Source organism: Rhinolophus hipposideros (assembly GCF_964194185.1).
Source record: "Rhinolophus hipposideros genome assembly, chromosome: 3".
NCBI lineage: Eukaryota > Metazoa > Chordata > Mammalia > Chiroptera > Rhinolophidae > Rhinolophus > Rhinolophus hipposideros.
In genome coordinates this window covers 27,498,326-27,642,504 of record NC_138049.1, presented here as the reverse complement: position 1 = coordinate 27,642,504, position 144,179 = coordinate 27,498,326, and the positions used below count along the sequence as shown (strand labels likewise).

At 38.9% G+C, this 144,179-nt stretch overlaps 3 protein-coding genes across 5 annotated transcripts; 2 read left to right on the top strand and 1 right to left on the bottom strand.

Moving 5' to 3' along the window:
* The first annotated feature begins 15,544 nt into the window (after positions 1-15,544).
* On the top strand, positions 15,545-18,813 carry TCF21 (transcription factor 21). Its single transcript, XM_081036643.1, has 2 exons — positions 15,545-16,504; positions 18,267-18,813. The coding sequence occupies exons 1-2, from the start codon at positions 16,055-16,057 to the stop codon at positions 18,354-18,356; spliced, it is 540 nt and encodes a 179-aa protein (XP_080892769.1). The 5' UTR covers positions 15,545-16,054; the 3' UTR covers positions 18,357-18,813.
* A 35,801-nt stretch (positions 18,814-54,614) lies between these two features.
* LOC308492233 (TATA box-binding protein-like 1) lies at positions 54,615-89,737 on the top strand. Of its 3 annotated transcripts, none has more exons than XM_081036961.1 (7): positions 54,615-54,867; positions 82,526-82,598; positions 84,598-84,680; positions 84,840-84,903; positions 87,115-87,218; positions 87,311-87,405; positions 89,201-89,737. In XM_081036961.1, exons 1-7 carry the CDS (start codon positions 54,746-54,748, stop codon positions 89,278-89,280), a joined length of 621 nt encoding a protein of 206 aa, XP_080893087.1. In that variant the 5' UTR covers positions 54,615-54,745; the 3' UTR covers positions 89,281-89,737. The 3 variants fall into 3 exon arrangements, with proteins under 3 accessions (XP_080893087.1, XP_080893085.1, XP_080893086.1); XM_081036959.1 differs by having other exon boundaries at positions 54,734-54,867; positions 82,420-82,598; XM_081036960.1 differs by lacking the exon at positions 54,615-54,867 and adding an exon at positions 55,233-55,369 and having other exon boundaries at positions 82,420-82,598.
* A 143-nt stretch (positions 89,738-89,880) lies between these two features.
* On the bottom strand, positions 89,881-141,861 carry SLC2A12 (solute carrier family 2 member 12). The gene is made up of 5 exons (XM_081036940.1): positions 141,555-141,861; positions 121,645-122,985; positions 105,075-105,197; positions 100,670-100,802; positions 89,881-93,591 (listed from the first exon to the last, which is right to left on the bottom strand). The coding sequence occupies exons 1-5, from the start codon at positions 141,667-141,669 to the stop codon at positions 93,444-93,446; spliced, it is 1,860 nt and encodes a 619-aa protein (XP_080893066.1). The 5' UTR covers positions 141,670-141,861; the 3' UTR covers positions 89,881-93,443.
* Between the last annotated feature and the right edge of the window lie 2,318 nt (positions 141,862-144,179).

The following is a 144,179-nucleotide window of genomic DNA, read 5'->3' as shown; positions in this document are numbered from 1 at the left end:
CTTGTTTTTTAGGAGTTTTTTTTTAAAGGTTTTGCTTTGTCATCATTAGAAAACTTCATTTTCATCCTGTTGCCTAACTTGGGCCTGGACTGGTTTGATCAGGATGGAAGCCTCTGAAATATATGGTTCACTGTAATCCCAATTTTTCCATCTTATCTATCATCAATGTTGTCACAGAGACAGTTTGAAGGAGAAAGTAAAGAGCTTAGTTGAGGACATGCTGCCTGCCTGTGAGACATATTCATATGGAAATGACCAGGGGGCATATGAAAATTCATCCCTAGACTTTAGGAATTAAATCCAGAGTAAAGATCTAATTGGAAAATCATATTTATAGAGATGATAATGAAGACTTGAAAATGGATTTGATCATTAAGTCTAAAGGGAAGAAATGAGAAACCCAACAACAGAATCTTGGGAAATACCTACATTAGGTGATTTGTGTAAGAAGACACTGTGAAAATAAAACGAATGACCAAGATAATGTGAACACAACATAAAATATACAGTGTCACAGGATCCAATCACAGAGGAAATTTTAAAAATATATTCAGAGAAAGTGATGTATCATTATTTGAAATAACAACAACAAGAAAGTATTAACCTAAATCCCCATCAATCAGCAAGTGATAAAATCATGGTTCATTAATACCATAGACTATTACACTACCATTGAAATGAGGTGGATCTATGTTTGCTACCATGGAAAGATTTCCAAGTCATATAGTTAAATTTACAAGTAAATCATAGAAATATATATAGTGTGATTCCAAATATGTAAGAGGAAAATAAAATGAATTGCATTCATGCATATATGTACATTGATCAATTGGTTGTTTGATTGACAGATATTCATAGAATACAGAAGTTGGTGGACTGACAGGTTGACCCCCACACTGGAGAAGATGGCTTGAGAAAAGTGTAAAGTGGGGCTTTCATATTTTGATTAGGGTACTTCTGCTTTGTTTGAAGCTTTACAATGAAACTATACTTATGCGTTACTTGGGTGCAATGGTAATAAACTACATTTAATTTTTATAATAAACCAATAATAAGCCAACAACAAATGCTGTATGAAGAAACCAAAAAGGATGAACCAAGGGAAAGGTCATTATTTTTATCATTAGATATTTGATGGTGGCCTTAAAAGAGCAAGTTCAAAATATTGGTAGGGAAAGAATCCTGATTACAAATATGAAAATAGGTGAAAGCAGGGGGTCACAGACATGACCTACTCAAGATTTTTATCTGTACATTGGGGAAAGAGAACAAGTAACCACAGACATTTCATGGGTAAGTCTGTACAGGACCCAGTGAGCCTGTCAGAGCCACTGAATTGCCATGAGACCTTTTGCTGGAGTTGTGGTGGATCATTCCCTTTTTCCACAGAGGTTATGTAGGAGGCAGAGGAGAAATATGGGCTGAGTTCTAATGATGAATTTAAGTGTTAAACCCTGATGTACTGAACCAACTACTACTGTATATCCTTGGTCTTTTCGCCTGTAGGAGCCAATAAATCCCCTTCTTTGGTGAAATCATAAGATTTCTGTGTCACTTGACACAGAACCCATCCAAAGGCCTATTTTTATTTGGAACTCTTCTTTAAATAATGTAAAAATAGGACATTTTAAAGTGAATTTCAAGATAACAATTAAAAAAAATTTAGTGTGGCCATTCATTTTTTCAGTGTCTGTCCCATAGTTTTTACCAGCACAGCATGTTAACCAACACTGAAATAACAATGGGCGTTTTGAATTTCACCTCCTCTCCTTTCCTTTCCTTCCCTCCTCTCTAATGGAGGTGCTTAATGAGTAATGAAAAGTCCCAAAAGTTGAATAAGAAAGAGACTGGATAATCAATTCCAAAGGCTATAGCAGTGAACCCCAAAGATATTCAGTCCAGTAGGTGAAAACTTGTTTCGCCTCACTGAAGTTATCATAGGTAGTTCTTCCTGGCATACTGCTGAAGAGTGGATAGTAGATTTTGTTTTAAATGTTAACGTTTAAAATATTCAGTACTATCAAAGAATGACTTTATTAGAAATATAAATCTGTTTCCACAGTACTTGAGAGGACATACTAAGTTCATGACTTCCTAAAACTTATGTGGTTGTATGAAGCTCGTTTTATGGTTTATATCATATGATATAATTATATAATATTTGATCCACACAAAAGAAGTTTTTGTAATACATGTTGAAAGCTCATCCCCCAAGGTGGTGGTATTTGTATGTTGGGCCTTTGGGAGGTGATTAAGTCATGAGGGCAGAACCCTCATTAATGAGATTGGTGCCCTTACAAAAGAGACTATCACAGAGCTCCTTAGCCCCTTCCACTAACAGAGGACACAGTGAAAAGATGGTCTTTTGTGAACCAGAAAGCAGGCCCTCACCACATGCAGACTCTGTTGGCGCCTTGATCTTGGACTTCCCAGCCTCTAGAACTGTGCAAAATAAATTTCTGTTGTTTATTAGCCACTTAGTCTATGGTCCTGTCATAACAGCCCAAATGGACTAAGACAAATACTTATAAGCGCCACTCAACATAAAACTAAAACATTGCCAACACCAGTGAATCTATTTTTGTTCTCCCCCAGTCACATCCCCCTACTACCTCAAGATACAATCACAATGTTGAATTTTGTGTTCAACATTTCCTATGTTTCTATATAGTTTCATCATATATATCCCTAAACAATCATACTGTATATTGTCTTCTATGGCTTGGTTTTTGATTCAACATTGTAGTCCTATGATTCATCTATAATGTTAAGCTTAGCTGCAGTTCATGTAATTTTCCCTGTTGTATAATATTAAGCCCTCGTTTCCTATCTTGTATTTTGATACATTTTTTCCACTTTTTTCATACCTAATATAATCTGGGGGACTAGGTGTGGAAAGAATATATTTCAGCCAGTGTCTGTATGAAAAGATCATGGTAGGAACATAGTTTCTCTCTCTGGAATTATTGTATTATTAAAAAAAAAAAAGCTGTTATTATGAAAAAAAAAAAAAAGCTCTGTCTATTACAGCCATCCCAGAACAAACTGCAGTGGTGTCTTCATTAAAAAACCTAGGTAAAAACTATGAGGAACTATGGACAAAATTCCCCCAAAACTATGAGAAAAGTCCTCCAATTATTTTATGGTTCAGAAGTGAATGGAAAGTACTTATCTTTTTGTTTCTCTTTAAAATATTTAACATGTAGTTGTGAATACTAAAGCCAAATACCTGATTAAAAATTAAAATACAAAAATATTCACCAATTTAAAAGGAACAAAATACTAATATAATATATGCAATAATATGGATGAACCCCAAAACCATGCTAAGTGAAAGAAAGAAGATGCAAAAAAATCACATATTCTATGATTCATAGAATTTATAATTTATATAATAGGTCTTGAAAAGACAAATTTATAGACACAGAAAGCAGATCAATGATTGCCAAGCCTGGGAAAAGGAGTGAGGATTAACTGCAAATGGGCAAAAGAGAACTTTTCAGAGTGATGGAAATAGTCTAAAACTGGATTGGAGTGATAGCTGCACAATTCTATATAAATTTACAAAAATTATTGAATTACAAGGGTGAGTTATGTGATGTGTAAATTATACTTCATTAAAACTGCTGAAAATTGAAATGCTGTCTGTCAGAATGTCTCTAAAATATTAAATCTGATTCTTTTTTGTATGATTTCATTTAATTAGTGCACTCTGTAAGTTGTCTGAGCTTTTGAAGAAACAGCTTCAGTCTGCTAAATACTGACATTTAAGTGAACAGTTTAATATAACCATTTCAAAGTAAAAGTAGAGTGGGAGAGAGGGTAACAAGAGATAACCTGCTCACAAAGATGGCATCGAATGAGTTGCATTACTTGCTAAGGAACCTAGCATACAGCATTGGAAAGATAACCACCTCTCCACATTGAAGAGAAATCCTGAAACAGCAGCAGATTTCCCAAGGGATCCTATGTCATGATGAGGAAGGATTACAGGAAACTTCTACTAACACTTTATTTTCCTTCCTGGAGCTCCGGGAGAGGTTTCAGTAACTCAGTGGACAGGTCAATAGCTACTTACACTATAGAGTTACTCACAACCCTCATTATAACTTATGTCTTGCCTGTTCTTTTCAAAACCCTCTTTCCTTTGGTCAGAGGCATTTAAGTTTTTGTTTCCACAAGTTTGCAACTCTCAATTGAATTTGGTTTGTGAAGTGGTAGTTGTTAATTGAAGTGGAACATCATGCACCAGACATGCCTCCAAAGGAAGCCAGGAATAAAAGGATGATTTGGCCAAATTAATCTCACTCTTCTGGATATAATTTTAAATGCAACATTTTTGCCTTAATATGGACCAGACCCAGAGCTAAAATATGTGAGGAAAAAAGCTAAAATTTTAAAAGCATTTTTTAAAATTTAAAATAATGTGTGTGGAGCAGAGAAGACAATTGTTTAGGTAAGTTAAGCTCATTTCCAAAATGCCAATTTTGTCTCGGTTATCTTTACGTTTCAGAAGAAAAAAATTGGCATGAATTATCTTAATGATGAAAATTAACTCTAATAGTTTTGCATATATAGAAAGAACACAAGCAAAGTGTGTTAGTGTAGAGTTTAACCTTCCAGAAACAAGCCGTCAAAAAAGACATTACCACTTTCTACCCTGTAGAGAAAATTGTAAGATGACAGAGTATGCTGCCATCTTACAAATAGCCGTCAGCTAAAGTTTATACTATATTTTTCTTTTATGTTATGAAAAGAAAGAATCTTGTTACAGATATCTGGTTTCTCAACAGGTCTGAGGTTCTATGGCACTCTGAATAAAAAAAAATAGACATCAGTCACTTGATTTAAAAATTTATGAGTATTATAGGATGTGAAAAAGAATGTTTTATTCCTACATGCCATTTTTTGATAGGTGAGGATAAAAAAATCTACAGAGGCTTTAAGATAATATTATTCTTTTAACTAGTTTCATATGGTATATATCAATAACACTTCTAGTATCAAAAATGGAAGTCTAATACAACGTGAGTTGTTTTTACATGTCAGCTTTATTTTTTTTTAAAAAAAGAGCATATCTAAACTAAATATCACTAAATAATTTAGTGACGATGGCTCACCTAGAGAATTTCTCATGAAGGTCAATTTTTAGCATTTCTCCCATTGATTCACTGGATTTCTGTTAGCATAAGTCACTGTTCAGAACCTAAGTCAGTTTCCGTATCTCACCAAAAACTCCATAATAAAAAGAGAACTGTGAAAGGAAAGATTTTCCTTGCCATCCCTACCCTATCTTCAACACATCAAGGTCATGTGCTGAAATTATATTTTCCAAAAGAGTGTAAAGCATTAAGATATAAATTTGTAGAAACCAGACATCTCATTGTGTAATGGGCCCTTGCCCTATCTAGGCCACTTTAGGCAATTAATTAATAATTCTTGCAAACCTGCAGGGCAAACAAAGGACTTTTGCTCTGACAATAACTTGTGAGGGAAGAATAGAAATACACTTTTATTTCCAGGTTAAAGTTGTAGGTATAAGTCCTAAAGGTCACTGAGACTAGAATTTGATCAAAATCATTGTATTAAATAATAGTTTTAATAGATTATCAAAAATGCCATAATCAAAGGTAAGTACGAAAAAAAAATCTGTTCTCTTACTTTCAGAAGACCCTTCAATTAATGGTTTGCAAACTTTTATTTTAATAATGGAATCCTTGATTCCAACATACTTTTCTCTCATTTGTAACTACATTTGTAACTATTTGATTTACTTATTTTCAATTTTACAATTAATGGCTCTTTATAAGAAACAGACATTCATTCTTTTCTTAATTTGTATTTCTCCATGTTAAGAATAAAATGTGTGTGTTCCAAGTTTTTGCTACATCATGACAAAGAGGAGAAATCAGAGTTAACTGTCTCCCACTGAGCAGTGAACTGGTTGTATGAGCAGAGATAGAATAGCACTTGAGCAGAGCAGAGCAGAGCAGCCGGCAGGAGTGTACCCAGGTCCTCACTGGTTCCTACTTCCACCAAACCAAACAATATGGACATTTGCCTGTACCCAAAACAAAGTTTAATTGGTTCTGTTCATGTCATCTTTTAAATTAAAGATTTGTTTAAATTTTTTTTAAAGGAGAGTATATTCTGACCTTCTAGGGTATGTGTACAAGTAATAATACCAACTGAAAGAACCAAAAGAAATTAAGAAAAGATATCTGACCAAGCATCTCTTTCTTCCATAGCGAGAAAATAATTTATTAATAGAATTCCATTGCTTTCTAAAATCACAAAAAAATCTCAAAAGAGAGGCTAATCTGGTACCAGTTTTAAAATAAATATCCCAAATAAAAATATCTGTACCTGCATTTTAATCTTTGGTGATTTTTTTTTTTTAACTGTATGGCAGTTTATTTGTGTGGCAAAGTTGTGATTCTTATCTCCTGAGTCAAACACTTGGTGATATCAGTCAGCTACTATGAGGCCTTCAGGAAACAAGCTATATCTTTATTCCACCATGGTCTGGACTTCAGTTTAATTGGGGAGAGAGGGGAAGAAGAATGATTGATAACAAAACCATTTAAATCACTAGAGAGTAGTTATAGCTTAAAACTGAGTAGATTTTTAATTTATGACTGAGACTATGAGCTTCTTTTCATCTATAATAATAGGATTCTAGATGTTATTGAAATTATTCCTCTTCCCCCACACATTTTTAGGTCTTGGGTTTTAGAAAAGGTGTTTCTTTGTTGTTGTTGTTGAAAGTCTCATACTCTTTATAATCTTAACCCTAGCCTGAAATGAAAATTGGGGGTGAGGGAAGTAGAATTCTGTTATTTAAAAAGGCCACAGAGATAAGTCATAGCAACAACCACCATCACAACAACAAACAATATTTATAAGTGTTTACTACGGGTATATGTTAAGCACTAAACTAATTCACTTTATATGGATGTTTTCAATTAACACACCCAAAACACTGTGGAACCTATTGCTACTGTCACCATATTAAACACGAAGACAATGAGATACAGTGAAGTTAGGGGACTTGTCCAAGCTCACACAACTAGTTGGTTGTATAAGCAGAACTCAGACCCATTTCCTTGGTGTTCTACTATGTCACAATATCATAAGAGGAAAACATAAGGGGAACAAAAATCATAATTCTATTAAGAATTTTCATGCTTTATCATCTAATAGGATGTGAGCATTGCATTTTCCATCCAACATTTAATTCACTATTCTGCCCAAATTCATTTGAGAGTGTTATACCCTACCCTTCCTGGGCAGACTGTCTCATTGTGGTCAGTTTTGCAATTGGGTTAAAAGAAGAAAAGATTTACTTATTCATGTGGGAGGCATTTTAGTATCTGCCTAATGTTCTAGCTGAAAATAATACTGGCTTTATCTAAAATATGTCAGAGTGACCAGTTAAAAAGACCCCAGTACAGTCAATCAACTGTTTGTTTTGTCTATAGAGTAATCCCAAAAAATGTTTGCCAAATTTTATTAGTGAATTGATCTAACCCATGTCTAGTTCTGTGTGGGAGCTGTGTGGTATACTCAAATGCACTGGATAAAGAATTCCTAAATTCTTCTACTAATGGGTTCATTAGAATTGATTTAGAGCTTCTAACTAAAGAATGCTCCTCCTTTCTCTCTAGGAGGACTACCCTTTGCAAATTTTAGGAATGAGTATCAGATGACCCTCCTCGTCATAGATCATGAATCTGGATTTAAAGCTCTTCCTCCTAATGATTCCTCAAAAGAGAAAACCAAGACAAACAAAGCCTGAGGTTTGTTTTCCTTATTGTTGTCATTGTCATGGATATGATGACACTGGAATACAGTAAACCTTCAAATGACAGAAGAGTCCTAGGCATATCCTGAGTAGGATGAAAGCTGAAAATAGTAATAAATAAGAAAAACCATTTTTCCAGTTATAATTTCTAAAGATAAATGCTATGGACTGATTTGTGTTCCGCCCCCGCCCCACACACACACACACTTCCCACCAATTCATGTTGAAGCCTTAACTCCCAATGTAACTGCACTTGAAGTTAGGGCTTTTTATAAGAGAATTAAGGTTAAATTAGGTCATAAGAGTGGCCTTGAAGAACAAGATCTCTCATTCTCTCTCTCCCCACAAGAAGGAAGACCATACAAGGACACAGCAAAAAGACAGCCATTTGCAAGACAGGAAGAGAGTTCTTACCAGAAACCAATCATGTTAGTACCCTGATCTCTGACTTCCAGCCTCCAGAACTGCAAAAAAATAAATGTCTGTTTTTTAAGCCACCCAGTTAACGGTATTTTGCTGTAGCAGCTCAAGCTAAGATAATAAACTACTATCAAACATTGAAAGTAAATCAGAAAAATGGGTTTTTTTAAAAAAAAAGTCTTTCCACTTGCTCTAAATATATCTCCTGCATAATCAGATTGATAGAAATTAAATAAACACCTAGAGGGCTTTAGTCATTGTTAGTAAGTAGCCTTAACCACCTATATGTTTTTACTGATCATTCCTCTAAAACAGTAACTTTATAAAACCATTTTACTGAGCATAAGTTAATGACATTAGTTGAAGTGGCTCACATTAATGAGTGTTCTCAGATATGTAGTCACAGGTAGGTTATTAAATATTTTTCAACTGTTTCTGAGCTCCAAGTAAGAAGTGAAGCCCAATGGTACTTGATTTGAACTAATTATAAACTTCATAGAGAATTTGTGATCTTGATGTCCTATCAGAATCAAAATATTCTACTCTATATACAGCTAACTTTACTCTTTATGTTACAAATATACTGGTAGAGACTGCATTGGCTCCCCTTCTTCTTACTATTGAATTCCCCCAACTCTGAGTTTTAGTACAGCATATTTAGAAACTATTTCCCTAAATGTTCCTTGCAGCTAGAGAGGCCAATAGGATCAGAGCACAAGTGATATGTATAACTTCCAGATCCCATCATGAAGGAATCTGCTGCCCTCCAGTCTCTTTTTCCCCTTTCCTGAGGCCTGGTAAGAGTAAGCTGACTTCACCTATGAATGTGCATCTCCCAACAGATGACCAAGTAACAACAGATGACCAAGTAACAAGATAGAAGGAATTGGGTCTCTGGGTGTCCTTGCCAAGGAGAGTCACCCATCCACCCTGGACCACCTGCCTCGACCAGCATGTAAGAAAGAGAGAAGCAAATCTGTGGCTTGTCTAAGACACTGTATTTTTGAGTTGTGTCAGTACTCTAAATAATATGCCTATCTTATAATTTGCAGTGTACTTTCCATATGCTATGGTCTAGAATATATATGTACTCTTCTGGCAACTATTTGTTAAGCACATATTATGTATGAGCCAAGCTCTAGGCTCTGGTCACACAATTGAGCCAAGCACACAGTCCCTTCACTAGTGAAGTTTTCATTGTAGTGATGGGGTGAAGGAAAAAGGGCAGAGAGGCAATAACAAAGTAAACACAATTAAACAAAATAATTTCAGAACAGTAACAGTGGTCTAAATGAGGACTCTAGAGTCAGATTGTGTTTACAACCAGACTTTGAAATTTATCCATCGTACTGACCAGCTTCCAAAGATGCCCACCCCTTTTTCCAGTGAATAGTACCTCCTGGTTTTATTCCTGCTCTTTTATAGGCCCTTGAATCTGGTTCACTTATGACCAATTGGGTGAAACCAAAGTGATGTGTGACTTTCATAAATGGACTTTCTGCTTCCACTGGGGTCTTATGCAATGTTCACTCAGAAAGGCCAGCTACCATAGAAAAAGTTTAACTTCCTGAGACTGCCAGGCTCAGGAAGCCATGTGCAGAGGCGGTATGGAGAGAGTCACCTGGCCAGACCTTAGGTATTCTAGCTATCCCAGCTGAGAACTTGGGTGTGTGAATGAAGTCACTTTTTAAGTTTAGCCTGTTCAAGCCTTCTGAGGAGTCCAGCTTCAGATGCCTTCTGACTGTAACATGAGAAACCCCACACTAGTACCACCCAGCTAAGCCCAGACACCAAGTCAACCCACAGAACCAAGAGAAATAATAATACCTTAAGTCACAATTGTGGGCTACTCCACACCAGCAGACAACTGGGACACCAATTTTGTGAACGAAACACATTTCTTAATTTCTCTGTGACTCAGTTTTCTTATCTGAAAGACTCCTTTCTCATAAGGTTGTTATTAGAACCAAAAGAGTTAATCTAGAAAGTGCTTACAACAGTGCGTGGTTTGGGGTAAATATTTAGAAAATGTTTGTTACTATTATTTATTATTAATACTTAAAATAGGATGTGACGAGACAGAAATATTCTTAAGTGGATGCTCAGGAAAGTTCTTATATGGAAGGTGACACTTGAACTTAGACCTGAAAAACAAGGACTCAATTATGCAGAGGACCAAAGGAGAGCATCCAGACAAGAAGGAGAACAAAGACAAGGATCCTGGGGTTGGCAATGATACAGTGTCTTTGAGGGACAGACATGGCCAGTGTGGTTGGAAGGTGATAAGCAAAGTAAAGAATCGTGCAAGCCATGATAAGGGATGTGGATTCTCTGTTACACACAATGGGAAGCTTTGAGGAATTTTAAGCAGGGGAAGGACTTGGACCATTCTATTGGAAATGGATTTTAGAAAGTTGAGAATGGAAACAAAAAGCTCCTTTAAGAGACTTTTGCAGTCATCTGAGTAAAATAGTTTAGTGACTTGAACCAGAGTTTAGCAGAGGAGGTGAAGAAAAGGGAGCAGATGTGAGGATGTGTTCACTGAATGAGTGGCCCTTGGGCTGCCCATCAGGCCCACATGGTAAAGATGAGATTTTATTTTAACAAGGTAATTCTGGAACCACATTACTTAAACCCCATTAGATAGGGTTCCAATCATTGTACCTAAGAACTGCTCAAATCTATCTCATTTTATCTAATTCAGGGTTCAATTGTTATAGATTCTTGTTACTAAATAGGGGATAATGGAATATAAATTTGCTTACATATTTCTTATTATTATTCGAATAGGAAAAACACAAGCAATGTGGTTTAATAGAAGGAGAATCACAAGGCAATTCAGGATAGAGGTTCAAGTGGCAATACTGTCCCTGATGACTTATGTGAACCTACACAGAATTATCGACCATTTAGGGCCTCTTTATTTCTCAGCCCCTTCCATTTCTGACAGTCTGTTATTTGGGGGTTCTCTTTAAAATACTACATCACCCTGAAATATTTCATGTTCCTAAAGTCAGTAAAGTACATTCTCAGTACTTCACTGCTGGTCCCAAGAGCTCTGTGACTCTTGGCTCCTCAAGGTTAAAAGCACCTGCCACAAGGACATAATCACAAAGAGATAATCACCAGAAGGGGACTTTGATTCTAGTGCCCATCTTCTCTTCACCTGACAGGAAGGAGGCTGACAGCAAGTCAGCATGCATCTGTTTTATAGCCATCGATAAACCATATTTCACATATAAATGCTTTACAGGTATCTCTCACATAATCTACAAGATTTATTCTTTTTAGAACTTGGGAAGCTTTCCTCTCAACCTTTACATTCAAATACTGAAAAGTCATCACTCAAGCAAGTTTTTCTAAAACTTCATTGGTATGGCAGAAATTTCTGGCACACATTCCTGTTAAGATTTTCATTTCCTATAGCAGCTATTTCTATAGTAGCGACAACAGAAAGGAAAGAGTCTGCGTTAAATAGGAGAATGGAGGCAAAGAACTTCACATGGTGGTACCCAACTGAAGAGTTGTTCAGTTGTTCCTCCTTTCTTTCCTCATAAAATTATTCTGGTTTTGGAGGACTTAGGAGAACATTAAACTGGATTTGTAAAGTTTTCTCCTCTCACTATCTGCCTGAGTTTCCTTCAGCACACCTGCTCTTTGAGGTAAACTCTGACCTTCATGTGCAGAGGCTTGGCTGCTTTCAAAGTCACATGATGGAGCCTGAGGCATGCAAGATTAACCTCTTGGAACTAAAGAATCATGGTGAGTCTTTCTTTAGACTTTGTTGTTGTTGTTTGCCAGCTTTAAATCTTAGTGTTGTGGCACCTGATCTACAATTCATTGAATTGCCCGTGAAAGGAAAGGGTTAGGGTGTGATGAGTACCAAGAGGACTTCTGATAACTGAATGGATTTATGATTCATTGATCATAAATGACAGCAGGTACAGATAATAGCAGAACCCCAAATCACCATTGTTGACTTCCTTAGGGAGCCATTAATCTCATTCCCTAGTGCTATATTCACTTTGGTGGCCAAAATATCACAGATGAGTACCATTGTAATTTGGTACAAGTAAAGGGAGACAGTGCTCACTTTACAAAATAAAGGTAAAAATTTAATAAAATAGAGTCCGACTTCAGTGGGCCTGTGAGCAGAAGTTGGAAACCAATCAGTCAGCAGCAAACCAAGGGTACAGTGACAATTAAGTCGAATGGAGAAAGGCGCAACAATTTGCACAGAAGGTCAGCACATTGTTGCAGTGGTGGTGGTTACCATCAAATAAAGAGAATAACACATTTGGAGGTGTAAATTATAAGTGGGAAAAACAAGAGAGAGAATTGGCCGTTTTGCCAATTTGCCAGCCTGTGTGCCTCTAGACAGATAATGGGGAATATGAGAAAAAGGATTAAAATTTGAATTTAAAGACATATTTTTCTTCCCTGGGAAAGAGAATGTGACGGCACATGAAGTCAGTTCAAAAGAAGCCTGTAATGTTTCCCTTCTCATAAAAAAAGGAAGCAAATTACTCCAACCAAGTGCAACTGAATCAAATTTGAACTTCCTGAAAATTTATCAGTTGATAAACCAGGATTTAAGTTCAAGGATACATTCCATGCCTAATCTTCATTTTACAACTCTTGGAGATAAATTTTCCTTTGCACTGAAATCTTTCAAAGATAGCCTTTCTTGAAAAACAAATTGTTAGAAGTGTGTAGCAAATTGGCCAGATGTCTCTGGGGCATCACTGTTTTCTTAAAAGAAAGGTAAGAACTTCTGGTAACTACCTCATGCTTACATACCATTAGTTTTCTATTTACTGCTATGAAACAGTAATGTTCAGCGTATTTCTCTTGTTATCGAAAGAGTTAATACAGTTTCTCAAAAGTGCTTCTCTTCTCACAGAATATAGTTTATATTTTGGGGAAATTTGGCACAGCTTAAGTTACAGCTTCACTGATTTTCTCAGTAGAATCCAACAATAAGTCATTTCCCTCACCCATGTGTCCCATAGTGTTTATTAGCAGGGATAGACACAAAATGTCAAAAGAAGAAAAGTATTATTTATATTAATCTACTTTCTTCAAGACTTCACATCACGACACCTAAATAACAGCCTTCTTCACATCTTGCTCCCAAACTGGTAGCGATCCCTTAGAGAGTTTTTATAAATACCCTGAAGTTCATTATCAACCCACTAGCCCTTCCCAGATTAAATGTATGTTTTGCTGCAGGATAAATGGACTTAATTCTTGCTATCTAAAAAAAAATTTAATAATACTAATTTCTAGGCACAAAAAGCAGCTTGTGGCATGAAGCTAGTTTTGCTCCCTTCCAGAAATCATTATTTTTAAGTTGCAGTTCTTGAAAAAATAGACAGCAGAAATCTATTCAGTGGTATGAATTACTACGTTTGTTACTATCCCCCAAACAGCCCGACCTGCCTACCAACTAAGGTGTAGCAGAAAACCAAACACTCTCCCTCCCCCCAAAAAAGAGTGGCTCCAAGAAGCAAAGTCTTTACTGCTTAATGGCCTGGCATGTGGTAAAGCCACAGTTCTGACTCTTAATTATAATCCCATTGCAGAGCCCAAACAAATAAATTAATTATTTATGGTTATTTTGCAGATATCTCAGCAGCCCCTCCCCACACACACATGTTTCACAAAGTATTGGTGAATGACCATTTTCATATATCTCTTTTAGTCTAAAAATAACTTTAACTTTCATGTCTTACCAAGACTGGGAAAGGGGAGGGCAAATCAAAGAAAATTTGTTTGGGAATCAGTGGGGAAAAGTTTAACAGGCCTGCTGGGTGTTCTCTTGATGCTGTCTTGGATCTCAGATTAAATTATTATGCTTTCTGCATTGTAGTACTGGGTCATTTGTGCATGAGGACAAAGGCAACTTCAACTTGATATTTCTGTCATCCCTGCTGTGGGAAGAGTCCTTTTCCTGGTTTATAACATCAATCATTCTCGCAATAAATCTTGGTGGTGGATATGGTCATTTAAATCTCCACCTGCACAAACAACAGAAAATAAGAGAGCTCATAAATCTCTACAGTGGTGATTAACAAATTTTGAATCCCGGGCAAAGATATTATGGTGATGAAGGGTGGGGGTCTCACTAATTCATTAATAAAGACTGATTTGCTGACAATCTGTTTAGTTTACAGCATAGGGGGAAAGCAAACAAGACCCTGCTAACAAAACAAAACGTTAGAGGTTAGTGAATTCCCAGCTGAGCCCAGGATTAGAGATATGATATCTTAATGTAGGAGAGGGGTGCAGACTCCCAGCCAAAAGCTCAGATGCCACTCTTATACTTTGTTTCAGCCCCTCATCTTCAACACCTAATTGTAAGGAAAGAAAACCTGGAGAAGAAGTAGTATTAAGAGATTCCTGCATTCAGTCTCTCTAATTTCATCTCATTGATTTCAGTCAGTTCCTTGGTCTCGTTCCCTTTGCTTTTCCACTTACTCCCCGATTTTCCTTTTCTCCAGGAAAGACGGTGCAGGCTGAGGTTAGTAATGGAAACGAACTTTTCTCAAAAGGATAGTCCTGTATAGTGCTTTGTAATGTCAGCTTCACACGAGGAACCCTGGTAGCAAAGAGCATGTAAGAAGAAGGCAAAGGCAGCAGCACGGAGAGAGAGAAAACGAGAAGTCCCAGTAAAGATGATGTCTGAGAGCAACTAAGATTCTTAAGACAATATTAAATGCATTTCTAGAAAGAAATTTAGAGGAAAGTTTAAATTCCATTAAGAAAAGATTATCAACTAACAAAATGCTTTCCATACACTCAGAGTACTCTATCTCATTACCCCCACTCCCACGGATTTGTGTGTGGTTGTGTGAGGGTGTGCAATGGGAGTATGTTGTATACACACAGGCAGTTCCTTGATATTTTTAAAGTGACCAGGTGCAGGTGGATTTTTTGGTACTTTCTCTGCCACTATCCTAAAGATTCTATGAAGCACTTCTTTTCGTAATTCACCCCAGTTAAGATAAGGTGGGAAGATACCTTGGTAAAGCCATAGTCTTGCAGGGTGTTGGTAGGACACAGTTAATCTCTGCCTGGATTTTAATTGGTGTTTTCTTGGTGAGAAAGAAGGCCGGGGAGATGCTTGTGAGATTTGTGGCTCGAAGGGCCAGAAAAAGCAAGAGGATCTGATCGTTTTCCTAAAGTTCTCTACATACAACCAGCTATGACCTCTTAGGACTGAAAGCAGGCCTTAGGAGTAGAGTCCAGGAGAGGGGCTGTGGGTGGGGCCTGCTCCTCCTTGGCTGGTATTTAAGTGTTGCAGTTGAGTTGATTTACATTACACTTTGGAATAGGGGCCTGGGCGTGAGAGTTTCCCTCCGGTTGTGAAAGGGGTCTCAGAGCGGTTTCTGGGGCTTGGCAGGCCCCTCCCCTGGGCTGCAAGGATCCGCCTCTCTATTCCCCAGATAAATTCCTAGTGTCCACCAAATTCCTCAGCGCTCTCTCACACTCCACTACGGCCACGACTCCGGGGGTGGGGAAACAGCGTCGGTTTCCTTCCCAAAGAAGCCCTGGCGGTTCCTCCTCACAACTCTGCAAAGGGGAAAGGGGTTTGAGACCCAACCAGGACCCCAACTCCAACTCCCAACAGGAGGTGGCTGCTCCACACTACACACTCGGAGGGCCCATTGATTGCGGGGTCTCTCTCTCTCTCTCTCTCTCTCTCTCTCTCTCTCTCTCTCTCTCTCTCCTCCCCTCCTTCTCGCTCTCTCTTCCCCTCCCTTTCTCTCTCTCTCTCCCTCTCCTCCCCTCCCTCTCTCTTTCTCTCTCTCGTCCTCTCCCGCAAACATGTCCACGGGCTCCCTCAGTGATGTGGAGGACCTTCAAGAGGTGGAAATGCTGGACTGCGACGGGCTGAAAATGGACTCGAACAAGGAGTTTGGGACTTCCAATGAGAGCACCGAGGAGAGCTCCAACTGCGAGACGGGGTCTCCCCAGAAGGGCCGCGGCGGCCTGGGCAAGAGGAGAAAGGCTCCCACCAAGAAGAGTCCCTTGAGCGGGGTCAGCCAGGAGGGGAAGCAGGTCCAGCGCAACGCGGCCAACGCGCGCGAACGGGCCCGGATGCGGGTGCTGAGCAAGGCCTTCTCCAGGCTCAAGACCACCCTGCCCTGGGTGCCCCCGGACACCAAGCTCTCCAAGCTGGACACGCTGAGGCTGGCGTCCAGCTACATCGCCCACTTGAGGCAGATCCTGGCTAACGACAAGTACGAGAACGGTTACATCCACCCGGTCAACCTGGTAAGTTCTCTGGTGTGGCTGCGGCGGAGCGGGTGCCCCCTCCCAGCGCGCCCGGAGTCTGCGGGTGGTGTGCACCGCGGGCTGGGACTGACGCACCTCGGCCACCACCAGCCCAGACTCTCCAGGGACCACTATAGGAGATCCCCACACTGCCCTCGCTCTGTCTTACAAGCCGCCAGGGCAGGGATGATTTATGCGAGTATTTAACGTGGCAGCCCAATTAGGAGTTTGCAAGTGTTCTGAGCTAGCCAAGAGGAGGATCCCTGCACCCGCGCCATGAGGGCTCAAGGGGCTGTGCGAGACCCGGAGCCCTGACAAGACGCAGCGCGCCCAGGCAGCGTTTTAATCCTTTCATTCTTCTAGAGAATAGAACTGTATTTTCCTCTCTAATTCTTGTAAATAAAAACACCCAACTCTTTCATATATATATATATATATATATATATATATATATATACACACACACACACACATATACGTATACGTTATATAATAATTACATATATAGACACATTCATGCCCTCAATAATTGCCATCCAAGTCCCCAGCTACTTAAATATTCTGCGTGTCTTCTATAGGTGGATTAACATTTTTAAATTCCAGAAGTTCCAGCAACTATCAGCATAACCAGTACATTCTCACGAGTATTAGGGTAATAAATAATATTTAAAAGGTCACTTTCATCCAAGATTTAAGAAGATTTTATTTTTGTCTTTAAAAAAAATAACGCTCATTGAGCCTACCATTTTTCTCAAATGCATTTAATTCCTTTTTCATTTGATTTAATTTTAAAACTTCCAGACTGGAAAGAAAAACAACTTACTAGCACCTCTGTTTATATATGATAAGAACGAGAGGTTTTCCTCTTAAAACTCGTCTTATCGGCCAGCACGAGTGAGAGGTTTCGAGGTTTGAATCTTCTTCTCACTGAGTTAGTCTCAGGAATTGGGGGAAAGGGGTAAAACCACATTTTGCCGTGAAAATAGTTTCTTTTCTTCCCATTTATGTTTCGAATGAGATGAGTAAATAGTTTTTTTTTTTTTAAATCTGGAGCTCAAATGAAAGTAGCGCCTTCATTTACAGTTGCTGCTGCCTTCATCTTTGAATCAGAAACTTAAGTGAGCTTTATTATAAACATCACGAAGAAGGGAAGAGAAAGTTATGCTTGTTCAGCCCACTAGGAAGACGATCTTAAATAAAATACGCGTGTATATTCTTTTATTAGCATTATTGTTTTTCTTTCGATTAATTTAGAAACTGGGTAAAGCCCGCATCTGTGATGGAGGAAACGAAAGTTGGCCGCGGGGAGATAGATGTTGGAATAAAAGCAAGACATTTGGGAAACCCTACCACGGCCTCAAAAGTAGGGCTAGGAGGGCTGTGCCTCAAACCCAGTCCCCAGTTGGCGAGAGGTCTTTCTGGGTTTCCCTGTTCAGTCTCACCGTGGCCTCTGCCTCTGGGCTGTGCCGCTGCACCAGCCACGCTGGGCTTTCCACGGTCCTCTTCTCTTGGGTTTCACTTAGAACCCAAGAAGTGATCCCTTCTTTGCTCTACCACCCGGAGTGGTGACTTGGCGCCAACACTACTTTTTGCTTTATCCAGCCACAAGGCTCACTGGGACACCGAGTAAATTGCAGAGATAACGGGTCTGTCCAACTCACTGAGGGCCCCCAGGGCTCTCTATCCTGCCGTCTCAGTCTAGGAGCCCACCCAACCCCTCCTCCACGGCCATTTACTTCCTCCACCCTCTTCTCTCCTGCAGACGTGGCCCTTTATGGTGGCCGGGAAGCCCGAAAGTGACCTGAAAGAAGTGGTGACCGCCAGCCGCTTATGTGGAACCACGGCGTCCTGACCTTGGAGGTGCGAGTCTGGGAAAGGCGCGCTCCCAGGGGGGAGCGGGCCCCGGGAAGGCGACCCTTGCCCTCCCTGCTCTCTGTCTCTGCTTCCCCCTGCAAAGCTCCTCTCCCTGTCCCACCCTGCGAGAACACTTTACAGCGACGAGGAGATTCGTTTCCAAACCAGAAGGGATCAACTGTACTTACAAAGATTCCCATCTATTTAACTTTATTAACTTCTACCGTGAATGACTCTGCGAGCCTTGCTGGTCCAAGTGCAATATGTAATTATAAATATATGAATAGATAATAAGAGCCTATCAATGTGTATCTTTTGTACAATATGTTGTAAAATGTAGATCATAGAATAGCTGACTTTGACAGTCACATTTATAAAGTAATTCACTTAAAGATATATATTTTTTTCAAACAAATTTTGCTACTTTCGAAAATAAATCTTTCTTTATATTGCTAAAAGCCCTGACATTGGTGTGATTTAAAAAATAATAATTACTTGGAATAGAAAAGTGGGTAACTATGGGGAAGTTTGATAATAAAAGTGGTTCTCTGAACCTCAATCCAAACTTCTAGAGATAGAAGAAAATTAAATAAGATTTTCACTATGAAGATGCAGATGGTATTTTGCACTGAAACTTCAACAACAACAACAACAAAAAACCCTCTGGTCTCTCAGGTTTGCAGGTTACTTTTAAGACAATTAGAAACAACTGTAACTGTAAACAAAGAAAGGGCAGGATTAAAGTTATTAACAGCTACACAGTTCAGGAGAAAACAGCATGCCAGAAAAGGGAAATCCGAATTTCATGTATTCCACAGTATAACTGCTGACATGAGCAGGAAGGTGAACGCCGCGTTTTGTAACTTTCCACGCGCGGACGTGAACCCAAACCACCCAGGGTTGCAAACCAGTGAAAAAATAATGGGAACAAAGAAAAATGTAAATTCTATAATCCTTAGGACGTATTCACTGATTTTCAAAGTGCCGCAACATACTTTATGTATTTCTCATTGATAATTAATTTTAGCAACGCGCCTGCCTGCTTTCGGTTAAGGTTAGCCAGTGCATTCAGCTCCCCGCCACGACTTCCGGCGGACTGGGTTTTAATTTAAACATCTTCCAGGCTACGGAACAGCTCGTTGGGGAAGATTAGGTTGAGATAAACAGAGAGGCGAGGCGGAGGAGCCTGGGACCGGGCTCCCTCGCTGCCCCTGCGCAGCCCGCCGCTGCCGATGCGCCAGATGCCACCGGGGCTGTTTAATGTTCGGGGTTATGACCGCAATGTTTACAAGACGTCTTCGGTTATTTATACTGTTATTCCTCGCAGAGGGCCTTGAAACTTCCGCTTCATTTGCTCTTTCTTTTCGATATTTTTTTTTTCTTTCTTTCTTTTCCTGGGCTCGGTTTGGTACCTGGAATAAGATCACCCCGGCTCCCCTTCCCGCCCTCACCTCCTACTAACCCCAAAGGCTGCTCTAAGGGATGGAGCCCTCAGCTTGGCCAGTAAGGAAGGAGCTTGTCAAGATGAGGGAACCATTGTGCCCCCGGAATGATCTCTGCCAGAGAGAGTTACCACGTTACCAAGTGCAATTCATTCTCCAAGAGCTAGGAACTTTGGTGACTCCTCATCCACCTGCCTGTCATGCAGGTCGGAGGACTTCTCTGGGCGTCAGTCTACCCTAGCACCCCCCAGCCCACACTTGACCTTGGAGAGAGCATTTTAAGCTCTGGCCAGCCTTCTTATCCCCCAAATTCGAGTGTTCCCTCCCTCTCTCCTATCAGAGAAACACTGCCCTGGCCTCTGCCCGTTCGGAGTTCCAGGCAGAGATGAGTCCCAGCGTGATTCAGTGTGTGTGTGTGTGTGTGTGTGTGTGTGTGTGTGTGTGTGTGTGCGCTTCAGTTCAGCAAAATTTCCAAGCTCTCACTTCACGTTTTTACGAAATGCTCAAAATTCTGAGCACTTGATGCAGGTGGCCCCATATAGAAGAAACTTCTGCTTGCTCACTCTCTGAGGGCCCAAACTGCAAATGGATTTTTTTTTTGAAGTCCTCATGTCTCCTACCTATAATTTGAAACTTTGCTTGAAGCATGAGGCATGAGGCTGTGAATATGAAACAGGCCGGTTAATCCCTACTTCTGGGTCCAGCTTTTTCCTAATCCTGTTTTCTTATCTCTGCAAATGGGGATAAAGGTGATGAAAATAATCATAATAATAACCATACTTGTACTTTTCCTCTTTTACCTCACAAAGCCTCAGTGAGGCTCAAATGAGATTATATTTGTGCAATTGATTTGTAAAGGAAAAGATGCGTGCAAATGTCGGTAACTTTTATTATGTGGTGGGTGATGAGCTGTCTCTGCTAGACCAGACCTGAAAGTGTCTCAGGCAGGAAGCTGAAAAGGGTGTATGTTTATAATGTACAGGCGATGGTCTTTATTGCACGAATCAAAACACCTCTCTTGGATGCAGTGTTTAACTTCACAATCTCTCTCTCTCTCTCTCTCTCTCTCTCTCTCTCTCTCTCTCTCTCTCTCTGTCTTCCTCCCCCACTCCCCCTCTCTCTTCCCTTTCCCAATGTTCTTCAAATCTGTCAGCTTTCTACAAACATGACTATTTCCTAGAAATCTTGAATCCTGAAAAATTCAGAGCAAAAATGGGGCCTGGGACCAGCAAATAGAAGGGCTACGCTGATGTCTGGCTGCTGGGAAGCCCCGCCCACGGGGTCCTCAGCCTTGCGTCTCCACCACGCTGTTATCCACTGAATGGAGCAAGCAACACGGTGGAAATGACTAGGTTGTGGCTACCACCAGCCCCAGGAATGTGACAACAGTATCCAAAACCTTCCACGGGCATCCACAGTCTAAACAGCTCTCCTTTCCCAGGGACCCTTCTCTTAAACCAGATCGTCAGCACTCCCACACCCACCACGCCCTTCTTCTGTGTCCCTAGTTCTCCAGGAGTCTGTTTGTCCCAGTAGGGCGCAGCCTATAGCATACCGGGCCCCAGACCAGGTACTAGGTGTGTCTCTGTTTGAATAGGAGGCCAGAGGCTTCTGAGAAGGAAAGGGGGAACTCCATTGCCACAAGCCAATATAGTTAGGGATGAGGTGTGGAGAGTGTCCTGTCTGTGACCTCTTGGTTTTGAAAATTATCTTAGATGGTGCTCCCAGAAAGAACCAGGAGAACACCCGAAATGGGCTGTAGAAGTTTGGAAGGAGAATGAATCGCTTCAAATAAGTAGTGTCTTCCAGTTCTCGCGGAGTGGACAGATACTGAAACTGAACTGTAGGAAGTCCCTCCACCTAGGAAGTCTCTCTCTCTCTCTCTCTCTCTCTCTCTCTCTCTCTCTCTCTCTCTCATTTGTTTATATGACTTTTTACAAGTAACTCATTGTGTAGCTAGCAGGGTTCCCCACTGTCAAATTCGAGACTTTCTAAAAAGAAGTGGTAAACAAGGTCTTATATATTATATTACATACAATATAATTATATTATACTCAGTGGTCAGTGGGAAACACTGCCCAAGGAGAGTTGTATGCCAGCGGTTCTTCAGTGTGTAGCAGAATCACCTGGACGGCTGGTGGCAGATGGTTGGGCTCCATCCACCGGAGTTCCAAATTTAAGAGATCTAGGGTGGGAGGCCAGAATTTGTCTTTCTAACAAGTTCCCAAGTGAAGATGACGCTGCTGGCCTTGGAATCACACGTTGAGAAAGAGTTTTCGGATCTGTCTCATTAGCGGGACAAAAGAAGTTAATGCAGAGGGAAAGAAAACATTTGGAATTTTTTTCTTAAGAGACTCCATGTTCCGGGCTCCAGTTTCATTTATTTTTCTATTCACGATGCAGTGTGTTCTTAATGCTTAAGTGATAGTCGGGGAAACCAAACCGGTCCTCCTCTGAAAATAGGAGTCCTGCTACCCTGGTGTGTGGACCTGTGTGCGTTCATCTTGTGCACTCAAAGACAGATGTCAAAGACAGAATTAAAGACCTGGGTGGATCAGGGCCCGCCTGACTCCTAAAGGGCTCCGTTGTGACTCCTAAAGGGGGAGAAATCTGCGCACCCGGGACTCACAGCCCCTCAGGACTCCTCGGTGGCGCAGAGGGTCCTCTGGCCCAGGCCAGCGGATATTTCCCCTTCAACCCAGGGGAAGAAGATGGGTTCATTCTGGTTTGGGGCCCTGTGCGTGGGGCGTGTGGGAAGTCCTCCTGGGCTTCGGGTACAGGGGCACGAGAGTGGGGGTAGGCGCTGAGCGTGCGTAGGGTGAGCGCAGGGTGGAGACAGTGGGCAGGTTAGGAAAGGACTCCTAAGAGGCTTCTGTGCTCACTCCCCTACCCCCCTAAAAAGTTTATGGAAATAGGCGGGAGGAGAAGGAAGGAGGCTCCAAGGTCCGAGCCCCAGCGTACCCAGCCTCCTGGATCCCCGTCTCTTTTCCAGTAAGTGCGCAGCTGCAAACCCGCGCCGCGCGCAGAGACGCGCAGGTCAGGGAAAGTTCTAATGTTACGACCCCACACCGCCAGGGAGGGCGTTGGCAGACCCCACGCAGTTGGCAAGCCGAACTTCCTTTCTTAGCTTTGCATCCTTCCCTCCAAATGCTGCCTGTGGCCTTGGAAACTCGCGTGGTGCCAGAGGTGTTCTTGATAGCCTGTCTGGCTTCCTCCAGGCATCTTGGCTCCACGCCTCTTTGATTTTTAGATCTGGGCAGGCTCCGCTGGTCCACCCAACTGCAAGATCACGGAACGGTTAACCACCGCAAGGACTAGGCAGAGGGAGGAGAAAGGGATGGAAAGGGCGGAGGGAACGACCCTCTAGAACGCTGGCGGACTTATGAGACCAGAGTCCTGGAAAGCAAGATCACATCATTTTTTTTTGTACCTGTCACCCATTCTAGGACCTGACGCCTCAATAAATGTTGAATCATGAGTGAATCATTAACTCTGAGTCTATGGTGAAGAAAATAGATAAGATAGAGGGCAGTCGGAGCTAAGAAATTGACAGTGGGGCTGTTGGTGTGCTTGAGTTGAACCGGAACCTCTCTCATGTTGAAGCCTAGGTGCATATTTGAGAAAATAATAAAGCAAACATTCAATAAAAAATAAATTTTAACAGAAAGAGTAAAGCAAGCAGACAAGATGGGACTAAATGGCGTCAGCTGGGGTGGGATGTTGGCCTCGCTCTCCCCCCACACTCAGATGAAATCTGTTCTCTCCCTTTCCAGTTAAAGATGACATTATTCGTTTTGAATTTAGATGGCCCTTAGATCAGAATCATTAGCTTAAAAGGTGCTTTGAAGAATGGAAATAGTTTGAAACACTTTACAAGGATAAAATATTCATTCACAGGATCTTATTTTAAAATTAATCCAATTGGTGATAAGGAAGTAATGTGTTGCCTTTCACAAATATAGTTTACATGTACACCTAGTGAATGGCATAGTGGAAAGAGCTTTAGCCTGAGTCCTTGGAAAGATACCTGACATTTCAGGACCTTGGATCTTCCATCTGTAAAATGGATATAATAACGACTACTTTAGTAAGATAATATATGTAGGCAATGTCTGGTACATGATAGGCGTTTATTAATTTTGGTTTTCTTCCCCTTTTTTCCCCTTCTTCTAGTCATTAATTTACAAAAGTGCCTAAAAGAATTATATGCATTTTCCCTAGTTATCTAGCCAATATTTGTGATTGTGTTAATCCGGTTATTGTGATAATCCAGTAGTTTCAGGTCATCTTGAGTGTGATTAAAACAGGTTGTCATTGAGGTCTCATAGTTCTTCAGTGAGAATTTACCACATTATCTGCAGTAAATCCTGCTCCTAATTCTGCTTTTTCCAGCACTTATCACCTTATTGACAACAGATATTATTGTTTTCTTTTATTCCTCTGTTTGTTTACTAAGTTTATACCTATTTCCGCTGGTTCCATGAGAGCAGGGACCATGTCTGGCTGGTCCACGTTGGTGTCCTCAGGTGCTAGCACAGTGACCGACACGTGGTAAGTGCTTGAAGAGGAATGCATTCATGAAGCTTAATAATAAACTTCTTGAGATACCTCTGTCTGCTAGGTAAGCTCATATTGCTTTGCTATAACCACATGCTGGTTCAAATATATTGTCTAATTTTAATTTTAGAATTTAGTAATGGACAGTTATTCTACAATAAAAATAAATTTATAATGAAAAAAACTCACTACCAATTCTGTTGAAGAGGAATTAACCTGAAATCTTGATTCTCACCACACACGGATTCTTCTTTTTAGCACTACATCCCAGGAAAGTGTTCAGCATAAGCCCTGTGTCTTTCAAAATAATGTGCATCTCCCTTCCCCATTCTTACCATCACTGGAGAACAGTCATCTCTAAATTTTTCTGTTTGGTTCCTGGGATTCATTAATGAATCCGTTAGAATATTTTTTCTTCTTTTGGACTTTACATGAATACCACCATCGTCTGCGGCCCTCTCGTCTCTTTCAGGCATCTGTCACCCACTCAATAGCTCCTTCCTCAACCTTTTTTTTTTTTTCTTAACAAGCACTCTTACTCTCTTCACCAAGGACTAAAAAGAAATGCAAGACATCTGTAAACCCAAAGGAATTTTTCAAACCAACAAGGGTCATTTGTTTACAAGGAACAAAAATCCCTCCAAATTGGCTTAAATAAAAAGGGGAATAAGCCATTGCAAAGATAGTCCAAGGAATCAGGCTGACATCTTCAGGCAAAAATAGACACAAGGGAAAATCTGTTGGGAAACTGAAAGTCAGGAGCAAGCTCCCTCTCTCTTTCTAGGGCTCTGTGAGCCCTATCTCTGCTAGTCTTCTGCATGTTCTCTACAATCTGATTTTCTGTGCTGGCTCACCTCCTACTCCTCCTAAACTTTCTATTTCATATGGGGTGGGTCTGTTACGTTGTTGATTATGAACCCAGTCCTACAAGAACACTCCTTTGCAGACTCCACTAATCAAAATTTTAGCTTCAGAATCTCTTAATATGAATTCTCAAGATAGGGGCCACTATGGAGTTGTTCTAGGAGGCTCTGATTAAATACTACAGGTTAGTACTTCAGTTGTAATTGCGTGGGGATGGGTGGGCAGGTTGGCTGCTAGCTGGAGGAGATTTTTTGAGATGGAGGCTCTGGGGGCACAAAAATCCCAAATCTGTTTACTACAAATGTAATCTATTACTATCAGGGCTGGGTCATCTGCATATGGGCCACCTGGCTACACCAATGGTGAGCAACATGTGTTTAGGAAAAGGTCATGTTCACAGGTCTTACTGTGTCTATGATAGAGGGGAAGGATAGGGATAAAAACAAGGAAACATATATTCATATAACCTAAATTATCTACATTATAGGGTAGAACATTATAGGGTATTATTGAGACTATCACTACCACTTTTTAGCCAATAATGCTATTATTGGGTATGTTTTAAAAAAACATAGATTTATCTTTCTTAATTTTCTTCACCCATTTGAATTACACAGAGCAATTTATATACACTATAATATTTCATTTTCAAAATAACCCTAACCAGGAAGTATTATCATCCTCATTTTTCTATAGAGCAACTGAAACTCAGAGAGAGCAAGTAAATCAGGAAAAGTTATATAGTGAATAAATGGTAAAAAGCTGAGTACAGAATTACTGTATTTCATTGAAATTGAAATGGGCTCCTGTCTTGAACAGAGGAGAGTTCCCAGGATAAAAGAAATTGAGAACAGTTATAATCCTAAAAAGAAAAAAAAGTTTCCAATTAAAGTACGACATGATCCTTTTTTAATTAGAATTTTATTTTATACGTACTTAAAGATCTCCTTTAGACTTATTTATAAGTACATTTTAATGCTTTATGACCATTTAGGATACAAACAAAGGAAATTATAAGCAAAAAGTTAGCTAAAATATTCCAACAACTGTTTTATATTCAGAGTGCAATTCATTCTGAATCACTTATTTACTGTACTATTAAAATTTGGTGATATTCCACCATCATATATCAGTTAGTTTTTGTCATATAATAAATCTCCCCAGAACCCAGTGGGTTAAAACAATAAGGGTTTGTTATTGCTCATGAGTCTACAAGTCAGTTGGGCAGTTCTGCTGGTCTGGGCCAGGCTCTGCTGCTCGCATTGGACTTGCTTCTGTGGCTGGCTAGTGATGCGTGTGAGAGCTAGCCAGTCAAGGTTGGCCTCACCCCTGTGCCTGGTGGCTAGATGGCGCTTGGCTGGAGTGATGAGGTTGACTGATCCACATGTCTGTCATCATCCAGTAGGCTAGCTTGTACTCGTTCCCAGGGAGACTAAGAGAACAGAAGCTCACAAGGCCTCTTGGACCTAGGTTCAGAACTGGCATAGCATCTCTTTGGCTGTGTTCTATTGGCTAACGCCAGTGACAAAGGCATCCTATATGCAAGGAATGGGGAAATAGATTCCACCTCTTGATGGGAGAAGCTGCGAAGTCACATTGAGCAAAGACTGGATACAGTGAAGGGTGGAGATTTGGGGCCATTTTTATAATTGTTTTGCTATGTTAAGGTTTCCCTAAAACTTCTTTATATTGAGAGTCTAGCCCTTCTGAATCATTTTTCATCTTGAATTGTCAATATCTAGTGATTTAGAACAAAACACAACAGGGTCATCGACTTACGGTTTTCTTACATTCTGTGAAGTTCTTGGATGTATGTTACTTTGTAAGAAAATACAGAATTACAGATATTCTTTCAGTGACAAATGCCTTCGTTCCTACACACCACTGCTCTATTTCCATGCCTTTCTTTGTGTAACAGAATAACATTATTTATAAGGCACTTTGTATTACTCATATAGCAGAATAACAGTTTATGTTAATTAATTTTCCAACGCTGAATCTGAACATAGTCTTTTTCAAGACAGTTTTAGTGACAATTAAACCCAGCATGAGTAATACCAACAATATGGATAATTCAAACAGAGACCAATGTGAAGATGTATTCCGATTTTAGGAATGTGTCGACGTGAAAAGAATGGTGATATACAGTAGCTCATTTCATTCTCTGCATCACCACTGAGTATGCAGTGTATGCAGGACCCTGCAGATAGATGACTAAGATGACATCTTCCTGACCTCCAGGTTTGGTCTTCTCCAATAGTTACAGAATCTCTTGTCTGCAAGTACCTGGAAAGGTAAAGCGACCTTGAGTTCTGAAAAGCACCAACTGTGCCAGTTTCCAGAAAAGTAGGCTAACAGGACATGCTGGCTGCTCCTGCCACACTCTAGGCTACAGGCACCTCAGCCTGCCACTCACAAAGCTAGTCCAACACGGAGCGCTCCCAGCTGACACCACACTGAGACTAACCTATCTGCCAGTAGTGGGCGAATATATGGGGAAGTGATTTCAAAAGGTTCCTTTCTGCATCTGGGCGCGTGTCCTGGAGGTTTTTGTTTTGTTTTGCTTTGTTTTGTTTTGTTTTTAATTAAAATTTTGGGGGGTGACAATGATTAGTAAATTTACATAGGTTTCAAGTGTAAAATTCTGTAATACATCATCTATCGCATTATGTGTTCACCACCCAGGGTCAGTTCCCCTTTCATCATCATATATTTGAACCCATATTGGTCACCAGAGGGTAAGGGGTGACCTCAGGGGTGGTAGATAAGAGTCCTGGAGATTTTTATTTTTCAAAGGCTAAAATTTGATCTCAGGCCATTTGGAAATGGACTAAACATGGTGAGCCATGATTTTGCTACACTGAAATAGCCCGCCATTTTGCAAATGCGTGCTCTTGGTCCTAAGAAAAAGATTTTAGGATATGATAGATGAAACTTATCTTTGGTACTAGAAAATCAACACCAAAACTATGAATGACAGGTCAGCACAGTAGGCCATGCCCTGTGACAGCTGAGCTTAACTTTTCATCTGTCACCTGCCAGCTCTTCTGCAATCTATAAACTTCCAAAACCTTTTTGTCTCCAGAATCTTTTTTGCTTTTTCTTCTCTTTTGAATCTTATACATCAACTCACAAGTTATATGCTACTGAATTTCACTATCTTTCTCAATATTTCATGTCAGGTACACTCTAATTTATTAGAATAAGGGTTTTAATAAGTGGTACTTTCAGAAGCTCCGACATAGGAGCTGTGCCACCAAGTTGCTATTCATTTCATCTCTCTATGCCTTGGTTTCTTCACCAGTAATATTTCTAATGTTCCTTCTAGCATTAAAATATAAATAAATAAAAGTCATGACTCTAGAGAAAACACCCTGTGGTTTTTGAGCCAGACTTCTGGTATTTGGCCAGCCAGATAAATGCCCATCCAATGTCCACTGGATGTTGTGGGATATCCCAGAAATTTTTGGTACCATGACAAGTTTTGGAACCTCAGCTAGCTCTGACTATCAGAACCAAGGACGTGAATTTTTTTCTAAGATTCTCTCATTAGAATGATTTCCTTTTCTATAATTCATATAATCTTTAGAGAAAGTTCAAAAATAAATTATATGCTCATATCTGTTTAGTTACCACCCTGATCTAGGGCTCATCTCCACCAATATAGCTGGATAAGCAAAAAGAGGATGATAGCCTAAGGGCATGACACTCTGAAGACTTATTAAACCTTCTAAAAAGTTAATATTTTCTCATATTTGATTTATCCCACCCGCAATCTAGCTAACCTTTCCATGATTTCCAGGTATTTAGATTGCGTTGACTTTGCATCATTTCACTTTAGGCAATAGTTCCCATCTTGGACCTTTATCTGCATCTTCCCAAAGTAGAATTCTGGGCCAGTGAACATGACCGGTTTTAGGCTCTTCATACATATTGCCAAATCGCTTCTCATTTTACCACCAGCAATTTCCCAGATCACCACATGGACTAACTTTTAAATGTAACTGGTTTTTTTTTCTTAATTTTTGTTTTTGTTTTTCTCCTAGAGAAGTCTAACCATTGAGCAGGTAGAGAATGAGAGGTTGAAGTGAGTGACTTTCTCTCTTCACCACAATTCATACCATTAGCCCTTTTAGATCAAGTTACAATTTTTTAAAAAATAATATTTGTTCTTGGGCAAAGGTTGAAGGAGAACATGAAAAAGTAAAAAACTATTACAACAGTGCAACTGTTGGGAGAGGGAGCAAACTTGTGTCCAAATTTTTTGTGTTTCCCTTCCATTTCTAAGATCCTTCAAAAACAAAATGCTACCTTGTATGCCTCACAGATCTCTAATGCTAAAGCAGAAATCCCAGAAACAGGCTGTTGCCAAATTGTAACAAATTCTGTTAACTTTTTTTCTGATAATAAGCACAATCTCTGATTATTTTAAAGCACTTGGAAAAAGGTTTACTTCCAGAGAGATAGATTGATAAACATAATAAAATTGCATACGCAGTTTATATTCTACTTTTTGTCACTTAATATTATAAAGTAACTTTTCTGCTACATCAAACAATTTATTTGGAAACATGATTTTTAAACATTGGACAAGTTTTCACATATTGTATAAACCATAATTTTTTTTGGACATTTAAGTTGTTTCCAATTTTCCTGGGATGAATAATTTCATTGAGCATCCTTATCCATACTGATTATTGCCTCCCAGATAATTCTTTGGATTTCTTTTCTAGAAATGATTCTTTTAAATATTTAAACATTGCAGAATTGCTTCATAGGGAGGTTGTACCCATTCAGACTCTCACCAGCAGTGTATAAGAAAGCATATTAATTACAATGAATCTTTCTGCACACTTAAGGTTAGTCTTCTACATCTTGTCAAAGACATCTTGTTATTTTTTGCAGGTTGCTCTCAAACCAGGTCTTGGCAACTTTACTTCATTTATACAGCTTTTATCAAGAGAGAGGGAGAGTTTTTGCCCCTAGAGTTGTTCAAGGATTGCTCTGAAAGGCACGGTGTTTCCCTTGGTAGCATTTGGCTTAGGTAGCTGCTGAGCTATGTGGCCAATCGGAGTTAGGCACCCTCACCCCTTAGAAGTTCCCTGAATGGTCTGGTCATGTTGCTCCCTGATTAGCTTCACTGTTATGAAATATCGAGCAACATGCAGAACAGATGCCCAATCACTCCCTTTCGTTTGCGTGGAGTTCAGAAGTCCTGTGAGAAATAACTTGAACTCTGTTCACAATTGGAGTTAGGAGATATACAGACCTTATAACCTGCTGGTCCCCAGAGTAATTTGGAGGATAGGAAAAGCTAATAGAAAAACATGACTCTGAGTGAAAAAGAGTGGAATGGAGTAGACTCAACTCCACGGCCGGGCGTGGATATTGAAGAGAGTATTTGCTCCAGGGAGAATGGGAAACTGGGTCTAAGCATCTTCTGAACTCGCTGCTGAGGGCTGAAAGAAAAGTATCCCAGGACAGCACATTACTGTGCTATGAAAACGCTGTTTTTAAGAGCACATCACCAGAATTAGATTTCCTATAATTAGTATAAAAAGAACCCCAAGACACTATCCCAAGATGAGCAGAAGAGGGGCAAGAAACCCATGTGAGGAGTCAACTGTCCCAAAGGAGCTGGTTCAAGTAAAAGAGTGACAGCTGTCAACTGAGCAGGAAGGTGAGAGGAGCCAACACTGGCTTAAGGGAACCAGGAACCACCCCTCTGATTACCTTGAGAGGACAGTCCGATGCTTCAACCCGGCTCCTGCCAGCACCCAACCAGTCCTCCAGAGACTCCAACACTGAAACGACCTTATACAGGGGTTGTACCCCTAGGAATTCATTAAGCAAAAGACCATAACTTGTGAATCAAGATGGTGGGGGCCCAGAGCATTGGGTACAAACATTAAAGGTTGATTCTCATCAACTGGTGAAGCCTTTTTCAACTTTATGAAACTTATGAACATGTTCTTATCTGGCTGGAACTTACATTGTGTACACCCACTGTTTATGAAGGAAAACTTTTTATTTCCCAAAATAAAAACTATGGATTGTTGTAAATTCCTTCTTTATAATGCTAGTTTGTGACCACTGTTAATAATGGAGAGTAGATCCTTTTGAACCTCATTCTTTCCTTAGAGAAAATATACACATATAAACTAACATGTATACACATACATGTATACATACATACGTATATGTACATGTCATATGTGCATACCTGCATGTGCGTGTCACATGGTGACTGACAGTTTTAACTTCACAGGGATAGAAATATAAACCAGTTTCATTTTTCTACCATACTGTGCTATGTTGGGTCTCTTTATCCTAGTGGAGAGCAGATCCCTAACGATATCTTAGGCCGATACCACAGCATTTCCAACACTTCATTATTAAAAGAAAAATTCAGTACTGTCCAGTTGACAAGTCAGATCTCACAGTTGATGTAAATCTCGCCTCCTCCACTAGCTGTGGCCCATGGCTCCAGGGACCTGCAGAGGGTTTGCTCTTTGGCTCCTCTGCCAAGTCACTGATGTGGGTTGGAGTGAAGGGAAGGGGTCTGGCTTATCTATTCCTCTACTTTACTCAAGAACTTATGTCTTTGGTGGCTGGGGTTCAAAGGGACGATAAGAGGAGATGCTCCTTTATTGACTGTCCACTGTTGTGATCTTCTATTGCTTGCTGCTTCTCACTTACCCTGGCTCTCCTCCGTGTTTAGTAAGGGCTCAAGAGTAAGTTCTTCTGCAAGCTCTTTTCTGGAGGTGGGGTACATTGGGAGGGGAGAGGATGCTGTGAAGCCATCCTCTGCACAGTTGCCTGAAGTGGAATTTGTCTCTACATCTTCACATCTCGCTTTCCCAATCCCTTCGGCCCCTGCCCTCTTGCCACTGGCATCCCTTCACCCTGTCATCAGCTCTCGTCAGTCTGCCTTCCACCTCCAGTTCTGTTTTCCCCTGTTCATGTAGGTACATGGGCAGATTGATGAATCAACTGAGGAAGCTGAAACCCCACATATTCCTTTGGGGAATAAGATGCCAGTCTCATAGTATTTTAGGCACTTTCAATGGCTGTAAGCAATTATCCTGACTCTCCCTCCCTTACTTGCTTCATGGAGTGGGGTAAGATCCTCCTTCCTTGTTCCATGAGAAGTCAGTGAAGGATAAGCGAGCTCCCACATAAGCTAACAGAATCTGACTCCCAAGACTTTTCCCTACCCTACCACTATTTCCAGGTCTTCTGTTTGTAGGACTGTAAGGGAGCACGAGGTGATGGTTGAAGTTGGAGGAAGGTGAGGTTCACTGGCATAAAAGTTGGAGGCAGCAAGCTAATCTGCCCAGTTGTCCATAAGCCCTAATAAAAATGTCAGCACACAAATGTTTAATCTTCCTTGGAGGGCATCGCCATAGAACAGAGCAGTTGATGCCCCTTCGTCCACAGCTTATAGCTTTAGTTGCCATTTCTAAGCAATAGGAAAAGCCTCACTCATAGGAAAAACAGTCTCACTCAACAATTTGTGTATGAAAAATGAAAACATTTAAAATTTTATTTTTAGGCTTGCTTTTTAAAAAGTCATGGCTCCATATAACTTCAGAAGTTGTCACGGGTTCGAGTGGATGAGGGAGGGATAAACAGGTGGAACACAGAGCAATTTTAGGGCAGTGAAAATGCACTGTATGCTACTGTAATGGTGGGTACACATCATTATACATTTGTCCAAACCCATAGAGTGTACAACTCCAAGAGGGAACCCTAATGTAAGCTACAGATGATGGATGATAATGACGTAGGTTCATCAGTTATAATAAATGTATCACTCTGGAGTGGGGTGTTCATAATGAAAGAGACTGCATGTGTGGAGAAAAGGGGTACACAGGAAATCTCTGTACCTTCCTCTCAATTTTGCTCTGAACCTAAAACTGCCCTAAAAAAATACAATATTAGAAAAAAATCAATTGATGCTGTTACTGAGATGGCAGAGATGTTAGAATTATTGCTTCAATGAGCAATTACAAACATGCTTGAAACAAATGACAAAACATAAAGTTTCAGCAAAGAAAAGAGAAGTTTTAACCAGGAAGAAGAGGAAGGAGAAAAAGAAGAGGAGCAAGAAAAGGAAGAGAAAGAAGATATAAAGAACTAAATGCAACATTTAGAACTGAAAAATACAATAACCAAAATAGTTATGAATGGACCCAATGGCAGAATGAAGGTCACGGAGGAGTCAGCGAACTGGAATACAGGAGAAGAGAAATTACTTAATCTGAACAAAAGAGAGAAAATACACTGAAAAAAATGATTAGGTCCTTATAGTCCTGTGGGATTATAACAAAAGATCTGGCATTGTATTATCAAAGTCTTGGAAGATAAGGAAAAAGAGAGCAGGACTGAAAAAATACTAAAAATATAATGACTGAAAATTCCCCAAATTTAGCAAGAGACCATAAACCTAGATATTCAAGGTAAGTGAACTCCAAACAGAAAAAAAACAAAAAAGGGAGAGAGAGAAAGAAATCCAGAATAAGATTTGACTAATGCTAAAAGTTTTCAAAACTAAAAAAACACAAATAAATAAAAGTCTTGAAAGCAGCCAAAGAAAACTGGTACCTCAGCTATGTGGATAAAACAATTTGAATGACAGTGGATTTCTCATCAGAAACAATAAAGCTCAGAGAGGTGACCCATTATTTTTTAGGTGCTGAAGGAAAGAATTGTCAAGGCAGAATGCAATACCCGGGACTATCAAGACAACCTCAGATGAAGGAAAACTAAGAAAATTTGTCAGGAACAGATCTACCTAAAAATAGCTAAAGGAAGTTTCTAAATAGAAAAAAAAAAAAAAAGAAGAAGATACAAGAAGGAACCCTGGAACATCAAGGAGAAAGTAAAAACAAGGTAAGTAAAAGTATTGGTAAATACAATAGACTTTCATTCTCTTGAGTTTTCTAAATTATGTTTGACAATTGAAGCAAAAATTACTGTAACACAGTCAGATATGGTTCTAAATGTTTGTAAAGGAAATATTTAAGGCAGCCATTATATTATAAATGGGGGAGGGTAAATGAACATGAAAAAAGGTAAGATTTCTATATGTCACTTGAACTGGTAAAATGGTGACACCAGTAGATTGTGATATGTTATGTATACATAAGGTAATGTCTTTAAAAGGCACTGATAAAACTATACAAAGAGATGCACTGAAAACACTATAGATAAAAAATTGAATTTTTATAAATATTCAAGTATCCCACAGGAAGGCATGAAAAAGAAAACAAACACAGAAAACAGACAGAACAAAAAAACACAGAATAACAGACTTATTTCCTAATATATTATAATTACATTAAATGTAAGTGATTTAAATGTACCAATTAAAAGGCAGGAATTGCCAAAATGAACTTAAAAACATGACCCAACTATATGCTGTCTACAAGAAACTCACATCTAAAATACAACAATATAGGTAAGTTAAAAGTAAAAGAATGGAAAATATATGTAAACAATCAAATAAAGCAGGGGTGACTATATTAGTATCAAAAAATAAGATTTCAGAGTGAAGAAAATTACCAGAGAGGGACATTAATACAATGATAAAGAAATCCACCAAAAAAATATAACAATTTTAAATGTGTATGCACTAAACAACAGAGCTAAAAAATATGTGAAGCAAAAATTGATAGAACTGAGAGACAAATCCACAATGATAGAGTATTAAACATCTCTCACTCGACATTTGTTAGAACAACTAGCCACAAAGTAAGGATATAGAATAACCTCAAGAAGTTCTTAAGAAGGCTTTTCTTACTAGAGGATTATTAATAAAATACTTTCTAAAATTTGTCTATTAACTTTACAGGTTTTTATTTTAAAATCATGGTTGCACTTGGAATTTATTTCTGAGTATTACATAAAGAAGAGATTAAACTTTTTTCCCCAAGTGGATAGTCATTTATCCCAAAATAATGTATTAAATAATTATTTTCTTACTAATTCATTTGAAATGTCAACTTTATCACCTACTCAATTCCCACATATACTTGGACCTGTTTCTCAACTGCCAACTCCATTATTTGCATGACAAAGTGAGCAGTTTTCTATTTAGTAACATATTCATATCCAACTTCTTATTTATAACAATACGTTCTTTTCCTCCAACTCATCTGAGTGTTGAAGCAATTTTTTCACTTGAATGACAACACAAAGTAGTGTACTATATTTAAATTTCAGTTGAGATAATCCATAAACATGAAGAACAACCAAAAGCATACACAATCCATCTCAACTGTCAAATATTCTAAAACTTGCCCTGGAGTGTACAATGGAGCAGTAGAGAGCTAGTTGTGGACCACATCAAATTGTCTGTGGGTAAGACTTAATTTACTCAACTGTGCTGGTTACATACAAAGTATTACGTAAAATAGAGTTCTACCATTTGCTACCATATTTATTCTAAGGGTGTTGTTGAGAAACTAACAGTGTATGCTTACCAATTTCACTAATGTTCCAGAATACCAAACATGGTTGTGTTTCTCATGCCAACTGATTTATTTCTCTCCTTAATATGTGAATGGTATAATGTGTCTCCTTTTGCACATAGATGCTTGAAAGATAATAGGCAAATCATAAATAGAAAGATCACAGTAAATATTCAGAGTCATGTAGTTAATTCGGTGCACTGACTCTACCACAGGATTCACCTTAGGATTTTCACTCTCATTATCCTTTTGTTATATTCTTTCACTTATTTTAAATTTTTATCCTGCCTTGTATTATTCATATGCAGTAGACAGAATAATGGCCTCCCAAAGATGCCCACCTTCTGATTCCTGGAACCTATGAATATATTATGTTACATGGTATGATGGTTTTTTGGAATGTCAACTTGACTAGCCTACAGTCTCTAGTTATTCAATCAGTCTCTAATCTAGGCATGGCTGTGAAGATATTTTATGGATGTAATTAAAACCCATAATCAACTAAGTTTAAGTAAAAGAGAATGTCTGGATAATCTGGGTAGGCCAGATTCAATCAGCTGAAAGGCCTTAAAAACAGAGCTGAAGTTTTCCAGATGAAGAAGACATTCCACCTGTTGACAGAAGTCTGTGCCCAAGATCTACAGAATGAATGCTCTATCCACTGTCATGAGATTCCATACAGTATTGCATCTGATCGAGAAACTCATTTCACAGCAAATAAAGTGCATCAGTGGGCCTATTCTGATGGAAATCACTGGTCTTACCATATTTTCCACTAACCTGAAGCAACTAGCTTTACAGAATGGTGGAATGGCCTTCTGAAGAGTCAGTTACAGCACTAGCTAAGTGGCAATACCTTGCAAGGCTGGGGCAATGTCCTCCAAGAGACTGCATAGTATCCACTCTAAATCAGCATTCAATACATGCTTTGCCTGTAGTAGCCAGACTTTGCAGGTCCAGGAATCAAAGGGTAGAAATGGGAATGGCTTCACACAGTATTACTCCTAGTAATTCACTACTAAAATTTTTGCTATTGGCCCACAGGACTTTAAGCTCTGCTAGTCTAGAAGGCTTAGTTCTAAAAGGAGGAATGTTTCCACCAGGAGAGACAACAATAATTGCATTAAACTGAAAGTCGAGACTTTTCCTCCAGCCACTTTGGTGTCCCCATTTCTTTTAATCAACAGGCAAAAAAGTGGTTATTCTATTGGCTGGAGTGATTTCTCCTGATGAAGAAAGAAACTGGTTTGCTACTACACAATGAAAGTAAAGAAAAATATGCAGGAGATACCCTAGGGCATCTGCTAGTACAGTCAATTTTCCTTACTTGTGGGAGTTATGTTCTATAAAGCCGCTGTAAATAGAGTCAGAAAATATTGAACCACTGCTCCTAGGGGAAAAAAGATATTGTATGTTGTATGGGGCTAAGATGTGAGCTCCATTCCACCTCAATCCCAAGGGGGAAAGGAGGAGCCTGCCATCTCATGGGGTGGTGAAGCTTCCCCAGGGCTACTCAGAGAGCTTTGTATGTTATTTGGGGGTGGGGATGGGGAGTGGCTCCCTCCTTAGGCTGTAGAGGTTACCTTTCCCTGTAGCAGAGGCAGGAGTGGGATACTATGCTGCAATCTGTTAGGTTGTTACAAAGGTAACTGCAGTTTAAAAGGTTAAAAAAATTTACAAAAACTGCAATTAGTTTTGCACCAACCTAATATATGCAGAGTTTGTCCCCCACAGGAGAAAGAGAGCATATATGAGGTCACCATAGGCCCAATCCAAGCAGATCACCTGGAGAAGCAGAGGAACCCAAGCAATAGGTTTCTCATTAGTGTCTTTGATTCAGTCTTAAGATCATGTTCCAATTCAATCTATACTACATTGATACCAAATTTTCCTGAAAACAGTGTCTCTCCATGTTTTCTAGCCTAGCATTCAAAGTCTTTCATGATCTGACTCTACCTTCTTCCCAACTCAACTCCTTCTTCTCTATCCAATGTTTTTGTTCCCAGTATGCCTCTGCATCTTTTCCCTACATCTGAAATAATCCCATGATTGTGGCTCTATTTCAATTCTGTGAAATCCTATCCTTCCTCAAAGTCCAACTCAAACGTCACCTCCTCCATGAAGCCTTCCCCAAACACCTCAGCTCGAAGGTATTAGCTGTAGTGTGAGTAAGGTGGATCCCAGAATGGGACAGATTGACTTGATTAAATCAGCTAACAACTGGAAGAAGCATAACATTAGCAGGGTCCCATCAATACTGATTTGACTATTTAGTAAAATGTATACATCTCAGCCAAGGATGGACTGACAAAAAGGGACATGATTGACATAAAGAAGCAAGATCTCTATTCTATATTCAGAACTTTTCAGGAAGATACAAGGAACAGATGAAATTTTGTCACAAGAAAGGTACTTTTATGGTAGAATAGAGTTCATCAGGTTTTCACAGAGATTGGATGAAGGACTCACCTTGATAGTGTCCAATTAGAAGGCAGAAACCATATAGTAATCTGAATAAAGAAAGTTTAATTTATAAAGTTATTAACTGTAGCAGAGGATTAACTAGAAAGGGAGAACCCTGGGCCAAGGGAGTATATCCACAGAGGGAAGGAAATAACTTGGAAGGGAAGCCCCCTTCGCAAGGCTAGGACTGAGGCCTGACTGGAGAAGTCCACTGGACAGAGAAAATTGCTGGGTTGTTCTGGGCCCCGAGCTGCTCCACAGTTGGTCTGAGCAGAAGCTGGCAAGCAAGGAATTTGAGCAGGGACTAGCATGCAGGGAACACTGCTCTGGGGTGTAGGTAAGCAGAGGCTGGCAAATGGGAAACCCTGCTGGGACTCACTGTGAATTTACCCTCTGGGAATTCTGCGTGGGAAAGCCATCCACAAGAGGTACCACCAGAAGAGATCCTGGGTAGAGGTCCCCACAGGGAAGTGCTTTGTTGCATTGGCTGCCAGACGCTCAGCTGCCACACGTGCTGCAGGAGCCTGGCCTGCAGAATCTAGCCAGTCCTGGAGGCTGCTGGAAGGACAATGGGTGAACTAGAAAGAGGAGCCCAGTCCTCTCCCAGTGGCCCTCAAGCTCCCTCTACTGACAAAGCTGAAAATCGTGTTAACTGCAAAGGAAAGATGCTTATAAATCCAGCTCCAGAACCGCGAATTAATCTGGAGCTGAGAGATGATACATTGATAACTGAAACACTGCCAAAACCATTATCTTCTTGAATTTTTATTATTTTATTCAGGATACAAAAGGATTTGTAAATCAACTTCCCAGGTACCTAAATCCCAGGATTTCTCTAGACGCCACCACCACCATCATCAAAGAATCCCAAGGGAACAAAAAATATTATTCAGACTTGCTCCAGAATAAATATCTGCATACACTACCTCCCTGATGTAGGACAGCATGTACTATGGTATATAGTAAGCACTATGTAAATGCATGCTGCCTTTCTTTTTAATGTAACTTGAGAAAACTGAAGCTTTAAGAACACACAGTAAGTGATGTATATAAAAATTTGAACCTGGGACCATTTTATTAGAAAATAGGTGTCTGAGGCCGGCCCGGTGGCTCACGCGGTTGGAGCTCCATGCTTCTAACTCCGAAGGCTGCCGGTTCAATTCCCACACGGGCCAGTGGGCTCTCAACCACAAGGTTGCCGGTTCAATTCCTCGAGTCCAGCAAGGGATGGTGGGCTGCACCCCCTGCAACTAGCAATGGCAACGGGACCTGGAGCTGAGCTGCACCCTCCACAACTAAGACTGAAAGGACAACAACTTGACTTGGAAAAAAAAAAGTCCTGGAAGTACACATTGTTCCCGAATAAAGTCCTGTTAAAAAAAAAGAAAAGAAAAGAAAATAGGTGTTCTGTTCACTAACTCAGGCTGAATTTCTTGCCAAAAGACTAATTTGTGTGTGTGTGTGTGTGTGTGTGTAGTGATATGCTAAGAAATTCCAGGTTCTAGACTGACAATGTGGTGCCTCAACTAAGGCCTTTGAGAAATCCTGCTAACAGTCAACTGCTACTTTTTGGATGACATGTTTTGATTAACTCAAAAAGCAACAGAACTTATGATTTTCTCTATGAAATTCGATGGCTTCATTGTAAGCACACTTAAGTGTCTAGTTGTACACACGTCCACTGGTGGGGGATTCTATCAGCCTTCTGTTTCTGGAGCACTGGGTAAGTGCTATCATAGTGCTAAGTGCCGTGTATGCCTTTTTCTGTGTAATCCAGGCCACAGTCCAGTGGGTAGGCATTACTAGACCCATTTTTCAGATGAGGAAACTGAAGACTGGAGAGGTTAAATAACTTAACCAAAGTCCTCACCTAAGTAGTGGCACTGGGATTAGAATCCAAATAGGTCTGACTTGAGAGCTGAAGTTCATAACCATACCATGAGGCCATCCAGTGGCCGTCTGTTGTACACTGTATTTCAAATGTTCTCAATTTTTAAGTTTTAAAAATACAAAATGAGGTTAATATATTTTTCAGCTGCTTCCAATTAATAAAGGAGATTTTTCGTCTGAGACTGCGATACTCTTTTAAGAAATGTTCAGCTGTTTTACCAGTAGCAGCCCTGTTACTAACCCTGTTCGATTAACAGGGGAAGAGTTACTGATATGGTGCCCCTTGCCCATCCTCATTCATTCCAGGGGAGGTTGGGCAGACCCAGGGGAACTTGACATGAGCAATCTGCAACTGGCTAGGATGAGGATTGTGGCTGATATAGTAAATATTTTTGGTTTTGCGTCTCTCCCTGCGTCTGCTTGCTGGCAGCATCCCACAGAGGGGATGTGCAACCCAAGCAATTGAGTCCCCTTGGGCCTCCACTTTATGTTTAACCAAAAATAGATCTCAGTGCACATTTTTGTGCCACAAACTAGAGCAGAACTTATATAACTACTGAAAGAAAAACCTACTTAAATACTTGCTTCACCATTCATGACATTTTATTATCTCATTTATATGACTATCATGCCAAAAATATCTGACTGTGACAAAGGAAGACACAAGGGAAATTTTAAGAATTGAATACCTTATAACATATTGTTTTAATTAACTCGATTTTATAAAATAAAGTTCTGACCTGTTTTTAAGCTGAAAAATAGATTTCTGAGAGCCTTCTATAGGCGTCTCAATCCATGGACATTTGTCAGTTGTAATGTTTTCCTGGAACTTCAGGCAGCTCCACAGCTAGGTCTAATGTCTGTTCCAGGAGTTCCGGATGTAACCTGAAGAGGATTTTACGTTCTTGTAAATCTCACTAAACGACAATTACAAAAATTGGTAATTGCTATTCTAATTAATGGAAATTCACCTTGCATAATGTCCCCAGTTCTTACACTTGTTCCTGTAAATTGCTCCATTCCGTTCTAGCATCACGCCACACGGTGGCAGTCTTGTTTCTCATTTCTTCTGTATTTTCACAGCAGGGATTCTCACTGTTAATGAATGGGTGTTAGGTTTAGAAAGAAACCAATTGATGGAGAACCAAGTTCTGGAGGAAACTAGTAGGAAAAGTAATGTGGGCCTTTGTTTCCTTATTTATAAACCTGAATTGATGTCCAAAGTCCCTTCTAGATCTAACTTATGATTCCAAAGGTGACTGGACACTGAACCTGAATCTACTAAGATGGTGGGAAGAGGATGGTGGGACAAAGCCTTCAGGAGCAAGCGAAAAGTAGGGAAGTCGTGAGCGAGGGTGTGAAGTGAAGGTGTTCGCGGCATTCTCCAAATGGAAGGCATGAAAACAACAAGCCCAGCAAACCTCTTGAATGGTTAAAAGTCTCCAGAACAAAAGAAATTAAGGAAGATTGTGATGGAAGTTATAACAAGCTAGAAAACACTGTTCAGTATTTAACTTCCATATTCTAGAAAATGTGCTAAAGTCAATACTTGTGTATAAAATTACCATCTCAGAGGAAAATTGATTCTATGATTAGAATCAATTTCTAACCATAGTAACTCTAACAGCTTCTAATATGGATGAAAAATACAAAACCACCCAATCCCATCAAGGCAGAGTTTTGGTGAGGGGAAGGGGCAATACATGATTGATAATATTGTTAACTCCTCTGAAGAAAAATTAATACAAAGACAGCGGTGTACTACGTGTTTTTGTCTATGGTGTCTAAAAAAGGGGAGACAAATAATTTAAAATGCCTTCTGCAGCATTCTTCATGAAAGAATGTCTTGATCATATTTCATATACTATATTTGGTCTATTTGAGGTGAGTACTAGTAAATAAGATACTATACAAGTTTGATAATGCTTGTCATCGAAAGTATTCAAGTATTTTTCTTCGGACCATTTTTCTGATCACCAGTTATCTCTGTTATAGAGAAAATATCTTACTCAAATATTTATTTGAAGACAACGTAACAAAGTGTTTCAGAGTACAAGCTATGGAATCAGACAAAGCAAGTTCAAACTATCATGCCACTTGAGCAACTTACCCAACCTAAACCTTTTCCTTATTATTGTAGAGATATACTAACATACCCCGGAGGGTTGAGAGAGTTAATTAATGAATGTAACGTGTTGAGCAGTTTCTGGCACATACTAGATATCCAACAAATGGCAGATATTTCTCACTCCTCTCTCTCATCCCTAGAGAACCACTGATCTACTTTCTGTCATTATACATTAGTTCATATTTCCTGGAATTTTATGTAAATGAAATCACACAGTATGTATTTAGTTTTGCCTGACTTTTTTTCACTCAGCATAATTATTTTGAGATTCGTCAATGTTGTTATTGTCCATATTCATAGTTCATTCCTTTTTATTTCTCAGCAGTACTCTATTTTATGAAGACACCACAATTTGCCTACTCACCTACCTGTGATGGATATTTTGATATTTTCTTGTTTTGTGCTGTTACTGTAAAGCTGCCATGAACATTTGTGTTCAAGTCTTTGTATAAACATATGCTTTCACTTCTGGGAGTAGAATGGCTGAATCATGATAGGTAGAGGTTGAACTTTTAACATACTGCCAAATGGTTTTTCTAAAGGGGTTTTACCCTTTTCATTCCCACCAGCAGTGTATAAGAAATCCATTTCTTTTATATCATTAACACTCGATATGCATTTTTTTTCAATTTTAGCCTTTCTTTTAGTTGCATAGTAGTATATTGTGGTTTTATTTGCATTTATCTAATGACTAATAATATTAAGCATCTTCTCATGTGCTCATTTGCCATCTGTATATTTTCTTTGGTAAAGTTTCTGTTAAAATCTTTTGCCTTCTTGTTTTATTAAGTTTTCTGACAGTTGAGTTTTTAGAGTTTTCATAAGGCATATAATTTGCAAGTATCTTCTCTAAGTCTATGGCTTACATTTTCATTCTCTTAACTATGTCTTTTGAAGAACAGAAGTTTATTTTGATGAAGTCCAATGTATTTGTTTGTTCTTCAGTGAGTATGTTTTTGATGTGATACTCGTATATAAGAAATATTTGCCTAATCTGAAGTCATAAAGTTTTCCCTATGTTTTCTTCAAGAAGTTTCTTAGTTTTATGTTTTATCTTTAGGTGTAGGATCCATTTTGAATTAAATTTTATATATGCTTCAAAGTATGAATTAAAGTTGTTTGTTTGGTTGATTTTTTGTTTTGTTTTTTTGGTTTTGGTTTTTTTGTTTTGTTTTGTCTTTTTGTTTTTTTGCAGGTAATCACTGAATTATTCCAGCAATATTTATTGAGAAGCTCTGTTCAAGAATTTTGTCTACTGATTAAAATTGGCCGATATTTCTCACTCGACAATTTTCATATCTCAGACACTTTTTGTCATGTTTTGGTAACAAGTCATTTAAGTTTCATAAAATAAATCTAAGAGTATTTAATATTTTTCCATTCTTTGGAACACTTTATGTGATATTGGAATTATTTTTCTTCTTTGAATTTGATACCTAATGTTTGGTATCCACAACAGCCATCTGAAACTGGAATTTTTGTGGGAAAAATTTGGCTATTAATTTAAGTTCTTAGGTGTGGCAAAATATGCTTTCTAGGTATTTGTCCTTACATTCTGTATTTTCAAATTCATTGGTATATATGAATCCTTATAATATCCTGATTATTTTTAACATCTATAGCATCTGTAATGATGTCCCTTTTGTATTCCTGATAGTAATTGTTTGTATTTTCTCTTTCTCTCAAGTAATTTCATTTAAACAGATATTTGTTATTTTTTATTATATATCATATGTTCTATTAAATATATGTGTTATTAAATATATGTATTAGCCGTTATCTCTTCAGATATTACCTCTGTCCCATTTTCTCTCTCCTCTACTTTCTAGATTCTGATTAAATGTACATTATTCCTTTCTCCTCTATCATTTATGTCTCTTACCTTTCTTCTGTATTTTCTTTTTGAGTCTGTTTCATTTTGTTAAAACTTTTATGTATTTAAATGTGTTTTTCCAGGACCCAGCAGCTCCAAGTCAAGTACTTGTTTCAATCTAGTTGTGGAGGGCGCAGCTCACAGTGGCCCATGTGGGGATCAAACCGGCAATCTTGTTGTTAAGAGCACCTCGCTCTAACCAACTAAGCTAACCAGCCACCTCTATTTCATTTTTTCAATACATATTTTTTTACCTATCTCATGGTTAACCAATTCTCTTTTCAGCTGTATTTACTCTGATGTAGAAGCCATCAGTACATTTTTAAATTTGTTATTATATTTTTCAATTCTACAAATTTCATCTTGTCCTTTTTCAAATCTGCTATGTATTTTTTGCCTACAGATATTTAAAATTTGCCTTTTTTTATTAAACAGTAAGCTTAGTTGCTTTATTACATGTATGATAACCTTCTGAATTCAAATATGAAGTATTTGTGGCTTTATTTCTATTGTCTGTTGTTTCTGGTGGTTCTTGTTCAAGTTGTCCTCTTTCCTTATGTCTATATATGCTGGTAATAGTACGTGAAAACTTATTCAAGGGAATAATTTGAAACCTAATAGAAATCTACCTTCTTACAGAGAAGTCTGTGTTTCTTCTAGGCACCTAGGGACACTATCAATCTGAGATCATCTTGATGTAAGTTCAAAGCTTGAAGTTCCCTGGATTACTGAGGTGATGAAAACGATCACAAGAGTACTTTTTTACTTCAAGTACATTCTTACCCTCAGGATATAACCCTTCTGTGTCCCACCGTAATGTCAGTAGAATCTCCTGTTCAACTTTCCACTTTGTGCAATCCATGGGCTACTGCTGTACCTTTCACTTTGAGGACATCAAAATGAAAAGTTCCAATTCTAAGGATTGGCCAATGCTTACACAGCAAAAACACCTTCTGATGTTCACTTACCTTTCTTGGTTTTTAATTTTGAGCTCATAGTTCCTTATTCTCTTTACAGTATTTTCTTTTACAAAAGGCTTCTAGATTTTTCTCCCAACTTCTTTTCAGTAGTTTTTAGCAAGAGAATTGGTCAATTATCAGAATCCCGAAGTCCATTCCTTTCTTTCTGAGTCATTTTGCTATTATATTTTTTTGGGGAGTAGTGTGTGTCTTCAAAATATTCAAACTTATTGGCATAAAGTTGTCCATAGTGTTCTCTTTTTACCTTTGCTATATCTGAAATTAAGACTCCCTTTTTCATTCCTAATTGTTTACGTTTGGGCTTTCTCTCATTTTTCTTGGTCAGACTCATAAAAGGGTTGTCTATTTTATCTATTCTACTGCTCCTTTTTGAAAAATCAACAAAATCCTCTTTATTTTCTCTGTGTTTTTTATTTCATTAAGTTCTATCTTTATCTTCATCATGTATTTTTCTACTTTCTTTAAGTTTTTCATGCTATTCTTCCTCTAACTTCATAGGTTGAATAGTTAGCTCATGAATTTTCAGGTTTTTTCTTTTTTAAAAAAAGGTTATTAAATGTGTTAGTTAAACCTTCTATATCTCTACTAATTTTATATCCTTTATCTATCAATAATTCAGAAAGATTTATTGGCATATCTACTCTGATATAAATTTGTCTATTTCTTATCACATATTAATTTTGCTTTTATTTTCCTAATGTTAATATGGCTACTAGTGTTTATGGTACATATTTTTCTGGAATCCTTTGCATTTTTTTTTAACTTTCACAGTTTCTGTTCTTTAAATATAAAGAATCTTTTGGAGATAATATATTTTTCTTTTCTTTTTTAATCTACCAGAATAATGTTTGTTTTAAAAGTGGTGAACTCAATTATTTACACACAGAATAAAGTTAAATTATTCTTAATCCATTATTGTATTTATTGTATTTTCTGGGGTTTTTTTTGTTGTTGCTTTTTGTATGAGAGTTTAATCTATTTACATGTATTATGTTTACTTGAAATTTAGAAGTTGTTTCCACTATCTTATATTATGCTTCTTTTTTGTTCTACTTTGTTTGTTATCCCTTTTTTGTCTTCTGTTATAATTGTTTATTTCTTTTATTCTTTAATTTTTGCCTTCTACTAGATGGGAATTTATATACTCTTTTATGTTCTCTTTATAATTGTAATAGTCTTTTAGTAATTTTATTTAACAACTCAACAAGTTCTAAACTTAACCACACCTTACCTTCTCTTCCAAACAATATATCAACCTCCACTAGATCCCCCAACTTAATTGAGTTGCTAAGTATGCATGATAAAATTTCCAAAGTAGAAATAAAGTAAATAACTTCCCTACCACTAGAGAGTGAGATGCATTTTCAATTTAATTTTTTATTTTATAAATTTCCAAATAATGTCTTGGTTGTGAATTGAATTGCTTATCAAATGACCAGTTGAACTTTTGTTTCAAGATGACCTAACAACACATATTTACCTTTTTAACCTTTCAAAATTCAATAAATTAGAAGAAATACAAACATAAACATTAACTCATAGCAGCACTAAACATGAGTCGGAGTGCTACCAGAACACCAGAACAGTGGAGAATTTCTGAGTCATATAAAGTAGATTTCACCCTATACTGTTAATTCTGAGAAGGGGAGCAGGATGGCAGAAGGAGAGGGATTAAAGGAGACTTCATTTTGTGTATGTTTGTGTTGTCTGAATTTCTACAAAGAAAATATATTCACGTATTATTTATGTAGAAAAAAAGGTTACATATTCATTTATAAATAAACTACATGGATAGAGATTTAATGGTGTAACCTAACAGAGCTAAGGATCTTTGAAATCCATACATTTGACAATGTCACAACAACTCTTCCAAAATGTGTTTGGCTAGGCAGCAGCCTAACCGACTGTCTCCTCATGCCTTTCCTTAAGGAAAGAAGAGTCTGTGAGACTGTGCCTTCTTGGGACCTTGCTTCATCTGTATGCTTATGCTTTATGTCTCTCTGTTTGGCCCCCAAAAGATGGTTTGTAGGCCAAGGACGGGTAAGATTTCTCATGGGAGAGACAACCTAAGACAGGCGGAACCATGTGGGGACCCCCATGAGCTACCATGAAAAATATGGAAAGGGACATTGTCTCTTTCCCCTGTTCAAAGAGAGCCACTGCTGACACTGGCTTTCCCTCTCACTTGATTGTGAGAGAAGTCAGGAGAGCGATAATATCAGCTATTCGTGTTTAGCTCAACAATAAGGTTTCAACATGAGAGACGTGTCCCCTGAAGGGTGCTTACCTTGATTAAGTCATCATGGAACTTTCTGCTTTGGCTGTTTGCAGGCGAGGGTGATTGGTTTAAATCATTTTTCTTGTATGATGTATGAGACTCACAGACTGTGGAAAAAACAATGTTATTTCCTTGTAGGATCAATAAAAGCCACCGAATGGCCCGATTCGGGGCTTCAGTTTTTCACGACTGTGAGACCCTTGGCCCTCTGTGATTTAACTGCATTAAGTCTCTGTTTCTTTCTTTCTTAAAAACTTAACCTAACGCCGCCCCTTCTCGTTCCCTCACTGCAAGTGTTGCGCTGGACGCGACAAAAATGGAGCAAAAATCAGAGATAGTGGACATATTTAATCCATACGGAATTTATTTTGGCTATGAAATAAAGATCTGACTATACACAGAGGGTGCCCAAAAAATGTATACACATTTTAAGAAAGGAAAAAACTGTATTAATATATACTGATAACAAAAGATGAATACAAGTCACGTTTGACTTCTGCAATTACAAGAGGTGCTCAAAGTGGTTACCATCAGCATTCAGACACTTCTGATTATGGTGAACTACTGTTTGAACAACGCTGACTAATTTGTTAACATCGCTTAAAATGTGTATACATTTTTTTGGTACCCCTAGTATATTTTTTGGTACCCCTAGTTGGCTAGCCAACTGTCTGAATACGATTTATTGTTTACCTTCTTCCAAAAGAGTTGAAATGCTACCTTTATCATTTACTAGATTCCTTTAAATACATGATCTGTCCTTTCTAATTTTTTCCACTCATATTTTTGTCCATCCCTGCCCAATTCTATACTGCATTAATTATTGTTGACTTTTAATGTGTTTTTATATCTGGCAGTTTAATATTCTTTTGCAAAATTGTCAAGTTATTCTCTTGCATTTTCTTTTTCAGATGCAATTTAGAATCTGATTAATGTCATTAAAATTATAATTGGCTATTGATTGGGATAATATTAAATTTATAGATATTTATTTATAAAATTAATATTAAATTTATAGAATTTGAGGAGAATGACTTCTTTATGCCCTCGATCTTTTCCATTGAAGCAGTTTTACACTTGCTTCTCTTTTCTCTCCATCTTCTGTCTGTGTCTCTCTCCATGTCAGCTTTGTTATCTCCTACTATCATCCTCTTCCATATAGAAAAGGATATATCAGTCTGTTGCCCTCAATTCACAACTTCCCAGTTTAACTAACAGAAAAGGAAATTGTTTTTTGCTAGATGCACCTCAATAAATCCTGGGGTTGGACACTCTTTATCATGGGTTAGTCATAATACCCTCTTCTCAATCAATCACAAGGACCAGAAAAACCACACAGTAATTTGAGAAGAGACAGTGCAATACAAAGAATTTTAAACTATAATAGGGGATTGGAGTAGGGAGGGATTGGCTAGGAAAAAATAAAGAAAACTCTAAATAACATAGAAATAGCACATACAAGGAGCAGGCACTACCTTAAGGCTGAGATGGAGCACCCAAGGAAAAGCCCCCCCCCCCCACCCCAATGGCTGAGCTCCATACCTTGTTGGAGAAGCCATAGCCACGGCTCCCTGAATGACACAGAATTTGCTATGATGCTTCATACACAGAATTCACTGGAAACTCATCCTCTAGGTGCTGGGGAAAGCAATTCACGGAGTGATATCTTGTTAGAGGCACTCTCCTAAAAAAAAAGAAAAAAAATCACATGATGGAAATGTTTTGGGGATAAGCTGCATGTGTTGCAGGAAGCAGACACTTGAGAAGCTGCTCACATTGTGGGAGCTACATGCACTCCCGGAACCTGCCTGGCTACTAAGCTTCCTGATGCACCTTTCTAGAACAAAACAATGCTGTATTTCTATATAATAAGATACTGCTACTCTTCTTAGAAGTGATGTTCTCACCTTTTCCTCAAAATAAGGAGGCAGAGTCCTACAAATTATTTCATCCATCACTGGCTATATTAATTAATCCTCAAATTCAGTTACAGTTCTACTGAATATTCTGTTACCTAAAGACTAATTGGAAAGTTAACTTCGGTAGTGAATTGTATTGTGGCCTCAGAAAGCTACGACTAAGTCCTAGCCCCCAGTACCTGTGAATGTGACCTTATTTGGAAATAGGGTCTTTGTAGGTGTAATTAAATTAAGGATCTTGGAATGAGATCATCCTGGATTTACAGTAAGTCCTAAATCAATGGCTGATTTCCTTATAAGAGAAAGAGGGGGATTTGAGACACAGAAACACACAGAGAAGATGATATGAAGATGGAGGCAGGGGATGATGTAGATGCCTGATCACTGCACTGTACACCTGAAGCTGAAGCTGAACAATAATGAATGTCAACTACAAGTTATATATATATATATATATATCATTCCAGCCAGTAGATTACTGCTAATTTTTGCTTTTTGCTTCAGGGGTATAATGGCCAGGTGGTAGTGTCATCTTCCCATTTAGTGAAACCATTGTAGTTTCTCCTGAAAGAAGTATTCTGTCCTTGGGGACTAAAGTTTCCACACAAGCAGCAGTCCAAGTTTCCAGGTAAGGGAGGAAAAATTCTGAGAGTGGATTATTAGGTGAAATTTTGAGAACAGCCACTGCCACTGCCATATCTTGATTCATAGGTATCCTGGCTATGAGAGACAGTACCATATGATGGTCTCTGATCAAAATACAGGGGTTGCCAGATTCAAGGTAGGCAAAGAGCCGTAGTTCCCCTAAATATGAGGGAAGAATACTACTCCCAAAAGAAAAGGAGTTCTGGGTTAACGAAACAATAAATGTTCCCTACACATCACCCTTGAGCTGCTTAGTACACACACACACACATGCACACACACACACACACACACACACAGAGCTTTCTCCATTATGTATAGTTTCTCTTAACATAAAGCAACTATCCCACCTATAATTGAAAACGTACTCCATCTCCTCCCATTGGGAGGAGAGAACTCAATGTCACATCCAGCCCAAATTCAGCATCTTTGAGTGCAGTCAATTTGATCAGGTCCAGATACAGCTAGATGATGAATAATGAAAATTCTCTCTAATGCGCAAACATACAATAAGGGGCGAGGAAGGGGAGGACTAATGAAAACTAATGACAAAGGACAAAAAAGAGGTTCAATATGCAATGATTGTGAGACTATACCACATCCTGTTGGACAAGAATAATACTGTGTTTCCCCGAAAATAAGACCTAGCCAGACAATCAGCTCTAATGCGTCTTTTGGAGCAAAAATTAATATAAGACCCAATCTTATTTTACTATAAGACCGGGTATAATATAATACCAGGTATAATATAGTATAATATGATATAATATAAGAACGGATCTTATATAAGGTTGAGTCTTATGTTATTTTTTGCTCCAAAAGACACATTAGAGCTGATTGTCCAGCTAGGTCTTATTTTCGGGGAAACAGGATAAGGGTAAGAAGGACATCACTTTTCCAACAGAGAAATGAGATCTTTGGTCTAAGTGCCAAGATTTCCTTTGTCTATTATCCTCAAACACCCTGCCTTAGAGTAGGGAGAAGGAATCTCCAGAGACTGCCCGGACAACCGAATTCATCTTTCTAAAGCTACAGACTGGGACTTTGAGACAGCACACCAGTAGGTGCCTTTTGTCAAGCTGAGGACTTTCTGGCAATACCTTAAAACTTACTTGGCTGCCAGTCAATGTCATTTGGGGGAAATCCATTAGCTTGTTATCAGAAATCTTGTTGCGGGGCGTCTGGATGGCTCAGTTGGTTAGAGCGCGAGCTCTTAACAACAAGTTGCCGGTCCCATTCCCACATGGGCCAGTGAACTGCGTCCTCCACAACTAGATTGAAAACCATTGCTCGAGCTTAGAGCTGAGCCACCACTGGGCGACCGGTTTGCTCAGTGGTTGGAACGCAGTGCCCATAACACCAGTTGCCGGTTCGATTCCCACATGGGGCAGTGAGCTGCACCCTCCACAAATAGATTGAAAAAAAACCCCAGCGACTTGACTTGGAGCTGAGCTGCGCCCCGACCCCTACCCCAACTAGACTGAAAAACAACTTGACATCCTGGAAAATCACACTGTTCCCCAATACTCCCCAATAAAAAAGAAATCTCATTGAGACATAAACTTTCAATATGGACTGCCCCTTATGGTTTCTCTCTCTTAGAAACAGGCCTGGCAACTCTGTTAATCTCCCTAGATCTTAATTCACTGTCTTTGCCATAGACTTTATCTGAGGACAGAGGGAAGAACAGGATGGGATCATAAACCCAGTTTACAGCATCAGACTCTATGCCCTAAGTTTATCATTTTTCAACTGGCATAATGATTAAGGGGGCACAGTATATGAGAAGCATCCAAAGAATGAGGCATGACTGACTCCACTGTTCTGCTAGGTCTTCACATTTCTAGTTAGCGTACCGTGTTTCCCCGAAAATAAGACCAGGTCTTATATTCATTTTTGCTCCAAAAGACACATTAGGGCTTATGTTCAGGAGATGTCATCCTGAAAAATCATGCTAGGGATTATTTTCAGGTTAGGTCTTATTTTCAGGGAAACACAGTATTAACATTATGTGAGACAGAAATTTTAGTTGTCTCAATTGGCAAAGTAGATATTACTATCTGATCCCTATCAGTATAGGATAACTAAACCACTGGCAGAAAGGACTCTTAACAATGTTGTTTATCATCCCCACTATCGCCTGTCTGTTTCAGAAAGGTCATGCTGAACCAGTTTGTCTCGCTCATAGCACTAAGGTAAACAGTAGTTAACATATTCCAATAGACTGCTTTTGTTTTTAACCAAGTTCATAAAGCTAGAGGCTTAGTGAGAATAACTGTCATTAGTAAAGGATCGATATTTATATCAGATACCAACCCAACACAGACAAATGCTTTCATAAATATAAAATTGAATGCTTAGATGTCACAGGTCAAATTATTAAGAGTTTCAAAATGCGCTTCTCAATTTCTATACCTATTTCACTGGTGATTGGTAATTTGCAGACTGGCTTTGGTCTATACATCACATTTTGCGTAGCACTGATCTAACTGATAAAGCTCACTATTTGCCCAGCCTAAGTATCAATTTCTATTTAATCAAGAGTCTCAGTTCAGAGCATATACTGTATATTCTAACCTTGAATAGTGGAGCACATTACAAGACCAGGAAAGGCCATGCATGGTCTGTATCTCATTGTCTTACTTCTTTCATTGTGAAGTGAATCTCTTAGCCACAGGAATAGTGTATGGGCTGATGTGATAGTGTATAAGCATTCAATAAGTCAAGTCTACGGAGAATGGTGCTTGCAGAAAAACCGAATCCAATTCTGGAATGAGGAACTATTAGAGTGAGACAAATTGTTGACTGATCCATGACAAAAGGGAATCCAAAGTAATTGACATGCTTGATACCGGGTATCTTACTGCACCCAAGGAGGGTGCCTCATAAAGACCTTAGAATTGGTCACCATTGCTGTAAAATTGACTTTTCAGCAGTAGCAGTAATCACCGGAATACCGCCTTTTCCTTGGTAAGTCAAATCACATTACTTTACAGCTTAAAACCCTTCATCTCCCTTTCACTTGGAAGAAAATCCAAATTTCCTTCTACAGTCTACAAGGCACTGAAGGTTCAAGGCCTTTTCTTCTCTCCAGGCTCATCTCATGCCACTCTTCTTGCTCTAATCACCATACCCCATCTATGCTAATACAACAGCAAACTCTTAGCATCCCCTCTTCCCTCTGCCTGGAACACTATGCCACCCCTTCTGCGCCCATCCCTTTTAGATAACGGTTGAAATGTTACCTCTTACAAGTTGTCTCCCCACTGCCTCTTAGACATTATTTTCGAACCCAGCCTCGTGTTTCGTTTCATTATACCTAACAGAAGCTATAATTATTTACTATTATTTGAAAAACAATTTTGTACAGAAATGGAAACATCATGGAGATTCCATAATTCTGCAGCTTTTACATGAATGCTCAGATACCTTTCTGAGCCCTCAGAGTGGGAAGCAAAAGATGGAGGCATCCTTGGAGACCCAAATGGTTTCCACTCCCAAATTCCCCAGAAGTCAGCCCGCGAGAAGCATTATCATTTTTCATCCACGAGTCCCATCCATCACAGGTGGGTGCCCATGAGCCCGCCTCGGGGCCTTTCAGTAAGTCAGAGCGGCCCATAGACCTCATCCAGGGCCAGAGGTTTCAGACAGCAGCCGCGCTGGGAGTGGGCTCCGGGCGGGGAGCAGGCGCCGGTCCGCACCGCCCCGACCTCCCGGGCAGTTACTCGTGTCGCTCCCGCCCGCTGCGCCTCTCAGGCCACCCCCGAGGGGCAACGAGGGCGCGCTGGGACCGCAGAAGGGCCCTGGAAACTGGCGAGTGCGCGCCCCTCCGGATCCCTCGCGTGGCTCCAGGGCCACTTGGGTGCAGAGCCGTGGAAGACGCCCGTCCACAATCATCCTTGTCCTCCCCACCCACTACTCGTGCCCAGCGCCCCAGGCCTGGCCTGCAGCCGCCCTCCGCCCCGCCGAGCTGCAGCATCTGGCTCCGCGGTGCAAAGGCTGCGCAGGGCCTCCCGACCCCACGGGCAGTCCTGGGCGCCCCCCCGCGGGAAGCAGGACGTCCACGGGACGGGCCACGGGACAGTGACCTACGATGCCTGCGTCGTCTGTACACCGATCACCTACCCAGCTACCGACTCTAATCTATCCGTCCGTCCGTCATCTGTCAACTCCCATCCATTTTAACACCAGCATTGGAATTCTTTCATGAGAGCTTTATCGCGACGTCGTACATTAACTTTTAAAGTAGCTTTTATTTTAACTGAAAAAGCGAGGTAGGACTTCTTGAGACAGGAAATGTCTTAGGCTTGGAAAATAAATTCTGTTGTTAAGAACTAGCTTTGCTAATTATTTTAAATGGGGGGGACTTTTCTATAAACTGAACGCGCTAACGAGAAAGTTCTAAGGTTTCGACAAAAAAATTAGAGTCCATTTATTATACAGTAGGGCCAGAAATTACATATTCATGTTTAGCTAGCATCTAAAAGGCTACAATGGACAGAGTTGTTTTCGAAAAAAAAATTTTTTTTTTTAAGTCTAGCAAGAGCACCGCCCGTCCCTCCTTTCCCCACCTCCCCGAGTTCGTCGGCTGGAGGGGCCTGACTTCCGGATCAGAAAGGAGGAAGCGAAAGTGGGGGAAGAGGCGGGGAAAGTGACGGGAGCAGTGAGAGCCGGAAATGACTGGCTAGCGAGGCACCCAGGGGCGCCCTGTCCGGCGGCGCTCTAGCCCCCGTGCACGTCTCTATGCTCCTCCGCGTCTGGTCTATTTATTGTCGCGGGGAAGCGGCGGCCGCCCCGTACCCGGAACAACAAAGCCAGAAAGACGGAGCCCGAGCCTCGGGGGCTCCTAGCAACGGGCCGGGGCGGGAGTTCCATGGAGACTGGGGAGCGTGCCCGCCTCATCATCATCCTTGTCCTCCAGCTTATCCTTCGCGTCCGACGCAACCGGCAGCAGCGCTGCCGCCGCGTCCTCTGCCGCCGCCCCCTCTTCCCACGGTAACCCCGTAGGCGACCCTGGGCGGGGGGAACGTGGGCGGCCGGGCGGCCGGAGTGCCCGGTGCGGGGCATCTGGGCGCCGGGCGGGCGTGAGAGGAGCGGGGGCTGGGCCGCGGTGGGGTGTGCGGGGGCGATGACTGGGGGAGAGGCGCTCAGGTGGGGGAGACAGGTCCGGGGGCCGAGGGAGTGTCCGGTTCTGCGGAGAACAGAGCGGTATTTGGGATCTTCTCAGGGATAACGGAGTGGGGGTGGGGCCTAACTGCTGGGGAGCGTTATCCAACGGGCTGTCGGATAAGCAGAGGGGTGCTTCGTCTTGTGAGTTGGCCACCCCTGGGAAGGACGGGAGCGGGGAGATTGCCCCATCCGGCTCTCTGGAGCCCTCACCCGGGGAAGAGGGGTCGCGCACAGATGCTAGGAGTCCGGTGCTTCCCAGGAAACTTACAGCAGCCTCTGCCGTGGCGGGAAGGCGCCCAAGCAGCACCACCGTCGGTCCTTCGTCCTGGTAATGCCGAGAGCCCCGCTGTATTTTATTATTTTTATGAACCAAAAAGATGTGCAGCAGGATCTGGAAACGGGAGGGGAGATAAAATGAATCGTGGGTAGGGCTGAGCCAGGGGCGAGAGTCAGGATAAGCGCTTAATAGCGTTAGCCGGTAAGAATCCTAAAAGTAAACGTAATTGGGGGGTCACGGTTTTTAAAACTCTCTTCGGCCGAGATGCGTATCTGCGGGCTCCGTGTGTGCTCGTTGCACTAAAGGCTGAAACTGCAGTCAGTCCACATCTGTGAGCTCCCCGACTGCATCTGTCACCTGCAGGTCCAAAGCGACCCTGGCAGTTAACCAGCGAGGGCTTGTGTGTTTAGGGTTAAGAACAGTGCCTTGACATTGGCTCCAGAAAACAGAAGGAAATAAGCTTGGTGTGATTTTTTGTGTGAAGAAACAATGGCAGATTCCCTGGGGAAATTGAAAAAGAGAACTGTAAGGAGCAAGTTCAGCTATAATCTGCAGTCCCTTTGAAAGTTTGAGAAAATGGCAGTTCATTCAAATCGAGAAGGGGCTTTGATCACTGTCTTGTTTAAAGAATTATTCACAGTTTGGAGTGTGCAGTTAAATACTTACTGGCTTATGTTATCTCTGTAAACCTTACGCCACTAACTATTTAACGGTTTTATACTTTCCAAAACAATTCTAGGTCAGTAAATGAGGTTCTTCTGTGGCACACTGAAAAGGTCTCATATACACACCACAGTAATACCATTTTTGTGTTCAGTGGGAACAGAGGTCTTTATATAAAATCGAAGATTAAAGATGAAAATAAAACTGATAAGTCACAGAAGCAATTAGATCAAGCACAGCTTCTGTGTGTCCTCCACCTTTTTTTTTTTTTTTTTTTTACTGTGCCTGGCTTCTCTTAAAAAGGTGTCATCCTTATTCCCAACCCCTCCTTTCCATATTCTCTGCCCTCAAAATCATTCTCAGAAACTGTAATGATCTACTGTGCGCTCTTGATTTTGACTCGTGCCATAATATAGAGTTTTTAACTCGGGCTTTTTCATGGAATTGGGGGTCAGTGTCTCTTGTTAAAGGAATTTCATGTGCAAAGAGGTGGGCTGTTTTCCTTTAACAAAAATGGGAAGTGTAAACACTGGGAAACTTAAAATTGCATTTTAAGAATCTCAGAAGAAAAACCCAATATTGTCATCTTTGGGTTAATGAATCAAGGACCGTTGTATAATTTTTCATAATAGGTGTTCTTCTCTAAGGGTTATGCTGGGAGATGACCACACACTTGAGGCTGTTGGATGTTAAGCCCCAGGATTTTCATAGTGCACGTTGAGACATGGTGAATTCCCTGTCTCAGGGCTGCCATCACATTCACTTCACCTAGACCTTGTTTGCTGTTGTCTCTATCCCTTCCACGTTTGAGTGGGGGTCAAGCCCTTCCACCTTTATTAACAATCCAATATCTGCTTTCCCTGCTCTCTGCTCTCACACTCCCAGCATTTGGTGTTGTCTTATTTCCTCTCCTTACTTAATCACGTCCCAATCAAAAATGATTTGTTATGCTGTTTGTATTATTTCTGTTTCTTCGGGGGTTTTCAACATGTGTCCTTGGCCTGTATATCCTTTTCATTAATGTTACTTTGTCTGTTGTATATTCCTTCTGTATCCCTCCTCTTTACTTGGAGAATTGGAGTGGTCATGTCAGATGTTCTGTATTCATTCTGAATAACTGTTGGTTATGCAATACAACCGGTAAGAGCCTTATGCTGAGAATCAAGACTATGTTAAAATAATGCATGGAAAAATATTTGAACTGTTTAATAGAATAAACGGTAGTTTTAGAAGTCCAAGTGGTGGTACTATAATTGTAGATATAGTCACTTTTTTTAAGGGTGAAAGAGTATTGCAGAACCTGCTGTGTGTTTTTTAACTGAATCTTGGATTTTCATATTCTAAAAAACTTTTAACATCAGTCTTTCCTGATCATTTTGCATCCAAATATTTGACTGAAATGACATTATGCCCAATTTGAGGGGTCATTTGAAGTGACTTCCACAAATTTTTCTTCATGTGGAAAATTGTCATATCAGAATTTTTGTGGTTATGAATGTGGCATGTTATTTGAAAAATCAGCAAATATTGTATAATCTAGTTGAGTGGGTATCAGTCCTGGTTTAGGTGAAGGAGGCCTGTACTCTGGTGATTGATTTCCTTTTGTTGCATCATAGACTGTGTGATGAAATTATAATTGCTATGAAAAGGAACGTTTAAAATGAATTTAGAAGAATTTATAGTAGAATGTTTCTTCAGTGTCTCTGAGTCAAAACCTGTAGTGCTTTGAAAATTTAGCTGTATTGTGACATTTGAATTAATAAAGATTTCCTGCAATTTATACCCACATTTGTCACACCTTTTATATGCCTGATGCCACATCAGGTATGCAAAGCTGGGTGAAAGTTGTTTCTATTCACGTTCTTTTTGTGCACTTGTAGGTAGCAAAGAAATGACACACATGGATACCAAAATACGACAGACAAAAATTTGAATTTATAATTTTTTAATTACATGCTGCCTGGTGCTATAGTTACTGGTGTATGGATTTCATCATGGTTCAAAATTAGAAGCTTCTTGAGGTTCAGGACCATAAGTCACTATTACATTGTATGTTCCTGCCGTGTGCGCGCATATTTTGAAGATTAACATGTTAATAGAAATACATGTTTTTTTAAAATTTTTATTTCTTTTACTTGAGGGAGTTAATCTAGTGAATAAGGGGAACTTTTAGTCATCTAATCTACTCATAATTAGTACTCTAATTCTTGATGCCTAAAATTTCAACTTTGTATGCTTGCTACAAGTTATAAGCAGCAAAAATTTTTTAAACATGATTAGGGTTTTTATTATTTTAACCAATTCAAACAATAAAAATAACAGTTTACTGTCTTGAGTAGATACTTGTACAGTATTTGTTCTTGTCACATGACTCCCACTTTGGGAAATTTCAAAAGGGTAAAAGCATATACATATCTGAGGTCTTTGCAGGCTCCATGGGTACAGTCAACCTTTTATTTAGAAGAGAGATGGTGTGTGTGTGTGTGTGTGTGTGTGTGTGTGTATGTGTGTGTGTAACTGTGAAAACGCGTTATTCCAGGAGTATGTCATTACTGGAAAGGAATCAGGTCATATCAGAAATTGTACACATTTGGTCTTACCCTATGAGAAAGCGTGATAAAATTCAGAATTTGGTTTAAATGGCTTATTTTGTACTGGAAGCATGCTGCTGGGGATCCCATAAAACGTTAAACACACTAAGGTGAATTCTGGGCTGGTTCACATCAGCCTTCATGTGGGTTAATAATGAAACTGTTTAAAATTTCACCAAAAAATGCAGCACAAAAGTTTGCTGGCGACTTTGGCCATGCGATATTCCTCCATCAAGACAAAATACTGAAAACCATATTGTTGTGTTAAGGACAGAGTTTTCTCAGGACGTGTGGATGACTTCAGTACTTGGTGTTTGGCACCGTAGACAGTATAGACATTGGTTTATGGTATGTTTTTGTTTTTAACTCATTTTTTTTTAACTCAGTATTTTAAAAGAAGTAAAAAATTGTTTTATTCATGAAATGGTTCCACAGAATCAGGTGTTAACCTTCCTCCAACCGATAAATGACAAATATTTTCATTGTGAGACAATAGTTCTGATGAAAATCAGTTAGACTTTCTTGGGATTAGAGTTAATACAGAGCCTCAGAGTGTGGACTCTGCATTATAGGCTGCCCGAGTTCAGCTTGGTGCCAGTACTGCCATGGCCTTGAGCAAGTCATTAAGGGTAAAGCGCTTAGAACAAGGCTCAGCAGAGTTAGCTGAAAAAACATGAACTGGTGCTAGTAGTGGTGCTCAGTAGTGCATTCAACATGAACCATTAGACCACTTGAATGCTTTGTTTCTTGCACTTGCAGGCTTTCTATTAAAGCATTGAAATTCTTTGTGATCGCTGACTGTTGGACTCATCTCTGCTGTTAGATTTTGGGAGGGGAAGCACTTTGTTTTAATTTTGAATTGTCACACAGGCATCTGGTTATCACTTATGGCAGATGGACTCGGTAAAAAGAGACATCTCTGTTTCTAGGAAAAGGAGGGCCAACAAAGCCTGGTCTGGCTCTGTGTCGCAGCTATTGAAAGGCTATTTCCCTGTGGACTCGACTGCTTGTTTAGCTGTGTGGTACTTCTGAATAAAAGCAATAGACCCCAATGGTTTCATTTAGCAGAAGTAGTCTTTCTTTAGAAGACACTATTTTTTACTTGTATAACCTTAAATGATGGTAAACTTGAAACTTGTTGGTGTCATTGTCAAGCTATTTAACTTGAGTTTTGTGTCACTATAAATGTTCTACATAGTGGCTATCGTGTAATTTTAGAGGTAGCTGAAACTGCTGCTCTAGTCCAATAATTCAAGAGGCTCAAGAGTGACTGTATAAGATTGCAAAATTATTCGTTTATGGCAAGGCGAACACCAAATACTAAGGCTACCTACTCGGGTAATAACTTGATAATTATAGCTTTGTTTAGCTGTTCATTGAAATAGCTAACTTTTTAAAGTTAAGTCCAAATGTTACAGTTTAGTTGTGTGGACATTTGAAACTTCTGGCAAGAAAATAAATATTTATACTTAAATACAATGAATTGCAAACTTTTTCCAGTTTTGGCTCACATCACATCCAGGTCTTGGTTTTTAGTTGAAATATTTTTTATAAAATATGTACGATAGAAGTTTATATAGAATATATTATTAAAAGTATGTTTTGCTTTAACTGTTCAGAGGTAACGTTTTAGAATTCCTTCTTCTGTGTTGTGCTGTTTTTGTTTGTTATAGTTAGTTTTTATACCCCTCCCCCCAGAAGATTGGCAAATATGCTTGTATTTAGAGGTGTGGCTTTGTTTTCCTGTTTAAAGAGTATAAAGTCTAGTTGATACTGTTGATCTGAGTGATAACTACCTTGGCCAGAATAGATTTAGTATTGATGTAATATTGTTAACATTATTTCTGTAGTCATCATGGATTCTGGATCTAAAAAATATTGAGATAAGCAAGGAAATGATGGTGCGCGCTCTCGCTCTTTGGTGCTCTCTCATGCTCTCTTGTTCTCTCTCTCTCTCTCTCTCTCTCTCTCTCACACACACACACACACACACACACACACACACACACAGACAGACACACACACTGTATTAGAGGATTTTTTAGGAAAACAGGTCTCCAAGGTGCCAGTGCTATTGTGCATAATAAAACCTGCCTGTTTTGAGCTAAAGATCTGTCTAACACATTGTTAATGGCGCCCTAGTGTTCTTTGCACCATACTTTTTCAGGGACAGATGCTCCTGTCCGTCAGATGTGAAAATAATAAAGCCCATGTGTAACCCAAAAGTGCATATGTGAAGATGGATTATTTGGTTTACGACAATAGTCAACATTTATAGAAGGTAATTGTTGTTTGCACCTCAGCTAAGATTCATGGTGAACCTGAAGCTTTTGTGGAACAAGAACCGCCTCATTCTTTTTAATTTGCCAGATAACCTTCGTTGAGCCACAAAGCCTCTTTTTTTCTTTCCTGCTTCCGGCTCCAGTGAGCTTCTGGGGTATATCCAGTTACTTGTATGCATGTGGCACCGCGTGACGTTGTAATGAGTCTCCTGTAATTGCTCGTGGGTTGACCACATCCCCGCATCTCTGCTGGGTGCAGGTTATGGTGGTTTAGGAAGCACAGCCATGTTGAAGACACAGTCACCGATTCATTAGACCTTCCTCAACACAGGCTTAGTGTGCTAATCTCAAGGTGCACTAGATTTCCTAACTCGGTTCTCTTTTTTGGTAGTGGTGGGACGGGGAGGCTGAGGTAAGAGATGTGACAGGTCTCAACAGCTCCCAACGGAAAAAAAGCTTTATGAATAAAACGTCTGTCATCTTCTCAGCATCGTATTGCTAATGTGAATCTTTAAGTCACTATAGCAGAGAAAACCGTCAGCTGGCTAGTAGTCTTGGAAATTCTGCTTCCATCCACAGTGTGACACTACTTGGATAATTGTTCATTTGTGTGTACATGAAAAATATGTGCCTTTTAATTTATTCTCTCTAGGCTTTTTGTTTTGGGACTCTCAAATTGGAAGAGTTTCAAATGTATGAAATTATATTCTTAACTTAATTTGTCTTGTATCCTCACTCTCCCTTTGTAAAAAAGAGGAATAATGACTTTATCATCAAGCCCTTTTTAATTGGATGGTTGCTGTCCTAGAAGTAACTGACAGGGTAGCCAGTCTATGACCAGCTATCATGGAATGAACTTAGCTTATGGATGAGTTAGGACCCTTGGGAGTGAAATAGAGGGAAGGGAACTATGTATCGGAAGTGCTGAGGGTCTGTATGCATGTTGTAATAAAAATAATTCTTCCTTACCTCAGAAATGTATTATATTTCTGTATTTATAAATGCTCCTGGAACATAGTTGCTCTTCAGGATTTGGGGATCTGAACCAATAACCAATAACACCATGTTAAGGGCAGGAACACTAAGGAGAACATACCAGAAAGTGAAGGAAATAGTAGGATACTGTTGAAGAACTTGCGCGGTTTGGGGTTACTAAGCTTATTGTTACAGTGAAAAGTGTCTATTCTTTCCACTCAATCCCCTAACCCCACAATGCTTTCTTTTAATTGTTCTTAAAGCATTCATTTAATTCAGCAACTATTTATTGAGTTGATGACCCAGTGCCAGTCACTAAGCCAAATTCTAGAAACGTGCATTTATATAGAACAGTTCTCTGCAAGGAGTGTGGTGCCTCCAGTCCAGGCGCCAGTTGTGCAGGCAGCGCCTTTGCATTTGCTGTGCCCTCTGCTTGGGGTCTTTTCTCTGAGTGTTTCAGAGGGCTGGCTCCTTGTCCTTCAGGATCTAATTTTAAGAATAATTTCTCATCTTTGAGGAAGGTAAGAGGCCTTCCTGGATCATTCCTTCTCAAGTTTCTCTTGTGTCATCTTCTTTCTTTATAGCGTAGATCACATTCTCTCATTACTTGTATTGCTTCTCTATTTTGTTTGTTTCTTCCACTGGAAAACAACTGTCTTGTCCTTTTTGTTATGAGCTGGGTTCCCAGTGTCTAGCCGCAGTGCTTGGTTCACGTCAGTTGCATACTGAGTCAATGCAATAACGAGTCATAATTTGTTAGTTGAAGGAGTGGAGAAAGGGCATCCTAGGCAGATGTAAAATCAGGAAAGGGTCTGCTGTTGCAAGAGGAATGGTAAAAAGTTGAAACTGTTAATGTGTGTTGGAAGTGGGAAATTAGGCTACGAAAGGTATATTGGAGATGTGAAGCTCACTGCATTCCAAGCAAATTAGATTCTATTTTGTCCCTGAGAGCCAAGAGATGTTTCTTTCAACAGGGCTGTAGCACCATTAGGAAGATAATTCTGGTTGCCTGTTTGGTAGATGGACCAGATTGGAGAGATTGCAAGCAGTGAGTTCCATTAGAAGGCTGTAGCCATCATGACATGTGAAAGCCTAAAATACAACATTGACACTTTTGATGTGGAAAAGAAGCTAGATGAGAAGTTAACTGGGTATAGGAGAAAAAGACCAGATGAAGGGGGATTCTGAAATTTCTGATTCACGTGTGTGAGTGTTGGATGGTTGCTCCATTAACTGAAATTAAGAATCAAGAGACAGTATTTCTGAGGGGATTAATTAATTTTGGGTGTGTTTTAATCTAATTAATATGCCTAACAGACGGTTAGGAATATGGATTCAGATCTCTGATAGGTCAGAATTGATGTAGTAGGAGCCATGAACTACTAAATAGCAATAGCAACTGAAGCCTGAAAGCTTAATGAAGAAAAGGATTTAAGGCAGTGATCTTAAATTTCAGGGATCTTAAACTCATTTGAAAATATCAAGAAAACAGTGGCCTCCTCATGTACACGTCCAATTGTGTGTGTATGTATATAAATAATTTCAAGGAATTCCTTACCTAACCTGTTGTTGAGCTTTTCAGGGCCTGGCATAGACTTCAATTAAGAACTGAGTTAAGGAGCAGACAGAAAAGGATTTGAGATGGGAGGAGAACCTAGGAAAGGTACCACAGAAACCAAGGATGGGGGTGGTGCCAGAGGGAAATTTTTGAAAATCAGAGGTTCCCCAGTACTTTATGACCTGGATGGGTCTAATAAGAGGGAGTTTCAGCTGTGACACTATTCAGCAGTGAGTCATTCAACCATAACGTTTCATACCATGCAGAGGCAAAAGGCAGATTGTGACGATTTAGTGCATGAATCCAAGTGAAGGAAACAATGCATGGTAAACAGAGTGCAGAAATCTTGATGTTCTCTGTGATAAAGTTCTGATATGAGACTATAGCCCCTTTTAAAGACCTGCTTACTGAAAGGAAAATTCCATTATTTTGATGACCTACTGTGGTGTTTCAGCCCAGTGGTTCTCAACTGACTGCCCAGTAGAAACAACTTGGAAATGTTTTAAAAATAAAGGCCCTACAGAGGTTAGTTAATCAATATCTTTAGGGATTTAGCCTCTTCATAGTTTTTTTTTTTTGTTTTGTTTTGTCTTCCTGATAGTTAAGAACCAGTGTTCCAATCAGAACATTTCCTTATCACTCGTGTGTTCTATGTAAGAAGCCTTTTGTTTACTTGCGTGTTATTATTTGATTACTCAGTTTACTATTGTTCTAGTTTTAAATCAGTGTCCTTTAGTCTTTCTCACAGACCTTAGTTTCCAATATTTTTAAAAAAATGTATGGCTTTCTTTTGATCTTTAGCCACGTTCTCCATACTTATCTTTTTTTGAGGGACATAGCTCTCAATCAATTAAAGGTATAACTAGTTCTGAGTAAAGCAAGAAATTCTTTTTTTTTGGTTTGTTTTTAATTAAAATTTATGGGGTGACAATTGTTAGTAAAGTTACATAGATTTCAGGTGTACAATTCTGTAATACATCATTTATGTATCACATTATTGGTGCTTATGTGTAGAACGAGTATTCATTTTATAATCCTGTTTGCTTTTAGTTAAGTATGTTAAATTTTTTCCCCAAATAGTAACAAAACTATTTTTTAACTGGAAAAGTTTGAACTCTATGCACTGTTTCCCAAGCAGCTAATTTCATAATCTTACCTTCCTTTTCTTAACCTGGACGTCATGCATGGCATAGTCCTTACAACAGGCTGTCTACATGAGCACAGGCATTTTTACATGAAGGGTAAACCTCTGAAAACAGTTGAAAGGAAACTGTCAAAATAGGAAATTTCACTTCTTATGTTTTCACCTTGCAGTGCTTTCTCTTGACTAAATTCTTAATGAGCTGTCAGTGGTTCAAGTTTGAACTCTGCGTTCACACTCGAAATAACAATCAGAATACAGAGAAGTTTGAACTTTATGCATGCTAACCCTGACACCAACCAGAAGCTGAAAGAGGGTTTGTTAGCTACCTAGTGAATTAACATGTATACTTGCAAAAAAAAAATAATAATACTCTTTACAAAATTATGCTGTTTTATGAGCATCAGCTTAATGGCTAAATTAGTCTCACAAACTGGAGTTACTTATTATGGGTAGCTTGGGACAAATATCAATATACTCTAGAAAGAGATAAACTTCTACTCTTTTAAATGATTACCAGCAATATGGGAAAATAGGGAAACATGTAATACCTGTGGAGAAAACTGATGCCTTCCACTTGGAATGAAATGAACATGATAAATTTACACTTTAAATGAAAAGAACATGATAAACAGTTTTGTTGTAATTTGATATCCAAACCAGTCTACAACTATTTATTATGGTTTGAAACAGTTTCGTTGTTGAGACTTTTTTTCTAAATTTGCTGTTAAATTTAGCTATTTTTAAAATACTAATTTCATTTATCAGATACATCAAAATTGTATTTATTTTTACCCCTTGATGTTAGACTTGAGGAACATTATCTGTTTTGTGTTCCAAAGCTTGAGGACCATAACAAATAACTGGAAATCCTTTCTATTTTTGAATATTTCTCTATTCCTGGAAGATGAAGAAAGGATATAATAATAGTAACAATGAGAAGAGTTAAATTTGAATGCTTACCATGTGCAAGTACTGTGCTAAGTTTTTTGCATGAGATTTCAATTTTCACAACAGTGATACAGGTACTATTATATGCATTATTTTACAGATGAGGACGTTGAGGCAAAAAGGCATTAAATAATTTACTCAAGGTCACTAGACTGATAAATGGTAGAGTCTGGATTTAACCCTAGTAATCTGCTCCAGAGTCTGCGCTCTTAAACTTTAGTGTGTGTGTGTATGTGTGTAGATACTGCTTTTTAATAATGTCAAGCTAAACAATTAAGCTCTTACAGACATTGTATTGAATGTGTTTAGTGCCTTGGGAGCTATGCCAAGACTAGGGTACAGAAATAAGTAAGATTTGCTGATCATGCATCTGAGAAGCTCATTGTCTACCGAGGAGACATATATAAGGAGGAAATTTCACTAGTGTTGGAAAATGCCGTGATAGTGGTATGCATAGCAACATGGTAATGGGACTCAGGGGTACTCTGGTTCAGTCGTGCAGGTCAGATGTCTTAGTTCCTTTGATTTCTTATTTTACCCATCATGGTTTTAATTACCTTCTGTACTAGGGTTTCCAAATTTTCACCTCCAATCTAGACCTAGAGCTATCCTGAGCAACAGACTCTTATCTGATTGTTTTGTACCTCCTCTTGGCTGTCTCCCAAGTTCCTTCAATTCAACATATCCAAAACAGAATCCTTACGCCTCCTTTCCATTGCCCCTGCAAACCTGCTCTCCCTCCAGTGTTCCAGTCTCAGTAAATAGTATCTAAGGCCACAAATCTGGAGTCATCCTCCAGTTCCCTTTTCCTCTTCCCTGGATCAGTCGTGAAGCTCTGTTTACTCTGTCTCCTGAAAACGTCTCTCTTTCCACTTTGTTCCGTCTTCATCCCCCCCTGCTCCCCACGACTGTCATCTCGCACCAGAACTACTGTACTAGACCCTGCCTGCCTTTTCTGCCCATTCTTATCTTCCAGTCCATTCTCCTTTCACAGGAGTGGCAGTGATTTACTCGTATGTTTTAAAACCAAATACATCGTATGATCTCTTGCTTCTCTTTTAGCTCACTATTGCTCTTGGGATAAATATGAAAAATTTTAACATGGCCTAGAAGGTATGATTTGACCCCTCCCTGCATCTCCAGCCTGGTCTTACGCCACTTTCCCATTTCACTCTTTCCACTCCAGCTGTGCTGGCCCTCCTTCAGGTCTGAACAGTTTATACTTTTAACTCTCCGTCTCAGAGCTGAGAGCACCTACGTTCCCTCTCCCAAGTCCTGTTTACTGCTGGATCCCCAAGCCCTAGCAAGGGGCCTATGCTTAGATTTCCAGTTCACTTGCTATCGAATTGGTGGATGAAGATGATGCTGAGCTGTAGAACAAGAAGTGGGCCAGTGTAGAAGTGGAGATAGATCATTTTTAACAGAAGGAATGGCGTAGGCAGACAAAACGTTAATATTCTTTACATAGAAGAGTTTTGATACGTCGGTAAGAAATCTCAGCATTAAATGAACAAAGAATATGAGACAGTTAACATACAAGAAATACAAGTAGTAATATTTGAAAAATTCACTCTCATTAGTATTCAAGGAAAATCAATATTGTTATTTTTTGTATCCCAGATTTTCAACGATTTTTACAAAATCCTTTGTTGACTAGATACCACAACATACACATATGCCAATCTTGTTTAATTTGCACAAATACATGGGTTTAGCAGCTTCAAAACGTATGTATATGAGCATAGAAAAAAACAGTAATTATGACTGTGGTAAGATTATGGGTGACTTTTTTCTTTTTGAGTTTTTTCTTATGTAATCAGAAAATGACATGCTGTCTTCTTTAAAAGGTATATATTAAGACTATTGATTTGAAACACTAAATCTGTCCAAAATTTTGCTTTTACCTAATAGGAAATCGATATGCTAAATTTCTCGTCTTTGAGTTTGAATCCCTAAATTTCAAGTTATATTCAGTCAAAGGTTTTCTCTTGTCATCTGTACTTAGACATTAGTTAAAATTAATAATAATGTTATCATTGACTAACATGACATTACTTTAGTAGAGCCTGTTTAATTTGTGAGGTGCTCCTGTGGTGGTGAGTAAATGGTGGTATTTGCGTTTTACAAATAAGGATAGTGACAGTTCAGAGCTGTCACATAGCTTCCATTAGGATCCTCATTTTAAACATCTCAGTTTTCCTTACAGATACATTTTAGTACATTCTGAAATAGTGAAATTCTTAAGTAGGCCACTGTCTAAACATTTGGTTATATATTCTTAAATTTCCAAACACTTCGTTTTCAACTGAAACTTTTTTCATGAGAGTGTAAACCACTGACTTAGTCTTTTGTTTTAATCACTCACTCAGAAAAATCAGCCTCATTTAAATCTAACTTCACCTTTTAAATACCATTACAAATATTTTTATTGACTGAAACATAAAATACACTCCTCTTTACTGTTTTTTTCTTTAAATAGGTAGTTGCTGGCAACCCTCAGTTATTGTTAACTAATTTCCGTAAAAAAATTTTTGTAGCGTTAATACAGATTTTTAAAAAATTGTAACAATTTATTTTGATGCATGAATGCTACCTGCTTACCAGTCTTCAGAATTAGTATTTAGATTGAATCAGAGATATAGTAGGTGGAGATATTCTTAATGAGGATGGTTAAACTTTCTGTTTAACTTAATGTACTAATGGCTTTGTATATCAAATACTTTTGCTTTTACTTAAGTACTTGCCAGATGTTTCACATTATATGGTGGTAGCTATATAATACTTTCCTTGGAAGATAAGAGGGTTTTTGTAACCAAGCATACTGTTAATATATATATTTTTTCATGTGGCTACAATACAAACATGCCAACCTTAAGGACTGGTGTATAAGCTCTTGGGCTATGCACAAAAACGTCCTCATGATAGAATGTCATCCCACCAAACAAGTTAAAGGTTTTACAGTTTTGTTCACTGTCTATGCCATTGCCCCTTAGTGCATCTAACTTTCTTCCTTTACTGCCCCTTTGAACACAAATGCATGTTGAAGGGAAGGTAGGAAGTTCAGAATTGGGATGTTAATTTAGCTAAACTACCATAGTTGCTGTAGACTTAAACGAAATTTAGTACGTAATTTCTAAATTTGTCTATAGTATATCTTTAAGATGTTAGAATCTGGGATTTTAGAATTCGATGGGATCTTAGAAACCATCTAGTCTCATCTCCCACCTACTATCTGAAGACTCGCTCTGTAACATTTCTGTTAGTTAATTATCTAGCACTATGTCCCCCTTTTTTGACACTTACCTTCTCTGGAGCCCACTACTTTGCAGTTATTTGTTTTTTGGTGTGGCTTCATGAGATCTACTTCTGTGTGACTTTAATTGGATCTCTCAGTTTCCTTTTTATTCAGATAGTTGAGAACAACTGCTGTCTTCTTTGTGCTAAATGTCCTGAGACTTTCCTCACACGACTCTTTTTATATCTCAGACCATCCTACTTTCCTTTGGATATCAGTGCCCTCTTTAAATGACACGGTCAGGATATTCTAGATGTTTCAGTAACAAAGGGACTATTACTCCCTTTGCTCTGGACAAGCCTATCTAACCTAGGCGTATTTTTGTTTGTTCGTTTGTTTTTTTTTTCTTTAAAGTAACATAATTAAAACCCCATGTTGTCTTAGTGTAACCTATTGTGAAGAAAAGTCTTTCTTAAATAGCTTTAAAAATTATCATGGAAATTTTCAGACAGAAATGTAGGGAGAATAGTGTAACGAACACCCATATATCTGTTGCCTAGATTTAACAATTGTTAAGAGATGAAGCAGTAATAGTGGCATTTTTGGTCTTAACATACAATTATACCTACTATCCAAATCCATTCTGTACCTCAGAATAGATTGTCTAAATTTGGTTCCTATGGCAAGATTCCAGATACCAAGGGAGTCATCTGAAGCTTTATCCAAATCTATTTGTTACTAAGTTCAAATAGTGAAAAATACCTATATTTTAAAGAAAATTACAGACATGACATTCCCCCTTGAATATTTCAATATGTATCTCTAAAAAATAAGCATATTTGTCTACGTAACCACTCTATTATTTTATCTAACAAAATGAACAGTAGTTCTCTATTATCATTTATCACTCAGGATCCATGCTCAAATTTCTCTCAAATATCTCTTACAGGTGTTTTGTTCAAACCAGTATCCAGTGAAGGACCATAATATACAGATGTCGTGGTCATTTTAATAAAAATGTGAGCTTTACATTTTTCAGTATTAAATTTTATTTTATTGATACTGCCTCATTGGGCTTGGCTCAGGAATCAGCAAACTTCGTAAAGGACCAGATAGTAACTGTTGTAGGCTTGTTGGTCATTTGGTCTTTGTCAGAACTACTAGTCGTTACGTAAACACATGAGCATGATTGTTTCAATTAAACCTTTTTTGTAGAACAGCACTGGCCCTTTGGCTGTAGTTTGCTGATCTGTTAAGGTCTTGGTTTTCTCTGTCTGTTCATGTGATTTCGCAAGTTTTGCAACTGTTCATTAACCATTTGGTTACAGTATTCAACTACGTGTGAATCCATCATACAGTAATAGCTGCCATTTAAGAAACATGTGTTGTATGCTAGGTACTTGACATAGATAATAATATTGGATCCTAAAAGCACCCTGGGAGATGCAGTGCTATTATTACCAATTTCCAAAAGAGAAAAGTAAGGTGTATGCTGTACTATTAAACAAGTAAAAGAACACCTTTTTCTAAAAGGCAGAATGTTCAGTTTTCTCCATCTTGGTCACAGGCCTGGGTTGAGAGGCTATCAAGTGTAAGTAATCTGTTGGAATCTCAATGCAAAATGTCTGTTTCCTTATCTGCTATTTTGGGAGCTTTATAAAGAAGAGTTAGTTTAGATGGTCTGTCTTACTTTTAGAAAAGAGTGAGCTATAGAAGACCATGTGGGTTCATGTTGTGTTTGCAAATGAGTCCATATCCTTCTGCCATTTTCTAAATCATGGATGGTAATTTGGTGGTTAAACCTGTCAGAGCCCTCCCTCAGTATCCTCAGATGCAACTTGAATACATTTCAAGTAGCTAGAATCTACTTTTCTCTATACTCATGTTTATTTAGTTTTATTCTTTTGTCTTTTAGTTAGATTTTAGAGTAATTTTTGTTTTGTTTTCATGATAGAGTTTGTTGTGGCCTTTCAGTTTAAATATCTTTTTACTGGTGTGGAAAATTTTAAATGTGGTAGTCTTGGATGCAATTTGTCTTAAAAGCCAGGAGGTGGCAGTGTTTTTCAGGTGATGCTTAAGGTTGCAGTTCGATGATTGCTGAAGTAATGTTTTTAAATACCACTAGACAGTCAGGATCTAAAGAACAGTGTGTTCTTGTCCATAAAATCATGGCTGGAGAAAGAAGTTGCTTCATTTTCTACAATGCATTTTAATAGAAAACTAGAAATAGGACATTTCCTGAAGTTAGAACAGCTGCAATTTTGAATTTTGCTTTTTATTAGAAGGACATATTTGACAAACTCATACTAGGTATTTATTTAAGAAACAGGATGAAATACCTAATTAAACCATGTTAATATTAAACCATGGGCAGTGGGAAAATAACTGATAATTTAAATCGAAATGGAATTTATTTTTTTATAGTAAATCTAATATATATTTGTTGTTTTAAAAAAGAAAATCTAGACTCTACAAATAGAAGAAAATAAATTTTTTATGCCACTCGGATGCCAACTCTGCATAGAATAATTGTTAACATTTTGGCTGTATAAGTATATAAGTAAGTACATAGATATATAAACCAAAATGAACTCTTATCAAACAATTTTTTTTCTACATTTTGAACCTCTGTCTACATTCATGCAGTTTTATAATTTGTAAAATCTATTAGTAGCTTGTTATATAAAACTGCTGTACTTTATTCAACCAGTCCCTTCAAAATGGACACGTAGGTTATTATTAACAAAATTGTGATACATAATACTATTTGTACTTTGCTCAGTTGAATTATTTCTCCAGATGCATTCTTAACAGTTGACTGCAGTTTGACCTATATGCACATTTTAAATTATTTGAGTGTACACTGCCAGATTATCTCCTGTAGAAAGTTTTCCTACCAAATTATAAGAGTGTTGGTGTACTCACACCTTCACCAACACTCTTTGATATTTGTCAGTATAAATAAGTAGTATTTCATTCTTTTGAGTTAGCGTTTCCTCATTATTAGTGAACTTAAAAACCATGTATTTCTAAAAGCAGAGAACTTCTAAATAAATAGTCCATGAAAAATAATAATGGAAATTTAAATGTTGTTAGGATCCAGAGATAATCAAAACACATGTCCAATTTAAGACACACCCAAAGCTCTTGGTTGTAATCAACCTAAATGTTGATAGGTACGAGGCATCCAACTTACTTTCCAATGTAAGAAATTAGAAAAAGAATAGATCTGCAGACGGAAGGAAATGATGAACCTAAGGTAAAAAATTTAATAAAGAGGATCAACTGACTGCTAATAGTTTTTGTTCTTTGAAGAAACTTAAAATAGAAAAAACATTCAGCAGGATTGAAGGGGAGGAAAGCAGTGATAAGTGATATTACAAAGAAAAAGAAGTAAGTATACTACAGCAGAGATTTTTTTTAATGTATTTAAAAATCATGAAAAATTGTATGCCAGTAAATTTAAAAATTTAGGAAAACTGACTTAAGAAGAAATAGAAGACATCAATTACCTTAAAACTTTTTAATAAAATTAGTCTTTTTTAAAACCCACCAAGCAAACAAACAAGAAACAGATTCTGACAATTTTCAGATAAGGTCTTCTAAACTGTTCTCCAGAGAATTAAAAAAGGAAAGAAAGAAATCACCCTAACTTGTCTAATGAGTCTAGTGTAACCTTGATACTCAAACCAGATAAGGACAGTCCGAGAAAGGAATACTATAGGCTAATTCTACTTATGAACACAGATGTGCCAATCCTAAAGGAACTGTTAGCAACCCAAATCCATCAGTGTGTGTGTGTCTGTGTGTGTGTGTGTGTGTGTGTGTGTATTTATCATGACTTACTTGGATTTAGGAATATAATACACATGTAATGATAAAATACCAATTTAGAGTAGAGGTTTCCCCTGGAGGGAAGGGATGAGGGTGTGGTAAAAGGGGAGGCATCCACTGTGTTGGAATGTTTGTTTTTTAAACTGGGTAGTGGGTACATAGACTTTCATTGTATTATTATTTTTTCCCTTTTGTATTTCTTAAATATTTCATACTGTAGTGTTGGCAGGTGTGACTGCTTTGTGAGTTTAAATGTCACTTTCAAATATTATGTTTTTTTGTGGAACTGTATAAACCAGTTAAAAATTTACATATAAACCGCATGAAATAGAATAGTCTATATACATATGCATTTCCATGGATATTCTGTTAAAAGGTGTGTAGGGAAGAAAAACACTCCTGGTTCTTTTGCATTCATATGAAAATAGGTGGCTTTGGAAGTTGAGTTTCGGGCTTGCCAACTTAAGTTTTTTCCATGCCTAATTTTAAAAGAAATACTTTGGAATTCTAGGTAGATGAGAAATTTAATATAGACTGGAGAATGAAATGTTGGATTTTCTAGCATTCATTCACCATATAATTGACCACCTACTACCGTATGTGCCAGATTTAGTGTTGAGCCATGGGAATATATAGACCTTTAAGATACAGTCTTTGACATCAAGAAGCCCAGAATTTAGTGGGGAATAGATGCTCCAGATGCTTAATTATAGGTAATATAATAGTCACAAGCAATTTGGAACATTTCTTCTCCACTGGGAATTAGTTTCCACCATCTTAACTCACCTTTTTTAAAAAAAAAAAAAATTAAACAAAGTTTTATGTGTACTTTCAGGAATAACCTACACCTTTTGAGCTACTTTTAGGAGTAATCAGTTCCTCTTTCAAGTTTACTCAGGAAGACCTTTTTTTAACCAATTGATAAATTAGCTAGCTACACTTAAAAGGGATATGATAAGCTTTCTGATGCTCTGTAGAAACTGAGATTTGTCCCTTTCACTGGATTGCCAGTCTAGTTTTCCTACTTAAAGGGATATAATATGCTTAGCCTTAAGAAGTGGATGTTTGTTACTATCCTGTACTACTCTTGTATTACAGAATAGATAAACAGATAGAAAATGGGTCTTTTTTTTACACCTCTTCACAAATGTGGAGTCTTTCATGTAGGATGCCTGTTTTATAAAGTACTGACTTCTTCATAATTATATCCTTGATATAAATCCTGTAAAAGTAATAATATTTCCTGAGGCTGCTTTCCAGGTAATTAATCTAAAATGTGAACACTTAGTAAACTATGATATGATGAACTATGCCCATGACCTCATTTTTAGAATTTAAGTTGCTCAAGTACAGAAACAGTCATCTAATTTACATTAATTTCATCTATTTTAAATTAATTTCAGGGCTTCTTTGCATTCACAAAGATTTGCTTTACTCCTTTTTTTAATATTAAATTTATTGGGGTGACAATTGTTAGTAAATTTACATAGATTTCAGGTGTACAATTCTGTATTACATCATCTATAAATCCCATTGTGTGTTCACCACCCAGAGTCAGTTCTCCTTCCATCACCATATATTTGATCCCCCTTACCCTCATCACCCACCCCTCACCCCCTTACCCTTTGGTAACCACTAAATTATTGTCTGTGTCTGTGAGTTTTTGTTTCTCATTTGTTTGTCTTGTTCTTTTGTTGTTTTTGGTTTATATACCACATATCAGTGAAATCATAGGGTTCTCTGCTTTTTCTGTCTGACTAATTTCACTTAGCATTATACTCTCAAGATCCATCCATGTTGTCACAAATGCTCCTATATCATCTTTCCTTAAGGCCCAAAAGTATTCCATTGTGTATATATACCACAACTTCTTTATCCATTCGTCTATCGAAGGACATTTTGGTTGTTTCCATGTCTTGGCCACCGTAAACAAAGCTGCAATGAACATTGGAATACACGTGTCTTTATAGAGAAATGTTTTCAGATTTTTTGGGTAGATACCCAGGAGAGCAATTGCTGGGTCATATGGTAATTCTATTCATAATTTCTTGAGGAACCTCCACACTGCCTTCCATAGTGGATGCACCAGTCTGCATTCCCACCAACAGTGTCTGAGGGTTCCTTTTTCTCCACAGCCTCTCCAACACTTGTTACTATTTGTCTTGTTGATGAAAGCCATTCTGACTGGGGTGAGGTGATATCTCATTGTGGTTTTCATTTGCATTTCTCTGATGATTAGCGATGTTGAGCATTTTTTCATATGTCTATTTGCCATTTGTATATCCTCTTTGGAGAAATGTCTCTTCAGGTCCTCTGTCCGTTTTTCAATTGGGTTGTTTGTTTTTTTGTTGTTGAGTTTCATGAGTTCCTTGTATATTTTGAATATTAGCCCCTTATCAGAGGCACTGTTTGCAAAAATCTTCTCCCATTCAGTTGGTTGCCTCATTATTTTGTCAATAGTTTCTTTTGCTGTGCAGAAGCTTTTCAGTTTCATATAATCCCATTCGTTTAGTTTTTACTTCCATTGCCTTTGGAGTCAAATTCATAAAATGCTCTTTGAACCCAAGGTCCATAAGTTTAGTACCTACGTTTTCTTCGATGCAGTTTATTGTGTCAGGTCTTATGCTTAAGTCTTTGATCCATTTTGAATTAATTTTGGTACGTGGTGACAGATAGCAGTCCAGTTTCATTCTTTTGCACGTAGCTATCCAATTCTGCCTGCACCATTTATTGAAGAGGCTGTCTTTCCTCCATTGTATGTTTTTAGCTTCTTTGTCAAAAATTATCTGTCCATATTTATGTGGTTTTATTTCTGGGTTCTCAATTCTATTCCATTGGTCTATGTGTCTGTTTTTCAGCCAATATCAAGCTGTTTTGATTATTGTAGCCCTGTAGTACAAGCAAAAATCAGGGAGTGTGATACCTCCAGTATTGTTTTTTTTTTTTTAAATATTGCTTTGACATTCGGGGTCTTTTGTGGTTCCAAACAAATCTGATGATTTTTTGTTCTATTTCTTTAAAAAATGCCATTGGGATTTTGATGGGGATTGCATTAAATCTGTATATGGCTTTGGGTAATATGGCCATTTTAACTATGTTGATTCTTCCAATCCATGAGCAGGGAATGTCTTTCCATTTCTTTGTGTCTTCTTCAATTTCTTTCAAAAATGTCTTATAGTTTTCAGCATATAAATCCTTCACATCCTTGGTTAAGTTTATTCCTAGGTATTTTACTCTTTTTGCTGCAATTGCAAAAGGAATTGTTTTTTCTATCTCTTTTTCTGAGATTTCATTGTTGGTATATAGGAAAGCAATGGACTTTTGTACGTTGATTTTGTAGCTAGCAACTTTACTGTATTCATTGATTGTTTCTAATAGCTTTCTGGTGGAGTCTTTAGGGTTTTCTATGTATAGCATCATGTCATCTGCAAAGAGTGACAATTTAACTTCTTCATTCCCAATTTGAATGCCTTTTATTTCTTTCTCTTGCCTGATGGCTCTGGCAAGGATTTCCAACACTATGTTGAAAAGCAGAGGTGATAGGGGACAACCTTGTCGTGTTCCTGAATGTAGAGCAAAGGGCTTCAGCTTTTCACCATTAATTATGAGATTAGCTGAGGGCTTGTCGTATATGGCCTTTATTATGTTGAGGTATTTTCCTTCTATACCAATTTTGTTAAGTGTTTTAATCATAAATGGATGTTGTATCTTATCAAATGCTTTTTCTGCATCAATTGATAGAATCATATGATTTTTGTCCTTTATTTTGTTTATGTGATGTATCACATTGATGGATTTGCGAATGTTGAACCATCCTTGTGCCCCGGGGATGAACCCCACTTGGTCATGATGAATAATCTTTTTAATGCATTGTTGTATTCGATTTGCTAGAATTTTGTTTAGGATTTTAGCATCTGTATTCATCAGAGATTTTGGTCTGTAGTTTTCTTTTTTTCTGTTGTCCTTACCAGGTTTTGGTATCAGGGTAATGTTGGCCTCATAAAATGGTTAGGGAGTACTGACTCTTCTTTAATTTTTTGGAAGACTTTGAGCAGGATTGGTATTAGATCCTCTTTGAAGGTTTGGTAGAATTCACTAGTGAAGCCATCTGGTCCAGGACTTTTGATTTTGGGAAGGTTTTTGATGACTGATTCAATTTCGTTACTGGTGATCGGCCTGTTTAGATTTTCCAGTTCTTCATGATTCAGCCTTGGAAGGCTATATGTTTCTAAGAACTTGTCCATTTCTTCTAAGTTATTGAATTTGGTGGCATATAGTCCTTCATAGTATTCTTGGATAATCCTTTGTATTTCTGTGGTGTCCGTGATAACTTCCCCTTTTTCATTTCTGATTTTGTTAATTAGTGTCTTCTCTCTTTTTATCTTAGTGAGTCTAGCCAAGGGTTTGTCAATTTTGTTAATCTTTTCAAAGAACTAGCTCTTTGTCACAATTTTTTCTATTGTCTTTTTGTTCTCTATTTCATTTAGTTCTGCTCTGATTTTTGTTATCTCCTTTCTTTTGCTGACCTTGGGTTTCGCTTGTTCTTCTTTTTCTAGTTCTTTAAGGTGGAACATGAGGTTATTTATTTGGGATTTTTCTTGTTTCTTGAGATAGGCCTGTAATAATATAAATTTCCCTCTTACAACTGCTTTCGCGGCATCCCAAAAATTTTGGTAGGATGTATTTTCATTGTCATTTGTTTCTATGTATCTTTTGAGCTCTCCTCTAATTTCTTCTTTGACCCAGTCGTTCTTTAAAAGTATGTTGTTTAATCTCCATGTATTTGTGTTTTTTCCTGCTTTCTTCTTGCAGTTGATATCCAATTTCAAAGCCTTGTGATCAGAGAATATGCTTGGTATGATTTCAATCTTCTTAAATTTGCTGAGGCTGATTTTATGTCCCAATGTATGGTCTATCCTTGAGAATGTTCCATGTACACTAGAAAAGAATGTATAGTCTGATGTTTTAGGATGAAGTGCTCTATATATGTTAATTATGTCCATTTATTCTAACGTGTCATTTAGGGCTGCTATTTCGTTATTTATATCTTCTGTTTGGATGATCTATCCATAGCTGTCAATGGTGTATTTAAGTCCCCTAGTATAATTGTGTTTTGGTCAATTTCTCCTTTTAGTTCTGTTAGTAGTTGCTTGGTATATTTCGGTGCTCCCTGATTGGGGGCATAAATATTGATGACTGTTATGTCTTCTTGTTGTATAGTCCCCTTTACCATTATGAAATGTCCATCTTTGTCTCTTGTTATCTTTTTCACCCTGAAGTCTGTTTCATCGGAAATCATTATGGCTACACCTGATTTTCTCTGGGTACCATTTGCTTGGAGTGTCAATTTCCACCCTTTCACTTTGAGTCTATGCTTGTCCTTGTAGCTGAGATGTGTCTCTTGTAGACAGCATATGGTTGGGTTTAGTTTTTTGATCCAATCTGCTACTCTGTGTCTCTTTATTGGTGAGTTCAGTCCATTTACATTTAGGGTGATTATTGATATGTGAGGATTTCCTGTCATTCTATCTTTATTTTTCTGGTAAGGCTGTGTCTCCATTGTTTCTTTGCCTTTTTGTTGTTGTCTGTTATTTCTGTGTGGTGGTATTCTATGCTGTTTCCCTCTGTTTCTTCTTTTATTACAGTATATATTTCAGTTCTGGATGTTTTTTGAGTGGTTACCCTTAAGTTTATGTAAAAGAAAGTTTGATATTTAGAGTATTCCAGTTTCTTCAGCACGCTTACTTTCTCTATTCCCATATTCCAGCTCAGGCCTTTATTCTCCCCCTTTTTATGTTTTGATAGCCACAAGTTGTCCCTGTTGATGGTTGTCTAATAGCCTCCTTTAGTATTTCTTGTAGTGCAGGTCATGTATTAGAAAATTCCTTCAGCTTCTGGATGTCTGGAAAGGTCTTTATTCCTCCTTCATATCTAAAGGAGATCTTTGCTGGATATATTATTCTTGGCTCATAATTTCTCTCTTTCAATAGTTTGAATATTTGGTTCCATTCCTTCCGAGCTTGTAGAGTTTCTGCTGAAAAATCTGATGATAATCTAATGGGCTTTCCTTTGTAAGTTACCGTCTTCTTTTCCCTGGCTGCCTTGAGGATTCTTTCTTTGTCATTGATTTTAGACAGCTTCAATACAATGTGCTTTGGTGAAGGCCTGTTGGGATTGAGGTAATTAGGTGTTCTATTTGCTTCTTGGATTCGAGGATCCACTTCTTTCCACAAGTTTGGGAAGTTCTCATCGACGATTTGTTTGAATATATTCTCTGTTCCGTTCTCTCTTTCTTCTCCTTCTGGTATGCCCATTATTCTTATATTGCTCTTTCTGATGGAGTCAGAAAGTTCTTGTAGAGTTCTTTCATTTCTTTTAAGTCTCAAGTCTCTTTCTTCTTCCATCTGTGTAAATTCCAGGTTCCTATCTTCGATGTCACTGATTTTTTCCTCCATCTGGTCAACTCTACTACCTAAGCTGGATATTTTATTGTTAATTTCTTCTATTGAGTTCTTAATCTCCAGAAATTCTATTTGATTCTTTTTCAAGATTTCAATCTCTTTTATAAAATGCTCATGGTGTTCTTTGATTGTGTTTCTGAGTTTATTAAACTGCCTTTCTGTGTTTTCTTGCATCTCGTTCAGTTTTTTCAGAATTGCAATCTTGAATTCTCTGTCATTTAAGACACATATTTCCATATCTCTAAATTCCTTTTCTGGAGACTTTTCACTTTCTTTCTGAGCTGTCTTGTTGCCTTGGTTATTCATGGCAATCACTGGTTTACTATTTCTCTTCCTAGACATCTACAGGAGTGGCTTCTGCAACAGGTTGATAGGTATGGGAAGAGCTTTTGAAGTTCCAAAGCTCTTTCTGCACCAGATTCAGAGCCCGTTTGTTTCAGCAGTTCTGTTTACTCCTGCAGGGATCCGCCCAGATAGGTGGGGCCAGTGGCGGGGTGAGTTGTGAGAGGTGGCCCAGAGCAATGGCGGCAACCACCACCACAGCCAGTCCTGCTTCCACAGCTCCCTCCCCTTTGCCGGAACTAGTTGAGCTGCAAATCTGTGTCTGCGTCCACAGTTCTCAGAGCAGCAAATATTCTGTCCTTTGATCTGACACTTTATCGCTTCTAGCACCGGGCAGGTGGGGGCGGGGCGAGCCCTGGGAGGGTAGGGAGGGGCGGCTAGTCTCCGTGCCTAAGGCTTCCGTTCTTGCTTGGCAGTGAGGGCTTAAACCACCGATTTCAGCCCTCTTCCCTCAGTCTTTGCTGCCGGGAGCGTTGGGTTCAGCCGTGCTCTAAGCTGCCCCCTCAGCCCTGTGGGCCGTAAGCGGAGCCCTAGCAGTCCGAGTCCTTCCCTCTCCCGCAGCTGCAGCTGCGATAGTTCCGGGATGCAGTGAGCACGGAGCACTGAGCTAGGTATGCTTCCTGCGCGCCCGCACTTCTCCTCTCCCTCTTCCCCTCTGGCGAGATTCACCCACCTGGAGGTGAATTCAGTAGTGGGCCTCTTCGTCTTGCCTGTCTGCTGTGCAGGGAGTCCTTTGTGGGGTTATTATTGTCCAGTTCGTTGTAAATTCAGGGAAGCGCTACAGAGGCTCACCTCACGCCGCGATTTGTTTTGGAATGCTTTTCGACACTACTACTCCTTCTTTCTTGACTTATTGTTATCCTACGTATCGTCATTGAATTCTCCCCTCAGACAGTTCAGTAGTTTAATACTCAAGAGTAGTAGATCTGAGTCAATTTGTTTTAGCCTGTTTGATTTAAAAAAATCTGTGTGAAACAGTAAATTTGACATAGTTTCTTCATGCGTAATTTCTCCTTAAGTTGTGCTTTTAGTAACCTATTCTCATGGGATGTGTGTCAATTAGAATTAAGTTTGACTACATATAACAGAAATCCAGCATATGAGGAGCTTAAGATGGAAATTGATTTTTCTCTCATCTTCGTGAACTGAATTAGGAAGTGCAGGGATAATAAGGAGTTTCACAGGATCAGAGACTCAGGCTTCTTCTGTCTTGACTGTTCTCCCGTCCTTCTCTTCCAGTCTCATGATCCCAAATGGCTCCTGTCCTCATGTCCAAACTCCAGGCAGCAAGAATGCAGAAAAGCAGAAAGGTCAAAGGGGTGTTTGCTGGCCTAGTTCAGTCCCTCTAAGCAGACTTCCCAAAAGACAAAACCGTTTCATTTCATATTTCCTTGACCAAACAGAATCATGTGGCTTCTTGGCTGCACCTGTTGCCAGGGAGCCTGAAAAGCATAGTATTTTATTTCTGCCACTGTGCCCAGCTAGACATCTGGGTTCTGTTCCTTTTGAAAGAAGGGTGGAATAGACGTTGGGGTAAGCAGTTAGGAGCCCCCACCTCGCAGTTACAATATAATCATGGGAAGTGATGCTAAGAAATCTGTTCTGCCTATTGATTTGACCTTATTTTGTCCATAATCACTGTCATTTTTGCACTGTTATTTCCCAGGTATACGTTCTAAGTCCTTTTCATACATTTTTATAATCCCCACAACACCATCTATTATATGTCATAAATGAGAAAACCAAGGCACAGATGGATTGCATAACTTGCCCAAGTTCTAGTAACTAGTAAAGTGGTTAGTCAGATGTTGAGTCTGTTGCTGAAGATCAGTATTGCTAACTGCCTCTGCCCTCTGCTTATTACGCTACCCATATATCTGTCCATCAGGACCACTGCTACCCCTGCCCCACCGGATACGTAAAACTCATTTAAGGTTACTCAAACATACACAAAGAACAGAAGAAGAAGATAACCAGATTGACGGGAGCATAAAAGTGAGGAAATACAGTGACGTGGAGGGATAATTGATACACAGAATTGGATGTTGTATGTGTGACCCGTTAGAGGTGTTAGAAGTCTGGGTCTGATTCACTGTGTTCCATCAAATACTGAAAGGCAGGAAAACAAGGTTGAATTTTCTTTGTTTGGACTCTTGGCATCTTCATTGTTTTAGTCACATAATAGAATCCTTATAAAGAATACTAGTTCTGTGTATCATGGCTGCAAGGAATCGTAAAGATAATTGTAATGGTATTATTACTGTTTTATGATTTTCTTTTTGTGGGTTAAATAAGTTGAATTACCATTACTTTTTTTTTTTTTTAAGATGTGGAAACAGAATTTTTTAGCTGGATATGGGTCATATGCTCAGTACAAACTGGGCTCATTTTTGTTTGTATATAGAAAACCTCCTATCATAGTTTTGAATAGATACATATTTTGGAAGGTTGTGATCCTGATGAAAATGGTGAATTACTTGTTAGAGCTCCTTGACAAAACACTTTGCCTTACTCATGTTTTCCTCCAGTATCCTCAGTGTATAGAAGGTATTCAGTAAGTGAGGAATGAATGAATGAATAACTAGTAAATGAGAAAAGTCTGTTAATAGATGTTATAAATAGAATTTCTTCTTATTTAAACTTAAGTCAATTACTCCATCCGAAATAGAGGAAAACTAGGTCATCCTTTTCATAGCCCTAGCAAGTGGGACATGGGAACCATGGAGTCCAGCCCTTGAACTTGGTGTGTAGAGAATTGCCATAACTGAGATACACCTGGAACACAATGATTATAAAGGCAAGTGGCAGGAGATAAGTCTGGGGCAGGCTCCTGACGTATAAAAGTTACTTATTAACTTTAAAGAATGAAAGTTGGGTCCAGATTTGGAAGGATATTATGCGACATGTTATCTTTTTTAAAATGGCATTTTTAGTGGGGGTAAGAAGGACATGATTTGAATAGTATTTTACAATAAATAATAAAGATTTTTTTGCGGTTTAGTTTTCAAGATTGTGAAAAATTTGCAAAGCATTTAAGTTTAATTACTTTATTTTGTTTTATTTCTCAGGATGTGATCTTCGTGGTGGGAAGCTAAGTTTTTAAACTACCCCAATGGATGCAGACAGTGATGTTGCATTGGACATTCTAATTACAAATGTAGTCTGTGTTTTTAGAACAAGATGCCATTTAAACTTAAGGAAGATTGCTTTAGAGGGAGCAAATGTAATTTATAAGCGTGATGTTGGAGTAAGTATACGAATTTTGGGATGTATGCTTTCATAGCCTAATTTTGTAGTGCTATATGCATGTTATACTAAAATGTATTCACTCTACAGGTAGTTTGTCTCTTACCATGTGCTAGTTGTACTGGATACAACTGTGAGCCCTGTTGTAGAAGCGGCCCCTCCTCTTGTGAAGTGGCAGCTTTTGGAGACTTATCTCCAAGTCTTACCAAACCCACTGGCTACTAGACATTTTACTGTTCTCTCCATTGCTTTTAGCTGAAGAACGGGATGTTTATACTTTCATGTATACTTATTCAAATACAGTTATAGTTGAATGATGTCCAGGTGTGTGTGTGTGTGTGTGTGTGTGTGTGTGTAGTAAATTTTGCAGTATGTTGGCATACCCCACTTTAATTAGCCAAGATAGTTGGTATTCTTTAGTACCAAATTGCTGAAAATATCGTTCATGTCCTAACCTGTGCATTTAAAATTTTAGTTTTTGTTAAACCTGCAATATTTAAAATAAAAGCTGGTAACTTGCTTTTAACCTTAGTGTTTTGAGATTAACATTATAAATGACAGTGGGTGTTCATTTGGCTTTTATAAACCAAAGAATGATGAAAGATATATCTTACACATTTATTATAGAAGTTAACAATATATATGAAGGCTTTGTTTAAGCTCTGAAAATTAGATGCCAGTATACCTAGCTAAATTATCATTAGTACCTAGTACTAGAAACGAAGTAAAGATGAATGAAATTCATTTAAAATTTTCAGTGTCCCACAATTAAAGATTTTCAAGTTATTCAATAATGCCATCTTCATTTAAAAAAAAAAAAGAAGAAATATATCTGCTGAAAAGTTTAGAGAGGAAAATGTCTAACACTACTTCTAAACTTTTAGCATGCCATATGGGGAAGTCCTTTTTCCTAGGAAGCTTACTGAACAAGCTGAGTTGATGGGCAAGCTGGTAATGGAAGACAATTAAATGTAGAATGGACTCAGTCTGGTGTTTCTCAGCCACTTATGTATGAAATTTTGTAATGTATTTTAGCTCAAATTTTATTTTGGCTCTTTGGTAAGTTTTGTCTTCCCAGATTTGATAGAGCTTAGATTCTACTTTGATAATATGGCACATGACAGAGAAAGGGAAGACCTCAAAATGTAACAGAAGTTTTAAGGTGAAATGTCTGATTCATTTGTGTTACATTATTCAGTAAACATTTATCTCTCTTACACATAATGGGCATATCATAAATATTTCCATAACTGAAAAGTTGCGGTGAAAATTTGTTTCCATGTTATCTTGGACCTTAGTCCTTGACCTACTTATATTTACTCTGTAGGTAATTGCGTTCAACCCTATAGCTTTAAATGCCTTTCATATCTAAAGATATCTAGAATTACATCTCCAGCTCCAACATTTCACCTGCATTCAAGATTTGTATGTGGGCCTGGAATATGTAAGACAGTATAAAGTAGTGATGGGTACCACGAAGCAGAATAAAGCAGAGTAAGAATTTAATAGAGGGCAGTGAAGGGATGTTTGTTTTGCTGGAACAGTCAGGGAAGGCCTTTCTATGGAGGTGACATCTGGTGGGAGACCTGAATGAAATGAGAATATTGAAGGAAATATATTCCAGATGAAAGTAACAGCTACAGCAAAGCTCCTGAGGTTTGAACAAATTTGCCATGTCTGAGGATCCATGCAAACTGAAAATTCCAGTTCTGTGACCGGAGTGGAATGAGAGATGAAATGTTTACATACTTTACGTTGATTTCAAGCATTAAGGAAGGAGAGACTTATACAGACCCATGTATTTTTTTAATTAATTAAATGTCGTTTGGTATTAATACATTCTTTTGTTCAGTATGGTACTTGTTTTCAGAATGGGTGATTTGGAGCAGTTATTTCAATCTTGAATAAGCTTGGAGTATTTCAACATTAAAATAACCACATAGAGCCAGAACCATATGTGAAAAATTAATCCTTATTATGTAATTGTTTTTTTCTTTCAGAAAGTATTAATGAAGCTTAGAAAACCTAGAATTACAGCTACAATTTGGTCCTCAGGAAAAATTATTTGCACTGGAGCAACAAGGTAAATGTTACTTGGGCTTTTAATTTTAATCTTAAAATTTTTCATCGTGGGTAGTACATTCTAGACTTAAAAAAATCATGTGTACAGTTTCTCATGTTCCTCAGTATAAAATTCATTTTCTGTATAACTGATAATCTTTTTCTTTCTTTAATACCATAGTGAAGAAGAAGCTAAATTTGGTGCCAGACGTTTAGCCCGCAGTCTGCAGAAACTAGGTTTTCAGGTAACATTTTCAAAAAAATATCCCAACTGCAAATACTCAAGGCTTTATTTTTGTAAATTTAAAATTAATAGACTAAAGAAATCACCACAGAAATTCCTCTCATGATTGACATTTTTCTAGTTTTTTTTATACGGTCCTTCAGTGTAAAAATTTAGTAGTAAAACTTATCCATTTGGGTATTTGTAAAGGATCCTCACTTTTTTCCAAATTCTTTCCTATAAAGAGACAGACATGTCTCCTTACAAGTTAACTACCTTTTCAACTCTTTGAGTTTCTTCCCTTTTTACGGAAAAAACAAAAACAAAAAACGTTTTTGATCATCTTAAGAGTTAGGTATGATAGGATGAACAGAGAGAGCTGCTCCTGCAACTCCCGTAGATATGTACACGCTGGTTGGCATGCTCTCACACTGGGACAGTGACCATTGCTGGCAGGTTAATCTTGTCAGATATAATTTTGTAGAGGTATAAATTTTAATAAAATTAATGCACTTTATGGACTTGCTAAGTCACTTCATTTACAAATGATGAGTAAATGAAAGAAAGATAAATGTGAGCTATGGTCCCTGAAGAGGTGGGCCTCAGCTGTTTGGGATTTGGATGGGAAGTGATGGGAAGTTGAGCTTCTTTCTGATGATTTCAGTCTCCTGAGGTTGAATGTGACAGGATGCTACTGAAGTGCTGCTGGGACATGGGAGTGTCGGTGCTTGTGGAGAGTGGCAGTATTAGAGACACGATTAATGATGGTGCCATGTGCACAATTTTATAACTTTATACAGCAGCCTTGTGCAAGTACTAAGATGGAGGATGCTTAGTTTATCCATAATTGTGGTTTTATGAGGAGTGTTTGAAAAGATGATAATAAGATGAAACCATTCGAGATATTGATAGGAATGACAAGTTATTAATTTGAGTTGATAATCATTTTCTGCCTTGGATAGTCTTCTTAGCATAAAACTGGAAATGTTGAGAGAAATCCCAATCAGTTAAAAGCATAATTTTACCACTTTATCCCTCACTCTATACTGAAAAATAAACATCTAACTAAACTCACAAAAATGTCGTTTTACCTTACTGCGTATAAGAAAAAGTCTGATCTTTGGAGTTCAGTGTGCACTCAACTATTTATTGAGTTTTAAAGTGACAGCTCTTCCGTTTTAACTCTTGAGAGGAGGACTCTGCTTTAATTTTTTCCTTTACTATTCACTCTCCTATTCCAGTAGATTAAATATCCCATTTAATGCCCATCGGTAGATGACTGGATTAAGAAACTGTGGTACATTTATACAATGGAGTATTACGCAGCCATAAAGAAAAAAAGAAATCTTACCATTTACAACAACATGGATGGATCTAGAGAACATTATGTTAAGCGAAATAAGTCAGAAAGAGAAAGACAAGTACCATGTGATCTCACTTATATGCGGAATCTAAAGAAAAGAATAAGTGAATGAACTAATCAGAAACAGTTTTGGGAACAAAGAGGAAAAACTGAGGGTTGTTAGATGGGTTGGGGGGGGATAAGGGGAAAGGTGAGGGGATTAGAAAACAGTCGGTAACCACAAGATGGCCTCAGGGTTTTTGAAAAATAATTTGGGGAATGTAATCAATAATGTTGTAAAGATTTTATAGGGTATCTGATGGACACGTGTCCCATTTGGGAGACCACCTCAGGGAAGATGTAGATGCTTGATCAATGTACTGTACACCTGAAGCTGAACAATAATGAATGCCAACTATAATTTTATATATATGATGTGATGGCTCGGTGCGATGTCGGAGGGATAATGGATGTGGGGATGGGGAGAGGTGGGTCCCAGAGTGTGAGGGATGTAAATGATGAACGTCTAACTATTACCTTGTCTTGTGCACCTGGAACTAATTTTAAAAAAATCCCATTTAAAGTATCAAAAAATTAAACTAAATCATAATATTCAAAAGAACTCTGATGAACTATTTTAACCATGCAAATATCTCGGGTTTTATTTATTTTCTTAATGAGGTTTTTGAGGTTTTTTTTTTTTTCTTTAATTATAGCATTTAAGGTGTCATTGATAACTTAAAATACTGGGTCTATACTTAAGATATTTGTTTTGTCTTGTTTGCTTTTATTTTTAAGGATTGAAACTTAATTATTAAGGATTTCCCTGATGAGCAGATTTTTTTGTTGTTGTTTCAAAATAATTCATTGAGTTTTACTTCTCTCCTAAAGGTAATATTTACAGATTTTAAGGTTGTTAACGTTTTAGCAGTGTGTAACATGCCATTTGAAATCCGTTTGCCAGAATTCACAAAGAACAATAGACCTCATGCCAGGTAGGTCTTTGGAAAATCAAGATAATTTACCAAATTTGAAATTACTTGTCAGGCTATAAATATTTATATTAATTGTGAGTTTTTTCATATAGTTATGAACCTGAACTTCATCCTGCTGTGTGCTATCGGATAAAATCTCTAAGAGCTACATTACAGATTTTTTCAACAGGAAGTATCACAGTAACAGGTATTTTACACTGAAACCAAACTTGTCAGTTACGGATTGAATGAGCTAAGCCGTGCCCATGCCAAAAGAGAAATAATACCTAATTTGTCCCCTTTAGTCACTTTTGCCCTTCAAGGGTAACCAGTCTCTTGACTTTTAACACTGTAGATTAAAATACTCCAGAGAAACACATTTTATGAACTTCATAGAGGTTTTACATAAGCAAAATATTTAACCATAATTCATTCCTATTTGTTATACGTTATGTATATTTTGCTATATCTTTTGAGTCTTGTAAGTATTTGGAAGGGGTGGTTTCGAAGACTCCACATAGATGTCAAAGGGTAGCATTAGCTGTGCAGGATGATATTTAGAGGTACTGTGGTTATAAATTGTACGAACATTACTTAGTAGGCCCAACTTTTGGCAAAATTGAGTTAAGGGAAATTTCTTTAGTATCCTTGAATTTTTATTTTTATTCCTTCAATCCTTAGAATAGAATAGAAATTATTAACACCTTTAAATGCTCAACAAATAAGTTTTAGTTTTAATTCATATCATAGGTTTTCATACTTTCCTTGGAGACTTTTAAAGCCTATTGCCAGGGTTCTGCCTGAATCTTAAAAATCATTGGTAGGGAGCAAGTCTGTTTGTTCCCTTCTTTCAACTGTCTGTTTTTACACTTTGGAACCCAGACTTCTGCGGGGCCCAGAGTCTATTGATGAATCCCTGCTATGTCTAGAATAAAGCGATGCATATGGAAAATCCATCTTTATTGAGTTAATAGGTAGTTAACACCATAACAAACTTGACCTGGTTTATTATTATGCATTATATACTTATATCTGGAATATCATAGGACACATTAACAATTCAGTGAACACATAGTCAGTGTTGCCCATGGACAAAGCACCGTACTCTGTGGAGGGCTTGAGGTGAGTCAGGAAGGAGCAGAGCAGGATAAGATGTGATCAGTACCCAAAGGATACACAGAGGGTGCATGTGTAGGATTTCAGGATCTTTCAAAGGAAGTATTTGTTAGGGAAACCATATTTATTCAAATTGGATTTTATGAAAATATTTTTTATTGTCCACTTTTATGTTTCTTTTGAGCTATTTAAATGAAAATTTACAGTTTTAAAGAGTTATTCCTATGGAGGAATATAAATTGTGTAAATTAATAATATATAGTGTTACATAAATTAATTAATATGTAGTGTCACTTCATTCCCTTGTGCTTTTCTTTCCTATTGACTAAGCTGTGAAGGTGAGGTGGCCAGATTAGTAGTAAACATGGTGCTGCCAAGTAGTCGTAAATCTGTAGGCATTTTTAGACCACGTAGTTTATAACAGCCTCTGGTTTCCCAACATTTTGGAAGCAGCTTTGTTTTGCTCTGCTATGTTCCTCGATATTCCTGGGAGCTTCAGTAGTAGCCTAACCAAAAGCCAGATTACAGTGACCAAAAGGACAATACTCGTCTCATCCCATCAGTCATTTCTTCCTTTAATAATCCTATTATAGCACTTCTCATTCTCCTCCGAGATTGGTTGTGTGCATTTTTTTTTAAATACACTCTTCACACTGGTGCCCCCAAACAAGATGAGGAACACCATTTTTGTTTCAGATTTCCTTTCATTGTCCAGAAGAAAATGTTATTCTCTTGGTGTTTAATATGACTGTGTGTATAATTATGTCAGTGTAGATTTTTTAAGACAGTGATCCCAGAACTGCTTGGATGTTTTTCATTCTGACAAATGAGCTTTTCCTAGCGCTCTTTGCCTCTTCTCACCCCTTCCTTCATTGTGTTTGTTACAGGGCCCAATGTAAAGGCGGTCGCTACTGCTGTGGAACAGATTTACCCATTTGTGTTTGAAAGCAGGAAAGAAATTTTATAATTCATCACTTAATTGGTTAGAATCCCTAACTGAGCACCTTTTAAACCTGCTGCACATTAGACTCAAAACAAAAGGAAAACTGGACCAACAGTAATTGAGGAAATAGACTCTTTTATGCATTCACGGCTACAGTGTAAGCACCAGTCCCTTTGGATTTTATTTCAGACCTTGCTGTAATATAAAAAGGAAGTTTACAAGACATGACGTTGCTGCTTTTACACAAAGACATTCTATTTATTTTCGCAGTAATTCTCATGTCCCCATAAGCAGAGCTGTCACAGTGTGCACTACCTTAAATTGTTTTGTTGTTATTTTTTTCCAGTTTGAGCTAATGTGTTTTATTTGTGAATAGTCTTTTACATTTTTGTATGCTGAATATGGGCACCAAAGAACCTGTAAAAGTTATCTTTTTCAATTGAATGTGCACAAATAAAAGTTTGGAAAAGGTCTCTCTTCACATCCATTCTGTAACTTTTATTCCCCATTTTCTATTTTAATAAAAATTGTATTCACAATTCTTTTTTTTAATCTATGCAAGTTTAGACTTTTGCTAAAGTGTGTTGGCTTCTTTTTGAAGTGTGTTTTGTAAATATATATATGCCACGTGTATATAGTCTTTTAATGCTCTGTTACCAAATATCAAATAGGATTTTTTCTTGCAGATTAGAAATAAAAACGTGTATAAATTCTAGGGAACTGGACTAGAACTTTATAGATTAAGCATAATGTTTTATGTTGCTAATTTAATATGATAGAAAATGTTAAATATCTTTTAAAAGTTACAAAATTGTAGTTTTAAAAAGAAACCTCTTATCTACAAGATGGATATGAGAAAGAAGCTGTGATGGGTTGTACCTCATATGTACCTTTGTTATTCTGGAAAGACTCAACGCTTGGTGGAGGGAAGTAATAATCTAGGCTGGTACTCAAGGCTATACTAAGAGTCTTGTTAGAATTTGACATGTTGTGCTATTTTAACAAGAAGTGTCCACAAGCTGCCTGTGCCACAGTATCATTATAATATAGTTCAACTTGAACTTTAAAGCCATTTTGCAAGCTGTCTCTCCCCTTGCTGTGTCTTATTTAATGGAGCTAAAGAGTGACTATTCAGTATATGAATGGCTACTCTGAAAGTTAAAATACATATGCATTTGTGAAGCAGTGGCTCTCTGGCTCGCCCACAAGCCCTGGATGGTGACACAGGATCAAGCTTGCTGTTGGGCTCTGCCACTGCATTTAGGTGTTTGGTATAACCAACAATGGTTTTACCTAGAAATAAAACTGAGTGGAGAGTCAAACAAGTGTCTCAGGAGAGACAATATTCTAATGCAATTTTCCTCTAAAACCTGAAATTCCAAAATGCTTTGAAACCTTTGTGAAAAATTGCAATGTCTTAACCTCCATATTGTGTTTTCCTTACCCTATTATAAAATCTTGAAAACCTGGCTTAAGCACTGCACTGAGAAATACATACCATTTTACATTTATTTGCATCTTCTCCTTGATGCCTTCCCCTACCCTGCCTCTCCCTCATAAGCAGGGGACAAAGGCTAACTTGTATATATTTTCTTTCTTGTGAAAGACTTAATTGTGATTTTTACACTTCCGTTCTCTTTTTTTACATTTGTGTTTATTTGCCTCATTTAAAGTTCCAGTAGGGAGAGAGAACCTCATAAAATAATAGATAATAAAATTCAATGAAAAAGTTACAGGTTCTGAGAAGAACTTTAAATTTTTGAGATTTTCCACTTAGTTTTAATTGACAGTAATTAATAAGTGACCTCTTGTTTTGCTGTGTTCCCAAAAAAGAAATATAGAAAAGGGGGAAAAACTTGATTATATGGCCGAGGTACAGATCCAGGTATCCTAACATTTTCAGTATTTGAGTGACTTGAAAACTAGGTAGATCAGTAACTCATCAAAATGCTTTCTCAGAAAAGAGGAAGAAAGACAATCTGACAGGGTCTGGTTTCAGGGCTGCTGCATGAGCGTCACTTGGCAAAGTGTCACGGATAACCCACAAAACTTAACAGAGCTGGTAAGAAATGAGTGCGTCTGATGTCTTCTGCTGGCTTTTCACAAGTGCTGTAAATTTTTTTATAAATAAAAACTGTGAATATATACATACAAATTATAAGTATTCCCCCTTTTTTATTTTTGAAAATCAAAAAGCTGATTGGAGGTGCATTTTGTAAAAATTAATTTGAAGACAATTGTTTAGGTATAGACAGGATAATAAAAGAAAAATATAAGAAAGTGTTTTAAGATACTGAAGTTGAAATCACTAGTAATAAACATAATAGGTTTATATACAATTTCCTGCCGATTTACAATGAATGGCTAAACCAAGAAATAACTAAAGTGTTTGAACTTCAAAGAAAATACATAGTAATTTTGTTAAATATCTTACATTCTGCGATGCTTCCCAAAGAAAAACGATTTCACATTGATTACCTGTCACGGTTTTTTAAAAAATCTCAGCACATAATTCCACCAAAGATTCATAATGAGTTTCTTAAATTGACACTATAGAACACACTTTCCCTTTTCCTTCCAAAACAAACGAACAAAAAACAATGCATACTCTGATTTGCATATCAAATGACCATGGCAGAATTAAGATCTCAAAACTCCTTTCCTCAAAATTTCCCCCTGCCAATTTTAATTGAGATAGTACATTTCAGAACCAGGACTTTTAGTCATTCTTCTGAGTCTCTGATAATACAGTTTTACTATTGTTTACATCGGTTATAGTCTTCCACTTTGTTACAAGGAAATATAGATCATACACCCTTATATCAAACTTAGGATGGCTTGTTAGGGCTAGTAGGAGAATTCCAAACTGAATAAACAGGGTTTTTGATTTTTAGGATTCTCTTTTCTTCAGGTTAATCATATTTTTGCATTCCTTTTCAAGTTAGATTGTTCATACTTTGTTTTTTATGTCTTCCATAGCTTGTAATATTAGCAATTTAATGGGTTACTATTTAAGTGGTTTGAGATCCTTTACTGTAGATTTTCTATCATATCCAAATTTTATTGGTAAAATGCCTCACCAAGTCTTAAATTCAACTGGAGAAATACACACGAGAGCAACCCATTGTTATGTGAGTGAAAAGCCAAGTTTCCGGTACACTTGGCGATCTGTGTTTCATAGAGAACATAGTGAGGGAATTGTCCTGATGTCCGAGTGTCATTTATTATGTCTGCAGTCATCTGAAAGTCATCATTGATTATAGTCTGTATGCCATAACCTGAGGTAGTCATGATCCTGAGGAGTGCAAAAACTTGCAGGAAACTCTCGGTCGCTGTTAAGTTATCATGAATGCCATAACAAAGAGAGAATTTTATAAGCTTAGCTTAATAAACCAGACCTAATTTCTTAGAGATTTGGAAAAATAACTTAACGGCCTGACTCCTAATGTTTTAACAGCTATTTCTAAATAAATATGGTCCCTGAATTCTGAAATTGTCCTCTCTATTCATATTTTTTTAAATGGATGGAAAAATACTTATTTTTCTCAACTATTGCAGAATTATTTCTAATATTTTGTAATACTAATATGATATTGGTAAAAGATATTTTGCATTACATTATAGTTCATAATTTGTAAAATAAGATGCATACTCTTTGTACTTGTTAAACTATAATCAGGAATTTTCACTAAAATCCTAGCCAGGACCCTATCCTAATCTAGAACATATGTGTAGTTGTCCACATTGTATCCTGTTTTTTGTTTGTTTGTTTGTTTGTTTTACACAAGACCCAGTGCAAGTAGTGTCTTAGTAGACAAAAATCCGTAAGCTCGTGTTTAGACCACTTATGTGTCTGAATAATAAAGCTGCAAATGGCTTAAGGCAAAAGGTGATTCCATCACTAGTACATAGTCTTTCAAAGACTGCTCTGTGGAAAAGGTGGAAAGCATTAAACCAGCCAGTATTTTTTTTTAAACGTATCCTGTTCAGAGTAAGAAAGAGATCACTTGGTACCTTACACTTCATTTACCTTTTGTGGATAGAGATTAAAGATTATAATGACAGGGTGTCCCTTTAAAACTAGCTCTGTAACAAAAAAAGCATGGAGGTGGCCAATATATATTGTTATGAAGGCACCCTACTAAGTGTTCTTATACAGTATAAACCTTTGGAAGGTTTTGAGACCATTAGATCTCTGGAGAAAGCTGCCTTGGTTGTCCACACAGCTTTTTACACTCTAATTGCTGCTCTTGAGGTTTTCTTTTTTGAAGCTGTTTTGGCACTAATTCCTCTTGGTGATGACTCATAAAACAAATGTTGTTTTTCACATAGTTCCTGAAAGAGAAAGAGGCACTAATGAAAATGTCATTCTTTGTTTACAGTACTTAACAAAAATGCGCAGGCTATTATTTTTTTTTACATCACTCTGGGGCTTTAATGTTTTAGCTATCCAAAAAAGACAAAATCTTTTACTGTAACGCCTTGATGTATCATGAAATTCAGGATACCACAGAACTTTGGTCAATCTCATGCAAAGAGTGAGTGGGTGGGGTGTCTTCTCAGAACACAGCATTCCTACATGCAGAGAAGGAATCCAAGGATAGTACCATGTTTCCCCCAAAGTAAGACCTAGTGGGACCATCAGCTTCAATGTGTCTTTTGGAGCAAAAATTAATATAAGACCCGGTCTTATAGTTAATATTAATTTTTGCTCCAAAAGATGCATTGGAGCTGATGGTCCAACTAGGTATTATTTTCAGGGAAACAGGATATTACGTAGAACTAATGGAGGCCACATCTCAAATCATCTTTTTATTTTCAGTTTTCAGACTACCAATACGCCTGTATTTACATCATCTGCCTTATGCGCTATCCCCTTGCTCCTGCATTAACAAATTATTTTCTACAGGATTATTCCCCTCAACATAAAAATATGTTCTAGTATTTTCTGTTTATTAAAAAAGAGAAGGCCATCTTGGAACCTCTCTCCCCTTTCAGATATTTTCCCCTGGGATTAAACCAGTTAATGAATTGGTCACAACATACCTGGTAGTATAGTGGGTACTTTGGGTAGAAAAGATAAAGACCCCCTGCTTTCCAGGTGCTTACATTTTAATAGAGAGGAGAAGCACATAAGCATGTAATCTCAAGAAGCAAAAGTGCTCATGAGAAAATAAACAGGCAGGGAAGAAGAATGGCTTAGTTTGGAGGGAGGTACTGTGTCATACTCCTGGCATTTCAAAAGGGGTGAAATCTGATCAGAAACCAGAAAGAAGTTAGGGAGGGAACCATGTGAAGAACTGCAAGTTACGTACTTGTATTGTGCTTATAGAAAGACCAGCATAGCTAGAGCATGACAAGTACATGAATGAAAAATGGGATCAAAACACTTTTTTCTTCTGGCTGGTGGGGGGCAGGGGGAATCCACCCTAGGTTTCTATACTGGTGGTAAGTAGAGACCCAGCAGAGGTAAAATATAAAGAATACAGGTGTGAGCATGGAGAATTGCTGGAGAGTGCCCTGGAGAAGCGAAGGGGAGAGGGCATGAAGTAGTTGGCCTCACCGAGGAATGATGGAGTTAAGAGAGAGCTGGAGGGATGGTGTTTTGGATACAAATACTGGTATGTGGAAGGTTATGGAAGTTCTCTTCTGATTGTGTCCATTTTCTCAGTGAAGTCAGAGCAAGGCCATCCGCAGGAGTGAGGAGGGCTGAAGAGGTGAGGTTTCCAGAGAGAAGGTGGTATTGAGCAGTTGTCTAGGAGGGAGGCAATTAATGGACCAGGAACATACGTGATTATTGAGGGCCGCTTGAGGTCAGTGATCGTGATGTGAAATGAGACCCAGCCCTCTGGGCTTCCTCAGCCATGTTCAGCTGTGTGACTGCAGACTCCCACTTGGCACGCCTTAAAATGTAAATCAGATCGCGGCATTCTCTTGCTTAAAATGCTTTAGTAGCTTCCCATTGCACTTAGAATGAAATCCAAACTGAGCCAGCAAATCCCTACACACCAGTCTCTACGGACTTCCTAACCAAGTCTCAAAGATTGCAGCCTCCTGGATTTCTTTCGATCCCTGGAACAGGTCAAGTGTTTTTCTGGGTTAGTCTTTGCGGTAGCTGTTTCTCTCTGCCTGAATTCTCTTTCTCCCTATCTTTGAAGGGGGTTGGCTCTTGATCACCCAGATTTTATCTTAAATGTTATCTCAGTATAACTTCCTTAGGTGGCCCAATCAGAAGTAGCCCCCCGATTATATCTCACTGGTGCATTTTAATTCTCAGGGCATATTTGCTTACTGAGTAATGCTGGTGTAGCACCTAGAACACTGTCCAGCATATTATATATGCTCAGTAAATATTTATTGAATAAATGAATTTGTATGAATGAATAAAGGAACGGCCACATGTGAAATTAACTGCTAAAAGTGAAAAATAAGCCTCAGAACGAAAATATTTACAAAACGTTAACTTGTTGGGTTTCTCTATATGTTTCCACCTAAACTGGGGAAAAAGAATAAAAGTCACAGCTGAAATAGCACAGGTAGCAAACGTCCCATTTTGAGTTTGTAGCTGGCAAGGCAGAAGTTCAAAATCCTTTCAAATTACATTATTGTCCAAATCTTTCCTGACCTCTCAGCTTGTATTTTATAAGAAACTTAACAACCTTGGAAGAATATTTGTTTTTTCAGGCTGGTAGGAATAGGAGTAAAAGAACCCAACTCCAAACATGAAAATGTTAAGCAATGAGTTAATCGATATTATGAATAGTTTCCTTTCTTACTCCTTAGCCAATCCTTGGGATATCCACCTCTGAGTCTTCGGTTTCCCTGGTGACAAAAGGTAATACACTGTTTCCTTAACTCCTAACATAAAGACTCCCTTAACTCTGCAGGGTCCTTCCTCAGTCTTCCAAGTTCGCTGCAGATTCCCTGTCCTAGCAAGTTCCCTGGGCTTTCTGCCACCCCACTTAGCTAGTTCGACAGCTTTTCAATAACATTACGTATTTAAGTTTGTCTGATATTTCCCTCCAGGGAAACTTGTTTAGCATGTATACTTCATATATGCTTTGATTAATTTCCACAATTGTCTGCTTACGTGGTGTGTTTTTAAATGGGTGATTCTAAGTATATGTGTATTTAACAGTTCAAGTGTGACCGGTGAATTTAACACACGTAAAGAGTTCTCCGTTTTCATTTTAAAAGCATTTGCCAATCTGCTGCTTCAAGCTAAGACAAGCCCCACGCTCTCTAGGGTGGCATAAATAGGGATTTGCCAAGATCTCTGAAAGCTACTTTGTTTCCTGTCTGTCCTCAGTACTGGGCTTCCCCACAAGGGATACTGTTACTGCTGCTACCAGTGAGTTTAACATGAAGAATTATTTTGCCACCTCATCTTTCATAATTATTTGTGCCAGTGCCCTTACCTATTTGTTTTTCATACCAGCCTCCCATTGGATCTCTCCTGATTTGCAGTTTATAACTTTCTTGAAGAGGGTATGGATTTAAGTTTGAGTAATTGCGTGACTCAAAAGTAACAGAAATGTGATTCAAAAACATTTCCTAATTCAGAGTCTTACTGATTTAGACAGATTCCTTCCCCACCCCAAATTCTGACTGAATAGTTTCGTTGAGAGTTAGATCATATATATGTCCTTAAGGAATGTCTTATTCAGGTCACTAGATGGAAAGATGGGCTTTTCTGAAATTTTGCGTTCAAATTTTTATTTGATTTGCAGTGTGATACTTTCTGACAGCCCCCTATGAAAAATAGATTTAAAAGTTTCTTAACTCATCCAGAACATTCTGCTTTCAACTTAGACTTTTTAAGAAAAAGTGCAATAAGGAGTGATAACAGGGAAGGTCCTTAGCTTCCTTCAATTAATTCATTGTTTTCTCCCTGCCTCAATTTTTTTTTTTTAGTGTTGCTCACAAGAATTTTAACAAATCTTTATTTCTAAAGCAATTTTTCTCCCCCAGCTAGTAGCTGTGTAGCTGAAAAGTGCATATACACAAGGTGGATTTTTCATAAAGCCAATGAGCCTGAAGCCCAGGACTCCACTTGCACAGCCCTTCCAAGACCCACCCACATAGGCATGCCTAATTTTACATTGATAATTTGTATTATTTTTCTTAAACTGGGCCCTCAAAGGCTTTGGCTCCACAAAACATGGATCCGCCCCTGCTTGGCTACCTCTGTGTTGAGAACCAGCAACTCCAATGTAGATATTTCTCCTCAGCTCCAGCTCCGATGTCCCCGTACTCTTCTTTCCTCTCCACCTGCATTCTCCCAGAGGCGCTTTGCATACAGTCTGTAGAAACTGAACTCGGTATTGCCCCAACCCCCACCAGACTCCTGTCTCCCAAACCTGTCTTCCTCATCTTCCAGGTCTTAGGTGGGCGAATGTCCCATTGTATAGTGGCTTCTCTAAGCTACAGAGATCCTGGTTCCCTCCATTCCCGCAACTGCCTTTTCCAGTGTAGCTCTGAGCTGTGTAGTACTTTCTATCCCTACACCCCAGCCAGCCCCATGGTTTCCTCCAACTGACTCCTAGAAGTCTCCCTCATTTCCATATTTGCCAGAGTGCTCCTTCAAGAATCGGGTTCCTTTCCCCCATGCTCCATTGTTTCTAACATGACGCACTGCCTTCAGGATAAAATCCACATTCTTTACCAAAACAGATAAGACTCTTCCCACAGCTCTCTGCCCTATGCTCTGGGCTCATCTCTCAGTTCCCCAGCTCAGAACGTGTCCTGTCATACCACACCGGTGAGTGTATCTGCCTCTGCTTGTGACCCCCAACTCCGACTCCCTCCCATTCCTCTTTGCCCGGATAACTCTTTCAAGATTCCGCATTGGCATTATCTCTTTCAGGAAGCTTTTATAGATGAACTCAAATATTCATGACTTTCCTTTGTGCCATCCAACACAGTAATGGTCTGTCTTCTTGTCTGCCTTCTAACGTAAAGTTATGGATTCTTTGTCTTCTTATAGCTTCAGTTCTTTCCTAGTATAGTGCCTGGTCCACAGTAGATGGCCAACAAAATGTTGAATAAATAGTATCTGAAGTGCTAGAGAGGAAGTGCTGTGGTTTAGCAAGTATATCTCACTTACACCTCTTCCTCCCCCCATTGCACAGACTGTATAAATTAAGTCACATCCTATGACCCACAGATCAAAACCTGTATGGTTTATACTATTATCCGTGATCTAATCCCCACATAATGAATTCAGCATTGGCCTTGTCCACAAGTTACTGAATTTAACAGTGGATACTTTTTAGTCATCTGCTGGGAATCAGTATCAAGCTACCGTGTTTCCCCGAAAATAATCAGCTGTAATGTGTCTTTTGGAGCAAAAATTAATATAAGACCCGGTATTATACCCGATCTTACAGTAAAACAAGATCCAGTCTTATATAAGACCTGGTCTGATAGTAAAATAATACTGTGTCTTATATTAATTTTTTACTCCAAAAGACACATGAGAGCTGATTGTCTGGCTAGGTCTTTTTTCGGGAAAACACAGTAAGCACTGTAAAGTTTACATGAGAAAGATAATAGGCAGAGACCATTTCTGGAATCCAAAACTTTATAACCTAGTTAAGGAGATGAAACCACAAGAGTGTTAGCTAAGGCAACGTAGAAGACAGTGGGACTAGAAAATACTGAAAATCCAGGAGAAGAGAATGCTTTCCAGGGCTAGTTAAGGCTTTCAGGATGAGGATTTGAGGTGGCCCTTAAGGCATAAGATATAGATATAAGATATAGAGCTAAATCTTCAGAAATACCTATAATGTGGGAATAGAAGGAGAAAATAGAAGGAGAAATAAGGAGATACCATATTTCCCCCAAAATAAGACTGGGTCTTATATTAATTTTTGCTCCAAAAAACACATTAGAGCTGATAGTCCGGCTAGGTCTTATTTTCGGGGAAACACGGTACATGTGGGGATGATTTGTTTTACCTAAATAGGTAACTAATGGGAAACAGCTTTAGGGAAGGATGCCCAACAGATTTGAAAAACACTGGTGTCCTGGCATCTCAGTTCTGGAAAAGGCCTCAATCTCAGAAATGTTTCCAGTTTACAGATGAACGCATCGAGTTATCAAAATCTGAAGCTATTGTTTGAATCATCTACTGTAATTAATAGTCTTGTTCAGATTCTAGGCTCGTTAAGAAATCCAGTCATTTGGCTTCAATTTGCAGAGAGCCAGGCAATGGTATATATATAGCCAGCCTTCCTGACAATTGTATTTTTCTTTATAAGTGAATAACTTTCATTCTAATTTTATTTTTTAAAAACAGCCTTCTCTATATCAGAAAGTAGCCCTACAATTTGATACTTACCTTAAGGCTTGAGGTAAATGTTTTGCTTTACTAAAGTGAAATGTTTTTAAATTGTAAACCATTTAAAAGTGTATAAAGTAAACTGAAAAATTTCTAGTCCTGCTTACTACACACCCTAATAAACCAGGATTAACAGTTTGGGCTACATAAGTATGTATATACACATATGCCTATCATCAGTTTATGTTTATTCTTCCTTCAGATAAAAGCTGAATAATCACGATGCCCACAATTTCATGCAGTCATACATTTCTCTCTAGTGTATCGAAAGTATTTTTAGAAGAAAGTCACAAACTAAATATGTAGTTTCCCTCCTTTATGTTAAGACCCAAGAACAAGTATCTCTACATTTTCAAGTAGAAGGATTTAATCCTAGGAAGAGGAACAAGTTCCCCCTTCATTCCTGGCCCCTGTACATACATCATCCCCTTCCCTAGCAGTTAGAAGTATGAGTTCCGCTAGTGAAAGAAGAGGGGAGCTTTTTTTTTTACAGCCCATTTCTAAGTTTAATTGTTTAAGTTATCTCTCTAGGTGATATTTATTTAACCAGTTTTCTGAATGCCTATTCAAATAAGAAACTCTTGATCTTTCTTAAGCTTACCTTGTGCCATATTTGGAATAATTTTAGACATTGAAGCCTGAATTTTCCTGATAATCTTAGTTTTAACAAGTGTTTAGGGCTTAAAGAGACTGGCAGGGGTGACAGATGGAAGGACTGAAGGCCATGGTTCTAGCACAGGGTGAGCCTGAAACCCTATAGGACCTCCCTGAAACCCCAAACAAAAAAACCCTCCTGTGCAGGGAAGCTAGGGAGAGGAGAGGGGTTCTTCCATCCTTACTGAAAAGAACTTTGAAAGGTTCACTTATTGGAAAGCACTGGTATCCTAATTCCTTAACTGAGTCACCCACATTAAATACATAAGAGAGAAACTGGATTTATGCTTTGAGATATAGTTTTAAACCTAAGGGAATATGCTGAAATAATTCAGACATTATTATGATTTAGTTGTATATAAAAGCTGCATTTTTGACCCAAGAGTGCTGTTCGGAGATAATGTACATCATACTTACGCCTTAGCCAGCTCCATTGATATTTGTTCCAAAGAGCATCCCTTTGTCTCAGGTATAAACACAACAACAAACACCAGGGCTGCGAGACTCATGATTGCATATATAAAGCACACCCATGGCAGACCAATGAGATCTAAAAACGATAAAAGAAAATGGTTACAAATGTGTTTTGTGTGCTTTGATCCGGCCTATGGACAGCTGCTTCTTAGCACATGTATAAAAATGCATGTATTTTCAAACACGCAAGGTAGTATCCAGGGAAATAGCAATCACAAATTAAAAATATTGCCAGCCTCTGAAAGTTTCATGTTTATAAATCACCCCAGCTTTCTCTGGTAAAATAAACAGCAGTCTTGTAACTAGTTTAAACCCAATGCCATCTTCTTGGTGAGCATGCTTTTCTCTTTCAAAATGGTAATGTAATATGCTCTTTGCAAAAAGAGAACCCGAACCAACACAGAAACATATAAAGCAGAAGGTGAAATATCTCCTCTCTTTCCTCACATTCCACAATTCCTCTCTAGGAAATCCCTGCCATAGCAATTTGGTTTCTACTTAAGGGACTTTTTTAAAGATATAGTTATATAGATGGACTTTTCTTGGAATGAGCTCACCCTTTTTTGACTTGAATAAATCATTTCATGTTGGCAATATTTTATCAGTTAGTATCTAGCAGCATATTTGTGATGCTTCTTCCTGGATTCAGAGGAAAACAAAGTGATGATGGTTCCCATGAAAGGAATTCACTTGCTCAGATGTGTCCACAAGAAGCAGGATGGATCTCACCTGCTCACCTAGCTTTTCCTCTGACCACTTCTAGCCAAAGTTACGGTCCCTTTGTAGTTACTGACCAAGGTCAAGGTACATTAACTTGGGGAGAGATGGCCCCCAATGCACTTGGATCTGCCATTTGCATTGTGCCACCCCCTGGCTCAGCAGCAGAAAGTCCAGTGTGCCAGGGAGTCGTGAGAAGGAAGCTGGCTCTGAACACAAGCTCAGACCAACCACAGGCTGAAACCGTGTAAATAGCCCTTCCCAGCCACAAGTCATGATTGGTCAGCCAGGAAAAGTAACCCAAACAGTTCCATACAAGGCAGTTTTGTAAATGCAGTGTGGAAGGAACTAGGCATATTAACCACTTGTCAGTCGGTTGTGGGGATGAGGGGAGCAACAGGAAGAAGGCACGGCCCTACAGTTCTTCTGGCCATTTTATTTTAACTCCGATCCCTCTGCTTTTCTTGCTGCTATCACCGGGGTTTGCCCAAGTGAGTGCTTAATAAAGTGCTTGTGGAATTAATTGGCCCTTCTTCCCTCTCTGGAGCATAAAACCAGAATATAGAGAGTGAAAGAAACCAAAAAAGGTTGTCTCATTAGATGGTTGTGTTTGAGCAATTTCAGTAACGAGCTCACCACTTCACAGATTCTTGCTTCATAGTGAGCTGTCCCTGTTAAAAGGTATTCCTTACTAATTCCTAACCTCAAGTCTACCTTTCAAGAACTTCTGTTCAGAGGTTCTGCTTTGTCCTCTGAATCGTCTCTTCCCATCGCTTCTTCATGACATGCAACCCCATCCCTTCCCTGAGCATTCTCTTGTCCAAGTCAAACAGCCTGAACTCTTTCAACTATTCTTCACAGACCATAGGTCACATGCCCATGTCACCAGATTGCACTTGCTTGGTGGACACACTGCAACCCTCTTAAAACATCTAAACAACTCTCTTGAAAAATATACTCAGAGCTGAACTCAATATAGCAGCTGTATCCTGACCACGGCAGAGTAAGTTTATCTCTCTGGAACAGTCTGTGTCTGTGGGGACAGAATCCCAGAGAGTGGTTTCCAGGCTCTCAGCCTCATGTGGAAAGGTGCTGGCTCGGTTATTAGGTGGCCATCAGCTGTAATCAGATGGCCATCAGCTGTGGTTGGGTGGCCATCAGCTATTACTCGTTGGCTATTAGCCACTAATATAACTGCCGTGGCTAGGCTAGGGGGTTGGTTGGTTGGTTGCTTGCTTGCTTGCTTGCTTGCTTGGCAAGCAGAGAAGTGGACCGCGGATTGTGGCTAGCAAGTGTGGATGGCAGATTGCGGATCGTGTGGGATCCTACTTCCTGTGTCTTGCCCAGCCACCAGCAAGACTGGGGTGCAGGAAGACCCCATGTAGTGGGGTACTTGCAGACATTTGGATTTGTGTCTCGACCAGCCACCAGCGAGAATATAGTGGTATGACTCCCCTGTTTATGGCTCCATGGGTGTTCCTTTTTGGCCTCACCATATCCTGCGTTCTTGTGCAGGGAGCAGGACCAGAGATCCTGCGTGACAGTGTTTATCTGTCTGTGCAGATGAAATTGCACTCAAAAGGTTGCTGTCCAAGGGCTCGCTGCCCTTCTGTGTTTCACTTGGAAAATTGATTTTTGAAAGCATAGAATTTCAAACTTAGTCCAATTAAATATCATCTATAGGTTTCAGATCATTGCAGGACTTTTAAAACAGTGGATATGCTTTCCCAGCATTTGTTCTAAAGCCTATGCAGAACTTCTGACTCTTCTGTAGCTCATCCTATACATTATCCTTCCCAGAGACTTGTGTCATCTATTTTTGTCCCTTATCATTTACATTCTTTTATATTTCTCCATATCAAACATCAGACAAGGTTTGTGTCTGTATGTACATGCGTGCTTGAGCGCGATCTTAATAGGAGAAATATGGTTAGTGCTGATGACCAGTTCCTGTGTTTCCTTTAATCTTGGACTATTTCTAAAAATGTAGGAAGGATATAACGTTAGAAAATTGTATATAAAAACTCAAACCATGCTTATTTAACAACTCCAAAAGTTCATTTCAAAAAGTAGATGTGGTCAAAAAAACAAAAAAGCAGATTACAAGATTCAGAAGTACTATTATATAGATAGATACTTTTTTGAGTATATATCCACTTTTGAAATTTTATATGTAATATATATATTATTCACTTTCATCCAGTTGTCTTATAATTTGAATCATTACCCAAATACATACCTTGCAATTGATTGATATGTCACTTATAATTTAATATTTTACCTTCTTTACTCCTCACCCCCCCACACACAGTTTACATTTTTAATGAAGAAACTGGATCATTCATTTCATAGTCTCCCCAGGCAGGATTTAGATTTTCTTGATTCTTTGTTTGCAAACTTTATATATATATATATATATATGTTTGTAAAGAAAAAAGGAAAGAAAGAAAACTCAACTTTTGGTCAATTTTGGAGGATACTGGGGAACAACCTCACTATTTCAAAAACTAGAAAATAAAGGGAAAGTTTCAAGCATTTATGTTTCTTACGTGACCCATATTTCAGGGTAGGCAAATAATAATTAGTTATTAGAAATTTCTAATAGTTATAGAAGAAATTTCTCCTTAAAGAAATATTACAGATAAAAATTTAGAAGGAACAATAGAATGAAAATAACAAATCTGGGCAATGGTCCTCCGAGGAAGCCGACATGACAAATGGAGACAAGCAAACAAGATGTGCCTCAAATGGCAGGACACACGCCATTCCCTGTGAAGGAGGCTGCAAACAAACAAGAAAATCTAAATCTGCTCAAGCCTCTAGATCCAAAGAGCAGTTTACAGGAAACACAAAAGACAAAAGGTCATGGGATATGTGACGACAATTGGCAAAATTCTGCCTGGAGAAAACTATGAAAAGAATGACCCAGTTTCTTCATCAAAAATACAAAGTTGTGAGAGTATGGGAGGGAGGAGGAGAGTAAAAGAAGGTAAAGGGAGTCAAATATATCAGAATGAAAGGAGAACTGACTCTGGGTAGTGAGCACACAGTGCAATATACAGATGATGTATTGTAGAACTGTGCACTTGAAACTAAATATTATTCCAATAAATTTAATTGAAAAAATAAAGTTCTGGGGGAGAGGAGGAGAAATGGAGATGAAACCTACAAATTATAAGACATACCAATCAATTGTAAATTGTATATTTGGATCATGATTCAAACAAGCAATATAAAAAATAATTATAAGACACTTGGAAGAATATGAATACATATGTTGATTGCTACCGAGGGATTATTATTAATATTTTCAGGTGTGATAATGATATTGTGGTTATAGTTTTTAAATGTGTTATCTTTTAAAGGTCCATGCTGAAATTTTATAGACAAGATGATATTCTGTCTGGGGTATGACTTAAAATAATTTAGAAGGCAGAGCAGGTGGGGCTACACATGAATTAAGATTGACAGCTGTTTAAGTTGGGTGAGAGGGTCATCAGTTCCTTGCCGTTCTCTTTACTTTCGAATGTGTTTGAAAATGTCCACACCAGAATGTTTTCTAGGTGAGTGTACTTCCTTAACATTTGTCCCAAGAGCACAAACACACTAGAGGAACAGGATGTGTCCTTACCAGTCACGGTCAAAAATGTCAAAGACATGAGAAGGTTAATGCCCCAGTTCATGCTCGAAGTTAAAGCCATGGCTCGTCCTCTGATTCCACCGGGGAAAATCTCACTAAGCAGCAGCCAGGGCACTGGAAGAAAAGGCAGACGAGGCAGGGAACAGCAAAATTATCAAAAAGCCATTGAAACTGAAGGGCCAGCCCTTGTCTGTCCTGCACGATGTGTGGTTGGAGAGCAGGGCCATGTGCTTTTCTCTTACCTGCAGCCAACTGAGACAGGGCTCAGGAGAAGCACAGGGAGCTTGACCATAGTCCCCAGGCATTGGGAGAGGAACTTAGAGTGCTGGTATGGGACCCAGGCCTGACAAATGCCAATGTGAGGAGCAGTGGTTGGGGCACAGAAGCTCAGGCTCAGTCCGCTGCTCTGCCTCTGGGCCTTTTCGTGTAATCTCCTTTGGCCCTGACCTTGGAGAAGCCCAACATCACAGCTACCGAGTGGGAAGGAAATAAAGCTAGGGAGGGCGAGTGGGAGGAAGGAGGCAGCTGTTCTCAGTTCTCCTACTTGGGCTTCCAAGCTGGATGGAGAGATGCTCTAAATTAAATAGAGCTCCAAGATTTGAATATTGTGCCCAACTAAACATTTGAATTTCCTAAAAGAGACTCCTCTTGGCATGAAAACTGATCAGAGGACTTTCTATTAACTGAGAGTGACAGGGAACCTTATAGGAGCTGCCTGATGGGATAAGAAAGGGCAGTAGAGGAGTAAATTAATTTGTCTCCTGCTCACAGCCTATCAAACTGAGTTTACCTAATAAAACAGCTGTGAGTTCTTACAATGGACTGAGCACTTTACAAACCTTATCTCATTTGATCTTCACAATATCTTACAAGACAGGAACGATTACTCCCTCTTTTATAGAAGAGGAAAGTAAGGCTTCAAGGACTTCATAATTTGTCAAGTTTACAGGGCTCAGAAATCATGCTTTTTAATCACGGTGCTCTCTTGGTGGTGGCTGAATAAACGTTTGTTAATCAATAATTAAATGTGGAGCACAAGCACCTTCGACTCTGAGGAAAGAAGGACTTAGGAACTGCCCCAGCACTAGTTCTGCTGACAGAGTAACCTTGTGTTAAAAAGGCAGCATTTAAATGCAGACCAGCTGCATCATCCTAACCCAGAGGAGGTGGTGGGAGGAAGAAGCAAGAAGCCAGGGAGGGCCCCACTACCCAGCAACCACTTGGACCACCTGTGCCAGAACTGAGCATTCATCTGGGCCTCTACTTTACCAATGCCTCTTGGGACACGAGAAAACATCTGATTGTAACTTTGCTGTTTGAAAGTAAGAAAAATAAATTAAATTATAGGAGAGGGCTGGAAACACATTTTTTTTCTTGGTTATCTTCTCCAAGTGAATCTATATAGTGTTACCTTTAGGGCCTGGAAGGTAATTATAACAGAAGGAACATGATTATTACTATTGTTCTAATCATCAGGGAATTCAAAAATAAAAGTCTATATTTTTCCCCTTCACTCCCTTCCCCACAAAAACCTTCACTAGATTCTTGCAGATTCTATCCTTGACAACCAGTGAAATGCTCAGATAACCTTGTCTTGAGCTTTGCAAGACTGGGGAGCCGGCTCTGAATAGAATGATAACTGTATAATTCTGTGAAGCCTTTGTAATGACCTGTTCTTGGGCAAATACAACATAAAATTATGTAAATCCTTGAAGCTAAACAATCTGTGCCACAGACCAATCCCCCTATGTACCTTCCTGCCATGAATATTTAACGTGGGTGGGAGTGGAGCGGAGGGTCCCTTATGTGGCCTTTGGCTTTAGCAACTGTGAGAGGAGCTGGGGGAAGGGACACTCTTCCATTTTCTTTTACTAAAAGAATTAGCACAGGTTTCCTTCATCTATTTTCATCCCCACCTCACCGCCTCTGAAACACCCTTCTTCCCCTCCCCACCTTTCATCACGACAGCCTTTGGAATTATTTGGTGGGGTTTTAGGAAAGTCATTGCTGGGGTCATCAGAGCCATGTTGGACACAGATGAGAATGAGTCGATCCTGCTCTTTATAGAAAGTGATGGGTCTCGCCAACAAGAAGATAGGACAGCTGCACAAAGCACTCAGTGCTCAGTCTGAGCTGTCCAGGGTTTGCCTAAAAGCACCAAAGATGCACACTGAAAACCTGTCCTAGGCATGCATTCAATGCAGCAGCTGAGCTTAAGTTCTTGGGCAGTTCAGCCAGTCAGTGAGCAATGAACTGAATACTGAAAGAGATACTTCCTCAGTGTCTGATGGAAACTTGTCAGGCAAACCTTGCACCTGACACTTCAAAAGATAATGTTTCATTGCTGAAAGCTTCTACTTTTTTTGATCTAGTGGAAAGAAGTCAAGAATTGTCACTTTGGTTTATCTAGTAGATGAACTGGACGTTGCAACAATTGACAGGTGTTTCAACGAGGACAGCTCAACCTCCTACTATGGAGCCTGTCAAGTCACAAATAAGGAGAATATTATTTTAACAATGATTTCAGAAACATAAAATCACAGGTTTTCAGATCCAGAGAGTGAAACAAAAAGTCAAAATGACTCTTGCAGCAAGATAGACCTGACTGAAAAGGTACGAGTCTTTCCATGGCTGACTTAGGAGAAAGATAGTGCCAGAATCTTACAGGCCTCCATGTGCCCTGGAAATGGGCTGTGAATGCCTAAAGCAGAAGGACTGGAGAAGCTCTGTTTTAGTTCATAAGGAGCACAGATGTATAAACCATCACCTGAGGATTTATTATGTTGATATTTATAATGACAGGTGTAGGTTTTCTTAAAATCACTGATGTTTTTTCTAATAAGATGGCCTGAATTCTCACCCAAGGAAAATCATGTTACTGTCACGTGCCATAGTAAAGAAGTGGCTCTCTCTGATTGTCCTACTCTGATGATAGACCTACAGGAGATGCTTTGTGCTATTTGCTTGTGAGGAATCCACAGAGTATTCAGAGACATAGTGAACCACAGTGAGTGCAGCCATTGCAGTTTAGCATGCCCTGAAGCAATTCTCCTGTCCTCTATTATGCTACCTTTAACCCTATCATCCCAGGACTACCTCAGCAATACGTGCCTCTGTAAATGTCAGCATCTGCCCACATCTTTAAGGTCTTCTCTATGCTTCAGGGATTGAGGGAATTTTGGATTTGCTGGAAGGTAAACGTCCACAGATATTGGAAGTCATATTTCATATGACTTTAAATCACCAGGGCTGCCGGTCAGAACTTGCCTGATCCAGATGAAATGGGCAGATAGTGCTTACAGCTGCACAGAGTATCCTAAAAAGACCATGAAGGACAAATACATTGAAGTGTCTCTGGGAGCAGTAGAAGACATGGACTTAGATTAATCGGGACAGTCAATGGAAATGACTAAGCCCTACCACATGTGAGCTGCCATGTTTATCTCCTCCCTCCTCCATATTTTTGCCATTGCCTCAGTTTTTTCCACTGAGGGTGTCATTTCACTCCCTATGCTTTCAGATTTAAACCCTGCAGCTCTCTAGGCACACTTTCCATTTGGTTTGAGCTCTTCCTGAATCCCCTGGCATGCTAGCCCCAGGTTTGAAAGACTCATGGAGGTCTTAAAACTCTTAACAAAACTCCTAGCAACTTTGGAGGAACTTTTACACTCAGCCTGCAGAGTTTTCAACAACTTGATTTGCCAAGAAGCTAGTGTCCTGTACTTCGTAGGAGTGAAGCCAAATCTTATGGCCTTTATTGTCTTTGCAAGCAGTATGCAGCACACCTAGCTCTCTCATTGCAAACAACTACTTAAAATGTGGATTTGAAAGGGAATATGTCCGTTTCCTTCCAACCAGATGTTTAAATTCTGGCCTCATAAGTTCCCTAAGTGGGAAAATTACGTTCTTTAAAAAAACATAGTTCACCATAGGCCACCATCTCCAACATCAACAATGATGTGGAAGCTTTAATTTATTTTTAGTTTTTGTTTTATCCCTTCTCTCTATCTCTCTGAGTTTTCTTCACTCCTTGCCTTTTAAAAGAAATACTTTACACCAGATGGGCACCATCTTTTCTGTGTTGGGTTTCTCCCACATGACTAAATCTGAATCTGAATTGGTCTGGTGAGTTCCACTAGGACCACCCACCCCAACCCAACTCCCCCAAAGCCAGAGGCACTTTCTCAGTGAGACGCCAGCCCCGCCCACATTGTATTCTTTCTTGGAAAGCAATTGGGACTCTGTGGGCCCCAGGCAGGCAACGACTGGCCTAGCGAGGTGTGCTCTGAGACTTTTGCTGAGTAGCTCCAGGCTCAGCACTGGCACCAAATCAGAATCTACATTAATCTGGTGACCACAACTCTTCCCACTGTAGTGACTCCCTGCCTTAGCCAACTTGCATACCACATGAGGTTTTATCGGTGGCTGAACCTTAAGTGAGCCAGCAGGTGGCAGCAGGCCTCAGAGTGTCCTGGCTTTTTGCAGAGCTATCCCAGGCCTAGTACTGGTGGTAGCCATAGTCAGTTCACAGTGTGACCTCTCCCACGCACCTCTACGGTTAGCACAGGCAGTGAACAACCGTGGAGCACTCTGTAGCTCTTACCAGGTAGTCCCTGGCTGGTCACAGGCAGTAGGTGACCTGGGCCTGCACTGGAGCCCCTCCTAAGAGGCTCCAAAACCAATATATTTGGAAGATGGCTTCAGACCACAGCATAGCACGGCCCAATTAGCCCCACAAGTGGTGCACACAAAGGGTGATCTCAACAGGCACAAGAGGCCTCTGGGGCAAATCCCATTCAGTGGAGTATGCCCCCTGCATAGCAACCTGTGAGGTGTGGATATGGTCAAACCCTACAGCCAATTAGCCTGAGGGTCAATCCCACCTACTGATGTGACAATAGCAATCAAGGCTTAACTATAACAGGAGGGCACACACAACCCACATAAGGAACACTCCTGGAGCACCCGGCAGGTGACCAGGCAGACTGTGCTAGGGTTCCACAAGGCACCTACTACATAAGGCTACCCAGCTAAGATGAGTAGACAGCAGATCTACCTAATACATAGAAAGAAACAGAGAGAGACAACTAAAACGAGGAAACAATGAAATATGTTTCAAATGAAAGAACAGGAGAAAAATCCAGAAAAAAATCTAAATAAAATGGAGGCAAGCAACTTACCAGAGACAGAGTTCAAAACAATGATTATAAGGATGCCCTAGGATCTTAGTGAGAACTTCAACAAGGAGATTGTAAGCATAAAGACAGACAAAGAAACCATGAAAAAAGCAGAAGTGAAAAATAAAATAACTGAAATGAAGAATACACTAGAAGGAATCACCAGCAGATTAAATGAAGCAAAGGATCAAATCAGCAATTTGGAAGAAAAGGTAGCAGAAAACACCTAATCGGAACAGCAATGAGAATAGTTTAAGAGACCTCTGTGACAACATCAGGTATAACAACATTCACATCATAGGGGTACCCAAAGGAGAAGAAAAAAAGCAAGAGATTGAGAACTTATTTGAAGAAATAATGACTGAAAACTTACCTAACCTGGTAAAGGAAATAGACATACAAGTCCAGAGAGTGCAGAGTCCCAAAAAAGATGAACCCAAACAGTCCCACACCAAAACACATTTTATAACTAAAATGGCAAAAGTTAAAGACAAAGAGAGAAATCTAAAAGCAGCATGAGAAAGGCAACACTTATGAGGGAGCTTCCATAAGATTGTCAGATGATTTCTCAACAGAAAGTTTGCAGGCCAGAAAGGATTGACATGAAATATTCATGAAATTTATACAAACTTCCTTGGAAGATAGAGATAGTGTCTCATCTTGAGCAAAAGTGTGTTTACTACCCAGTAACTTAATGATAAAGTCTCCCTGCAGGGAAGAAATCAGGCTGGCTTACTGTCTATTATAAAAGATTTAGGTTCCCTAAGCTTGGGGTTCCTCTTCTCTAAAGTAACCCATCACGTGTGTAGGTATCATCTGACCCTCTTCATGTTGCCCTGTGAGTATTAGGGTTTGGGCAACTGGTTCAAATGCTGATATTCTGACCATTATTATTGCTAGGAGTAACAAACATTCCTTTGTCTCTGACTAGGTTAGGTTTCTTGTGTCTTTTGCCAACATGCATGAAACTATGATAGAGTAACTTGGTAGCTTGCAAGTAGGCTAAAATGGCCAGTTTGCAATTCTTGAATGTTTGATTACTTGTAGCTATGGTATAATTTTTCTACAAAAGGTCTTTTATTATTATTATTATTATTATTATCATTATTATTATTATTAACTTTGGACTGCCTATTCATCTCTGAGGGATTTAATGTGATTCTTAAGCCTGAGATAATCCACTGAAATATTTCTATAAGCTCTAACGCTAATTAAGCAAGCAAAAATAACCCCCAAATTCCAGGTTCAGATTTTCACATATTTCTCTTAGGAAAACCATAAAAGAATTACCTTGAACTATTTTTGGTAAAGAGTCAAAATTAAAAACATTCAATTACTAAACCAAAATAGGAATAACTATCCCATGATGTGGCTAACCTCAATCTTATTTATTTATTTTTTTCTTTTCAGGGGAAGGGCTGGGTCTCACATTTGGAGAAAACAATAGAAATTTGGAAATAAATATTTTGTCTAATACTATAATTTTTTAAATACCCTTAATCTTAATATATTTCAAACATGAACGTTTTTAGTCATCAATTGACTTGGAGATGGCCCTGCATTCTCAATTGAGTAGCTTTATTCAGATATAATTTTTGGTCAGATGTGCATGGGATTCTACCCAAACCACATTCATCTCTCATTCTCTAGATATTGACTCAGATTCATACCAGAGGAGAATCTGAGTGTCAACACTAGACTAGAGAGAGACTTCCCATTTAATCACAGAAGCTGAGAGAATGCTAGAAACATCTCTTTTTGGTTTTTGAGATGTTTTTGACTTATCTAACAAATATTTATTGAGTCCCTATTGTGGGGCAGGCCTAAGGTTAGGCTTGAAGAAAGAGCAAACAAAACCTTTTGTGTGCATACAGGACATATAATCTAAATTAGTTGCACCAACTTAGAATAGTGGACATTTGTATGTTTCTCAGCTTACATCACATCTTTCACCTTTCACCAAAGCCTCGAGATTTTCTGTACAACCTGTCTGGTTTTCTAGGAAGCTCTCTTGACTATAGGTAATCCAAAATTGAACCATACTTTGACACAAATCTGTTTTTTTCAGTCTTGACCCAACTGGAGTGGTTTCTAGAAGGGAGGTGAGGAAGACTATAGCTTCACAATTCAATATAAGACTGTAGAGCACTTCCTGTGTATCATGACATGACTTAAGCAAATGGCTGCTGAGGTCAATGCTACCATTATCAGAATTATTCTTCTCATGTCTAGACCATAATCAGATGTTTAATAGCACTAATAACTGAGTGTGTTGAGTCCATGCTGCATATCAGACACTAAACTAGGTACACTTTATACAACTTGCTTCACTCAACCCCACAATCACACTATGAGATACACAGTATTGCCCCACTTTCTAGATAAGGAAACTGATGCCTTCAGAGATGAATTGACTTGCCCAAAGTCCTGTATTGTGAAGCTGGGGCTCATGGTCAGGCAGTCTGATGTCAAAGCCTCATCCAAATTCAAACATTATGTTGTACAGCCTCAATAGGCTTTCTTGCTGTTTTCCTAAACCTTTAAGCTCGTGTCCCCCTCAAGTCCATTTGATCTGTCATTCTCCCTGCTTAAAACTCTCCTCCTAGATCTTCACATTGTTTTCTTCATACGAGCCTTGGCCCAAATGTCACCACCTCAAAAAGGCCTTCTGTCACCACCCAACCCAAAATAATCCTCCTCCAAGCATGCTTTTTCATTTAGCCTTCATTTTTCTCTATCACTGAATTTTAACACTTCTCTTTTCCTGAAGTTGTATTATGCATGTGTTCATGTTCTTGCTTATTGACCATCCCCACACTAGCTCCATGAGGGCAGGGAGTGGATCTCACTTAGCCATCTCTAAATCATCAGCACCTGGCACCATGCCCAGTACATCATGGGTGAGAAATACACATGTGTTGGATAAGAGAGTGAATCAAGAGGGCTTTTCCCCTCTCTCTTCTCTTCTTGGTCACTCCAAGATGCTTTCTTGCTGGAACTCCTGCCTATTTGGTAGAAGAGATTGGGGGAGGAAGGGTGACTTTGTGTCACTTGTCCTTTAGTCTTCAGTGTAAGGTTCTGCTCCAATGTATGAATACAAAGGTAGTAAAAGGATGGCAGTCACAGCCCAATTACTGAACTTAACATGCAAACTTGGACAAATTCCTTTCATTTGCTCATAATGAAAATATATTAATCATGAGATGGAAGAAGAGGCCAATTAATTTACAAACACAGGAATTTGGAAATTTAAAAAAGCCCTGATAATTATTGTGAACAGAACAGCCACACATATTTTTTGCGTGACAGTGCCTATTTAAGAAAGGGTTTCTATGCAAGTATCACCTCAAATGAACTCATGAGATAATCATTTTCTGCCTTGGGTTTGGGCTCATCTCTGCTTTACTTTTGAAGCAAGAGTAGAAATCTTCATGTGGCTCTAAGTCCTCACAATGTCAAGACTCTTCAGTTCTCCCCAGAAGCTTCAGCCATGATAAAAATATTCAGTCATTAAAAGCAGCTAAAACAATGATCAGGACCATCCCAGAAATACAATGGAGAGTAAGGTGAAGATTTTGAACATATTTAAAGAGAAACAAGGTATGGAAAACAGACTGTTTAATAACAGTCTCCAATAAAAGTGGTAGAGTATATATCCTGATTTTATCTGACGGAAAAGTTTTCATATTATAGAGAAATGGAGGGCAGAGGTTCTTTACCTCTTTGAGCCATGAACCCCTTCAGCCGGTTGCTGAAACTTTTGGATTCCTTCTTAGAATAATATTTTAAATGCATAAAATGCAATACCAGATTCATCCCCCCTCCTGAATTCCAGATTCTAGGACAACTCTATTATTTTAAAGTTAGGGAAGCAGAGGACCAGAAAGCAAAATGACGTAAGACATACACTGTAACCTAAAAATAGAAACACTTTTTGACAGAAAAAATTATGCTGGGATTTAATACAATTAAGGGATGTTGTTCTAAGCCAAACCATGTTTAAGAAGGTTTAATAAACATGGTATAATCTTGCTTTCAATTTTAGTTTAGAACAACAAATACTTTTCCCTTTAAGCCTCTGTTTACAGAAAGGATTTGCTTTATTACAAGTGATCAACTCTCTAAATGAAATACTTGAGCAATAATCATATTAGGTTAATAAGTTTTAGAATGCATTCAAGATCTGGTATGAAAACCTTGCTCTTAATTAAAATCATCTTTAAACTCCAGCTGGTTCATGCAGTTCACACCAATGCTCTAGAATACAATTTTGGTGATTAAATTGGAATTCCTATGGCATGTTTTTTTTAAAGGTGAAAAATAAACTACAAAATGAATATGGACATAAATGACCGACTCTTAGCAAGAAAAATAAAAAGGACGATTATTCAGATCCCTTCTAAAAGCTCAAGGAGAACCAACAGCCCCAAACCACAGAGGGGAAATGAGGGCTTGTTCTGCTTACAGTGGCTAATTCAGGATTCTGTGTGTGAGGCTGCATGCCCCCAGCCTCAGGTGTGAATACCCATTCAGTCCTTGGAATTTGCAGTTTGCTGTTGTAGAAACCACAAGATGAAGAGGTTGTTTTTTTTCCCCTTTCATACACCCAAACCTCCTTCAACTCTAAGATCCTCTATCTCACTAGTATTGCTTTTTGTCTAAGAAATTCTCAAGGGGAGTTTCTTCTCTACATTGTAGCAAAAAGCAGAGGTGTCTAAAAAATCTGGGACTACTTTAAGGTACTATGTGTCCAAAATTCTCAAATGTCTTTGACTTGACAAAAAAAAAAAGCCCTAAATGCCTCCCGTTAGTCATTTCCAAGCACTACTAACTCTCCTGCATCTTTCCTTATGAGAAAAAACAGAATGCGTTTTAGAACTCATGCCCATGTGATGGAATATTCTGAAAGAAACTCATGATGGTACCTGGTAGGAAGAGAAGTTTCTTTGACAGTCTGGCATTTCAAACTCACGTGGTACTTAGCTTGCCCCCTAGATAGCTTGACACATGTAAAGATGCATGATTTGAGGGTTGTTTTTTTCTATATCTGCATCTTGTTTTAAAAGTCTTCCCCCACTTCCCTCCTTAGAAACACAAATGTATGCCTGCATGGTTTTCAAGCAGACTTATGCAGTGCTCACTTAAAGGGAGAGAAGAAAAAAAATGCAATGTCATTTCTTTCCTTAAAGAGCTTATAATCTAAGCTCATTCTTCCATTCTAACCGTATTCTGGCCAATAAACCAAAACACATGTCCAGAAGCAATATGCTGTCTCAGTAAGGACTAAGCTGTGTTACCATACTGTAACTTCCATTGATACGTCATACCCTAGATCATCCAAAACACACATACTTCAGCTCATATGATGTTTACCTGTACTCTGTGAGATAAGACAGGTATGATTATGCCCAATTCATAGATCAGAAGCAGCTTCATAGAAAATTAATGATTTAAAGATCACACAGCCAATATGGATTAGAACCGAAGTGTTCTGATTTTAAATTCAGGCTTATTGTAGCCCAGAACTGAACTATTCTACGTTAGAAATAACTGGTAGTTCATACAAATAAAGACCTCTAAGACATGGAGTGAATGCATAGAGGAGAGAAGAATTTCATTGAGCTTAAAGATAGGAAGGATTTGGGTAGAGTAAAGGGGGAAGGAAAAGAAGCCACAATAAGAGCTTTGTGTCTCTTGACTTGGGCATAGAGCAGTGAGGCATAAAGAAACCCAGAGAAGTAAAGTAAGTGGTGCCTCATTACACAAAGCCAGGAGTCATCATTCACTTTATAGTCTATATGGAGTTTACAAGTACTTCTGTATGAATGGTGGCCCTGGAGCACAACTCCATGGAGTACAGTGTAAATGGTGCCTCCTAGAGTTGTTCAAATGCCTTGAGAGAGCTGGGTGCAATGATAGAGAGTCTTGAAAATCACACAATTTTTCCCTCAAACATGGGTGATATAGTCGTAGAAAAAGCATGGAATTAGGTGGAATTAGATGCCTAGGGTTCTGGTTTTAAATCTGTGTGATCTCAATCTCCTGGAGCTTGTTTCTATGACAAGAAAATGTTGGACTAGATCATTTCTAATCTCCTTTTCACCTTTCAAGGCATTTGACTTCTCTGATGTGGTAGAAAGTAGGACTCCATGGAAGGTGTGTGAGCATTGGTGACATGTGGAAAATGGTATTTAAGGAACACTGGTACAGAGGATGGATGGGCTGAGAAGGCCTAGAACTACAGGAAGGGTCTCCTTGCAAGCTAAGAATGAGACCATAAGGGCTAGGCTAGGATGGCAGAAATGGGAAGGAAGAGATAAACTCAGGGCCTATTGGTGAGGGAAAATCAAAATCATTGACTGGATTGGGAAAAGGCCTCAGAGCATCAAACCTGAGAGACTAGCACAGTAACTGCCCAAGAAAAAGAAAGGGAAGTTCCCCTGGTGTGAGGGGTTACGAATTCAACATTGGGCTTCTTATGTTTGGCTGACAGTGAAGCATCAAGTGGAAAAGTTTAGTACTCATTGGGAAAAAAGAAACTGGAAGTCATGTGAGACGACTGAACTGGAGATAAGTGAGAGTCATCAGCTCAAAGGAGATAATTAACGTTCCTGAGAAAATAAATATGAAATCTTTCATAATGCACTAGCAAAAGAGTGTTTTCCGATTTTATAACTAAAGAATCAAAAGCCAAGACACATTAATAAAATGACCTCACCTCTTTTTTAACGGAGATGGAATGGGAGTTTGTCATATATTTTCACAATTAATGTTTTCATGAAAAAAAAATAAATGTCTATTACAGCATTTGAAGACAGAATACAGGGCCTTTGACCTTTTCAAATATTTCTTTCCGTATTCACATTTATTTTTTCTTACTCTAGAGTTAATTACTCTGGCGGTTTTGCACTGTGTTAATTTAGCTAAGGTGGAACTACGTTTCCCAGAATTCCCTTTCATGTGTAGTTCTGGGTTAGGGTGGGCAGGAAGACAAATTTGCATGCGACTTGGAAGGCTAAAGTGACACCTAAGCCCTGTGCTTGGGGGGTTGATGGAGGGACCTAGATATCCCTGCAGCTTGTGCACATTGTTGTGACCTGCTGGATCTCCTTATAGGTGTACAGGAACAGCTAGTGACACCAGATCTCCTGCTTCAGCTTCTCCAACCACTTGGCCAGGCACATTGGAAGGGCTCTATGGAGAAGAATCCCAGTTTTTCTGCAGGTAGCCTGTGTCATCATTCAAGTCTATGCAGTGAGAGACAGATGTGGGCTCTAGTTCATTCTCAGGGGTTCCACTTTGTCCTAGCAGGGTCCATTGTCTTTGTTCCCTTGAGGTGAGTGCAGCTTTACCTCGGGCTTGCCCTGCTGACCTGCAGAGACTTCAGGCTGCAGCCAGGCTGAGGCAACAGCCTTCCTCAGGGTTCTTCACCAGCTTCCTTTCATGGCCCTGGGTAGTGACTTTCCTTTTCTTCTACTCGTCCCCTTCCACACTTTTGCTTTCTCAGCACAACTGTGTTAGGTCTAATCCCTGTAGGTAATTCCTTACCCCATATCACACACAGTGGTTTTGCTTCCTGATAGAATAGCTCATACTGTCTTATTATCTAGGCCTTTGTATACCCAGCCTCCCTTTAATTGACTGTGCATTTCACTGATTCTCAAGGGACCATGAGCTCTCAGAAAAGGGTGATGAAATTTTAAAATGCATTTTCATATTTTTAAGTAGCCATCAGGATAGACTGAAAATGAATATTAAAGCACTGGCTACAATGACATCTAGGAACACTAACTATAGGCTTTAGGGGGCTGATCCCGGGAGCCGCCACAGCACCTAGAACTACCCAGCTTCAGTTGTTAAGTGAGAAAGAAAGAAACTCCTCTATCTTGCTTAAGCCACAGTTATTTGGGTCTTTTTTACAGCAGAACTTGAATGTTAACCAATATACATATTAAACGTTACCTTAATTAAGTTCAGTTATTCAAGTACATGCATATCAAAGACTCCTGTATTCTCATCATTATCCTTCTCCTGTTTTATCCTGTGGCTCAGCCTTATAAAAAGTACATGCTTACTCAACCTCACTGAACTTCGGGAAAAGAGAGACTGTTTCTATCTTGAATAAAATGCAGTGTGGCCTGTTTAATAGCATCATGATGCCCTGTTTTCATTCGTCCTTACTTCTAATGTATTTTCCTGGAGAGGACTGAGCTAAAAATAATTAACATTTACTATCAAAACCAGCGCAAGACTGCCTGTTCTTGTCTTGGGCTGGGGATTAACACTGAATTTCAGAAGACAGTATGTTTTCATTTTTTGAGCAAGCCACTTAACTTCTGAGACCCAATGTCATCATTTGTAAAATTTGCTGAATACCCTTTCTTCACAGGCTTGTTGTCAAGGTAAAATGTAGACCTCCAAAGTATGTAAAAACTTCCTAGAACAGTATTTGACATAATAAGTGTATATTAGTTGAATTTAAAGCTTAAATTATATTTTAAAAGAATTCATATAGAATACTGTCTAAGTCATGGAAAAAGGTAAATAAACAGCCTCCAATAATTTTTTTCCAAAATCAGATTGTGTTTCCTGAAAAGGGGAACTCTTGCTCTAATACAATACAATAATACATCAAATGACATATTAGTAACTGAGGATTTGCTACATTTTTCAAAGTTACCCCAAAATTAAAGAGAGACGGGTAGCATTAGCTAGGGAAGATTCTTACCATGAATAGGTTGGTTCTGGAAACTTAACATCAATGGCTCTCATAATATGTGGTATGTCATAATCTCTGCCAACCTGAAAGTTTCTGTAAGTTAAACCAAAGAAGGTATCCTTTTCTTTTTGCTAACCTTTTCTTAGATTCTTAATTGATTCTTGACATTTCAAATGATTAGATCAAGTAATTGATGTAAAAAGGAGATATTTTTAGTTTTATGAATATGCAGAAAAAAAGATGCTGGCAAAGGAAATATGTGGAACAATACCACCTGAAGTTTACCAAAAGAGCAAAATCTTGTACCTATTGACATAAAAAAAGTTCACAAAGTTATGCCTAGTTACAAGATAACACTCATATCTTGCCCTTCTGATAAAGTTTTGAGTTTCTGAAAATAAAAATATAAGATGCTTGCTCAGATTTCATTAGATTTATATATCTGAGTAACCACATAACTATTATATGGACTGCATGTTTGTGTTTCCCTATATGTTGAAATCTTAATCCTCATGGTAATGGTATTTGGAGATGGGTTCTTTGCGGGGTAATTAGGTCATTAGAGTGAAGCCCCCATGAATGGAATTAGTGCTCTTATAGGAAGAGACAAAAAGGAACCAGTTAGTCTCCTCTCTCTCTTTCTCTTTCTCTCTCTCCTCCCCTCACTCCCTCTCTCTTTCTTCCCCTCTGCCATGGGAGGACACAGCAAGAAGGTGGCCATCTACAAACCAAGAAGCAGAATCTGCAAGTCTCTTGATCTTGGAGTTTCTAGCCTCCAGACTGTCAGAAGTAAATGTTTGTTGTCTAAACCACCCCGTCTTTGGTAATTTGTTGTAGCAGTCAGAAACTACTAAGACAGGTACACACCCAAGATAATTGAATCCTGAAATAATGGTAAAAACCCGTTTCCAAAAAAATGTTCATTAATGGTATTTATTAATATCATTGTTAAGTCTTAAAAAGCAGGGTCAAGGTTCAGGAAGAAGTCAGACAGATCTGAGGCTGATAGTATTGTAGTGTTTACTCTATCTGCCCCTGGGGAAATCCCTTATGGGGAAATCTGTCTACTCAGAGTGCCAGAGGTAGGGCCAGCTTCTGGTCATCCATGTTTTGGACCATGTGGCCCAATCTTGCCACTACTGATTAGACTACAACAACCACCTACAACTTAGCACAACGAAAAACAGAATCAATCAGATTCCTACTCTCACTCTGGAATTTCAATGAATTATATCTAGCGACTGATCTCACTTAGAAGTGGGAGTAGACTGAAAGATGAGGAAGAAGAGTTAGAGGAAAGACCATATCAGTCATGTGCGAGTTCGATTATTAATTAACTCAGATTGAGCAAGCCAAACCTGCTGGTTGCTGACCAGAAAGAAAACACAGGAGTATAGCTCAGTACATTCAACTATAATCTCTTTGAAGACAGGGACATTATCTGTCGTGTTCATTACTGTTTCCCTAGCATTTAGCATAGTTCTTCATTATTAAAAAATTAGTCACTCCATGCATATCACTTGAATGAATAGTTAATGAATTAACAGTGGATCATTAACTCAGCCCTCAAATAACTTTCTTTCCAGAAACATTGTCCAGTTCCTGGCACCAGAAACCTACATTGGTTCCTCTTTCTTATTCAACACAGCCCATGTCTTTTTATTATTCCTAACCTCCAACATGTCCCTTTATTTGAGCAAGTTTGTTTGGTCCTTGATCCTTGTCAACGAAAGCTTTAATGCTAACCCTGTGTGTGTGTGTGTGTGTGTGTGTGTGTGTGTGAGAGAGAGAGAGAGAGAGAGAGCGAGAGAGAGAGAGAGAGAGAGAGAGGTGAAGGGTGGAAATTTAGGTTGGTAGGGTAGAAAGAGACTATCCTGGATTTTTAAGCACTTTATTTTCTAGTGAAATGTACAAAAGACCCTTCACAATTTCCCTACAAAGAGGTTTAAACTTTTGATATGAGGCTAAAAACAACCTATTCTAGGAAACTCTAGAGAGTTTGTTCCAGAGAAGTGTTTAAACTTTGCCATTGGATAGACATATAAAATAAAACACCCTTGTATCTTTCTCCCTGTAAATTGTTCGTTCTGTGTTCAAAGGGAGTAACTTGACTCCCACTCTCCTGTTTAATAGACGAGAGTAAAGCACCCTGGGAGGTTACTCTAGTGATTAAAATATACTTTAAAAAATGCATTCTCCTTCTCAACTCATATTTTCCTTCTTTATTATTACTGGAATGTATCCACTATTGCATCTCTAAGAAAATCTTGATTTTTTTTGTCCTTTCACCTATGAAGAACAGATGATATGTAAAAACATATCATCCCACTAAACTTTGCTTTCATAAAGCAATATATTCTTTTAGGCAGTAAATATCTTCCAAGGTCGAGTTCATCCCCAAGCAATTGGTGTTAAAGTCTCCTCATGTGATAGATAATGGCAAACTTACCCTTCGGGTGAATACTAGCCCTGCACATTTCACAAAGCAGATATAAGCCAAGCATCATTTCTGCATCAGTAGAAACATCAAGTGGCCAATATTTCCCTGCCCTGCTCCTAGTAGTTCTATATACAAGATATATTATAGCTGTGGGATACTCTCACTGGTCAAAAGCAATACATTAATATTTATAAGGGGTGAGAGGGAAGGAATAAAAATACTTACTCGGTCCAAGACCAACTGAAAAAGCAGCAACATAAACAAGCAAGCTGGCTAAGGATAGCCATTTCAAAAAAGGTGGCACTTCTGCAGGGTCTGTGACTATCTGGTATTCAGTTTGGCTCAGTCCAGCATTTGGTAACGATGCCAAGGTCGTCTCTCCTCTCTTATCCACATCATTTCTCGTGGGCATTAGTGAGCTTCTGCTGTGGGATGTGATCCCCTTAAAGGGCTCTCTAAAAGTGTTGTTACTGGCTGAGAGGTTTCTTGGTCCATAAAACACAGACTCATCCAAGGACTGGTTGATAGGACTATGGCTTCTGCAGATGTTGGTGACATTCATGTGGACATTGAGATTGACGATGCCCATGGTCACCAATGAGGCTGCCATCACGGAGGAGCCGACACAGAGGAAGGTTTTGCTCCCGACATGGTCTACGAGAAGAGTGGCTGGGATGGTGCTGATGACCTTGACGACCCCGACCCCTGTGGAGGCGAGGCTAGCTGCCTCATTGCTGTGGAAGCCAACAGATTTCAAAACAGTTGATGCATAGAATAATATGTTTGGCTGGCCAGTGATTTGTACAAAAAACACCAACGTTAGGCCTATCATTATTCTGGTCCTCATGTTGTCCTTCGAACGAAACAGATCCCAGAAACTATACTGATATTCATCTTTTAGGGAAGATTTGATCACAGTGAGTTCATCTGTTGTAGCTGAGCTGGGTCGCAACCTTTCCAGAACCTTGCTAGCAGCTTCCTCCTGTCCTTTCATCACCAGAAAACGGGGACTTGGGGGAAGAAAGTACATTGCAATGGCTTGCAAAACTCCCAAAGGAATAACAAGGCCGAACATGTACTTCCAGCCATGGGAAACATTAGCAAATGCGTAATTTGAAATGTAGGCAAAAAGAATGCCAATGACAATCATCAACTCATTCAGTGACACAAGAAGACCTCTTCTGTGTTGTGGGGCAATCTCCGCAATGTAAACACAGGTGGCAATTGAAGAGAGTGAAATGGACACCCCTACAGCAATGCGTCCCATGATAAGAACTGTGTAAGATAAACTGAGTATCAACACAAGGCTTCCAAGTCCAAGGAGGCAGGAAGACAGCATGATTGCAGCTCTTCTTCCATACCTGTCAATTAGGACCCCTCCGGTGAGAGAGGTGAGTAAGGCCCCAATGAGGAGAGAGCTCACAAACATTTCCTGCTCATGGCAGGTCAGGGCTAATAAGGTTCTTATCTGAAGAACAGCACCGGAGATGATCCCAAGTTCATAACCCACCAGCAGGCCACTGACAGCAGCTGTGACAGATGACAGGAGAGTAAACATGCCGCAACCTACAAGCAGAGGGTAGAAACAGACATGTCAGTTTTGAGTTGTTCTTTTAAACATTTTATGTCTGAGTGGAGACTTAACCTTCTGTAAGTGAGTTTTTCATAGCACTGAGTATAAACACACAGATAAGTATAATAAAATAATATGCTAACCAAAAAACAAACAAAAAAAGGTGAAATATAAATGGAAAAATCCTTTTTCTTTTATTTTTGGGAGGAGAGGGTCGGAGACATTTAGGAAGTTGTGTCCTTCTGTTTGTGTTGTTGTTGTAAGTATCCAGCAGATAGCTATGCAAGATAAGCAGATGACAGATGATGAAATGAAGACTGAACAAACAAGAACACACTTCAGTTCCTGCGTTGGCATTGGATCAGAAATTCAGAGAACCCACTCCTCTGGTCCCCACCCAGTTCCCTAAGGCAAACCCTGGAGAGTAGGATAGAGCAGGTAGGAGCCTCAAGAAATGCTACTGGGTTCCCATTGGGTACCCTGGGGAAAACGAAGCCCAGCCTCCAGGAAGCCTTCCTCATGTCTGTCTCCTTGGCCACAACTGGGCCACAGGTGGCTTTTGCTGAAGCGCAGGAGGGCGTGGTGCGGAGTGGAGGGGGTGTGAGGGCCTTAACAAAGTTAGAGCTGTGTCAGAAAGAAGGGAGATATGGATGCAGGGGAGGAAATCAGCAATATCCATTACTGGCTCTGAGTAAGGAGGAAGGGATGGCACATGGGGAAAGAAGAGCAAAAGGGACTTTATGTTGTTCTATCATTATAATGTTAAACTCTGAGGGAAAATGGCAAAATGATAACAGTTACTAATTTTCAGTGGTAGGTACACAAGTGTTTGTTATATGTTTGTAACTTGTCAAAACTGAAACCAAACCAAACCAAAAGTAGCTGAAAGGAGACCATTGCTGGGGCAGGAAACAGCAGTGAGTGAACAAAGCCTGAGGACAGGAAAGCCGTCATCATGCTCTAAGGCCTGTTAGGCAGCCAGTACATCATGTGTGGGGCACAGCAGGAGCTTGGGGAGGTAGGTGGGAGAGGGCATCCGTGAACGTGGGTAAATACAAAGGGGACACTTCATCCAGGGCCTGGAAGGTCACAGGGGCAACTTTTTATTGTATTCCAAGTATAATGAGGTCAATGCCCACTGACTGGCAAGGTGGTGTTTACACTCTGAATTTCTTGCTGCTGTGTGTAGATGAGTCAAGAGGCAAGATGAGTACCAGGGAGCAGTGTGTTGCCTTAGTCTCAACACAAGATGATGGTAGCTTAGACTTGGGTGTGAGTAGTGGAACTAAAGACTCATAGATTCAAAAGTTAGTTCGAATAACTACACTTGTTCATGAATTGAAATTGGAGCATAAGGAAGTGGGTCAGAACCCAAGATGGCTCCATGGTGGGAGCAGTTGATTGGGTGATACACTGACCCTGGGAAGACTGGGAAGAGAACTGGCTATAAATGGGAGTAAAAGGAGCAGTGGAAACCAGAAGTTCCATCTTAGACTTTCTAAAATGTTTTGTTTGTTTTTACATATAAGACATTAAGATAAGCATGTCAAGTAGGGAGTTGAGTATACAGATTTGAAAATTAAGAGGTAAGTCAAGGCTGGAGATATGTATTTGGGATTCAGGAGCATGTATTTGGTATTTAAAGCCATGGAAATGGATGAGATCACTTGGGGGGCAGAATAGAGGGAAAGGAGAAGCAGGGCTGGAACTGGGACCTAGGGAATGCCAACATTTAGAAGAGGAGGCAATCAACAAAGGAGACGGAGAAGAAGCAGAACTGAGATGTGTGTAAAAAGCACTAGAAACATGTGCTTGGGCACACAATGATCACAAGCTGAGCTAAGGCTTATTTAACCCCACCAATGTGGGAGATCGAGGGTGTGGTTAAAAAATGTTATTTAGCTCTGGTGAAAGGAGCAGGTCAAATAAAGGTGATCTACACCTCTTCTCACCACAAATATCCAAGGTATTTTACATCTCCAGGAATCTGATGGGATGTGGGAAAGTGGGAGACTCCAAAAATAAATTTAAAAAGGACTGGCTATTTAGATGGAGGAGCAAATAGAAATTCACTAATCCATAATAAAATGAAATAAAGTACTTTATGAGCATTGCAAACACAAATCATTAAATTGAAGTTATATCATCAATTCATTCAGCTAATCAGGAAAACAAATAAATATTTGCACCATTGCACAGCAGGCATTTTCTAGACACGTGGGGTACATATATAGCAATGAAACAAAACAGATGTGGTGCTTCCACCTCAATAAAATTAACATTCTAGTGATATCTCTATTATCTATTATTTATTATGTACTGTTTTAATTTTTACATGCAGAATGACTTGAAAGTACTCTCTTATAGGTTCACTCATGTCTTCAATTTCCATTTTTTTTTCCCTGTGTGATCTTAAAAGCCTCAACAAATTCCTCTACCTCAAGAGAACTGGGTCAAATTCTTACATTTGGCTGAGAATATTATATTGCTTCATATCTCTACTTATAACTCTTCATTTTATCTATGCTTGATGTGCTGATTATCATGTGTGTTTAGCTATTGATCTCTGATAGTCGATTGGAGACATAAGGGACTTGGAGAATGAAACACTGGAGAGGCACAGTGAGTGAGGCACTCCGGAAGGGGACTTAGAGTGACAGAGGACAGTGTGAGGATACTGAATCATGGGGGAATAGATGCCAGAACTACTAGAGTAGCAAAAGATTGTCCTTGCCACTTTGTCCTTCTCCTTCCCCTTCCTAGTTTTCCTCTTTTTTTAGATGGGAAATTGTGCTTCCCTACAAAAGGAAAGACCCCTTGAGATAGCAGAGTCCCTTCCTTTGGTGCTCTATTAACCTACTTTAGAGACAGTCCAAGGTGACAGGATAAGGAGAAGTGGGGGTAAGGTGTGGGGCAAGCCAGCTTCCTGTAGTCTGGGGAAAATGTCTTCCAACAGAAGAGGGATTCAGCTTTTTCTTCTGCTTTCTGGATTTAACTTCATATACCTAACTCTTTTAGCCAGTGCTCATATGACATTGACAGACTGAGATGTATGCAAAGGGTCTGGAAACCATCCCAGTTTGTCAATATCCCTCTTGAGACCCAGATGCTAGTACTGAGCATGATTCTTTAGAGACATAATAAATTATTTCTATAAGAATTGGTTAAATAATTTTTACAAGATTAAAAAAATTTAAATTATATATCACATTATCTATCTATCATCTATCTATCTAATCTAGCTAGGAAATTTACATTTAAAAGCTTAAAAAATTGTATTAGGATATTTTATGACCCTATTACCACATGACGCGGGGGCATACCAACATGGTTTATATGCTTTAGAATTGTGCTAAGGTCTTCACTGTCTGAATTTTATTTGAGGGATATATTTTCCCCCATTATATGCTTTAAGTAGTACTGCCCAAAACTAGCTTTCCCACTCATCTCATGACTGCTACTTATTACTATTGAAGTTCTATTACAATCTTCAAGCTGCCCATCCTGGATTCTGAATTCCAATTCAGTGGGGAAAGCTAGTCTGTAATGCTCCCAAGATTGCAGCCCTGTGACACCTTATGACTTTGTAGGGGTTCAGAACTAGCCACCCAAAGATATGCCTTAGTGGTATGCAGATTATTTTGAGCCTAAAGGCAACCAAGACCATGCAGGCTTAAGAGAAACTTCTGCTCCCCGCTTAACCATCCAGAAGAATTTAAATTAGGGACTTGGCCCATGATAAGGGTTATCACTAGAAATCACTTTTTACCTTCCTATATGGCAGAGCAAACTAATAATTGCTGAATATGTGCTGTACCTGAAATTGCTTCTGAAGCTCAGAATGTCATATATACCTCAAGTTTTCTTTCTGTCTCTGACTCTCATGTATGTGGGGTTTCCATATATGTGTATGTAATTAAATTTGGTTATTTTTTTCTTGCTAATCTGTCTCATGTCTATTTGATTATTAGACCAGCAGAAAGAACCCTGAGGGTAGAGGAAAGTGTTTTCTTCCCATTCAACTTTCGTCACAGGTAGTTTTCCTGGTGCTATTTTACCACATAAAAACAATGAAGAGAAATGTAAGGAGTGAGCTTTTCCTGTGTCAACTTTTTGGTTGATGATGATAGAAGCAAGATGTTATCCTATGGATGTCAGAAAGTAAAGATCATTTTTCCAAGAAATCTGGCATTGAACAGGAAGAAAGAGGATTGGCAAGAAGGTGGGGTTTATGTTTGCCTAAACACAGATGGGACAGTTTGGTGCAGCGGGGTGGACAAATGAGAAACAGTCAGTGCTAGAGGAGCGAGTAGGGTGAGGAATCATATTTAATGCCTTTTCAAAAAACACCCAGCCTGAAATCAAACAGCCTGCCCTTAACGTTCCTGATGAAGTTTAACTTCGCGAGCCATTTTGCTTGTGACCTTTGCTTTACAGGAACCCTTCCTTGACATCCCTGTGTTGGGACACCCCAGAAGGGCCATAGGGAATTCTCATCCTTTTGTGGACATCGCAGTAGTGGCAACTGTCTGGTGATTGGCTACTGGCCCCCACAGGATGTTGGGTCATGCCTGCCCTCTGTGTCGCTGATTTGCTAGAATACCAGCCGTGTTCTTTTTGAAGCAATGATGATTCTTTAATAAGGTAATGAAGGAAAACTCTTCCTATCAAAGACGTGATCGCAACCAGGAGCCTTTATGCAAAGGAGAATGCCAAGCCCCTCAGCAAGGGCAAAAAGGACAGACAGCCCCCAGCGGCCATGAGACTGCAGCCAATATTACAATAGCTTCATTGTCTGCCCATTTCATGGTGACTCAGATGAAACCACACAACTAAATGGCCTGCAAAGAAACACTCAATTTTTCCACAATATTTGAGTTTCTGTCTGCTTTCTTTTTTCCTTTCTTCACATATGCCCATCATAACATATGTACATAAAGGACACACAATAAACACTTGCTAGCTGACTAAATCCTACAACAGAATGAAAAGCGTGCATACACAGGTTTGGTTTGGTTTTGGCAGGCTGCCAGGTAATTATACAGCTTGACCAACTTAATGCTTCACAAATTTAGAAGACCTCCTATTTCTTGTGTTGCTCAACAAAAACTTGCAGTGGCCCCCAAACGTCCTTGCAGTTGTGGTCTCCCCTTTCTCTGCCCCTTCTTCCTGAACACCAACCTGTCTTTCAAGAGTTATCACAAGAGCCACCTCCTCTACGATGACCACCCTGCCCTGACTTATTCTGCTGCTCCACTCCTACCCCCTCAGTACTTCCACTGTGCACAGAATGTGTGTTTTCAGGGCACCTGTCACATTTTAAAGCATTCATTTATTTACCTGTTTGTCTTCCCCTATTAGACTGAAAGTTCCTTAAAGCCAAGAACTCTGTTTCACTTATATTTGTATTCCCACTTCTAGTCTTTGGCACAAGATAAATACTCAATACATGTTTGTTGGGTAAATGAATAAATGAATGAATGATAACAGCACTCCAGAATATCAAACCTTGGTCCTCTTCTTCCCAGTTGTGTCAGCGGGCTAAGGTTAATACCTAGTATTATGTAATGGTTAGCATATAGAACTTTATCTTTACATAAATGCTTAGCATTTAAACAGCATACTGTTAGCATTTCTGTAAAGCTTCCAGCACTATTATTAGCTAGTTAACTTGAAAACCATTGCATAGACCTTAAAGTGTTTCATTGTCACTTGTATATTTATATTTTATTAAATGCAGCTCAGTGCACAGACATGTTCTCTAATCAATCAGACTCAGAGTTTAATAGTCCCTTTTCAGGGGAGCAGATTTTTCAGGTCCCACTACAGTCTCTAGGTACCAATTCTTCAGCACATCCAGACTACCTGCTGTTTCTGGAAAATGCTGTTCACTTCCCCAGACTTGTGCTGCTCTTCATGCTGTTCCCCTTCACGGCATGTCCTTACCGTACTTCAGTCTAGGGAAACCGACTCTATCTTTGAAGATCCAGCTCAAATACCCCTTTATAAAACCGTTCCAGACTCCCTCTCTTTGGTTAGCATTAATCTCACTTCTCTCTTTGTATCCATGCCTTATAGCACCCTGGATTTACTGAGCTATGTCTGTCTCTGCTTTAGATTGGGAGTGTCTGTATGGGGGTGGGGGAGCACACGGTGCCTGGTACAAAAGCTCAGGAGAGACTGTTGGGTGCCACAAGAAGGAGGAGCGATGGCTTAACCAGAAAGCTGCTTCACACAATTTCCCAGAGGGCACCTCCCATGAACAGTTGAGGTGTGGTGTTCCCAATAGCTGTCAAAGGTCCCAGATACTGCCTTTGGGCTCTGTATTGTGTGTGGTTCTGTCTGTGGTGGTTAATATTGGGCATGAGCCAGAGCCTTTTTCTAACCACTATTCACCCCTCTCCCTGTACGTCAATCCTCTCTTTAGCATATAATGAAACTCGGACAAACGGAAAATTTGGCCTCTCTCCATACCTACTATTGTTTGACCTTTTGCAGACAAAAAGATAGGAACTTTGCTTTTTTTTCTTGTTTCTCCAATCCTAGTTTTGATTAGTAGTACTTTCATAGACACACTTTCCTGAAACCAGTCTTCTCGAAATTCTATTGGCTAGGGAAGCATAAAGAGGGGACATTGTTTAAATTTGCACATTAACTCTTCCCTGCATCTTGCTTTGTTTTTAACTATCCTTTTCTGCCTGATTACTACATATATGACTTTCATTCTTTTTTCTCTCTCCTTCCAGCTCTTTCTTCTTCCCCTCCTTCAATGTGAAACTTTCTCAAGGATAAATCTGGGTGATTGTTTCTTCTAAGCTTTTCTGCAACTAGTTGAGTTCTACTCAGAAAAGATTTCTTCTAGTCTTTTTGTTTTTTCCCCCTATTTATTTAGTAATAGTTCTTTATGTGTTACTTATATATATTCCTTTCCTCTCTCACCTCTCCCTCCTTGTCCTTTTTATGTACATCTAGAATAGCTTCTCATACTTATCCTCCACATCACAGATTTCAGCTAATAATTCAGCAAGTAAAAACTCTTCTCACACTCTTTACATGTCTTATACAGATGCAAATATGTCTATTTGCATCTCCATTCTAAGGAAGCTCCTCTAGCTGTACCTCAGTTTACTCTTATTATTAGATGTTGTCCTAGATCTTTTTTTTCAGAGTCCATTTTCACAAATTTATACAGAACAAAAATCAGATACTTTACAAAATTTCTATGTTTCCTGTAAAAAGAAATTTAAAAATGCATGTGTTGCCTTGGTATTTAAAACGTACTTGCCAATAACCAGATTTGTTACATTCTTTTTACCCAGCCCGCACAAGTCAGTGACATTTTTGACTGTAAGAAACCAAGACCCTGACAAACAAGGACTTGAAACATCATGGCATTTATTGTTTAATTAGTGAGATGACCACCTTGAGTTTGGTGTCTCCAAGAATTCATTATCTATCCTTCTGTTCCTGTCTCCTCATAGGGCTGGCTTTTGTCCAGACTTGTCATCATATGGGCAAGGTGGCTGCCACAGCTCCAGGCATAAGATTCTCTCACAATCAGTTTTAAAGGCAAGATACAATGGAAGAAGTCTTAGGGCAAGACCTTTTTTCTTTTTATAAGGGAGGGAACTTTCCAGAAGCACCTTGAAAGATGATGAGGTTCAGGACACAGTACACAAAAATATGGCACCTTGGCATGTTGAATATTTTAAGCTGAAGGAGTTTGAGAAAATGACAGAAGCAGGACTGTTCCTTTGGCCTTTCCCTCATTCTTCTCCCTGAAGCAGGTCATAAAACCCTGTAAGAGATGCCCTCTCTATACCAGGAGAAAAACAATCTTATCTCCAAAGAGAGGCCAGGAAGAATCTGAACAAACAGGCCTTGCTATGTTTCCCCCAAGTTGACTACACTTACCTCATGCTCTCTAAGGTATCATATTTCTACATCAGACCTGGCATCAAAATACTCAGGCTTAACCATTTCTTCAGGTCTTCATTTCCTTATGAAGGCTCTCATGTCTTGTAAAACTTACATTAAATAAATTTGGATGCTTTTCTGCTGTTAATCTGTCTTTGTCAGTTTAATTTTCAGACCCAGCGTGGGACCTCAAAAGGATTGAGGGAAACTTTTTTCCTCCCCTACAAAGTTACCCTAATGTCTCTTTGACCAGAACCAGTGGGATCCCTGGTCAAACTTGGCTGCAAGAGAGACTGGGAAGTGAGTATCTGAATCTTTTAGTTCCCCAGATGGCAACAGCAGAGGGAGTTGGAACAGCTCTTAGCTTGGCAGTGTCTGACCTCATTCTAGCCACTCGGTTGCAGTTGGAAATTCCTCTTAGACCTTAGTTAAACCTCGACAATTGATGTGCACAGCCACTAGCCAAATTTCTGACGTCTAGAAGTTATTTTTCTGGTGTGGCTCCATTGAACTGAGAAAGGAATTTTTTCTTGGTCCCCTGACTATGAATAAGGGATATCATTCATGCCTTATTTAAAGCAGTTTGTAGTTCGTTGCTTATCCAAAAGAGTCCATACAAAACTACAACTTCTACAGCACATCATCCGAGTGGCTCCTCTGGGCTTTGTCCCTTCTTACATTGACTTCATGTCTCAAAATGCAGTGGGCACTGTCTTTCCTGTCTAGCCCAAAGTTGCTGCAATCTTAGAAATTGTAGCCCCTACAGAGATATAGAAAGAGAAGTAATAATGACAAGATAGGATTGGCAAGAATTGCACTGTGAAGCAAAAACTTCTATGCATCTGAGAAAACAGCTCTAGGGGCTACAGAGAAGTCTTCTGTGTCTCTGGAAGGTGAAAATTCTCTCAATAAGGGATGCAGTCATTGAAAATGTAACATTTTACTGTCTTATTTTATATATGACCTCCAAGTTTGCATTTTATTTACAGTTAAGTTCTAACTCATCAAGAATATATCTGGCTTTAGTGCTATTGTACGTGTGCAGCTCTTTCCATGTTTTCATGGGGATTTTCAATAGAGTTAAGAGGGGTGAATCTGGAGAACAAACTGGCAGCCATTTTACCTAGAGACTTGATGTCTCTTGGATGGAGGTTCTCGATGTGTGAGAGATGTGGTGAACTATGGACATTTAAAAACTGACAAAGTCTTTAAAAAGGATCCTCACGGGTGGGGGGTGGGAGATGAGGGTAAGAGGGATCAAATATATGGTGATGGAAGGAGAACTGACTCTGGGTGGTGAACACACAATGGGATTTATAGATGATGTAACACAGAATTGTACACCTGAAATTATGTAATTTCATTAACAATTGTCACCCCAATAAATTAAAAAGAAAGAAAGAAAGAAAGAAAGAAAGAAAGAAAGAAAGAAAGAAAGAAAGAAAGAAAGAAAGAAAGAAAGAAGAAAAAAGAAAAAAAAAAGGATCCTCATCCCATCAATGATTATTGGCTGTTGGAACAGTAGTAACACATATCTGTACTTCAAGATTTTAAACATACATGCATGTGATAAGTTTTTTTTTTTAATTCTAAGTGCTAGTGATTGCAAAAGTAGCTTTCTGTCATTTTATATTTTCTAATCAATAAATATAAAATGGTGAAGACTATTATGTGAAAATGTGAATGTGTTTTTCTATTTAAAAAGGAGTCCATGTACTCAAAAATGGTAGCAAAACACTCTTAGTGTTGTTTAAATTATTTATTTAGGAATACAAAATGGGAAGGAAATAAATAAAATTGTAAAATCTGTGTCTGTAAAGCTCTTAGGAAAAACACTTTATTTACTAAATAAATAAAGGGAGAAGCCCATAGGGCATGTTGATAATACACAGCCAGACTATGAGAAAGAGGAAGAGAGAAAGAGAAAAGGCCAAGATGTTTTATATAATATAAAGGGAGGATTTTGACGTGTGTGTGTGCGTGTGTGTGTGTATGTGTGTGTGTGTGTGTGTGTGTGTGTGTGTGTGAGAGAGAGAGAGAGAGAGAGAGAGAGAGAGAGAGAGAGAGAGAGAGAGAGAGAGAGGAAGGAGAAGGAGAAAAAGAAAGAATAGCTAAAAGAGCTCAGAAATAGGAGAAATAGAAGAAAATGTCAGGACAGGTTGTCAAGTTGTGGAAGGTAGGAATGGGGACAGAACACAAGGGAACAATTGGGCAAGAGGTCTGTGGATTTTAGAAAATACTGGTTTATAACAAATTCCTTATGGTGGATTTGACAAGAGGATTTTAAGAATGGGCCCAGCTCTCTTCAAATCATTAGTAAAAAATCTATAAAAGCTTGTGTGAATGGGATTTGAGTACATGAAAGAAAAGGAGCTATAATCCACATATGGATTTGGAGCAGAAGTAAGATAAAAGACTAATGTAGGAAGTGAGGGGCAAGAATCCAGTGGAAACAGGAAGTTGGTGTAAAAGCGATCAGAAGAACCACAAGACTCTTGAGGACAGGGCAGGAGTGAGAAGCAAGGAGGCATATAGATTTAGCCTTATGGGAGCTGAAGCTATTTTTATTTAAATAGCAAAAGATTGGTGACTCCATAAAGCTAGAGGATTTGGAGACATGAGATGAAGTTTTCCAAGACTCCCTAATTCGATCATCATTTCCATTACTTTCAGAAACTTTCGTGATTTCTCTTGAACTGATATGGTCTCTTCCTCAGTATTCTTCCTCCTAAGAATTCCTCCTCTCATGGTACAGAGCACACAGAAGTGCATGATATTGTCCCTGCTTATGTCTTCAGATTCTTTTGTCATCTTTTTTTCTTCTCTTTGAAGTCTGTACTCTCATCAAACAAAAATTTTTGCAGTTCCTGAAAGTGTCATTCTTTCTTCTCCAAATTTGTATACAAGATAATTACTCTACTTAGAATGCTCTCTGTAAACCTCTTGGCTTCAGTTATGCTTTGTTGATTCAGCTTAGCCACACTGTCTTACAGAATCCTTCAAAAACTGGCTTAACTGTCCCCCAGGCACTACCCGAGTATTATGTATCTGCCCACCTCTTCCATTGTAGGTGTCCTGATCTCCTTTCTCCTCATCAATTGCTAATAATCATCTGCATTGCCTGAATGTCTCTTGTTCATCCATGGACCCAGAGTCTAGCATCATGTCTGAATCATAATAGACACTAAAATTTGTTAAATGATTGTCTTGTTGTTATTTAGACTCTTATCTTTCTGATGAGTCGGTAAAAATCTATGGACATGAATCACATCTTAGACTCCTTTTTTTATCCCTGAAGTGTCTAGCACCATGCCTCTCAATAAGTATTGCTGAATTAAAATGCTCTTTAGTTTAGCTCAACAAACACTTTTTTACTCATGTAACAATTCAGCCTGTACTAAGTGCCAGCACTCTATTGGGCATGGATGGCAGACAGTACAATCAGCAGGGTGGTCATGTGAGCTCTGTGTTGAGACACTTCCTAGGTTACATCTGGATCTGATGGCACAAGATGGTGGCACTTGGGCTCCATGCATGTGATCCCTGATGAAAATACAGAGAAAAGGTATAGTTCTTACCTTTTCTAAGCACTTGCAGTTAGCTTAGAGCTGTGATAGGTACAATAATATATATTTTATCTGGGAATTTATACTTTTATAGAAAAAAACATGTTACATGTAAAATTAGGAAATTAGCTAAAATAGAATGCAATAAAGTTCTGAAATGAGTGTAATGGGGTACTCAAATTCACCAAACAGAGCAGGAAATAGAGACATCAGTGCTGGATGGTATTATTGGTCAAATGGGCGAAACCCTGGATTGGATATAGGACACTGAGCTTCAGATCTCTGTACTGCCATCTATTATCTGTGCTGCCTGGAATAGTCACTTTGCTTCTCTCCGGGAGGCACCTGGGCTTAATAGTGAGGGTACAGCCTGGAATCAGAGTGCTTGATGTTGACATGTCCCTTAACCTTTCTGTTCTTCTGTGTCCTCATTCCTAAAACCAAGATAGTATTACCTACTTCATAAAGTTTTTATTGAAAAGAAATAAGATAGAAGTACATAGTAGTAAATGTTTGGTAAATGTTACTTGTTGCTTTCTTAGCCTCAGTGTCTAAGGTAATATTACCTCATTGAGTTGTTATAAAGATAAGAAGAAATAATTATGATAGAAGCTCTTGGCCCATGATAATCATTCAACAAAGGTTTTTTTTTTGTTTGTTTGTTTTTTTGTTTTTTTGTTTTTTTTTTTAGTCTAGATGATGGGGCAAAAGGAAATAAAATAACAATTATGCCTTTCTACAAATTCTTAGATTCATTTGTTTTTGGCAGTACCTACATAATTGGGCCTGAAACATTCTTCCTGTGATTTTGCCTTGGGGTTTTACAGCTTTGTTCCTCAATGGAAATGAAAAAATATCATCAGTCTGGGGATGCTATTTCAACATACAAATTGATTCTAATTACAAATTTCCCCCCTATTCTTAAAAAACTTTTCACCTCTGAGGCTGAGATGCCATTTCAGGCAGGTTTCTAAATTTGCACTGCACATAGCTCCTAACTCTGACTTCTACAAAGTAGGACAACAGGTGAGCTCAGGAGCAAAATATTTTGGAAAAAATAATATGGACATAGTTAAGTCTCAGAGATTAGCAATGCCAGGTAGACCTGAGTCATAAGTGTTTCTGAGAAATAATTGCTTCCAAGGGAAGCACAATTTAACAGTTTAAAGTTAAATTACACTTGATTTACTTAAGGAAAAAACAAACAAAAAAAACACTTCTTTAAGTTAAATGAAAAACTGAGTTTTTTCTCCCTGATATTTTGGCAGCACCATAGAAAGTGACTCACGGTTCAAAAATAATGAAGGCTCCTAAAATTAGAATAATGTGATAAATTACTTTAGTCTTATTATTACTTCCTTAAATTGTATAGAAAATTTAATATATCACTGAAGCGTAGCCAGTTAGCAAATGCATAAATAAGTGTGTTATGACATAGGAAGGAAAATGATACCAATTGAGACAAATCAAAACAAAATAAAATAGAAAAAAACCTATATGAATTTATGATTTACTATAAAGCTAACATATTTGACTCAAAGTTTCAGCTGGGAAGTTTTTGGGGGGACTCAGGTTTTGTACCTTTAACTGAGATTGAGTAATTTTTGAGAAAAAATGTAATGAGAAATCATTCTTATCTGATATTTGGTCTGAGGGGAAGCAAAGTTTAGTACCCCAAAGTATGCCTTTTGGGATATTGGTTATTTTAAGCTGGTTAATTTTTAAGAAAAGAAAGACTCAGGAAAAACCTTTGATCTTCCCCCTAACTGCTTAAAATATTTTATATAGAGGATCTGCTCCAAGAAGAGGGCTACCGTCATAGACAACTGTAATTTAATATGAACTTGGTGTGTTAGGGAAGAACCTAGAAGGCCCCTTTGACCAAAGTCCTCTCTGTGTCCCATTGTTAAACATGGCCCAGTAAACATTTATTTACCAAACATTTGCTTTTCCATCTCCACGTGAATTGTCTTCCTGCCATATGATGTCCCAAACCACAATACTCCCCTTCTCCTTAGCTCAAGATGGCACATAAGCCTTCACTGCCCAGTCTGTCCTCCAGTCTCACATTCGTATGGGACCCCATATATGTACATTTGTAATAAATGTTGTTATTTTTTCCTGTTAATCTGACTCGTGTTATTTGATTAGTCCAACCAGAGAACATTTATCTTCCTGCCTCCACAGGTCAAATAGCTCCTTGGGAAGGAGACCATTTCTACTTTTCCCCTTTCTAACCACCATAATTTGGTGTCCTTTTACATGGCTTTCATTGCCTATTGTATTCAATAACTCATTCTCTTGGGGAAGACTATTACTGAGAAAGGAAAAAAAAATTGAACTAGGGAGTGCTGACTCTGCTCAATTTAAGAATCTTATAAAACCAGTTCTTGCTTATAAACTTTGAGTAAATAGCTGCTTCAGCTCTTAGAAGCCCAAGCTAATTGTGCACTAATGGAGGGTGGTTTGGAGCTCTCAGAACTTTTAAACCCTGAAGCTAAAATAATACTTGGGTTCCTCCTATTGAGAAAATGCTACCTATAAAAGCAAATTTAAGAACTATTAGATGGGTGCAAAAGTAACTGCAGTTTAAAAGGTTAAAAATAATAGCAGGGGTGGCCGGTTCGCTCAGTTGGTTAGAACGTGGTGCTAATAACACCAAGGTTGCAGGTTGGATCCCCTCATGGGCCACTGTGAGCTGCACCCTCCTTAAAAATAAATAAATGAACAACAACAAAAATAATAATGATAATTGCAAAACCTGCAGTTACTTTTGCACCAACCTAATAACTATTTTTCGAATGAAAAATAGAATTCCACACATCTATAGCAATTAAAAATTGCATTTTAAAATCAGCTGACTCCTCTTTGATATGTACCTGTAAATTGGAATTTCCTCAGTCAGCCCCAGAGTGGATTCATTATATTTTGCGCTCTGTTTTCACCAGCTACTATAAAATCTGGACCAGTAGAAAGTACCCCGTTGAGAATTCACAAAGACTATGTCTCGAGGGCTCACATTAGGGTCCTATCAGCTACCACCAGGCATGTTCCTGGGATCTCTGGGTGTCAGCTCCTGCTGGCAATCTTACCAGAGACAAGGGTAATGTTTAAAATATTTAACAACTGGGATAGGGCCATTGACCTATCAGAGCAGACATTGGCTGTAAAACCAGTTCAGGCACACTGGTGTCTGCCAGCTAATTTCAGTCACTCCAGATTAGCAGCACTGCTTGGCGTCTCTTTGGCCTGGCTTCATCCATATTTGCCAGGCCCTGCCGCTACAGGCTCCCTCACGTGTGTGTCTGCTGCTATTGTGGCAGCCAAGAGGTGGTCTGTGGCAAGGGACAACCTCTCTGCCTTCTTTGGTGACATGATCTTAAAGGGGAATAAGAGCCCTTTAAGATCTGGATGGGGCCGCCTGGTGGATCAGGCACTGGGAGCTCCGTGCTCCTAATGTGGAAAGCCGCCCATTCGATTCCCGCCTGGGCAGTGAGCTGTGCGCTCTACCGCTACGACTCAACAATGGCTCTCCCTGGAGCTGGGCTGCCGATGTGAGCTGCCAGGGGCTGCTGTGGGCTACCCTGAGCGGCCAGGGGCCAGCAGCCATCGTGAACAGTCAGCAGCCAACAGGTGAAGCGCGAGGCTCACAGAGTCTGTGGTGAAACAGCTCCCGCCAACTTTGTTGAGAGCCTTCTCCTTGCCCAGATCTTGGAGAAGCCATTTGCCCAGTCCTTGCAGTCTCAAATTTACACTTTTAATGTGATTGCCAACTGAGGTTAAATATACAGTCAGAGAGAGATAAGCTAACTAAAGTAAAAAGGGAGATAGTTATCTTTAAATATGATCTTATTTCCACACAAAAGAGTCCATACTTTCTCATATATTCACATGTCTATAAATCCTGTCCACTTCCTTGGGAATATCAAACTACATGCAAAAAATTTTTGTTATCAGCCATTAATTTTTTAAATACACGTTTTTAAAGCACAATAATTTTTGTCACAGGTTTTGTCACTTTACTTTTTAATATATGAAAACCTGAAGAAAAAAAAAAGGCAACGGCCCAGACCTGGGTCTTACCATAGTGACTGGTCTGTTGTTGGAATCGCTTCTCTTACACGTTACTAGGTCAAGAGGGTTGGCCTGACTTTCTCTTCCATGGGGATAAGTTTATTCTCCAAAGTCCCTTCAGTCTTACAAGTAGACTTCCCCTTGGGCTGCCCAATGAAGCCTAAGAAAGCTGGGCCTCACTGGATTCAAGAGGACTGGGTTAAGCTAAACCTGGAGGCCCAATACTCAGTAGGGGCACAGTAAATATGCCCCAACAACAAAAAATGACCTGCCTAACCAGAGTAACGATGGATATGAGGTTTGCTGAATGTGATCCCACTCGAGGAGCCTGATGTGAGGGGCTACAAGGGATGAGAGGAAGCAGGGAAGCAGCCAGGCTGCAGGTCCTTCCTTTCTCTACCTCCCCTTTCTCCACTAGAACAGGCCACGATGACCCGTCTTACATACTGACCACCTACTCGGCTTCCATTTGTACAAAGTTCACAGCTTTAAACTTATTTGAGAACAACTGCCTTAGAGCAGTCATCTGATTAGAAGTGTGCATTTATTAAATTTCAGACTGTGGCATCTGGCACTTAGAAGGGTCTTAGAGAGCATGGAGTGCAGCCCTTTCAGCTGGATTAGAGAGTCCAGTTCTAATGATCTGGTTTCCAGTGCATTCGGTGGCTGGACCTATAGTGCTGAGAACCTGCATTCATACAATGGATATTGTTCTTGGTTTCTGACCTTTTGGGCAGATCCAGAGGAAAAAGCAAGTACTGGTGGGGTAAAGAGCGCCTTGAGGAAATCTTCTACCTAGCCAGTAGTTTGAATCATGAAATTAGAAGAGACTCAGAGACCCTGTGTCTGAGATGGAGGAAGAGGCTTTAGGCCTTCTGGGCGAGAGGCTGCCAGGGTCAGCTTTGCACCAGCCACTGCATGAACTTGGGCCAACCACACATCTTCTGGCCTCACGTTCTCCTTGTGTGAGATGCTCCAGCAGTCCACGTTTCTCATATTACCTATATCTGTTGATTCTAGGCACCAGAATTTCAAGCTGAGCTCAACCCTGCCCTATCAAGTCAGTTACAACATGTCTACAAACACTGAACAATTTACTAAAAATGTACCCACTTTGAGTCAAAGATTTTTGAAAATGAATTTATATATCCATTAGCTTCTAGTTGTTGGAACAGAGCATTCTTTTCAGTTTAAGAGGAGTTGGAGAGGAAGACCTGCTAACACTTTTTATTGTACACACTAACATTAAAGGGGTGCAATTACAGAGCTTAGGACCTCTGTTTTGTTTCATTTTTCAGTATCTCACATGATTTAATTACCTTGTCCTGGATTGTATAACTCATTCCTCTTTGGCTTTAATTTTTCCATCTAGGGCTATAGAAAAACTTGCTATCTTCAAATGTAGGAATAGTATGATAATTTTAAAGCATATTTTAAATACTCTGAATTTCCTGGATGAAACATTTAGGCTTCCTCTTGTGCATAATAAAGGTTCATTTAAAATTAAGTTTAAAAGATAATTTGTGGTATTTACTCATTTATTACTTTTCAAGAACATAAGCCATTGCACTTTAAATGGAAAATTGTGCATGCATTCAACCTTTACAAACATATATACATCTTAAATTCCTTTTAGATAATTGTAAACTTGTGCAATTTAACCTATTAAGAGTACTCTGGGCTTTCAAAGCCATATCCAAATTTAATAGTCAATTTTTAATTGTTACTGTGGAAGCCCACCCAGGACAAAATTTTTCATCTTCTTTGTGCCATTATCACCGACATTATTTAGTTAACCTTTTTGTTGATTTCACTACCTCAGCTAGTCCTTCAGCTCACTCTTGCAGAAGTTCAGAGAGGAGAACTCTTTAAATCTTTCCCCTTACCCCCCAATACAAGTTTTCCTTGCTTGCTTTTAGACTGAGGAGTCAGTGAACACATGAGGGCTAGGCTATATTGAAAGATGACCCCAGATATTATTCATTCTAGAAGGGGGAAAGTAAGAGAAGGTTGAGCAAGGAGCAGGACAGGGAAGAATGACAGCTTCTCAGTTCCCCAGGAGGTACCACTCTATGTCTCCATGAGAGAGGTTGTGGCTGCAATTCTAAGATCAGACAAGCCCACAGTGCAAACATAAGTATACAGATCCATTTCAAGGTGAAAGGTAAATGCCTTTTGTATCATTTGGTGTTTTGGATTATTCATGAAATTCCAATATATGGTCTAGGAATGTATTATATGGCTGGGGGAGCAGAGCTGAGGAAAGCAGTAGGAAGAAGAAAATTATCTATGTTTGACTTCATTTCATGTTACCATTCCTTTCTATTCCTTTGAGAACTGAATGAATAGGAACAGACCGCTAAAAGTGTGCAATGTTTCTGTGGGAGTTGTAAATGTGGAAGTGAAGAAAAGCATTTGGTTTAGCAAAGATAACTGAAATGAATTTAAACCTTTCCAAATTTCATCTCCAGAAATAAAGGTATTAAAACCTTAGTTCGAAAGACCAGTTTTAAAGAGAGCAGGAGCAAGGGAGCAGAGGTTTTAGGCGCTGAATAAAGCTCCAATTCATTACAGATCCTGGAACCTAAAAACCAAGCTGTGTTCATTGATTATGTAACTAATAATTTTATGAAGCCTACTTAAAATAAATACTGATTTAAAAATTATAGTTATAATATCCACTTGTTGCAGATTGTCCATGTGTGACAATAAATGCCAAAGTGGGTGTGTGTGTTTACACTTGACTATCTTACCAATTGTCCCCAAATTAAAAAAGATTTATACATTGTATTGTCAACATAATGGATGAGACCCACCTTACCAGTAGTGGTTCAACCTTCACATTATAATGTCTTGCCACTCCTCCTACCATATCTGTACCCTTTTCTCTGTGCGCCTAGCACACTGATATCTAAACACATGCACACGCACACGCACACAGGAGTGAGAAACAAGTTCAGCTTGCTACTCTAGACAGTCCCCCAAGCCCATTTGCCTCACTTTACCTCTGATCCAGGAAGGATGCCTGCCGCTGCTGGCTCTGTCGCTGCCATCAGTCTCTGCTGGTCTCCCCTTCGGGTTCAGCAGACTGGGGCCCTCTGTGTTTTCAACAGGTACCATAGTCACTTAGAAGTTACAGCTGTTCCCTCCGCACCAAACCACCCTGACTTCCCTCCCTGACAGCAGTGGTCACTTTCCCCATGGTCGCATGCTAAAGAAGGTGGAAAAAAAAAAAAAAAACTTCGAGCAAAGCCAATGTGATTTGTGACCAACTTTGTTTCTATTTCAGAAGGCTTTGCCCTTTTCGGTGACACAGGCAGTTGCTATTCCAAGCAGCCTATCACAGGCAGGGGGTGGGCCAAGTCTCCGAGGACTGTTTTTGCCTTCAGATGTAGAGTTGGGCGCAAGGGGTTAAAAGGCTTGGGAACAAACGGGAGCTCAGACTGACTTTGCGTTTGGCCATCAGCGAGGGGTAGCGCTTGTGTTCTTGTACCTTTGAAAAGAAACCAAGAAAAGAAACATGCAGATTCAAACACAGGCTGAGAGTGAGGGCCCAGAATACTAACAGATGGTATCAGTTAATCTTGCAGAGAGAGGAACAATTTATGCCAAGACATACCAGAAGGAAAAGTGTGTCAAATTTTCAACAAGACTGTCATTCCAAGAGTCGTGACACTTACCAGTTTACACAAAGCATAAAATATCTTTATTGTTTTAATCTGATTTTAGTCTAGGTGAATGCCTTGTATTCTCTCTCTCTCTCTCTCTCTCTCTCTCTCTCTCTCTCTCTCTCTCTCTCTCTCTCTCTCTCTCTCTTCCTCTCTCTTTCTCTGTCTCTCCCCAAGGCCTGTCAGACAAATCAGGGCCTGAGACCGAATACACACAAACTCAGAATGCATAGATTCTTTGGACTTCTTTTACCCTGGGATTATAGCAAAGTAACACGATTGATTCATGCATAGTGGTCTTTAAGAGAGAAACGAACTCTGAATCTTCTGCCAGGTTATGTGATAGCCTGATTATAGGAGGAAGGTACTTCCAGTTCAGAAAGGCCAGACGAGATGCCGCATTGTGTGGGTATGGTGGTCATATAATCTGAAGCAAAATCTGGCCATGCGAAAAACAGTTTTTTCCTGATTTGTGAGTATGTTTATATAAAAAAAACTTGCAGCGTTACGACACTTTACTTTCAGTTATGTATTTAGCAAATCATATTTATTGAAAAATCTTGAGCGGAAATTAGAATTATTTTAGAAAATCACTGGAAGTGAAAACTAAAATTGATGGAGCACTTACTATGTGCCAGAAATTGTGCTAAGGGCATGAACTCAAATGATTCTTCTGAGAAAAACTTGTGAGGCAGGGACCCATATAACAGAAGACGAAATAACTTGCCTAAAGTCTTACAGCTACTCAGTGGCACAGCTGAGACTATGAAGCCAGGTGGTCTAATGCTACCACTCTCCTATATCCTAAATTCCCAGGCTTCTCCTCCTCTGATTTTCTTGGCTTCTTTTACTTTCAGCCTATCCTGATATTAAGAAGATGCCATGAAATATGGCTTTTAGTCCTAGTCATCCCTCCAGACAGAGAAAAGAATTTGTGCTTATAGAGGCAGAAGCTGAACGGCATGGAATTCACTTTTGGCATTTTAGCTGGATCATAACCCAGCTCCAAGTTAATTTATCGTTTGTGCATTTCCTTTGCTCGTCACTAGCTATTTCTATACTTTTCTTATCCTTCAGGGAATCAGGTAGCAAATGAAAAACACCTGTAATAATTAAATTAGTATTGATTATGCACCTATTGTATGTCTGCTGATAGTGCTGGAAAATGGAAGTTCTCCAAGCATAGCCCGGCCCCCTCTTGATGAAGAGGTAAGTAGTTCAGAATTCCACAGATCAGCTTGTCCGCATTAAAGCATGTAGTACAATGACGCTTTAGTCTTTATTAATTCCCAGGATGTGCCATGATTGTAGAAGCAGCAGCTTTTATCTGTGAGACACATATTTCTCATCAGCTCTCCATATTCTCTCAGCTTCTATCTTCTTTCAGCTCAGAACCAATGGCCGCAGTGGGGGGCATGTTCTTGCAATGAATCAGTTGTCTAGTTGTTTTGTTTATGATCCCACGCTCTGTCTCCAGCGGCTTCTTGGCACCATGAAAGTGTTGGGGTGTTTGTTGTAGTCTTTGATTCAGCAAAAGATAAACCCAACTCCAGAATTCCTTAGAATGGCTAAAAGCAGTTCAACGATTTCCACTTTGCTTTCTATAGTTGAACCATACAGGAACTCCAAAGGCATAAACCGACAAGGAATCAAACAGATAAAGCAAATGATGCCACTGACTACATTGTCTGCTGGTGCACTGGTCCACATTCCACTACTGGCCTGACATGGGCCACTGGCTATCCCAACTCTGTTCTGTGCTCACTTTACTCTCTTACCTCAGGTAAAAGTTTAAGGAGAAAATTCTTTTCCCCTAGGCTAAAGGAAAATATTCTCCTCTCAAAACTTGCTTAAGAACCTTGTATTTCTCCTTCACAGTCTTTTGCACACTTATAATGTATTTATTATAGTTACACACAATGATTTGACTAAATCCAGCTAATCTGCTAAATAGTAAGCTCC

What these genes read in the sequence shown, in the direction of transcription:
- TCF21 (XM_081036643.1), top strand. Translation starts at nt 16,055, where the DNA reads ATGTCCACGGGCTCCCTCAGTGATGTGGAGGACCTTCAAGAGGTGGAA. An exon ending in ACATCCACCCGGTCAACCTG is followed by an intron (nt 16,505 to 18,266) that starts GTAAGTTCTCTG and finishes TCTCTCCTGCAG; the next exon opens with ACGTGGCCCTTTATGGTGGC.
- LOC308492233 (XM_081036961.1), top strand. Translation starts at nt 54,746, where the DNA reads ATGGAGACTGGGGAGCGTGCCCGCCTCATCATCATCCTTGTCCTCCAG. An exon ending in AACAATAGACCTCATGCCAG is followed by an intron (nt 87,219 to 87,310) that starts GTAGGTCTTTGG and finishes TTTTTCATATAG; the next exon opens with TTATGAACCTGAACTTCATC. An exon ending in AGGAAGTATCACAGTAACAG is followed by an intron (nt 87,406 to 89,200) that starts GTATTTTACACT and finishes TGTTTGTTACAG; the next exon opens with GGCCCAATGTAAAGGCGGTC.
- SLC2A12 (XM_081036940.1), bottom strand. Translation starts at nt 141,669, where the DNA reads ATGGTACCTGTTGAAAACACAGAGGGCCCCAGTCTGCTGAACCCGAAG. An exon ending in GCATCCTTCCTGGATCAGAG is followed by an intron (nt 122,986 to 141,554) that starts GTAAAGTGAGGC and finishes CTCTGCTTGTAG; the next exon opens with GTTGCGGCATGTTTACTCTC. An exon ending in TTCAGTTGGTCTTGGACCGA is followed by an intron (nt 105,198 to 121,644) that starts GTAAGTATTTTT and finishes CTTTTCTTCCAG; the next exon opens with TGCCCTGGCTGCTGCTTAGT.